This window comes from Antennarius striatus, chromosome 10 (genome assembly GCF_040054535.1).
Source record: "Antennarius striatus isolate MH-2024 chromosome 10, ASM4005453v1, whole genome shotgun sequence".
Lineage (NCBI taxonomy): Eukaryota > Metazoa > Chordata > Actinopteri > Lophiiformes > Antennariidae > Antennarius > Antennarius striatus.
The window spans coordinates 20,717,362-20,855,739 of NC_090785.1; the positions used below are offsets into that span (position 1 = coordinate 20,717,362).

Below are 138,378 nucleotides of genomic sequence, written 5' to 3' on the forward strand. Positions count from 1 at the left end.
TTTGAACTGTCACGACCTGAGAGAGCCAGGCGTTTCTTTGCCATTAAAGGTTTGGGGGACAGCAAACCTTCAGAACACATGGAAATGATGTTAGCCCTACTGGGGGAGGAAGAACCGAATTTCCTCTTCATTGAACTTTTCCAGAGGCACATGCCGCCGAACGTGCAGACGGCGCTCGCCAATACGACCATTACGGAACCCCGTGCTCTAGCAGAGGAGGCTGACCGTTTCTTCTTAGCTACACAGCGTTTCACCCCTGATGTGTTGGCCCCGGCGCGCAGTCACGTTCCCCCGGCACGCAGTCACACACCCCCCGTACGCCGGTGTACAGACTGACAGAAACGCCCCTGCCACCTCCGACCGTTCTGACCCAGGGTTATGCTACTTCCACGCACGCTTCGGCGCGAAGGCGAAGCAGTGCTGCACCCCTTGCAGCTATGGCCCGCGCTCTGTGAAGGCCGTGAGCGCGGGCGCCACGACCCGGTTACTGTTCATCAAAGACTCTATCTCTGGGTGTAAGTTCCTCTGCGACACCGATGCTCAGAGGAGCGTCCTGCCAGCCACGGTGAGTGACACTGCTGGCGGGGCCCAGGGACCGCCGTTGACATCCGCCAACGACACCCCGATCCGCACCTATGGCACAAAAACTGTTAGACTTTGTTTTGGGGGCCAGCACTTCACATGGGAATTTGTCATGGCCGACATTTCCTTCCCCCTCCTCGGCGCCGATTTTCTGTGTGCCCACGGTCTGCTCGTGGACGTCAAACATGGCCGCCTGGTGGACGCACTGACCTTCTCCTCATTGACGTGCGTCCGCGACGGGGCAGAATACAGCGGCCTCTCCAGTTCTCTTACGGAGGGTGACAAGTACCAGCACCTCCTCAGCGAGTTCCCCAACTTGACCCAACCCACCTTCTCCGCCGCCACTGCCAAACATGGTGTCAAGCACCACATTGACACTAAGGGCCCTCCCATCTAGAGCCCGGCAGCTCGATCCGGAGAGGCTGGCGATCGCCAAGGCAGAGTTCGCTAATATGGAGTGGCTTGGGATAATCCGACACTCGGACAGCCCCTGGGCCTCGCCCCTCCACATCGTGCCGAAACCAGACGGCGGTTGGCGACCCTACGGCGATTACCGTCACCTCAACGATGTTACTACACCAGACTGCCACCCGGTTCCCCACATGCAAGATTTTTCGGCACACCTGGCGGGTAAGGTCGTCTTCTCTAAAGTTGACTTGGTGCGTGGTTACCACCAAGTCCCCGTACACCCCTCGGACATTCCCAAGACAGCGGTGGTCACGCCCTTTGGACTGTTTGAGTTCACACATATGCCATTCGGGCTTAAAAATGCGGCCCAATCCTTCCAAAGGCTAATGGACTATAAGGTACAACTGTGCACTAATCATGACGTCAGATCAGCATCTTGATGTAGCACACCTGTGAGGTGGGATGATTTATCTCAGCAAAGCAGAAGTGCTCACTATCACACATTCAGACAGATTTGTGAACAATGTTTGAGAAAAATGATAATATTGTGTAACTGGAATGAATTATAGATCTTTAATTCCATCTCATGAAAAATGGGAGCAAAAACAAAAGTGTTATATTTTTGCTGAGTTTATTATCATGATCTCTGGTTATGTTAGACCAGCAGAGAAGGCCTTGCTGGCCCTGACTGCCCACCACTGTTTTTTTCATAAGCTTCAAAATGAAAACTTGTAACACAGTGCGCCCTCGCGCATTCGCGTATCAACTCTCACGACTTCACCTCATCGCACATTTTTGGTAGGCAGTCATGCGATACCGTATGCTCATTCCATTGGCTGAAGGCATCAGGAAGTGCGCTATGTTCCATGAGTCTCGAACTTAAGTGAGACACAAAGGTGCTTTAAACAGTCGATAAGAGTGGGAAAAGGTAATACAGATAGAAGGTGGTTTACTATCAGTATTAAAGATAAATAGTTTGTCACTTTATCGCGGAATTCATTAATCGCGTGTGGTTCCTGGAATGCATTAACCGTGAGGAACGAGGGCACACTGTATATTCATATTCCAAATAGTGCTGTCAGGTGATTAAGAAAATTCTTCTTCCTTTCCTTTCGGCTTTTCCCTTCAGGGGTCGCCACAGCGAATCAATTTCCTCCATCTAGCCGTGTCCATTGCATTCTCTTCTCTCACACCAACTACCTTCATGTCCTCCCTCATTACATCCTTAAACCTCCTCTTTGGTCTTCCTCTAGGTCTCCTGCCTGGCAGTTCAAAACTTAGCATCCTTCTACCAATATATTCACTATCTCTCCTCTGGACATGTCCAAACCATCTCAGTCTGGCCTCTCTGACTTTATCTCCAAAGCCTCTAACATGTGCTGTCCCTCTGATGTACTCATTCCTGATCCTATCCTTCCTGGTCACTCCCAAAGAGAACCTCAGCATCTTCATCTCTGCTACCTCCAGCTCTGTCTCCTGTCTTTTCCTCAGTGACACTGTCTCTAGACCAAACAACATCGCTGGTCTCACCACAGTTTTGTACACCTTTCCTTTCATTTTAGCTGAAACTCTTCTATCACACATCACACCTGACACTTTTCTCTATCCGTACCATCCTGCCTGTACACGCTTCTTCACCTCTTTTCCACACTCTCCATTGCTCTGGACTGTTGACCCTAAGTACTTAAAATCCTCCACCTTCTTGATCTCTTCTCCCTGTAACCTCACTCTTCCACTTGGGTCCCTCTCATTCACACACATGTACTCTGTCTTACTGCGGCTAACTTTCATTCCTCTCCTTTCCAGGACAAACCTCCACCTCTCTAGCTTCTCCTCCACCTCTCACTGCAGATCACAATGTCATCTGCAAACATCATAGTCCATGGAGATTCCTGTCTAACCTCGTCTATCAGCCTGTCCATCACCATAGCGAACAAGAAGGGGCTCAGAGCTGATCCCTGATGCAGTCCCACCTCCACCTTGAACTCCTCTGTCACACCTACAGCACACCTCACCACTGTCTTACTTACTTCTCTGCCACTCCAGACTTCCTCATACAATACCACAGTTCCTCTCTGGGCACCCTGTCATAAGCTTTCTCCAGATCTGCAAAAACACAATGCAGCTCTGTTTGGCCTTGTCTGTACTTCTCTATCAACATCCTCAGAGCAAATACTGCATCTGTAGTACTCTTTTTTGGCATGAAACCATACTGCTGCTCACAAATGTTCACTTCTGCCCTTAGTCTAGCTTCCACTACTCTCTCCCATAACTTCATTGTATGGCTCATCAGCTTTATTCCTCTGTAGTTGCCAGAACTCTGCTCGTCTCCCTTGTTTTTAAAAATGGGCACCAGCACACTTCTCCTCCATTCCTCAGGCATCTTCTCACTATCTAAGATCCTGTTGAACAACCCAGGCAGAAACTCTACTGCCACCTCTCCTAGACACTTCCAAACCTCTACAGGTATATCATCAGGACCGACTGCCTTTCCACTCTTCATCCTCTTCAGTGTCCTCCTCACTTCATCCTGACTAATCTTTGCTACTTCTTGGTCCACAACAGTCACCTCTTCTAGTCTTTGTTCTCCCTCATTTTCCACATTCATCAACTCTTCAAAGTACTCTTTCCATCTTCCCATCACACTACTGGCACCTGTCAATAGACTTCCATCCCTATCCTTAATCACCCTAACCTGCTTCACGTCCTTCACATCTCTATCTCTCTGTCTTGCCAACCGGTATAGATCAGTCTCTCCATCCTTACTGTCCAACCTAGCATACAAGTCATCATAAGCCCCTTGTTTGGCCTTTGCTACCTCTACCTTCACCTTACGCTGCATCTCCCTTTGCTCCTGTCTAGTCTCCTCAGTCCTCTCAGTGTCCCACTTCTTCTTAGCTAACCTCTTTCTCTGTATACACTCCTGTACCTCTTCATTCCTGCGAGTCTCCTTATACACTTTCCTTCCAGATGACACACCAAGTACTCTCCTACCTGTCTGCCTGATCACATTAGCTGTAACTAATTAATCCAATTAATCGCATTTTACTCTAATACCTGCTAAAGACCCCCAAATAAAGAATTTGAATTCTAGTACATTACAAAATTGTAGTGCATGACTAATCAATAGAATACACAAGAAGATATGAAATCCACATTTTTATTGGTTAAGTGTGCTTTATACATGAAATTCCAAAGACAAAAGGCCAAGCACATCAGCAAACCAATTAGGCCAGGTGCATTTGTCAAAAATGCAATACAAATACAGTTAAATAAAATAAATAAAATTCAGAAATAAAATAAGGCTGAGACTCAAATAGGAATATAAGCAGACTCTCAATCAAAATGAATACTAAAACTGACTCAATACGGCAATTCAAAATGAATAGTATAACATGCCTCTAAATAAGGCTAACTTCAATAGCAAGATGCCAACAGGCATTTCCTTTAAAAGGGTAAGCTAACGTTACAGGAACTGACAACAGACAACTCTGTCCTTGAGATGTTTTGCATTTAAATGATATGTTAGGTTGGAGCTGCTTCGATGATATGAAAATTCTCTTTTACAAAAGGTACAAATCACTGCGTTTTTGTTGATAGTCCCATTTTTGCTCTTTTTATAAATAAACTTTACGCTCAAAGGTCCAAGTGGGCTTGCCTCGCTCTCCTGTTTCGCGTCCATCTCTGTTGTCACTCTGCTTTTGACTAGTGGCACAGGTACGAAGTGACGTGCCACTACAGCCTACGGGTCACTCATTGGGCCAAATTTAAAAAGCTTGTGCATTGACTTGCCACTCACGATTAATTGCGTTAATTTTTACAGTGCATTAATTTGCAGTGTAATTAATTAATCTAATTAACGCGTTAAACTGACAGCCGTAATTCCAGATATTCCTCATAAAATGTTTGTGACATGAGGACATTTGCATTTAAAAAAATTTTTTTTTAAAGAAATTTGTTTTTCTATCACTATCCCACTCTTCCGCAAGTGGGGTCACATATGACCCCAAATAGTTCTTATAGAATCTTGTATGAACCTTGTATTTTTAGCCACTTTTAGGCCCCGTCCACACGATGCCAGGACTTTTTGAAAATGCAACTTTTTTGTTGTGTTTACACCTTCCGTCCACATGACAACGCAGATATGCGGAATGAAAATGCAACATTTTGAAAACGCTGGCCAAGGTGGAATTTTTTGAAAACGCTTTGTCTATGTTGTTGTGTGGACTGTGTATCCGCAACTTTTTCTATCCGGGGGGCATGTCCCTGCGACGAAAACCGCTGTGACGTCATGCATGTGACCCATACATGTACAAAAGGAGCTAAAACCGACTATTTTCTGATGTATAGTAGCTCCATGTTGAAGATGCGTTGATAACATGCTTGACACTTGAATATTTGTTTGTCTGTTTCTTTCTGAGTCATAAAATTTATATATTTATTCATTCATTCATGTTCCTCGCCAAAGTTCCTCGACGCCAGTTCTGGGTCAGAGCGGGACACACTGTTTGCTGGTGGGAGAACTCTGTGATGGAAGTTCTCGTCCAGGAGGAACGCCATGAATTTCCTCTCTGCTGTCGTTTTCAGAGTTGTTCTGCTTGTAAACGTGTTGATCAATGCACTGATGCGGATACTGTCACGAGAGGCGGGATATGGACCCAAGTGCAGGACACCAAAAGCAAATATTCCATCCATGATTTATTCAAAATTGAAAGAATTCTCCAGACAGACAAGAAACATAACAGACTTCTAGGAATCAAACAAGAGAAACAAACCAACACCTAGCTCTCATTGAGGTAGGCTTAAAAAGTCTCATGATTACCCCAATGAAGTTCAGGTGTGAACGATAAGAACGGGGGTGTGGATGAGTCTCAGGTGTGGAGCCGTGGCTCCACCCACCAGCCTGGCCTCTCCCTGCCACACACCAGAACTGCCACGCCAAACCGTGACAGATACGTGTGGACAGAGATCTTTTTGAAAACGCTGTCATGTGGACGCGAATCGTTTTTTATGTCGGGTGAAAAAACTTAAGTTTTCAAAAAGTTCCGGCACCGTGTGGACGGGGCCTTACTGTCCCGCATACACATGTTGTTAATTATCCATTTCTGCTGCAACTTTCCAATCAACACACCTGCTGTCGACAAGCTCACCACCCATGAGCTCATTGCTACATAGCAACACGCATGTAAGTCATTTCTCCATTTATGAACTTAATTTTTTTGGTGATATATTGTAACGTGTAATCAAATTACTGTTTAAATGTGTGTTTTTATTTTATCTATAGTAAAGTGGCTGATGGGAGTCCTGCAAATGATCCAGGATGGATGGAATGAAGAGCCAGTCGCAGGCATTGAGTCAGATTGTGACATCTCAGATATGGAAGACCCAGACTTTTATACCCCCACTGAACCAGAGCAGTCAGACACACAGGAGTCCCCTGGCGAGTCCTCTGATGAGGATGTGGATATTGTGCTGAGCCAAAGGAGCTACAAGGGCTCTGACTGGACAGTTACCTGCCAGACAGGCTGAAACACCAAGTCACAGTTTTCTACGTGTTCGGCTAGGACCTGTACCTGGGTTTAGGACTGACTGCATGGAAGCTGTTTATGTCTAATGATATAATAATAGAGGTGCTGACATGTATAAACAAGGAAGGAGAAAGAGTAGCCTAACACAGTGGGTGAGAGTGGAGAAATATATCCAAAGATGAGCTGGTGGCTTTCATTAGATTTACTATTCTTGCAAGAAGTGAGAAGAACTGCATTGGTAACTTGTGCATCCACTGTTTAAGTACGGTACATTAAATATGGATATGAGTTTACATTTTAAGATTACTGAAAGGCTGACAACAAAATGCATTGCAACCTGAAGAACCAGAAGAACAATGAAGTGTGAATGATAAGCAGAAAGGTGAGGCATCCCTCCTGGTGCCAGCAGGAGGTGCTGTCAATATAACAGACTGTTGACAAGCGGACGTGTTCAGTGCAGGCGGGTTACCTCATCGCCAATTTGTAGAGGTGGACGGTTAGAATGAAGAGACTTTAGACATGGATTCTATTTCAATCGACAATTCTTTGTGTTTGTGTATCAGCATCACTTCACATCATCGCATGCCGTACCTGTCACTTCCTCTCTCCCCACTTCCTCACTTCATCCCATAGAACCCCTACAAGCAGGCTTCCCACAGTGACCCCATGTGGTGAAAAACAGTAGTGCACGCATTCAAATAATGATTAGCCTAAACAGTATAACAGGACACAACATTCAGGATAGGATTCAGGATAGGCCGCTTGTATCCGGGATCTCGTTCTTTCGGTCACGACCCATAGCTCGTGACCATAGGTGAGGGTAGGAATGTAGATCGACCGGTAAATCGAGAGCTTTGCCTTTCGGCTCAGCTCCTTCTTCACCACGACAGACCGATACAGAGTCCGCATCACCGCAGACGCTGCACCGATCCGCCTGTCGATCTCCCGTTCCATTGTACCCTCACTCGTGAACGAGACCCCAAGATACTTGAACTCCTCCACTTGGGGCAGGATCTCATCCCCAACCTGGAGAGGGCACTCCACCCTTTTCCGACTGAGGACCATGGTCTCAGATTTGGAGGTGCTGATTCTCATCCCAACCGCTTCACACTCGGCTGCGAACCGTTCCAGTGAGAGTTGGAGATCACGGCTTGATGAAGCCAACAGCACCACGTCGTCTGCAAAAAGCAGAGACGCGATACTGAGGCCACCAAACCGGACACCCTCAATGCCTTGGCTGCGCCTAGAAATTCTGTCCATAAAAGTTATGAACAGAATCAGTGACAAAGGGCAGCCTTGGCGGAGTCCAACCCTCACTGGAAACGAATCCGACTTACTGCCGGCAACGCGGACCAAACTCTGACATTGGTCGTACAGGGACCGAACAGCCCTTATCAAGGGGTCCGGTACCCCATACTCCCGAAGCACCCCCCACAGAACCCCCCGAGGAACACGGTCGAACGCCTTCTCCAAGTCCACAAAACACATGTAGACTGGTTGGGCGAACTCCCATGCCCCCTCAAGGACCCTGCGGAGGGTGTAGAGCTGGTCCACTGTTCCACGGCCAGGACGAAAATAACACTGCTCCTCCTGAATCCGAGATTCGACTTCCCGACGGACCCTCCTCTCCAGAACCCCTGAATAGACCTTACCAGGGAGGCTGAGGAGTGTGATGCCCCTGTAGTTGGAGCACACCCTCCTGTCCCCCTTCTTAAAAAGGAGGACCACCACCCCAGTCTGCCAGAGGCACTGTCCCCGAAGTCCACGCGATGTTGCAGAGGCGTGTCAACCAGGACAGCCATACAACATCCAGAGCCTTTAGGAACTCCGGGCGGATCTCATCCACCCCCGGGGCCCTGCCACCGAGGAGCTTTTTAACTACCTCGGTGACCTCAACCCCAGAGATAGGAGAGCCGCCTTAGAGAACCCAGACTCTGCTTCCTCATGGGAAGGCGTGTCTGCAGGATTGAGGAGGTCTTCGAAGTATTCTCCCCACCGAGTCACAACGTCCCGAGTTGAGGTCAGCAGCTCCCCATCCCCACTATATACAGTGTGGATGCTGCACTGCTTCCCCCTCCCGAGACGCCTGATGGTGGACCAGAATCTCTTCGAAGCCGTCTTGAAGTCGTCCTCCAAGGCCTCACCGAACTCCTCCCACGCCCGTTTTTTTGCCTCAGCAACCACCAAAGCCGCATTCCGCTTGGCCTGCCGGTACCTATCAGCTGCTTCAGGAGTCCCACAGGCCAAAAAGGCCTGATAGGACTCCTTCTTCAGCTTGACGGCATCCCTTACCGCTGATGTCCACCAACGGGTTCTGGGGTTGCCGCCACGACAGGCACCGACCACCTTACGGCCGCAGCTGCGGTCGGCCGCCTCGACAATGGAGGCGCGGAACATGGTCCACTCAGACTCAATGTCCCCCGCCTCCCCCGGAACGTGAGTGAAGTTCTGCCGGAGGTGGGAGTTGAAACTCCTTCTGACAGGGGATTCTGCCAGGCGTTCCCAGCAGACCCTCACAATACGTTTGGGTCTGCCAGGTCGGACCGGCATCTTCCCCCACCATCGGAGCCAACACACCACCAGGTGGTGATCGGTTGACAGCTCCGCCCCTCTCTTCACCCGAGTGTCCAAGACATGCGGCCGCAAGTCCGATGACACGACCACAAAGTCGATCATCGAACTGCAGCCTAGGGTGTCCTGGTGCCAAGTGCACATATGGACACCCTTATGTCTGAACATGGTGTTCGTTATGGACAGTCCGTGACAAGCACAGAAGTCCAATAACTGAACACCGCTCGGGTTCTGATCGGGTTCCTCCCAATCACACCCTTCCAGGTCTCACAGTCATTGCCCACGTGAGCATTGAAGTCCCCCAGCAGAACGATGGAGTCCCCAGTGGGAGCGCTCTCCAGCACCCCCTCCAAGGACTCCAAAAAGGGTGGATACTCTGAACTGCTGTTTGGTGCATGCGCACAAACAACAGTCAGGACCCGGCCCCCCACCCGAAGGCGGAGGGAGGCTACCCTCTCGTCCACCGGGGTGAACCCCAATGTATAGGCGCCAAGCCGGGGGGCTATAAGTATACCCACACCTGCTCGGCGTCTCTCACCATGGGCAACTCCAGAGTGGAAGAGAGTCCAACCCCTCTGGAGAGGACTGGTACCAGAGCCCAAACTGTGTATGGAGGTGAGCCTGACTATATCTAGTCGGAACTTCTCAACCTCACACACCAGCTCAGGCTCCTTCCCTGCCAGAGAGGTGACATTCCACGTCCCAAGAGCCAGCTTCTGTAGCCGGGGATCGGATCGCCAAGGTCCCTGCCTTCGGCCACCGCCCAGCTCACAATGCACCCGACCCCTATGGCCCCTCCCACAGGTGGTGAGCCCATGGGAAGAGGGACCCACGTTGTCCTTTCGGGCTGCGCCCGACCGGGCCCCATGGGTGCAGGCCCGGCCACCAGGCGCTCGCCTTCGAGCTCCACCTCCAGGCCTGGCTCCAGAGGGGGGCCCCGGTGACCCGCATCCGGGCAAGGGAAAACGTGTGTCAATGTTTTTTGTCATCATATGGGGTCTTTGAGCAGTACTTTGTCTGGTCCATCACCTAGGACCTGTTTGCCATGGGTGACCCTACCAGGGGCAGAAAGCCCCAGACAACTTAGCTCCTAGGATCATTGGGACACACAAACCCCTCCACCACGATAAGGTGACCACTCAAGGAAGGGATGTATGAATAAAATTGTATAAATCTTATGATTGAATTTTAGATGCATGCCTCCCTATGGATAAGTTATTTTTAGTGTAAAGCTTTAATTTCTTATTCTTGTAAGTTGTCCTAGCTAACACTATCATATTACATACACGACCAGTAACAACTAAAACCATGGGCCAATCAGGGTAGGTGAAACTAAATGTAACAAAGATGTGAAGGGACAAAGACAATATGTAGCTAAATCTACAAGGAAGGAATTAACTTACAAAATTTAACAAGATCTAACTCATTTTGTTGGATTCTTTTGACTGATGACAAACCTTTCCACACACCTCATCATGATTCAAACTGATCACTCATGTTTGCTTCCTGTTTTGTTGGGTCATTTAGATGCTCACTTATTCAGCACTTATTATGCCTTGTCCTTCAACCATAAACGTTGCACAGAATTTCCTCACCCTTTGTTATTTCATCTTTGTTCCCCTGATACACACACACACACACACACACACACACACACACACACACACACACACACACACACACACACACACACACACACACACACACACACACACACACACACACACACACACACACACACACACTCCCTCACACAACTAAACCTACATTAACTGTTTCTCTTTGAGTTGTGCTTTTTGGGTCCTATGACCAGTTGGTTTGACACCAAAGGATAATATTCATCCTTTAAACATTGTGGTTGTGGTGGAAAGTTTTTAATACAATAAAATAATACAATAATATAATAAAATAATATCATTTAATTGAACCAAAGATCTGGAGTGTTGTGTGTGTCATATTATTCAGCTCTTGTGAAGGTGGCCCCAGGATGTCTCGAGGTCATGAAGACGCTGCATGAAAATAATTCCTGTTAGACCATATTTGGAAATGCTTGCATGACTTGTGGGTATCCTTGAAGAAGTTAGACACTGACAGAAGCAGCTAGCCAGATCATTTCATACACTGTACTTGAAATTAGAATGTATGTATGTTTCTGCACAAGGTCATCCAAATAATGTCTGCAGCAGATCCTCACAGGGTTCAAGTGACTGATTATATTATGTCATCAAATAGTTTTGTGAAACTGTCGACTTGATATTTTTGGTAACGTCTGGAGGTCATGACGTACCAAGTGAAAGCCCGTAAAGAACTGGTTGAAAGCAGATGGGCCGAGGTTAATACCTCCCTGTAGTCACACCTTTAGGGTATAAAAAGATATGTGATCCATTTTCTAGTTTGTACTTGAAGTTTTTTCTTGTACCCAGAATATTCTGCAACAACACATCGGAGGACTTTTTTCATCGTCTCCAGAGCTCTCATCATGCTTAGATAAGTATTTGTTGAACTTGTCTGTTTGTTGAACCTGTCTGTCAATATCATCGATGATATTATTGGACTCATACTCAACCTTGTGATGATATTATTGTAATGCTACTCAACCTATACATGAATTGGCAAAATAAATATCTTGTGTTTAATACACTGTCTCCTGTCTTTAAGAAAAACGAAACCCCACCACATGGTAACCTCTCAATAATAGTATAATAGAGGATGTTTTTATTTTATTTTTCATCATTTTAATATTTGATCTTCTCTTCATTGGTTGTGGTGGTTACTGTTAATAGAGGAAATCAGATCTTTGAAGGTGGGTTGGCATTGTTCTCCCACCACCTCCATGGTCCAAAACTGAACATCCTTGGATGTTTTCTTCACAAAGTTCTCCCTATGTAACACACAAAAAGGACTGAAATGCTTCCTACTATACCTCCTTGTAAATTAAAATAGTGATTACTGCATTAGTGTTGCTGCTAAATGAGGACAAATTAACAGCAAAGGAGATTGTCAACCAGTGTTGAGGCCAGAACGCTGAAACTCAGTCTCATTAAAACAGTCACAGTCCATTTTAACATTTTAAGAGAATGCTGCTACTGCATCAGCACCACAGAGCTTTTGGCTAAAAACAGAACACTCCATCTAAACAAATTATTCATTCACTCCATTGGAACAGTATTTAAATCCATATTCAGTCTGTGTCATAAAATCACAGGGATCAAAGTGCCTCATTCTGTACTCAGAAATACATGCACATCAAGACATAGCTGCAGTTTTGAGGCCACTTCTTGAATTCAGATGTGCTTCATGCTGAAAGACAGCAGGCAGGCAGGCAGGCAGACAGATAGACAGACAGACAGACAGACAGACAGACAGACAGACAGACAGACAGACAGACAGACAGACAGACAGAGTTTGCAAATAAAAAGATGCTATTGTGAAGTCCCATGTGATCATTCCTTTGAGCGGCCACTTCTGTTCACTCCATCCACCCCATCATATCACCATCAGTCTGTCCTCCATGGTTAACATCTCCTAATTCAGACAGAGATGGGAGCAGCTAAACTATGTGAACACAGCTGAGGGATGAGCTAAAACAGGATCTGAAGATTTGTCTGGAAATCTATTAGGTTTGTTGACTATGAGCATCTTTTTTTGTCATATACAGCTTTTTGCTATGCCATTAGGTTTCCGTGTTAATGTGTGATACAGCATGATGACCAGACTAGATTAACTTAATTCTTTCACACTGCGTGTGTGTTGGTCAGTCTGTGTGATAATGGCGTCAGGGCGTGCTCTTAGTATGACAGGTATGCCTCGGGATTCATGCAGACTGTTAGCCAAAACCTGGGTGGAGGATGAGTGTGAGCAGGCCGACAGCACACTGAGCAAGTACCCACGTTCACATTATAAAACACACAATGTCCAAGAACCTCGTAAAACTAACTGTCAATCTTCTAAATGTTAAAAGTTTACATTTATCATGTTTATGTAGTTTATGTTACTGTGTATTTATATCTTAACGATGGAATGGGTATGTTTAATTTGACACAAGGGTTGTTAACAAAATAGTGGCACAGTGGTGCAGTGGGTGGCGCTGTTGCCTCACAGCAAGAAGGTTCTGGACTCGAGTTCTTTCTCTGCAGAGTTTGTAAGATCTCCCTGTGTCTGTGTGGGTTCGCTGGTTTTCCCCCTCTTCCAAAAACATGTAGCTGAGGTGAACTAGTCACTGTAAACTGACTGCATGTGCGCATTGTTAGTTGTTTGTCTTTCATGCACTGGCGACACGTCGAGAGGTGTACCCCGCCTCTCTCTCACAGCTGGGATAGGCTCCAGCAACACTTGTGACACACAAAATGGAAGAAGTGGCTGAAGAGTGGCTACGGGGGGGGGGGGGGTGTTGGTAACAATAGACTCTGTGGCGCCCCCTACAGTACAGAGAGTGTTGTGTTCCTTCCTGTCACACCTTTGGTCTCATGTCTGTTATTAGTCCATGCATCAGAATTTTCTCTAACAGCGGTATACAGTAGTTCAGGATTTAGTCCCTTCAACTTTTTAAAATTTTTTGACTGGCTTTGTGAAATTCATCGTGAGTCCAGTGCCTTAACAGATTTCTGATCTAATTGTTTTCTAAAACACAAATCTGTTTGGTTGTAATACATGATTTTTTTTTACCAGCCGGCAACACAATTAGACAAGCATGGTGAAGCAGTGTGTTACTGTTTGCACCTCTATTTTTCCTGGTGCTTGTTTGTTTGTTTTTGTTTTTAAGCAGATCTTGTGGACAAATTAATAATAATTTATTTGATTTATTAATTGGTTAGAAATACTTTGTCGAAGTCTGAAAACTGTGATAACTGTTTACTAACATGTTCTTCTTAACTCCATAAGACTGTCAGTGCTGTATTTCTCTCTAGACTCTAGAAGTATCCTTAATATATCCCTTAACATGTATTGTGATTTGTGTGTGTGTGTTTGTGTGTGCATGTATGTCTGTGTGTCTGTGTGTTTGTGTGTGTGTGTGTGTGTGTGTGTGTGTGTGTGTGTGTGTGTGTGTGTGTGTGTGTGTGTGTGTGTGTGTGTGTGTGTGTGTGTGTGTGTGTGTGTGTGTGTGTGTGTGTGTGTGTGTGTGTGTGTGCGATGGCACGTCTTCAGAGCTTCAGAGAATGGCGGTCAATGACAGAACAGATACTAATTCCCAGAATTATTTTCGTGGGAGAAGAGCTCTGTCCAAGTACATAATGGTTTTACTGCGTCAACTCATACATCCAGTGTGTTTGAATGTTAGAAGAATGAATTATCGGTCCTTTTTATTATAACCCTACACTTCTACCTGTCTGTCTTCAGGATAGTTGGGATGGTGATAACTCTGAGAGAATGGGTGCAGAACAGTCTGACGGAGGAGAAATCAGCACCGGACTTGTCTGCTCAGTCAATCTGCATATCAGTCAAGTCCCCGTCTCTACCAGCAGGAGGACGTTTAATATCATGGTCCTCTCGCCGTCTGATGATGCGTACTACCACTGGCTGATGGTGATTGGTGCTGCTGTCTTTTTACAACTGGACTCTTTTAGTTGCGAGGTTGGCAAATATTTATGGGTAATGTTGTGGGTAATGTTGGAGCCATGATCTCCAACATGAATGTGACCAGAGCAGCCTTTCAGAGCTGTGTTGACACCCTGAAACATTACATGCACTTCAGACATGTAAGCAAGTCTTAGAGCAGTGTGTCATCCACTGGTTTGATTATCTATGGACCAATCTGAAGACTACAGATGAACAGGAAGTGCAGAGGAGTTTGCCCAATAACCTGAGAGCAGAGATTGCTATGAATGTTCACCTGGACACACCGAAGAAGGTAAAGGCGAAAACAACTTGCAACTACATGCTTAAGTTTCACAAATCCATGTATTAAATGTTTTTGCAAAGGTCAAAATGAACTCTGTGTTTACAGGTGCATATTTTCCAGGAGGGTGAGGCAGGCCTCCTTGTAGAATTGGTATTAAAACTTCGACCACAGGTTTTCAGTCCAGGAGACTACATGTGTAGAAAGGTGAGTATTACTTAATGCTGCACCATTGTAATAAATGTATGCATTTTGGTTCTGCTCTATAAAGCTCTCATAAGCAATTGCATAATACATATTGATCTATTAGGCACCGACTGAAATGTTTGTTAAAGCAAAAATTCTGTTCTCACAGATAAAGTGAGAACCACATATGTATATTTACTACCACATATACCTAATATAAACAAGATTACCCAAGATGATGTGTAGTATGAACACCTGTAATGGTTAGAGTGTCACATGAACATGTTGACAAAGTTAAATAAGTTCAAAAATATCAGTTAAAAAGAGTAAAAAAAGGTCTTTTACAAGGGAAAGTTGAATTCAGTGTCTTGTTTAGGGTTTGTTACATCCCACTTCAAAGCGGTGATGTATTGTAACTGTCAGTGTTCGTTTTGTCCGTTCCTCTGTCTGTTTGTCCATTCGTCCATTAGTCCACCAAATACCTTCCCAACCGTTGCAGACAGAAAATGAAACAAAAAGCACATTAATAATTACACATTACAAAGGGGATGAAAATGAGATAATGACCTTGACCTTGAGAAAACTTGGTCAACTTTTGTACAGTCAGGAACCCGAGTGTACTTTGAGTAATTGAATATATAGCACAATAAAAGAAAACTATCACATTTTGGACATATTTCTAATATCCCACTCCAGCAGTTGTATGCGGAGTACTCAACATCGTACAGCTGGTCAGTGGATGACCAGTAAAACCTACAGACTAAAACCCTCAGGGGATTTCTTATTTTAAAACATTGTCTAAGGTGTCAAGCTGTGTCCTTCTAACACAATTAGAAATGAATGAATGGTGGCACCATGAGAGTGTCGCAGAACTAACATAATGTAATTCCATCAGCGCTAGGCTGTATTTCAGTGGATGAATCTGCTGTTAGTAATGAGGTTGTGGAAAACATGGGATTATTGGGGCGTATTTGAAATTAATCAGCTTGTCTTTGTTAGACCTCCAGACAGACACTTATCGTCTGTGCCTCCTCAAAGGTGTTTCTCCTTCTTCATCAAAGAGTCTAACTCCAAATCTCAATTGTTCTGTATGTTCACACTATCAGTTTTTAATTACAAACTGAAAACTGCTGGGTTAGGAAACCAGAAGCAGGATCTTGTCCAACTCCAGACAGCAAGCAGATATTACACCTGTCTGGGAATCCTTGCACTGCACTGTTTCAGAATCAATTTTAAGATCCTTTTATTGGTTTATAAAGCACTCACTGGCCTGAGGCCTTCTTGTTAATCAGATATACATTCATTTGACAAGTATTCCAGAACTAACAGAAAAAAGCAAAAACCTTATTTTTAATCAGGTTTATATATTTATCAATCTACGTATCATATTTTAATTCAGTGTATTTATCATAATTCAATATTCTATGTTTCTATATCAAAGTCAATTTTATATTTCTGTGTTTCATGTCAGTACTTCACCTAATGATGTGCAATAACGCTGTTAAAAGTATGGATCAATTTTCTGTGTTTTTTTTTTTTAGGGGAGATTTGGGTAAGGAGATGTACATAGTAAAAGATGGCCAGCTAGCAGTTACGGGGGACAATGGGGTCACCCAGTTCGCTGTCCTCACTTCAGGAAGCTGCTTTGGAGAAATCAGCGTCCTGAACATCAGCAGCAGCAAGATGGGTAACAGAGGTACTGCTAACATTCAGAGTCTGGGATACTCAGACCTGGTCTGCCTTTCTAAACAAGACCTCATGGAAGCGCTTCAGAAGTTCCCCCATGCCAGGGCTCAGCTTGAGCTGAGGGGGCAGGACATCCTGCGGAAAGAGGGGCTCCTGGAGGAAGTAAACGTTTCTACAGGAGGGGACCTCAAGGAGAAGGTTGAGAGGCTGGAAACCAGTCTGGACCGGCTCCTGGCACCACCACTGATACCACCACTGATACTTAGTTCCGTCATTCCACAGACAACCAATGAGCGCCTTCCTTTCAGGCGTGTTTGGCACGACTGCAGAGTGAGTTCAGCGCTTCCAAACTTCGACTGAAGAACCGAATCACAACCCTCGAACACGTCACCACAGCTGCCACAGGAAGTGGCTTCCTGCCAGATGCTGATGGTAACGACAGTGTTTCTGGTGGTGATGGTGTGCGCAGTGAGATCAACATCTGGCTCTGAAGTGCATCCCTCATCAGAAAAAATAGATGTAGATAACAAACACTAAACATCTGTCAATATCACAAAACACTTTTAACATATTGGCAAAGATGCAACAATTGAACATCAGAAACCTTTTGTTTTATCGTTGACAGTTGATGTAGACTTTCTTAATACGTTACATGCGTTTGCCTCGTGAAGTTTTGCATGGATTTGAATGACCTGATGTTTGAGTAAGTGGAAAAAAACAAACTACTGTTGTCTTAATCGGTTCCAAAGATAATTGGTTTACTCCTGGCTCAGTCAATGCCTAAAAAAGGATGGTCTGCTCTGTACTTTGGTCTGGTAGATATTATTTAATCTATGGATGTATCATTAGGCACAGAATCTATGAGCATTATTGATTACCTGCCTGCTCTTCATACCGAATATTTAAATCGACAACTTATGTCCATCATGTCCTTTTTAAGTTGGGAGCATCTCATGCTATCCACACAGACTGTCATGATTTTTAGTTTAAAGGATCTTTGAACTCATCCACAGTTTACGCCAAATCAAACTCACATAAAAATGGAAACTCTTTCTTTTTCTTCCAATTCTTTGAATCTGCATCCTCATAAATATTTTTAAATATTTTTTACTCTTCTGCATGTTGTTAATATATTATCATATCAGCAGCTTGGTTAATAAAATATGAAATACTACTCTGATACGGACCCTTTATTTTGTGCATGGATCATCAGGATCCACAGTAAAGGGAGAGGAAAATAACAACACGTTCTTTTTGATAGCAGCAAAATCCCAAAAGCAGTCACTGAACTCACCAGTAATGGTTGGATGTTTGTTGCATTCTTCTTGTTCTTCTTCTTCTTCAAAGTGGCAGCTTTTAAATTTTATCTCTGGAGAGGCAAAACTCGCAATTTACGTGACCAGGAAGAAGAGAATTGAAAACAATACTGTTCAAGAAGCAGCTACTGTTTTTTGCTGTAACATCAGATGTCTCTTAAAACTAGAATTTGTTTTTTATAAAATGACAAAAGACCTAAATAACTTTAGGAACATCTGGTGTCACAAAAATGTCCTGTGCACTTTAGTTGATGATCAACTCACTTTTGCAGACTTCCTGATATAATGCACTAATTTTTAAATTGTATTTCCTTTTATTTATTGGTTTTTAGTGTTTTTGAAGCACTTTTGTACTTTCATCCAATGAAAAATTGTAAAATGTTTCAATGTGATTGAAGTGTTTTTGCAAAAAATTCTTCTTCTTTTCTGAAGCACTTTTGTGCTTTCATCTAATGTAAAAATTGTAAAATATTTGAATGTGATTAAAGTGTTTTTGCAAAAAGAATTTTATTTAAAAAAAAACCTTCTTTTAGTGGTTTTAACAAACCCATTCAATGTTTTAACTGCTGCAAAAGTAAACTGGAGCAAAAGTGAAGCCCTTGCTGTTGGTGAGTGGCATGGCAACCACCCGGTTCTTCCTCAAAACTTGTGTTGGAGGACTGATGATCTCAAATATCTCGGTGTGTACCTGGGAAATGAGACAACAACCAGGAAGAAACACTTGAAACACTTCAGTATTTTCATCTAAGGAAAAATTGTAAAATGTTTGAATGTGATTAAAGTGTTTTTGCAAAACTGAAAAAAAGAATCATCTTCTTCTAGTGGTGGGTGAGAGTGGGGCGGTGCCCAGCGAGTCGGGTGATGCGATGTGATGGATGAGAATGGTGGGCTGACAGGTGAACAGGGGGAGATTGGAGAGGTAGTGAGTGAAATGGGTGAGAGTATGGAGGTGGTAGGTGAACTGGGTGGGAAAAGTACAATGGGTGAGACTAAGGTGGTGACAAGTGCGGTAGGTGACAATAGGAAGGGGACTGGTGATAAAAATGAGAATGTTGAGACAGGAAACCAGACGGGTACTGAAGATATCACAGACGAGTGTGAGTCTGAATGGATTCCTGCTTCTACCAGGCGGCACGGTAAGCGGAAGAATGGTTTAACTGTTTCTCCGGACGTAAAGCTGGTCGACTTGAGAGCACACCGAGTGTTCCAGACAGTAGTGACAGTGATGAATGTATGTCTGATTGCAGTGACCTATCTCATACTCCAGTCACTGCCAGTCAAAACCACGATTTTTACCCTGAAAAATTTTTTAAATTGTTAACACAAACAAACTAAAGGCATGAAAGGTCTGAATCTGGAACAGTTTTTTCCTGATAAATTAATTTTTTATAATTCGGCAAAACAACTTATTCAAAACAGAGCCACATCAGAACTCAGTGACCAAGAGATATAACGACTCAAAAAGTAAATGAGTAAAGTCTGTAAACAACTGAACTCAAGTTTGATGGGGCTGTCTATATTTAATTACTTTAAGGTTATTTTAACTTTTTCCCCTTGTCATGGATTATTTTAGAGTGGGGACATTAAACGTAAATGGAGCCAGACAAGAAAGGAAAAGGGCGCTGGTTTTTGACACAGCAAGGAGGAAAACTATTGATGTTCTGTTTTTACAAGAAACACACAGCGATGAGAACAATGAGGAGGACTGGATGAAGGAGTGGGAAGGACAGGTGATCCTGAACCATAACACCACATTGAGTGGTGGAGTGGGCTTCCTGTTCTCTAGAACTTTTAACCCAACATCTCTAGAAATCGAGCATGTCATAAAAGGGGAGGTGTCTTTTAGCGAAGGCACATTTTGAACACCGCACCCTGGTTTTTGTGAATATTTATGCTCCAACGGTGCAGAGAGGAAGAGCTTTCTAGAAAAAATACAAACTAGACTGGATTGCTGTGGCTCGGAAGACTTTTTACTCTTGTGTGGGGATTTTAACTGTACTGAGGATGGAATATTAGACTGTAATCATGCAGAGCCTTACCCAGCATCCCAACACACTCTGAAACGGCTAGTCTCTTCTCATGGCCTGGTGGATGTGTGGAGGAGGATGCATCCAGACTGCCAACAGTACACTTGGTCCCACCTGACAGAAGGTAGGGTGTCTTTAGCCAGGCTGGATCGCTTTTACTGTTTTAAAAACCATTTCAATGTTTTTAAAGACTGTAATATAATGCCAGCTGCTTTTACTGATCATTCTCTGGTTTTATGTCGAGTTGTGATGAGACATACAGTATTTTACCTAGGAGTGCATACTGGCATTTTAATTCAAGTTTAGCTTTAGACAGAGGTTTCAGAGAGATCTTCAGTTATTTTTGGAGCACTTTTAGACTTAGAAAAGCTGATTTTACCTCTCTTAGGCAGTGGTAGGACTATGGCAAAACTCCTGTGCCAACAGTATACTCTGAATGTCACACGTGACACCTGCCGGTCTATGAAAGACCCGGAGGCTGAGATTGTGGCGTTAGAGACAAGCGCTTCCACAGGAAATCAGAGGTGTACTGAAATCCTCAAGTCCAAAAGAATGGCTTTAGCCGACCTGTTGGATACTAAAGTACAGGGTGCCCTGGTCCGATCCAGGGTGCAAAACATCACAGAGATGGATGCTCCCTCTAGCTTCTTCTTCGGCCTGGAAAGGAAGCATGGACTGACCAACGTGATCCACTCCCTGCTGTCTGACACAGGACAGGAGCTGACAGAGCCCGGACAGATCAGAAGGCGAGCTGTGAGTTTTTATTCATCTTTGTATGACAGTGAATACCGGGAAAACCAGCCACTGTTAGAGGAGTTCTGTGCAGAGCTACCTCAGGTCTCCACGGAGACAAATTCACAACTTGACCGGCCGCTGGAGTTAGAGGAACTCCACACTGCCCTGCAGAACATGCAGGGACGACGATCTCCGGGTATCGATGGCCTGACGGTTGAATTCTATAAAGCATTCTGGGACATTCTAGCACGTGATATTCTAGAAGTGTTTACTGAAAGTCTAGCCTCAGGCTCTTTGCCACTGTCCTGCCGGAGGGCGGTCGTTGTACTCCTGCCTAAAAAAGGCAATCTGCAGGACATCAAGAACTGGCGCCCTGTGTCACTGCTCTGCACCGATTACAAGATTCTGTCCAAGGCTTTGGCTACCAGGCTGAGGGAAGCTATGGAGCAGGTCATCCACCGGGATCAAACGTATTGTGTGCCCGGCAGGTCCATGGCAGACAATGTCTATCTAATTCGAGATGTTTTGGAGGTGTCCAGATCAATGGGTATAAATGCTGGTCTCATTTCAATAGATCAGGAAAAGGCATTTGACCGTGTCGAGCACAGCTTCCCCTGGAAAACTATGGAGAGGTTTGGGTTCAGTTTATTCAGTTTATTGCCAAGATCAAGGTGTTGTACAGTGACCATGAGAGTATACTGAAGTTTAACGGCAGTTTGTGTGCCCCCTTCAGGGTGCATCGGGGCATCGGGCAGGGCTGTGCTCTGTCTGGGATGCTCTATGCACACTCTCTGGAACCCCTCCACTGTAAAATCCGCAAAAGCATCGACGGTTGTTCTTATCAAAAACCAGAGGGATGTTGATGTTTTGGTGGGTTTGACAAACTCATTCAATGTTTTAACTGCTGCAAAAGTAAAGTGAAACAAAAGTGAAGCCCTTGCTGTTGGTGAGTGGCATGGCAACCTCCCGGTTCTTCCTCAAAACTTGTGTTGGAAGACTGATGGTCTCAAATGTCTTGGTGTGTACCTGGGAAATGAGACAACAACCAGGAAGAACTGGGAGGGCGTCATTGAAAAAATAGAAGGGAAACTTAAAAAATGGAAATGGTTGCTCCCCAGAATGTCGTACAGAGGTCGAGTTTTAGTGATAAACAACCTGGTGGCCTCACAGCTGTGGCACCGCTTGGCCTGTATGGACCCTCAATCAGGGTTTCTAGCCCAAATCCAGACCAAACTTGTTAACTTTTTCTGGGATGGGCTGCATTGGGTGCCTCAAGGAGTGTTGTTTTTATCAAGAGAGGAGGGGGGACAGGGTTTCATCCACCTGGCTAGCAGAACAGCCACGTTCAGATTACAGTTCATTCAGCGGTTTCTGACCGGACCAGTAGATCTGACATGGAGAGAGGTGGCCAGCTGCATATTCAAACGTGTGAGCAACTTGGACCTGGATGCTGCACTGTTTTTAATGGACTCTAAGTTTCTAAAGTTAAATGGTTTTCCTCCGTTTTATCATGGTGTTTTTAAGTCATGGGCCCTATTTAAAAGCAGCCCAGGAAAAAGCTCTGACTCTCTGTTCTGGTTACTGAAGGAACCACTAGTACATGGAGCCAGGTTGGATGTCTGCAGTGGAGCCACACCTGGGCTGTCTGCAGCGCTTTGCAGAACCAGGACCGTGACCCTCCAGCAACTGGTAGACAACGCCGGGCCTGCGTTGGCAGATGCCCAGGCTGTGAGCTCCCTGCTGAACACCCAGTCCACCAGGGTGGCTCAGAGGGTGCTACAACTGTGGAGGCAAAGACTCTCTGGGAAGAAGAGAAACCTCCTCCTGGACAATAGTACAGGAACTGTGCCGGACAGCAAAGATCCTTTCCCTGAGGTACACATCAGTCCCCTGTTTGGAGAACTGGAGGGTCCTCTCCTCTGAATGTGATTGAAGTTTTTCTGCAAAAAATCTTCTTCTTCTTCTGAAGCACTTTAGTGCTTTCATCTAATGTAAAATTGTAAAATGTTTGAATGTGATTTAAGTGTTTTTGCAAAAAAAAAAAAAATCTTCTTGAGGATTTTACATGGTGCCATCTAATGCTTTTATCTCTGTTTTTACCCCTGTGGTGTCCAGCCAGTGTCCCTTCTGTCTCCTTCGTGAAACAGTCTTTCATACTTTCAGTGAGTGTGGGAGACTTGCAGTGCTCTTCACTCTTCTAACGAATGTTTTTAATTTGTTCAGTGAAAATTTTAGTATCAGGAAATTCATCTACGGTGCTGGGTACAATAAATCGAATCAGAGAAAGTGACAGCTTTTAAATTTTATTTCTGGAGAGGCAAAACTCGCAATTTATGTGACCAGGAAGAGGAGAACTGAAAACAATACTGTTCAAGAAGCAGCTACTGTTTTTTGCTGTAACATCAGATGTTGCTTAAAACTAGAATTTGGTTTCTATAAAATGTCAAAAGACCTGAATAACTTTAGGAACATCTGGTGTTACAAAAATGTCCTATGCACTTTAGTTGATGACCACCTAACTTTTGCAAACTTCCTGTTATAATGCACTAATTTTTATATTGTATTTCCTTTTGTTTATTGGTGTTTAGTGTTTTTGAGTGTTTAGTGTTTTTGAAGTTTTATCTAATAAATAATTGTAAAATGTTCTAAATGTTCTGAATGTGATTGAAGTTTTTTTGCAAAAAATCTTCTTCTTCTGAAGCACTTCAGCGCTTTCATCTAATGTAAAATTGTAAAATGTTTGAATGTGATTAAAGTGTTTTTGCAAAAATCTAAAAAAAAAAAAAAACTTCTTCGTGTGGGAGGAGTGAAAGAAGTGAGTGGAAACTGCCGAGTGTGTTTCAGCACTATTTTACGATCTTTGCTTTTTTTCTTAATGTTTGTATACTTTGTATATTTTTAGTTGGGTTTGTCCTATGTTAAGTGTTGTCTGTTGTCAGTTTTTTGTGTGTTTTGTATGTTTTTTTGCCAGCCAGAAAGTGTTTTGTCTGCATGTACTGTAATGACTACCAGTAGAAGCAGCCACTGTTGGAGGGGTTCTGTACAGAGCTACCTGAAATCGCTGCGGAGATTAACTCACAGCTCGACCAGCCACTAGAGTTGGAGGAACTCCACACCGCCCTGCAGAGCAAGCAGGGATGGCGGGCTCCTGGCATTGATGGTCTGACGGTGGAATTCTATAAAGCCTTCTGGGACATTCTAGCATGTGATTTTCTAGAAGTGTTCAATGAAAGTCTGGCCTCGGGCTCTTTGCCACTGTCCTGCCGGAGGGCTATCGTCACCCTCCTGCCTAAAAAATTCAATCTCAGGACATTAAGAACTGGCGCCCTGTGTCACTGCTCTGCACGGATTATAAGGTTCTGTCCAAGGCTTTAGCTATGAGGCTGAGGGAAGCTATGGAGCAGGATCAGACTTACTGAGTGCCCGGCAGGTCCATGGTAGACAATGTCTACCTGATTCGAGATGTTTTGGAGGGTTCCCGATCATTGGGTATAAATGCGGAGTATGTATGGAGTGCTAGTGCTAATGCTTTTATCTCTGTTTTTAACCCTGCTGTGTCAAACCAGTGTCCCTTCTGTCCCCTTCATGAGACAGTCTTTCATGTTTTTAGTGAGTGTAAGAGACTTGATGTGCTCTTCACTCTTTTAACAAATGTTTTTATTTTGTTCAGTGAAAGTTTTAACATAAGAAATTTCATTTATGGTGCTGGGTACAACAAAGCAAATTAAAAAAAGTGGGGGCTTTTAAATTTCATTTCTGGTGAAGCTAAACTGGGAATTTACGTGACCAGAAAGAAGAAAATTGAAAACAATATAGTTCAAGAAGCAGCCGCAGTTTTTTTGTTGCAACATCAGATATCGTTTAAGACTAGAGTTTGGTTTTTACAAAATGACAAAAGACCTACACAGCTTTAGAAACATTTGGTGCCACAAAAATATCTTATGCACTTTAGTTGATGATCAACTTACATTTGTAAATTTCCTGATGTAATGCACTGATTTTTAAATTGCATTTATTTTATTTTTTTTGTTCTTTGAGCACTTTCATATTATGTAAAATTGTAAAATAATTGAATGTAGTTAGTGTTTTTGTAAAGAAGTCTTCTGTTTGTAAAGAAGTTTTTGTAAAGAAGTCTTCTCCTTCGATTTGAACTATTTCAGAGCTGTGAAAGATTTAGACACTTTTACGAACCTGTGGTGTGTCAAAGGTGTCTTATGTTCCGTGTTGAGTGAGGAACTTGTGTTCAGTCAGTGGCTGGTTTAATTTGCGTATATTTTTCTTATGTTCCTACATTTCATATTACAGTACTTGTTTTTGAAATGTGAGTTCCTGTTTGCATGAATCTCTTGGATTTCGATTTCATGAAAACACATGATTTTAAAAATCAACCAATCTTCTTTTGCATGATGATGGTGAGTTGAGTAAAGGAACTGCAGCTCAATTCAGCATGGTGTGCCAAATATAACACAGTTTTAGATGTAAGTCGTATTAAATCCGACTGTGGACTGTGACTGGCCCTCGGACTGGACCTTGGACATGCCTGTCCTACGTGTTCTGCAGCCTTGTCAACTAATGACTTGAGCCCAAAGTCCAAGATCACATAACTACAAGATTTCAGGAAGTGACTCTAAGGAGCACGTGGAAACTGTGAGTAAGGTACAGAAATACCGCCGGATCCTGTGTAGCTTCCTCTGTCTTGTGTTTTCACTCTCACTTCTTTCTTTCTATCTCGTTCTTTACTTGTCCATCCCTGCTTCCTCTCTCTGTGTCATTGTTTAATTACTTTCACAAAAGAAGCACAATGGGAGTGTGAATATTTTTCTTCTCCTTTCAAGAGAAATACATTTATTTTGCACTGTAATGCTTTAACTTTGCACACACATTTGAATGAATGTGCATGTATTTAGGTGTGTGTTTCAGACATGGAGATCAGCTTTGTGGTTCTACTAGCCTGTGTGACACCAGTCTCTGGTACAGCTCAGGTAACACCTGTCCACCTGTTATTCTATTAATCACTGTTAGTAAAAGGTTCTTGTCCCTTCCTTCTAAATTCATAAATACAGTAGCACATAGACATACAAAATAACACACAAACATAGCAACATGTACAAACTTAAAATCAATTTGTAAAAAAAATTATAAAACGTAAAAAAACCAAAGGAATAATTAACATGAAGCTGTAGAGTACTGTTGGAATTATCTTTAGCCATTTAACTGTTCTTCTCTATCTGAGGCAGGGAGAAGTTAACACATACTGTATACAGCCTTAGGATAATCTTTACATTTATACAACCTACTAATACCTAATATTCAAAGTATATTGACTATTCTGTAGATATTATATACACATAATTCCTACGAGTGTCTTCCAGGCAGGCGTCATTGAAAGCCTCCTGCTGGCTACCCACCAGCGCCCATGGCTTTGGGGGGTCTACGTTTTTACTGTTGGACTTCCTGTCGTTCTCTTCATCAGCTTCATGTGGCCTGACAAGGTAAAGTATAAGTCACACCATGTATTCAGCATCATTTCTGCTGCACGAAGTTAGTTTTTTATTTATTTTATATGCTATGACATTACGTTACAGCATGAATGGAACATATGAAAATATAAACTAATTGTATAAAACTAGTTGTATAAAATCATAAAAAACACAATACTCATATATATATATAAAATAAAGAACTCTTTATCACTCAGTTGATTAAAAATTACAGGCTAAATCTGTTCTTTTTAGAGATTGATGTATATACTGTATATTGATATGGTACATATACATGTATGAATGTACAGTGTACTGCACATGCAAACATTTCCATATCTGGAAGAATTTAAGGACATTAGGCTGTTACTCAATGCCTGGTAATTAAAGGTGCATTTCTTTTCTTTTAAAAAAAAAAGAAAATACTTTTATTTCTGTACACTGTCCTTCTTGGTGGATGGAAAAAAGACATAAAACTCAAACATTGCAGACACAAATATGGTGGGGAAAGTAAACATACAAGTACAAATACAAATATGTCTGAATAGCAGGGACAGATCAGAACACACAGACATGATCTACCATAATTTCTCAACAATCTCTCAGCAGCAAAGCTGACCAGTGTGTTTAGATCTTTATTTGAAAAAATTAATCATGTTTCTCCAGCAAACGTCACTCCAGATCTGAGAGTTGGTGGAGATGGAAGTTTTTTAACCTTTCATCCATATGTCCTCAGTTATTACAATGTACACCTCCTTCCCTCACCGCTGTTTTATGTAGATTGTAGGGTCCTTATTTAGTGATGTGATGGAGTGAACTCTTTTGTTCTTACTAAATCCTAATCATCAATAAATCTAAATGTTAATCGGTATCACTATTGAGCCTGGAACTTTTACCATCCATCCATCTTCATCTGCTCATCCAGAGTCGGGTCGCAGGGCAGCAGCTTCAACAGAGAACCCCAAATTTCCCTTTCCCCGGCCACATCAACCATCCCCTACTGGGGGATCCCCAGGCATCCCCAGGCCAGAGTTTAGATACAATCCCTCCAATGAGTCCCTCCTGAGTCTGCCCCGAGATCTCCTCCCAGCTATATTTGCCAGGAACTCCTCCATAGGGAGGCCCCTTGGAGGCATCTGTACCAGATGCCCAAACCACCTCAACTGACTCCTTTTCATGCAAAGGAGCAGCGGCTGTACTCTGAGCATCTAGTGAACAGAAGTGTTTCTCACCCTAACTCTAAGGGAGACACCAGCTATCTGCCTGAGAAAGCCCAATCTCATTCTTTCAGTCACGACACATCGCTCATGACCATAGGTGAGGGTAGGAATGAAGATTGAATGGTAGATGGAGAGCTTTGTCTCAGCTTAGCTCCCTCTTTGTTGCAACAGTGCTGTAAAGCGACTGCAATACTGCTCCTGCTGCCTGAAATCTCTGTCCAATCTCATGTGCCATTGTTCCTTCACTCATGAACAAGACCCCAAGACTCCTCCACTGAGGCAGGACCTCAGTCCCCATTTGGAGAAGGCAGTCCACCGGCTTCCTGCTAAGGACCATGGCCTCAGATTTGGAGGTGCTGATCCTCAATCCCAGCTAGCTTGTGTTGCCAAATTGAATTAAATCTGCCCAGGACCTTCAGAATCTAGAATGCAGGTCTCTCCCCTCTGTGAATGAACAGGAACATACAGTATAGTTGGCAGACAGATGCGATAGCCAATCATATCACGAGTTGGCATTCTAGGACCTGTTAGCTAGCCCACGTTGTACTGACATGTACGTGTCCTGTGATTGGATGCTCACTCTGAGAAGGCGACGCTATGCAGACGCTATGCAGATTTGAAAAAAAGCTCTGGTGAGACGAGAGTCCGATCCCTGAACAACCTAATCTAGCTAACCTGTTCTAGCTAAAAGTTTTCATATTTATTGTCCTTGCAATTCAATTTCATTTATATCAAATCAATTATAACGAAACAAAATGACAAATATACTAAAATTGAAAAAAAAAAATCTTGCTTTTCTGCAATGTACAGTATGTAAATAATGTGGGGCACTTAGGCAGATGTGTATTTGTAGTGAAGATACACAGAGACTTGTGTCCCTGCTGGAAAAGAGCCTGTTTTATATATGATACAGGTGATGCAGCATCTAGTAGTGTGTCAGTGTATGTCTGTATTTCATTTCTCTATCTGTAGTGTCATAAATGATGGTCATTTGAGTCGGTTTTGTTCTGTGATGTAATTGTGTGACGTCTATAAAAGGTCTGGCCGCGGGGTTTTTCTGTGCCAGTGACAATGAAAGGAGTGGGGCTGACGCCAGGTTTTGTCCCATTTGAGAGAAGTTATAAACACCTCAGTTCTGAACACTACATTGTAGTATTTTGGGATGCATTTATTCATGTTTGACTAAGGAGAACAACACTGAAGGCCTAGGTGTGAAATTCACGGCCCATCACTGGCATAAAGCAATGATAGAAATCCTCAGCCTACCAACTGTAAACCCTACACGTAGTTGTGGATCTTTTACCTTATGATTTTAGTTATTAGTTATTTAGTTATTTAGTTAGTTATTTTACCTTTAAAATCATCCCAAAACTTTAAGTACCTGTAAAAGTCATGCCCCCCAAGGGTGCATATCTGACAAAGCATATCAAAGCTTTCTTTAACCATCTTGCAAATGGAAAATGGATACTTCTTGACAATAACCATCAGTGGTTTTGCCAGATATGAGTTACACTTGCCATATTGTTGCCTGAATCAAATGCCTGAACCAAATGCCTGAATCTTTTCAACCGTTTGATAAAAAATACATATTTTTTAGTTGAAGGAATGATATCAGCTCAGTGTGCCAAAAACACAGCAACCAATTGAAATGATTTCAAGTGTGACAGAAAGCATGTATGAGTGAGGAGAGAGGCAAAGGATGGGGTGTTTTGTCTTGAGTTCAATTTTAACAGCAAGGATGATGTCAGGCTTCTGTGTGGGTCAGATGAGCTAGACAGATGTGTGGAGGGTTGAATGACCTCAGACAACAGAAGTCAACTGGGTTTCAGCATACAAGTGTGTGTGTGTGTGTGTGTGTGTGTGTGTGTGTGTGTGTGTGTGTGTGTGTGTGTGTGTGTGTGTGTGTGTGTGTGTGTGTGTGTGTGTGTGTGTGTGTGTGTGTGTGTGTGTGTGTGTGTGTGTGTGTGTTTGCTTGTAGAGGTTTGGACCCCCGGATCAACAATACTACTACAAGAAGTCTGATGATGCTCAACCAGATGACCCAGAGGTCTCCAAGAGGACACAGCCAGCAGATAGCAAAGGTAATGTGGTACCCAAACAGGGAGTGATGTCATATTGTTTATCATATCATTCTGTTTATCATTACTTCACAAGTACAGCTCTCCTCTCCTCTCCTCTCCTCTCCTCTCCTCTCCTCTTCTCTTCTCTTTTAGAAAAAAAAAATTCTTCTTCTGAGGCACTTTAGTGCTTCATCTAATGTAAAATTGCAAAATGTTGGAATGTGATTAAAGTGTTTTTGCAAAAAAAAAAAAAAATCTCTCCTCTCCTCTATTCCCTTTTCTTCTCTACTTCATCCAGCTTTTCTAGGGAAGGCAGGAAGAGTAACAAGGAGGAAAGAAACTCAAGTTAACCAGAGGAAGTCTGACTTGGAGATGAAGGTCGGCCGATAACGTCAGGAGGTAGAAGCACCTTTGAAGGGTTTTTCAAAAAGAGACTGAGAGTTGCTGAAATTGAGGTTGAAGATGTGTGATGGAACAGACAGCAATGATGGACTATTTAGAATGTATAAAAACAGTGATGTCTAGTGAAAGAAGTTGCATTTCTTCTCCTTACTCTGGTGCTTTTTAATTAATGTTTTCAGTTGTATCAGAGACCATAGCATTTTCACTTGTCTGGACAAATGGGTTGAGATGTCTCTTACAACCTTTTTAGAAGGTGATGATTTTAAAAAAAAAGTTATTCCAACATCGCTTTGAAATATGAGAATATCAGTGCCTACTAAATCCATTAAATCCACTTGATACTAATGTCCTTAAAGTGTGTCATAAAACTGATTGGGTATGGTTGTGTGTGTTTGTCTGTAGGATCACTAATCAAGTACCACAAGTACCTCCAACATGCAGGAAGATGACGATGACGTCTATGAGCTGTCAGACTGATGCCTTCTTTAAAATACACTTTGAATACATGTGTATGAGTCCTAGATTATATTTGTACTTAAAGATAAAGAATAGTTTGTTTTTCATTCATTGTAACCTAACTAAATAGCAGTATTAATGTTCAAATTATTGTTCAAATGTTTTGATATTAAGTAATTAATTAAAGTAATTAAATGCAGTATTTTTTATCTAAATATTAATTAAATTTTTTTAAGAGTCATTATCATTACTTTTTAACCTCTAAATGCCTTCAAAACCTCACAAATTAAATCTATTTTAAGGTACCTAGCTGCTGTCAGTTGCCACATTAAAAAAAGGTTCAAAATATCTTCCACTACAAATTCCAAATACAATGAATCTACCAGCAGCTTTCAGAACACAGGAATAAATTTATGAACACATTGATATCAATTAAAAAAAAGTTACCAATAGCTGCCAAGAAAATCTAATGCTGCATCGAGCAAATAAAGCTAAAGCTAGATAGCATGTCACAGTTAAACTAGCCAGGAAGTTAGCAGACACCATTAGCCACATAACTTCCTGTCTGAAGGTTCTTGAGGACAGGTGAGGTCAGATGCTGAAAGCATCGTAGTTGTTCACGCAGAGGTTTACGGCTTCTTTGTTGTGTTAGACAAAGAAGCTGTAAACTCTTTTTTGAAGTGAAATCGTGTTTGAATGTCAGTGACAGAAACATGTTCCTGTCTTTGCTCTTTGCCAGCTTCTGTTATCTCTGTGGGAAGTGTAGCCTCGTCCATCCAGCCATCCATCACCATCCATGGAGATCACAATGAACTTCCATAAATGGGGCGGCAGCAGCTCAGTCCACTAAGTCTTGGGCTGGGGACCAGAGGGTACCCTTCAAGACCTGTGTCGGGGAAAAAGTTCTGTGTGAACTGGCAGTGGGAGGTGCCAATTCACCTCCCACTGCCCATCACTTGCATGCCTTTTTATCTGCCTATCACTTGCATGCCTACAGGCTCTGTGTGTGTTTGTTACGGGCCTGTACCCACATACATACATATATGCATATATGCATGTGTGCACTAACTACCAGTGTGTGCTAGAGTGGACTACGAAATTCCCTACAGGCATTAATAGTTTTTAATTTTACATTTACACAAAGCCAAGTTTGAAGTTTGAAAAGGCCTCTAAGCCAGTTTGTGTACAACAAAACACAAGTAAAATAAGGAAGAGTGTGATGTCACCTGAGCCATTTATCGACCTCGAACAGCTCCTCCCAAAGCCTGTTTTGATAAAGTTCTCTTTTGACAAATCAGACCCAACAGTTTCATTCACAAAATAATTAATGGTCAATGAAACAGAAAAGGTTTCAACTTTGAAGACAATTTAAACAACAAGCATATAAATGATTTTTCACTCCCATTTCTCAATCAAGATATATTTATCTTGTGTCACGACGGGTAGGGTTTAGACCCAAATGCAGAACGCTTGTAGAGAAGCTTTCAATCATATTTTAATCAATTACAGATGTTGAGATGAGGGACAGGTGTGGAGACAATATTCCAGCCAAAAGTTCGGCCTCTCCTCCTGCCACACCCCAGCATAGCAGAGCAGCAACACCGAACCGTGACATCTTGTATATTTTCTGGAGGTCAGTCCATGGTCAATCGGTTTCACATCTATACTGTCGCACATGCGCACAGCAATCCACGTGACAGACTTTATTTCTTACAAACTGTTTAAAAACATCATGTGATCTGAATGTGGGGGCGCGTTCATAGTGTAATAAGGGTTAAATGACCGTCATTTATAACACCACAGATGGAGAAACAAAATACAGAAATACACTAACACACTACTAGATATTGCATCACCTCAATTGTATGTAACATGGGCTATTATCCGGATGTGACAGTGATATAGTGAAACAAATCTTTTTATGTATTTCCACTACAGTCACACAGCGCCGCAAGTACGCCACATTATAAAGACACATTAGAGAAGACATCTAATTCCTTTACAAAGACAAGTAGGAGCTGTGCAGCGTTACCCACATTGGTTTCTCATCCACCATTACAACGACATAAAGAGCTTTTTTGATTTCTGTTTTGATATCTTCTCCAGACACTTCTGAAAATGCATGAATGGGGTCATTTTGTATTTTTGCAGAACAATTTACAGCATCACTCAAAGCCTGTCAGCCATGTGTACTGCTTGTAATTAGTTGTCTGGAAACGGCAGACAAACCCTTTTCCAGCCTGGGACAGGTTAGCTAGTTCAGGGATCGGACAACCTCGTCTCACAAGTGCTAGCTTCTCTTCAAATGTGCGTCTTGAAAATGGCAAATGGCAAGTGTGTTGACAAACAAATCTTCATTTTTTCCTCCTTCAGCCATTGTGGGAGCAAAAAAGAAGTAGATTTTCCAGGTTCAAAGAGCTTGTACCTTATTTCCTGTCTATAAGCCACTACTTTTTACCCATGCTTTAAACCCTGCGGCATAAACAAAGATGCTGCCTATCTATAGATTTTACAGCCATCAAGGGGGGGCAGGAGGTGAAAACGAGATCATAAGGTCCAACCCCTATCCAGGAGTTTGGCTCCAGAACCGAGGCTATGCGTTGAGGTAAACCCCAACAGATCCAACTGGTAATGCTCCACCTCCAACACAAGCCAGTGAGGTGACTTTCCGTGTCCCCCAAGCCAGCTTCTGCCGCCTGGATCTGGTCCGTCGTGACCCCCTGTCATCGCTGCCACCCATGTGGCAGCGCACCGGCCCCATCGATCTGCCTGCGGGTGGTGGGTCCACAGGAGTGGGAAAAATCCACGTTGCCTTTTCAGGCTGAGCCCAGCCAGGCCACGTGGCGGACCCAGCTACTGGGTGCTCACTGACAAGCCCTCCGTCCAGAGGCCTGTACCATAAAGCTTGTTTAACCTAGCTGGGCTTCCACTTACCGTGACATCCGCCCTCCGGATTTTCGGTACCATAAAGCCGGCTATCAACTCACTAATTCAATCCAGGCCTGTCTAGTCTAGATCTGTGCGCGCTAACATAAAAAGGGCGGAGGTTGCTGCATGCGACCAATCACAAACATGCAACAAACCGGCCCGAGCCGCATATTTCACAACGGAGGAGCAAACAATAATAATCAATAAATACGAGCAAAGCAAATCCAGGCAAAAAGCAACACAGCTGCAGCTGTCATACGGCGCAAGGATCGCTGGCAAAAAACTGCCGACTGTGTCAATGCGGAAGTTAGTGCCATTATAATATTACTTCCCCACTATGACTGCAGTTGTATATCTGACTACAGTAACATTTGTGTGTTCCATAAATGTATGTGTGTACCACATTTTTTGTTATAGCATGTGATTTTAGCCCCCGCAACTTTATGAATAGCTCTACGTACTGTGTTCTTCCCGAGGTTTTCAGCATCACCAACAGAATACATAAAAGTACCTATGAATGAATGAATCAATACATAATTTACTTAAACAAATACTTGATTAATGGCATTTTATCTGTGGCTTGCTTGTAACCCATCCAACGAGGGATTTAAGGACATCATAATAATTACGAACATCACTAAGAAATATATTAACTGTGGCAAAAAACCTCAGTGCAATGCCCACTGTCTGCGGGACTGTCAGCGCGTGGTTGCGGTGCGTTCCATTACTGACGTAAGGCTCCAGCAGCTGACAGATGTAATGTAACCCCTCTCCCCAAAACCTGTACCTTTCATACAGTGATTGTTCAGGCAAATCGAACGAATTACAGCGATCTCTAAATATTCTCTCACGCCTGAGCGCTCTTCGCACAAGCCGTGCACCAAGATCCACCGGGTTCTCATAAAACGGACAGCCCATTTTCCAAGAGAACTGATTGGTCAGTAGGTGGGGCTGTTATACCTGCTGAGCTCTTATCCAGAACTTATCCTGCTCCAGAGCAGGCTAGTTGTTCAGCATAGGTTACCACGACAATGTAGCCCAATAGAAAGTCAGCCATCTTTATGGTACCGAAAAGCCAGGGTTAAGCCTGAAGTTATCTCGCTAAGCCGTAATCCAGCTTTATGGTACAGGCCTCAGGTGTGGCTCCAGAAGTGGGCCCTGGGCTTCCTCCGGGCAGGGTCACATTTTTCCCTTTTTCATAGGATCTTCTGAATAGACAGGATATCTAGGCATCATCGTGGTGAGGAGGGTTTACAGTTTGGTGGCCTGAGGATTGCATCGCTGCTTTTTGCAGATGTTGTGGTCCTGTTTGCGTCATCGGCCTATGACCCGCAAGGCTCTCAGTTTGCAGCCGAATGTGAAGTGGCGGGGATGAGGATCAGCACCTCCAAATCTGAGGCCGTGGTCCTTAGCAGGAAGCCGGTTGACTGCTCTGTCCAAGTGGGGAATGAGGTCCTTCCACAGGCGGAGAAGTTTAAGTATCTTGGCGTCCTGTCCACGAGTGAGGGAACAATGGAACGTGAGATTGGACGGAGAATTGGGACAGCAGGAGGGGTACTGCAGTCGCTTTACAGCACTGTTGTCACAAAGAGGGATCTAAACTGAGAGGCAAAGCTCTCCATCTACCGTTCAATCTTCGTTCCTACCCTCACCTATGGTCATGAGCGACGGGTCATGACCGAAAGAACGAGATCGCAGATACAAGCGGCGGAAATGGCGGATAGCTGGTGTCTCCCTTTAGGATAGGGTGAGAAACACTGCTGTTCGCGAGGGGCTCAGAGTAGAGCCGCTGCTCCTACGCGTCGAAAGGAGTCAGTTGAGGTGGTTTGGGCAGCTGGGGCTGGGCGCCTCCTTAAGGGAGGTGTTTCTGGCACGTACAGACCCAGGACCAGGTGGAGGGGTTATATCTCAACACTGGCCTGGGAACGTCTTGGTATCCCCTAATCAGAGCTGGTGGATGTGGCCAGGGAAAGGGTAGTTTGGGGCTCCCTGCTGAAGCTTCTATCCCCGTGACCGGACTACAGATAAGCGGTGGAAGATGGATGGATGAATCATCACTTATAAATATTGATTTATTTTTTTTACACTGAATAATTTTTACCATGAAAACTGACGTTTGTTATACTGTTAGAAACAAGTAAATCTATTTAGCCGAAAAATCTATCGTGAGTAAAAATGCATGATCCTTTATGTCGTGTGCTCGATTTGTTTTCGTGGTTGGCCGGTTGCTTGCTATTGTTTCCGGCTATCGGAAAAGCAGTCTAAAGACAAACCCCGGTCTACTCGGACTGGCTTGTTTGTTACAACGAGCGCACCCTTGCTTGTTAACACGAGCGCTGATTGGCTGACACCCTTTACACCTCCTGCCAGATTGTCAGTTTGCTGGAACTCGAGGAGAATATCAGTCTGTGCTTATCTGACGGAGCCTGACATATTTTTGTTTTGTATGTGGTACTTTCAGTTCTCCGTCGCAGATGTTTACTTGCTCATAGGCGCACAGAGAGAGAACGAGGTTGTAGTCTCGGTAGCGCTCACCTTTTTAACGTTAGGTAAGTAAGCTAACGCTAGCTGGCTGTGTCTGTTCCTCAGCAAACTAGCTGCTTTGCTAATCTTTGATGTTGTTGTAGCCGGATAACTATCCAGCTGTGAAACACAATTTCCTGGCACCTATTTGCATTTAACTCTTTAATGAACATTAACATTAACGTCCCGTGGCTTCCTTCCCGGCTCCTTTTTTATTTTCCTCATTCCTGATTTAGCTAGCAGCAGTCATTAAGCTTACGTTACCTGTTTGTCTCCAAGGTGACGGCAGATGTTGCCCCATCCGTCACCTCCAGTCTCTCCCCGTCCGTCTTCTGATGCCCCTCTGGGTTATTCTGTGTGCTGATGACTGAGCTAAGGGGTCTGTGCACCTGAAGACGCCGGACTGGTCGATGCTAAGAGCGTGGAAGTCGAAGCGGTGTGGGTCGATGAGATGTCAGAAGGGGTATGCCTCGTCCTGGAGACATTGTAGTCGTGAGAATTCGCCAGTCCCCGCGGTTCACCTACCTCTCTGACTTAGCTTATAACCCAGTGGACCAATTTTTCAGCCTAACTAGTAGTTACACATATATGGATGGTGGGGTCGCAGTATGCCCACCCCCTCAGCCACAGTTACCCCACTGGCCGAAGCGAGCAGCAGTACCGGAGGAGAAGAGGGGCTCATGTCCGCCACCCCTGCCTCTTCCCTGGGCTCGTCTTTCCGCTTCGTCCCAGCGTTCTGCCTGGGCGTGGTGGCAGCAGTAGTTTTCCAGCTTGCTTGGGGAGGCCTGACTCTCACCTCCTTCTTCTTGAAGTTGTTCATCTATGTGTCTTTTGCCCTCCTCTGTTTCCTGGCTGGAAGCTTTGTTTTGCTTGTCAGGAAGAGTCCTCTTAAAGTTAGCTGCTTCGACAGAAACAGGAGGCAGTCAGCTGTGCGGCTGGAGTTCTTCAACAAGCTCATGGTAAGACACTCACACCTCCTTTCAACACATTAGTGCACCTTCAGTAACACGACTGAAGGCATATCTGTCAAATCTAGCATTCATGCCATCATCATTAATTGATTGTTCCATCCTAGTTGTCCTTATGTTTTCTTGTTCCACTCAGCTGCTTGTTTAAGATGTTTGAAAGAAAGAAAAAAGCTTACTGTATTATTCCTGTGGGGAAAATAGCTTTTCTCTCTTTATATTTTTCCCCCATATACTGCCCAGAGTACACACACACACACACACACACACACACACACACACACACACACACACACACACACACACACACACACACACACACACACACACACACACACACACACACACACACACACACACACACACACACACACACAGACTGTAAGCATGCAAATTATAGAGAGAGATGATGGAGTGACAAGCGGCCACGTGGTACCCTAAGAGCAGCTTGTGGGGTTTGGTGCTCAAAGGCACCCCGGCCTTTGAGCACCAAACGTTTGGGCCACACTAGTCTTGGACCGGCCGCCCATTGGTCCTTAAGCGAAGTCATTGTGGACTGAACTACTGCCACCCCTTCTTTGGGAAGAAAGGGGAGAAAGATGGGGATCTTTCTCACTCTTCTTCCTCTCCTTCCCCCTCTAATGTGTTGATCTGTAATGGGTGAGACTCATGAATGCTGAATTCAGGCACACTTAAACATGTAGACAGCGTACATACATATAGTGCTGTGAGACCGACACCTCATTTTTTCTAGTATTGTGATGGTATCTATTAACCAACTTCAGGTTTGCAACAGTTGTCTATATATCACTGAAGAGGGCTGCTGGTAATCAGGCCTGTGTGTCCAGTTTAATGCATTATGGTTGGGGTTTTTTGGATCAAGTCTCAGAATAGGGTGTGTAATGTTTGAATAGGATGGCTGTTTGGCATTATCAAATAAAGCAAATTCAAATTTGCATTTTGAGTTTGTTCCAGCATTTTTTTTCATTCTGAAATTTTGTTAAAGGATCTTAGTTTAAGATGCATGAAAAAGCAGAGGAAAGCAGGAGCAATACTGTAAGTGGTTAGTGCTAACAACAAGAACAAACACAACAACCACAGCCCAGTGCTCATTATTGCTGGGTACTGATGAGTTTAATGTTGACAGCAGAGGAAGATCATCTCCATCATTTGTTGAGCTTATGAATCATGACAAATTTATGCTGCAATTTATGGGTTCCTATTTCCTGATGTTGTGCTGTTGTTGAATGCTTACAAAGTAACGACATGTTGTTTTCTAGATGCGTTTTTCAGTGCCAGTTCAGGATTCTAGCCAGAACAGGAGGGTGGTGGTGTCACACAACGTGGACAAAGCCCTGAAAGAAGGTAACGGGTCATCTTTATTTTTATGAGGGTTGCCCATGAAATGACTTTAGCATCAGCTTTATGTGGTATTCATCACATTGGGTATAGGAAACAAAATATGAATAAATAACAGGAAGTCACATATGCTTTTCTATGCCATCACTGGGAAAATATGTTTTTTTTCTCCTAATAATTTAACATTATTAAACATAGTATTAGACATATCACAAGTGGAACACACCAACATATTTATGAAGCTTTTTAAGAAATATTTATGTTCTGGAATGTTTGTCCTTGTATTTTTTGCTCATGTGTCTGCTGGTGTCAAAGTGGAGGGATGGGTTTTTAGTTTGTGATCCAAATTATTAAAACCTGTGACCAATTCAATATCCAAACAGGCTTCATGATCTGGTGAACTTCACTGTATGTTTTCAGTATTTATTCTGGTCAGCGCTGCAAATCATTCTGTGAAATATTTTCTACACTAGAGCATCAAACAATTGAAAAACGATGCAGATGGGCTCTATCCAGATGGTTTTATTGAGACTGCAAAGGCTTTTTGTTCTTTCTGTTTTTGTTCTTCACAGATTGACGCATGAACAGGCTGAAAATCAGAATTTACGAATTTAATCATAGAATCACATCCTTATTTTAGCCTTAATAATAATGACATTGCGTAGTATTGTTCCTCTTCTGTATTTATGTAATATGAACTTTTTACTTGCCTAAAGGTCCTACAGTGTAATGTGTGCCATTAAGTTAATAGGGCACAAGGCATGATGTCGACCAGGGCTCCAGTATAACAGTGTACTTAATCCTCCTGTAGATTAAGAAATTATGTTTTCTTCACTTTATAATTGTGGATCTTCCATTCCAGACTGTGGGAGCAGAAGGGTTTCAGTCATTACTTGCTTCTAAAGTGTTTTTACACCATTGGGCAAACACACAAGTTCTGTTTTTGAAAAAACTGCTGACTGATGGGGTGTCGTTTCTGTCTAAAGTGATCCTCCCTCCCACAGTGAATTACTATAGGACACAGGCACACACGCACGCACGCACGCACGCACGCACGCACGCACACACACACACACACACACACACACACACACACACACACACACACACACACACACACATAGTGGAATTGTATGTCCTGCTGCCAGGCAACAGATGGCTCCAGGATTTACATCAAGAGTGTGTATTTACCCAAGTTCTCCTGTGTGTCTTTGAAAGGGTTTTTTGTTTAGATGCGATGAGAATTTTGACGACATCATCAGGTCCTGTTTCTGGATCACATTTTTGTTCAATACTTTCATTCAGATCCAGCATTCACTCAGAGCATTCACCGTGACCTCGTTTTATGAATTTTTTCGAATCACAGAAGAAAATACCTAAAGACAAATGAGGTGACACACATTGACCAAGTCACTGTGTGTACAGGACAGATGAATGTTTTCTACAGTCCATCATCACTGTCACCTCAGCCTTCTGCTTTACACAAAAGTGCTTCAAAGGTCAAACCTGACAGGATTTGTCTGGCAACATTTTGGTGGCAAAATTAGCTCCTATATATATCTGTAACAGCTAACCGTTGTCTATAAGTAACCTTTCTTTTGTGTTATTGAAAATGCTGATGTGTTTTGTACATAAGGACAAGAGTGACTCTCACCCAACGTCCACTTAGCTGAAAGGTTCAAAGTTATTTCCCTTAGTTTGCAAACCTAAGAAAAGATTCATATTTTTGTTTTGGGGAGTTTTACTTAAGATATGGTTAAAGAGAAAGTTCTACAGTGTTTAGATAGATAGATAGATAGATAGTTTATTAATCCCGGAGGAAATTGTATATATCCACTGCTCAGGCATTACATCACGAATAAATACTGGATAAACATCAGGAGAAAAAGAAACACTGACATCACAGGACATACCACAAAACATAAACTACACTAACAGACACATGCAGCATTAACAGGACTTATATACTAAACTATAACTAAAATATAAACAGTATAAAATTAAAATATAAACAGTATAAAATTAAAATATAAACAGTATAAAATTAAATTAAATCCATTCAACCACGTGCTGACCTTGCCACCTCCCCCCCACTCCTCCTGAGAGAGTCCTTGTACCCCCTGATGGCACGGGGCACGAATGAGGACCTCAGCCTCTCTGTGGAGGCGTTGTGTGACAGCAGTTTGCCGCTGAAGGTGCTTCTCTGCTGGGAGAAGGTGGTGTGGAGGGGGTGGCTGGTGTTGTTCATGATAGCCTTAACTTTAGACATGGTCCTGCTCTCCAGAAGCATATCCAGAGTCCAGGCTCAGCCCGACCACTGAGCCCGCTCTGTGGATGAGTCTGTTCAGACGGTCCATAACTCTTTTCCTGGCGCCCCCCACCCCAACACACAATGGCATATGACGGCACACTAGAGACTACGGACTGATAGAACATGAGAAGGACCTCAGGACAGATGATGAAGGAGGCCAGCCTCCTCAGGAAGTACATCCTGCTCTGCCCCTTCTTGTACACACAGTCCGAGTTGAGTGACCAGTCCAGTCTGCTGTCTAGCTGCAGTCCCAGGTACTTATAGTTTTCTACCACCTCTTCCTCACTGCCCTCGATGATCACTGGCTGTGGAGAGGGAGGTGCCCGCCGGAAATCCAACACCATCTCCATCTCCATCACCGTCTCCATCTCCATCCATTTAGAACTCAAATGAAATCAGAATGCAGTACTGCAGCGCTGATACTTATTGAATTTTCCTCCCAACGCTGGTGGAGGTCATTGAAGCACTGATAAGATTTATCAAATGTTCTAAAACTGTCGTTGCGTCCTCACAATACTACTGCTACACAGAATATCACACTCAAAATCCGGGTGACTGGTGTGGTTTATAGTTTGTAGTTGCAGCAGTAAATTGTTGATAGTTATGTATACTATATGTTAATATGTATATTCGATATGTACATTTCATATGTTACATATATATGTGTATTTATTTATGTGTGTATTTATGATCTCACCCACCCCCCCGTTACCACGTCTTGAAAATTTCCCCATTGTGGGGCTATTAAAGGTTTATCTTATCTTGGCTTACTACCACTACTAGACAGATGAACAGGTACCAGTGAGGACAAAGGGTCATTCCACACTGAAAGATCATCCTTGTGTGGGACCCCTTCTCATCAAGCAATGTACCAATAACACGTGGCAAGGGGGGGGGTCTGAAAATCAAGTAGGAAAATCAAGTAGGATTTGAAAGGATGAACTTCTTCATAAATAAACATGTAATCACTAAACTGAGTCTTATTTTCTCCATGCCCCAGGTGACAAACCACTGATGTGGAGTTTCTGTTAGCTTCATAGTGTGGACCAGTTTGCATGTGCCCTGCATTAGTTCCTCAAATGTTGGTGTGTGTGTGTGTCCTCTTTTCAAATGCATGAACTAGAACTTTTGAGGAATCAGTTGGTAGTTCAGTGGGCATTGGAGGATGTGTGAACTTTTACATAAAGCTTGAAGCCTGAACAGCCATTTGGGAACAGAGGATCAGCATTAGTGAGCATCATGTTTGAAACTAGCAGTGAAATGTGATCGGGTGATCGGGTGCTTTTTTTTTATTTTTAAAGACCTTCTGTCTGTCGATCTGCAGTGTTTGACTACACCTACAGAGACTACATCCTGTCGTGGTACATCCCTCTGAGTCGTGATGAAGGCCAGTTATACTCCATGCTGTCAGAGGACTGGTGGCAGGTGATCACCCAGCTGAGGTCTAGGTTGGCGGACATTGATCTGGTCAATGTGGTGTGTTATGACAGCATCCGAACCCTACATACACACTTCACTGGTCTCAAGGCAGCATCTGCAAGGTAAACTAATGCACACACTCACATTGTGGTCAGTAATGACTTTAGCTGATTAGTTTATCATCCATAAGGAGAAGTATAATAAGGAAAGAGAAAGCCGTTTAATAACTGATGCTTCCTGTCTGTTCTCAGCTTCTGTTTTCTGTTGTATCAAATAGTGACTCACTGTTTAGTAGGAAACATGTTTCAGCTGCAGTTTCTTTGATTTCACTTCCTTCCTGTGCAGACCAATCACTTTCTTTCCGCTGACAGAGTGATATTCCTCCGATCTGCCCAATGCACTAACAGAGCGATGATTCACACATAACCTGTTTTCATTAAACTGACAAACCAGGGAGACTTCTGATTTGACCATATGACCGACAGAAAGGTCTTTCTTCCCTCGTGTCCAATGCAGCAGCAGTGTGTGTTGTTTGGTTAATATTTGTCAACAAAATACTTTGGATGAGATGCAGTTGAAGATGAAATGCCAACGACCGCACTTGCTGTAGTTGTGTTCTCAAATCATTTGAGGTGACATCTTGCTTTGCTCGACTGACTTAAGTCTGTTTCTGGTTCATCACAGTTCTTATCTGCATTTCTTTCATGTGCGTCCAGACCGGAGGAGTGTGCTCGGCCGTTCCCTCTCCATCCCTGTTTAGTCAGTCCAGACTCAGAACTGGCCTTCCTCCGCTGCGTAGCCAGAATCCTGCTTCTATGTCTACTGCCACAAAAGGATGCTAAGTCACATACGCTGCGCTGCTGCCTCACAGAAGTCATTACGACTAAAGGTATGCTGGGAGTTTGTTTCTCAGGTCAGACAACCTCTGTTCAGATGCCCGCTGTCGGGACTTACAGACACCTTTCACTCAAGCGGTGTTTGTTTTGCTTGACATAGACTGTACAGAATTTGTCAGTTGTTTTCACAATCTTCTACCGGAGGCGCAGATGTCCATTCATCAGTAAGATAGATTTTGATTGACTCAAATTCAAAAGCCAAATCCTCCAGAATTTCAAATTTCACTATTTTTGGTTCAAAGCCATCTCCCAGGCCAACGTGAGAACTATCAAGAGAACACCCATCCAAACACATACAATCAGCTTCACAGCAGAGTGTGTGATGTGTCAGAGTATTAGGGCCACAGATGAACCCATCAACTCTGAAAATAGCTCTCTTGATATGAGCCAGCGTTTGCAACACTGGCTCTGTTGCAAGGCCTCTGAACTGTTAAATCTTAATGGAATGCAGCCATCATTATTAGTGTTATTAGGTCTGTTCTTTCTCTGTAATCACGTGATAATATATGAATTAAAAGGTTTTGTCTGGAGCATCTCCGTACATTGTGGAACAGTAGCAGTCTGTTACTTTGAGCACTGTATTCAGCCTCCATTCTGAGCTCCATGCAACCCTGTTAACCTGACCCCAGGGTCACCTCAACGCAAAGCAGTGGTTTCTGCTACCATAACAGAACAGAGAGAAGGGTTAGTTATAAAGCTTTCAGAGGTTTTAGAGCGTTGTCCAAGTGGGCTGATAGAGCTGTGAGGAGGGGTTGGTATAATCCATAGTGATCCCTCCCTCCCACATTGGGTTACTACAGCAGAACCTCTGGACACACACACACACGGGAGTTATGTTGTAAAAAATAACCTGTAAAAGGAGAAATCCGCGGAGTAGTCAGCTTTAATTTTTACCATTAATATAGATGTTTTAAGGCTGTAAAACCCCTCACTACACACTTGTTCATGTCTGTCTGGAAAAAGTGTATCATTTTCACACTTTTCTGTCTTGTTTAAAAACACAGGATGTAGAACACAATGCACTGTAAAAAAAGCAACAAAAGGACTAAAAAAAATTGCACTAAAAAACCTACTTTATGTCTTTGTGTTGACTTGCAGTGCTGAAGCCTTTGGTAGAAGTGCTGAGTGACCCAGACTCCATAAACAGGATGCTGTTGTCTCAGCTGGAGCAGAGGGAGCAACAGGCTGAGCAGCAGAAGAAAGCCTACACCTACGCTGCCTCCTATGAAGACTTCATCAAACTAATATCAACTTCAACTGATGTCAACTTCCTCAAACAACTCAGGCATGTCACTCACGGCATACACAGATCTAAACCAATGTACGGCCACGTTTAAATGAGACTTCCCTTAATGTTGTATAAATGTTGTATAAATGCCCAAATATGTCGACTAGGCTGTTGTTGATCTGGGGTAACTATGGGAACAGACAGCTCTAAATGAGTGGTAACTATGCTGCATTGTTATTTGGAGAAATCATGTCTCTGCACAGATTTGCCGCTGATGTTGTTGATCAACTCTGAACTCGGATTCATTTTCCTTCTCTATTATGTTTTACTTGAGAATAATTCTGCGTTAGGTCACATCACGCTGTATGTTTACCTCACAAGGTTTCTGTTAGTTGATCGTCAGGCATTTCTGATTGTATGGATAGGTTCCAACAACTGCTGAACTGACGATGAGCATGTCTCCCTCTATAGGTATCAGATCGTGGTGGAGATCATTCATGCTACGACCATCAGCAGCCTGCCTCAGCTCAAAAAGCAGAAAGGTACCAAGACCAGGTTGAAACCTGATTACACAAAACTAAAACTATTAAAGCATTATGACAGGGTCAGATCTGAGTTGACCTTTGAGCTACAGTATGTTAGCGGTTGATCACTGGCCATAATTAGGAAACCTTCAAAGCTAAAACCCAATGCAATGACAAAGACATACATGGATTAGCTGCTGAAGGTCACTTTTATAAGATTTTGTTAATATTTTGTTGGTTATGTAGGTTATTTCTATAGTGACCTGACCTTGACCTGTATAATAATAGACTGATTGTACCCAAACTAGTTACAAAAACATTGAGTGCACATCCAGAAAAAAGCTGCCATGATTATTCCCATTCTTCCCTAAGTGTCTGTCTGATACCCAGCTATATCAGTACATTTTGGACACCTTAAATTGTGAATATCATCACATATTGACAATTACTGACAACTACAATACATCACTGCTTTGAATGTATGCTTTGGATGTAAAAATCTTTGTTATTGGTTCCTTCAGGAGCCACTAAGACACATGCACTTGTACCTTTTCGTACAAGGTAGTCAATCAGTTTTGTATTGATTTTCTTGTCTCAGTGGTTTTTCTTTTCAACCATCTCTGCTAGAGCGGAAAGGCAAAGAGTCAGCAGCGATGAAGGCAGACCTGCTCAGGGCCCGAGATATGAAACGATATATCAATCAGCTGACTGTTGCCAAGAAACAATGTGAGAAACGGATCCGCCTGCTCGGGGGCCCCAACTATGAGACCAATGAAGAAGGAGGGACTGATGACAGCGAAGAGCCTCAAAGTCAGAAGGTAAGATGATCTCTGAGTGACAAGAGGCTTTCGAACCTTTTGTCAAGTGTCCAGATGAGGGCAGACATACTATTCCCAATCAAATGTGAAGTTCTTTGATATCATCCATCCATCCATCCATCATCAACCGCTTATGCGGGGCCGGGTCGTATGGGCAACAGTCTCAGCAGTGATGCCTATACTTCCCTCTCCCCAGCCACTTCCTCCAGCTCCTCCGAGGGGAGCCCGAGGCGTTCCCAGGCCAGCCGAGAGACAAAGTCCCTCCAGCGTGTCCTAGGTCTTCCTTGAGGTCTCCTCCCGGTAGGACATGCCCGAAACACCTCCCCAGGGAGGCGTCCGGGAGGCATCTGGAACAGATGCCCGAGCCACCTCAGCTGGCTCCGCTCGAGGCGGAGGAGCAGCGGCTCTACTCCGAGCTCCTTCCTGGTGACTGAGCTCCTCACCCTATCTCTAAGGGTGCGCCCAGCCACTCTACGGAGGAAACTCATTTCAGCCGCTTGTGTCCGGGATCTTGTCTTTTCAGTCATGACCCAAAGCTCATGACCATAGGTGAGAGTAGGAATGTAGATTGACTGGTAAATTGAGAGCTTTGTCTTGCGACTCAGCTCCTTCTTCACCACAACGAACCTATACAGCGACTGCATCACTGCAGAAGCTGCACGGATCCGTCTGTCAATCTCACGTTCCATCCTTCCCTCACTCGTGAACAAGACCCCAAGATACTTAAACTCCTCCACTTGGGGCAAGGACTCTCCACCGACCTGAAGAGGACACACCACCCTTTTCCGGTTGAGAACCATGGCCTCGGATTTAGAGGTGCTGATCATTATCCCACTCATGTCACACTCGGCTGCAAACCGTCCCAGTGCATGCTGAAGGTCCAGGTTTGATGAGGCCAACAGGAAAGCATCGCCTAGAAAAAGCAGAGATGAAATCCTTTGGTCCCCAAACTGGACTCCCTCCGGATCCTGGCTGCGCATAGAAATTCTGTCCATAAAGATTATGAACAGAACCGGTGATAAAGGGCAGCCCTGCCGGAGTCCAACATGCACCTGGAACAGGTCCGACTTACTGCCGGCAATGCGAACCAAGCTCTGGCTTCGGTCATACAGGGACCAGACTGCCCTCAGCAAAGACCCTATACTCCCGAAGCACTCCCCACAAGATACCACGAGGGACACGATCGAATGCCTTCTCCAGATCCCCAAAACACATGTGGACTGGTTGGGCAAACTCCCATTACCCCTCTAGCACTCGATGGAGAGTGTAGAGCTGGTCCAGTGTTCCACGACCAGGACGAAAACCACATTGTTCCTCCCGCAGTTTGACTATTGGTCTAATCCTTCTCTCCAGTACCCTGGAGTAGACTTTCCCCGGGAGGCTGAGGAGTGTGATCCCCTATAGCTGGAACACACCCTTCACTCCCCTTTTTTGAAAAGAGGGACCACCACCCCAGGTCTGCCAATCCAGAGGTACTGTCCCCGACTGCAATGCAATGTTACAGAGACTTGTCAACCATGACGGTCCGTGTACATCCAGAGACTTGAGCTACTCAGGACGAATCTCATCCACCTCTGGTGCTTTGCCACCAAGGAGTTTGGCAACCACCTCAGTGACTTCAGCTTGGGTGATGGACAAGTTCACTTCTGAGACCTCAGCCTCTGCTTCCTCTGTCAAAGACATGGCAGCGGGATTGAGGAGATACTCGAAGTATTCTTTCCACCGCCCGAAAATATCCTCAGTCGAGGTCAGCAGCTCTCCACCTCTACTGTAAACAGTGTTGGCTGTACACCGCTTTCCCCTCCTGAGGCGCCGAATGGTTTGCCAGAATTTTTTCAAGGCTGACCGATGGTCTTCCCCCATGGTCTCTCCGAACTCCTCCCAGACCCGAGTTTTTGCCTCCGCGACTACCCGAGCTGCAGTACGCCTGGCCTGCCTGTACCTGTCAGCTGCCTCCAGAGTCCTACAATTCAACAATACTTGATAGGACTCCTTCTTGAGCTTGACGGCATCCCTCACTTCCGGTGTCCACCACTGGGTTTGGGGGTTACCTCCGCGAGAGGCACCAGTGACCTTGCGACCACAGCTCCGAGCAGCCACTTCGACAATGGAGGCGGAGAACATGGCCCACTCTGACTCAATGTCCCCAGCCTCCTGCAGGATCTGGGAGAAGCTCTCCCGGAGGTGGGGGTTGAAGACCTCACTGACGGAGGGTTCTGCCAGACGTTCCCAGCTCTCTCTCAAAACACGTTTGGGTCTGCTGAGTCTGTCTGGCCTCCTGCTCTGCCAGCGGATCCAGCTCACCACCAGGTGGTAATCGGTTGACATCCCTGCCCCTCTCTTTACCCGGAGTGTCCAACACACGCGGTCGGAGGTCTGATGATATGACAACAAAGTCAATCATCGGCCTCTGGCATAGGGTGTCCTGGTGCCCTTATGGACATCCCTGTGGTTGAACAAGGTGTTTGTTATGGACAAACGGTGACGAGCACAGAAATCCAATAACAGAACACTACTCGTGTCCAGATCGGGGACGCCGTTCATCCCAATCACCCCTTTCCAGGTCTCACTGTCTTTGCCCACATGAGCGTTGAAGTCCCCAAGGAGAACAATGGAGTCCCCAGTCGGAGCACTATCCAGTACCCCTCTCAGGGACTCCCAAGAAGGCCGGGTATTCCGCACTGCCATTTGGCCCGTAGGCCAAAACGACAGTGAGGCACCTGTCCCCAACCCGAAGGCACAGAGACGCGACCCACTCGTTCACCGGGGTGAACTCCAACACATGACGGCTGAGCTGTGGGGCCACAAGCAAGCCCACACCAGCCTGCCTCCTCTCACCTTGGGCAACACCAGAAAAGTGGAGAGTCCAGCCCCTCTCAAGGGTTTGGGTTCTAAAGCCCAAGCTGTGGGTGGAGGTGAGCCCGACTATATCTAGTCAGTACCTCTCAACCTCCCTCACAAGCTCTGGCTCCTTTCCTCCCAGCGAGGTGACTTTCCATGTCCCTAGAGCTAGACTCTTTGTCTGGGGACTGGGTTGTCGAGCCACCCAATCCACACTGGACTGCCACCCAATCCACACTGGACCCTACCCCTACAGTTTCCTCGGCAGGTGGTGAGTCCACCGGAGGTTGGGTCCACGTCGTCCTTTCGGGCTGAGCCCGGCCGGGCCCCCTTGGGCAGAGGCCCGGCCACCAGGCGCTCGCATACGAGCCCCAACCCCGGGCCTGGCTCCAGGGTGGGGCCCCGGTTGCGCCATACCGGGCGAAGTCACGGTCCTTAATTTTTCTGCCATCAGGGATTTTTGTACTGCTCTTCGTCTAGCCCGTCACCCAGGACCTGTTTGCCAAGGGAAACCCTAGCAGGAGCATAAAGCCCCTAGCAACATATCAGATATCTGGGCTTGCAGTAGGACACTAGGAGCTAGTATGACTACGCCCCTGTGGCTCAGTGTAAAAGAATTGAGCAAGCCACGAAAAGCCACATTCTGTGTCCAAGACAGTGGCGCACAGGCAGACGACCAATCCTCATCGTGAGGAGGCGTGGAGGGGTCCGGGGGGCCTCCCCTGGGGAATTTTTTAGAAAATGGGGTTGTTTTCCTGCATTCTGAGGACAAAATCTTCTGTTCAGTTTACCTACAAAAATACACTAAAGTCAACAGTTCAAGCTGAACTATCTTTATTTCTGTCCTACTTTATGCAGGTATGAATGTGAGATTCAACAATTGAATTCAGTATGTGAAGATACAGTCATACAAAATATTACTCAATGTTTACTTGTACTGTAAGTTTTACTTAAACTAGAAGACATTTCAACTTTGACCACCACCAACACCATTGGTATGCCATAGTTTTTTTTGTTTTTTTTAATTCAATAACATGACTTTTCATTTCAATTTAAAAAGGCATGAAAAATATCAAGCAAGGTGAATACACATTTACATGCATCGCTGGTAATTCCTGCCGGTCATAGGTATCAGAAGTCTAAGACTGCAAACAATTATTGATAATATCTTTCATTGACCTTCTGATCGGTCTGTCACCACTCCTACCCCCTCAGCATTCACCATTTGTTTATTAATGAGGACTTTAACACACTGGATTCATTTGATCGATCGTCCTCACCTTGTCGTACACCAATTCGCGGGTTCAGCTTGTAAAAAAACAATATTTTTGTTTCATTGGACGAAAGGAGGTCATGACCCGAGTGCATATTTAATGATCGGGAGCGTTCGGGTCACTTCGGCTATTTCCGTCGGCATGCTTCCGCTAAATTCCGTCGGCATGCGGAAATAGCGGTGCTAGCGGAAGTACAGGCGCTAGCGGAAGTAGCGGCACAAAGTGCCGCTCACTAAAGGAAATAGCGGTGCTAGCGCTGTTTGCTAGCGGAAATAGACTAACGGAAATAGCGAGCGCAGCTCGCTAGCGGAAATAGCGAGCACCGCTAGTGAGCGAAAAAGTTGTAAGTTTTAGCCTTTTTTCCGTAAAAATAAGAACGCCACTGTGGCTACACAGTGTAAAAACCTTGTAGCCAATCTGGAATTTACTTCACCTATGGCGAAGTGGCGAATGGCTAGCGCAACCCAGGATATCAGAAGTTCCCAAATCATTCATTCATGCCTATATGAAGTCATGCTCTACGTGGCTGATGATTTGCCCGTCTCTTTGGTCCCTCTCATCCAGATCCTCCAGTTTGATGACATCCTGTGTAATCCAGGCTACAGGGAGCATTTCAGCATTTACATGGAGAGAGTTGACAAGAGATCTCTGATAAGCTTCTGGGAATTGGTGGAAACATTGAAAACTGCCAACAAGGTGACACATACACACACATTCCATAGGGATTACTCCATCACTACTAATACTATGTAGTTGGCTTTATAGGAAAGCACAAGTAGAACATGACTAAATGGATGTTTGTTTGATTTTGTGGGACAGAATGAAGTGCCCCAAATTGTTGGGGAAATCTACCAAAAGTTCTTTGTAGAGTGCAGAGAGATTCCAGTGGAGAAGTTTCTCCTGAAGGAGATCCAGCAGAGTCTGGTGGGGAACAGAGGAACACAAGTCTTTGTGAGACTACAGGAGCAGGTACCTGCTGCTCTTTCTTACTGTGCAGCTGTAAATATGTGCAAGTATTACATGTTCTCCTGTTCTGATTGTCCTGAATAAAACTGTTCTATGTTGACAGATAGTAAAGCATTCGTCTTGTTCTCAAACATCTTGTAGGTGGCGGAAACTATGAGAGAGCGCTACTACCCCTCCTTCCTGGTTTCTGACCTCTACGATAACCTGATCAGACAAGATGATCATAACCAATCACAGTGTAGCACCGAAGAGAAAGAAGAAGGGGTCAGATGTACACAATTCTCATATAAAAAAGACTCATCAGAATGACTTTAATGTTAACATACATGTATTTATTCCGTAGTGTCAGGGTTTAGATGCAGCAGAGGAGGTGTGTGATGAAGGTAGTAAAGGAATCAATGAGCAGGCAAGCTACGCTGCCACAAAGCTTTGCCAACTCTACGACAAACTGGAGTACAAGCGACAGGCACTGGGCTCCATCCAGAACGCACCCAAACCAGATAAAAAGGTAACAAAATATAAGCAGATGTGACAAAACCAACATAAAGATTACAGAAAACACACAAAATCACAGTACCGAGGACCCGCAATCACGTCCTTCTTACTTAAGTTCACAGTTCAGATATATAAAAGATATATTGTGTTTTTGAATCTTTAAAATTTAATACAGAAGAATATAAGACAATAGCAACTCCAAATCTTTTTGGTAAGAGTTGGAACATTTTTCATTTCTAAACTGAAAACCGCCTCAAACATTCACTGATAGGGATACTGTTTCTTCAGTTAACTATGATTTGAACTTTGTGTGTGTGTGTGTGTGTGTGTGTGTGTGTGTGTGTGTGTGTGTGTGTGTGTGTTTAGATTGTAAGTAAGCTAAAGGAAGAGATTGGAGCCATGGAGAAGGAACACAGTGAACTCCAACAGCACATCATCAGGACTGATTGGTGGTGTGAAAACCTTGGGCACTGGAGAGCTTCTATAACGACTGCAGAGGTCAGGCTTTTTTCTATGTACAGTAATACCTCATTACATGGTTAATGTATTCCAGGACCACCTGTGAAAAAAGAAATTCTGCAATGTATCGACACACTATTTTATTTTTTATGGTAATTTAAACGTTTATTAACCCTCCCTATACTGATATCAAACCACCTCATTATTTGTATTACATTTTCCCACAATCTTATAGACTGTTTAAAACACTTTTGTGTTTCACGGAAGTGCACTGCGTTCCTTGAGCCACAGAACGCATCGCACACACCGATGCTGTCAGCCAAAATCATGCGCGTACGGTATCACGTGACTACCTACTAAAATCTGTGATGTAGTGAAACCTTGAAGCCCAAACAAGCGAGGGATTACTGCATATGAATAAATGGCAGGAAAGTCCTCAGTCAGTCAAAAACAGGAAGTTAAATAGATACACGTGTGTTTAACATCACTCCACTCACCTGATGTGGTCAGAACTTCGCAATTGTGTGTTGTCACTCTATTTAAATTATGTAGGGATTAATGTGTGTAACTGCGTGTGTGTTCCAGGCTACAGAGGAAGGAGGTGAAACAACAGCTTGCTACAGTGTGTGTGTTAGTCTAGTCGACGGAAAGGAGACGGCTAACAGTCGCTGGAGTGTCCAGAGGAAACTCACTGAATTCCAGATGCTGCATCGCAAACTCACCGAGGTAACGCATTGAGATTTGTAGGGACGTTTTCTCTGGATATTAGTGATCATATGTCACTGAGCTCAATGCTTTGTCTGGGTCACCACCAGAGGAGAAATGTGTTGTGTTCAGACTGTCTTCAGAGCTTTTACATTCCATCCATCCATCTTTCACCGCTTATCCGGAAAAGGGTCGCAGGGGCAGCAGCTTCAACAGGGAGCCCCAAACTTCCCTTTCTCCTGCCACATCCACCAGCTCTGACTGGGGGATCCCAAGGCGTTCCCAAGCCAGTGTGGAGATGTAATCCCTCCACCTGGTCCTGGGTCTGCCCTGAGGTGTCCTCCCAGATGGACGTGCCGGAAACACCTCCCTAGGGAGGCACCCCGGAGGCTTCCGCACCAGATGCCCAAACCACCTCAACTGACTCCTTTCCACGCGAAGGAGCTGCGACTCTACTCTGAGCCCCTCGCGAACAGCAGTGTTTCTCACCTTATCTGTAAGGGAGACACCAGCTATCCACCTGAGAAAACCCGCGATCACGTTCCTTCGATCATGACACAGCGCTCATGACCATAGGTGAGGGAAGGAACGAAGATTGAATGGTAGATGGAGAGCTTTGCCTCTTGGCTTAGCTCCCTCTTTTTGACAACAGTGCTGTAAAGCGACTGCAATACCGCTCCTGCTGCCCCAATTCTCCTTCCAATCTCACGCTCCATTGTTCACTCACTAGTGAACAGAACCCCAAGATACTTAGGCCCCGTCCACACGATGACGGACTTTTTTGAAAATGCAACTTTTTAAAAACGATTCGCGTCCACACGACAGTGTTTTCAAAAAAATCTCCGCCCACAGGTAAACGCAGCAGTACATTTTCAAAGACGGATATAAGCATGCCAAACCATGTGGTGGCAGTATTGAGTCAAATTTTATCCAATAGGAATCCTCGATGTTTTGTTGTCACAACACAAGAACCCATAAATATGACGTCACAGCGGTTTTTGTCGCAGGCAAGACGTCAGCGTTTATAAAAAGTTGCGGATACACCATCCACACGACAATGCAGACCCAGCGTTTTTTTTAAAATCCACCTTGGCCAGCGTTTTTAAAAAGTTGCATTTTCGTTCTGGATATATGGTTGTCGTGTGGACGGAAGGCGTAAACACAACAGAAAAAAAAATCCGTCATCGTGTGAACGGGGCCTCAAACTCCTTCACTCGTGGAAGGACCTCATCCCCCACTAGGAGAAGGCAATCCACCGTTTTCCTGCTGAGGACCATGGGCTCAGATTTGGAGGTGCTAATCCTCATCCCCACCGCTTCACACTCGGCTGCAAACCGGACCAGTGAGCGCTGCAGGTCACAGGCTGATGACTCAAACAGGACCACATCATCTGCAAAAAGCAGCAATGCAATCCTCAGGCCACCAAACTGTAACCCCTCCTCATTGCGACTACGCCTCGATATTCTGTCCATGAAAATCACAAACAGAATTGGTGATGAAGCGCAGCCCTGGCAAAAACCAATAACCACTCGGAACAAGTCCGACTTACTGCCGAGAACCCGAACGTAGCTCTCACTTTGGGCATACAAGGATTGGATGGTCCTGAGGAGAGGCCCCCTAACCCCATACTCCCACAGTACCTCCCACAGTATATCCCTGGGGACCGGATCGTACGCCTTCTCCAAGTCTACAAAACATATGTAGACTGGATGGACGTACTCCCAAGTCCCTTCTAGGATCCCTGTGTGAGTAAAAAGCTGGTCCGTTGTTCCACGACCAGGACGGAACCCACATTGTTCCTCCTCAATCCGAGGTTCGACAATCGGCCGGACCCTCCTTTCCAGCACCTTGGAGTAAACTTTCCCAGGGAGGCTGAGGAGTCTGATGCCCCTGTAGTTGGCACACACCCTCTGGTCCCCCTTTTTAAAAAGAGGAACCACCACCCCAGTCTACCACTCTTTCGGTACTGTCCCAGACTTCCACACAGTGTTAAAGAGGCGTGTGATCCACGACAGCCCCTCAACACCCAGAGTCTTCAGCATTTCCAGGTGAATCTCATCAACACCCGGGGCTTTGCCACCGTGAAGTTGTTTAACTACTTCGGTGACTTCACCCCGAGAGATTGACTCGAATCCCCCATCATCCTCCAGCTCTGCCTCTGCAGCAGAGGATGGGTCAGTTGGGATATGTTGGATTCAGGAGTTCCTCAAAGTGTTCCTTCCACCGACCGACAACCTCCTCAGTTGAGGTCAACAGTGTCCCATCGTTTGCATTCCACCGCTGTCAATCCCTGATTTCACTGTACACATGAAGCATGAAGCCAGTGAGAGTTGCTGTGTGAATTGATGACTTCATCAAGTAATTCAACTTAGTATTACTAAATTATATACTATAAATTCTGGACTATTCAGCATACCTATTGAGCCACGACAACTGTAACGTGAGATATTTACAGAGATATTTAAAAAAATTTTAATTACCACTTTGTTCTGAGCAATGCCTGAAACATGGCAGTAAAACAACATAATTCAGTGATGCCAAGCTTACTTCGACAGCCAAATCAATTTACTTTAACTTAAAAGCTGCATCACACAGCTTTATTTGTGTGATTTCCATCATAAGGGGTGTGTATGATTTGCAAAATGTCTGTTCAAAATACAATCAAACTACGGTAGCGTCTTTCTCAGAGCATTATCTCTTCCACCTGTCTCCCGCTCTTGTACTTCCTGCTAGAGCGTTCCCTGGAGGCTGTTAGCCTCTAAAAAACTATAGATGAGCTGCATGGCTGTTTGAGCCACAAGGTTCAAAGTGTGTAAAAAATAGTAGCAGTTTATAGTCTGGAATTTACAGTATATTGAAGGAAACGGAGGAAATAGTAGAGTGTGTGGGTATCTGCAATTACTTAATCAGCTGTTTCTGCATCTTTCTCAGTGTTTCCCATTGCTGAAGAAAGTCCAGTTACCGTCACTCAGCAAACTTCCCTTCAAATCCATTGACCAGAAGTTCTTAGACAAGAGCAAAACCCAGCTCAATGCCTTTCTTCAGGTAAACATCAAACAGTGCACGTTCTAAAGTTATAATAACATTTTCTAGCATCGCTTCCTTTCGATTATCTGCTGTAATGGACTGAAAAATACCTCCGGGTATACCTGCAAGCAAACCCTGATTTTATCTGAATACAAAGCAACACAAATGTAAGGACACTAGCAGCTGATATTAAGGGCTGAATAAGTGATGGAAATAGTTCATCAGAATATTGTTATGTGGTGAAACTCCAGAACGGAATTATTTTTTAAATGACTGATGCATCAAGAAAATGATTGAAATAGATTGGACAAAAAAGTTAAGTTGTACTCCCAACACTCAACACAATCTTACACAGCCTCCTTCTACATGTATGTGAACATACCAGTTCATAACGTGTGTGTGTGTCTGTGTCTGTGTCTGTGTCTGTCTGTGTAGCGTCTGCTGACTGATGAGCGTTTGTGCCAGTCAGAGGCTCTCTATGCGTTTCTCAGCCCGTCCCCAGAGCACCTCAAGGTAACTCATTTTTTGTCTTGCATTTCTATTTTCTATTTCACTTTCACAGGTATGATTCAACATATTTCTAGTGCTTTCTATTATAAATGCTATGAGCAGTGATGAAGTATAGTAAATAATAGCAATCTATAGTAAAGTGTCTTCCTCTATGAACTGCTGTCATAGTATCAGAGCTGATTTAAGTCTCAGATCTCCCTGACGCTTGTATTTGTTCAGTTTCAAGTGTTGAAATGCTTTAAAGATGTCATCCTGGCTGTTTGAAGGTGATGTCAATCCAGAAGAAGTCGTCTTTCTCTTTGGCATCCTTCCTGGAGAGGCTACCTGGAGATTTCTTTTCCCATACAGAGGTATATATTCCTTCAGAAACATTGGACAGGTCTCATCCTTTGTCCAGTTTGAATCCTTGTTTGAGTTGTGTGTGTGCTGTGTTTTTTCTACATTTAGGAGGACGCTGATGATGACAGCGATTTGTCTGACTACGGCGATGAGACTGATGGGAGGAAAGATGCTCTGGCTGAACCGTGCTTCATGCTCATAGGAGAGATCTTTGAACTCAGAGGAAGTAAGGACCACATTGTTGTCTTTGTTATAGACAACATCATGGATTAAATGTGACATACCCCACCCACTAGCAGGTGTTACGATGAAGAGATTCCAGCATTCTTCACGTCACCTGTCTGTGGATATAAGTTCAAGTTTAGGATTATTTGGAGTCTATGAAGAAACACCTTAGTTGTTTGTTTAATTTTGTCTTTGTGAGACCAAATCATGATTCCTTGTGATGTCTGCCTGTATTTACTGTATCAGTTTCCTCTTCTGTCTTGTCTGTGTGTCTCAGTGTTTAAGTGGGTGAGGAAGACTCTTATTGCACTAGTCCAGGTGACATTTGGACGAACTATCAACAAGTAAGTTCTTGCAAATTGTCATTTTGATAAAGTTGCCTTTGTAGTTGATCACATCTTCATAAATACAGAAATCCCTCGTTATTTGTGGTTAATGCGTTCCTGGACCACCCGCGAAAAATCAAATTCGCTATAGCGACAAACTACTTTATTATTTACAATAGTTTAAACATTTATGAACCCTCCCCATACTAATATTAAACCACTTTACATATGTATTACCTTTTCCCACACTCTTATAGACTGTTTAAGACACTTTTGTATTAAAGAAAAGTGTTTCTTTGATACATGGATGTATGATGCGTTTCGTGAGTCTCGGAACGCAGCGTGCACACGGATGCTGTCAGCCAATAGCATGTGCAAACGTTATCACGTGGCTACTAAAAATCTGCGATGTAGTGAAGCCGTGCATCTTTAAGCACAATGAGCGAGGGATTACTGTACACGTTTTATTGACAAAGAACTAACAATTTATTTGTTTTGCTAATTTGACTGGAACATGAATAACTTGACATATTTTTAATTTAATTGTTGTGTGTCAGCAATGATGTGATACGTAGTAAAGAAGTGACTGCTGAACCTGTTGATGTCCCTGTAGTTTGAGCTTACAGATTTGCTCAGATAAAAATGACCAACAGTAAAACCAATGTTATTTTTACACTTGTCAAGTAGACAAGTGTAAAAATAACACTGGCTTTACTGGTAACATTTTCAATGCATTAATATCAAATCAATTTGGGGGTAAAACTACCAGCATTGTCAATAAATAAAACTACGGGCACGTCAAAATTCCCAAAACTTATTTGGAATGTTTGTGATCACAGGTATGATTCAACATCAAGTGGGGGGCTGACATCCTCTCTGCTTTCTTCCAGACAAATCCGGGACACAGTAAACTGGATCTTTTGTGAGCAGATGTTGGTGTGTTACATCAGTGTGTTCAGGGACACCTTCTGGCCTGATGGGAAATTGGCACCGCATGTCAAGGTCCGAACAGACAGCGAACGCAGTGAAACTAAGGACCGGGCTCAACAGAAACTACTGGACAATATCCCAGGTAGCGTGTCAAAACACAGATGCTAGCTACATATCTTAAAATGTGGATTGTCTACATTAGAATGTGATCCTTTCTATTAGATGCTCTAGCAAATCTAGTTGGACAGCAGAATGCCCGCTATGGAATCATTAAGATCTTCAATGCACTGCAGGAGGCCAATGCTAACAAACATCTTCTCTATGTAAGAACTATATTTGCTATGTTTTACAGTACCTAACAGATTTTATGGAATTCCTGTCATGAGTTTGTTTTGTTGTCTTTGTCAGGTATTGATTGAAATGTTACTGAAGGAAGTGTGTCCTGAACTCAGAGCAGAGGTGGACAACTTCTGAGCACACGTCTCAGCCTTCTTACTGAGTCTGGATGTCGTTGGGTTACCTGCAGCTCACCTGTCCTAAGCTGCCAGGCTGGAGGATGGATGGCTGTTGGGTTGAACTTCAACAGGAAGCAGTTGTGTTGGTCGGAGTTACACGCTGATTCTGTTGGTAGGACTTTGCTGTGAAATTATGAAAAGTTGGGCTGACGCCAGACTGAACTGGATGTTGTTTGACTTCGGTGTGGTACAGCTCTAAAAGTGGAATAAACCGCCAACTTGTTTCTCTTCCATTCCTCTGAAAGCTGAATAACTAGATAGATCACATCTGTTCCCAAAGGTTGACATTCACACAAGAACATACAGTAGTTTTGATCACATGTGACCAACGGCTGCAGTTTATTTCTTTTTTTTTTGAGTACCGCTGGGACATCAGCTCTGTACCACTACAAATTAAGAAGAAATTTGTGTTCCTGTGCGCAAGCATAAAGTGTGACAAGGTGAGGTAATAATAATGGGTGAAAGTCAACAACTTGTTTGTTTGTGGATGTTATATAAAGACCTCGATTTAACACGGCAGAGACCACGAGTGTCGATGCCTATGGAACTCTGAACATTCCTCCTACAAGCGACTTGAGCAAAACACTTGTATTCTGTGATTCTTGTTAAGGCTTATAATTGTGCAATATAATGTCATGTAAAAGTAATTGTGATGATTTTATTTATGATTATTATTAATAGATTTTATTTTTACCAAAAATTCTTTAGAGAGGATCTATAAAAGCAATAAATTGCAAACAAACCATTGTGGCTGTTGAATTTCTTGAAATAGTCCTACTGCTGACTGTAATATTTATAATGTGATATTATCTATAAATCTTTTGTGTAGTGGTTCGCACCTGGAGTGTACCGTGGCTCCCTCCCCAAATCTGCTAGATTACACTTCAGTGAGATGAATGTAGTTTTTCAAATTCAAATAATTTAGAAACAGACACTACAACTTCTTAGAGTAAAAGAGGTTCATGAACCTAATTTTTTAAAAACAATTGTGGAGCCATGTTTTTTTTCACGAAACTGTTGTGAAATGTTTTACAGTTGCACGAGTACTTGAATGCAACACGTGTTCCACACAGGGTGGGTTGGGTCTGGAGGGTTCGCGTCACCGGTTTTACTGACCTACAGAACCGACAAGCTAGAGAGAGTCAGTCCAAACACAAGAAGTGTGATGCTCTGCCTTCAAAGTAAGCATACAACGTCGTAGGAGAGAGATGGCTGTGTCGAACAGAACGGCGAAAATTTCCATTGTCCTTAAAACAAATATACTTCTGTTACACACACTGTTGTTATATTTCAATCAGTCAAGTTTTATTTATATTAAAGCGTTTAATAATGGCAACAGACATTTCAAAGCGCTTTAACAGAGAGAGAAACCCAACTGAACCCTCCAGAGCAAGCATAACCAACAGTGGTGGGGAAAAACTCACTCGGTGAGGAAGAAACTCTGGGCAGGACCCAGACTCTTTTGGGCAGCCATCCGCCTTGACCGATTTCAATCGTGGGATCATTTTGGAAATACAAGTGACTGAAAAATCTAATTATTTTCATATAATTCGTTTTTTTATTCAGCAAAAGTGATTATAATAACTGAATGAAGAATATGTGAAAAGTGCTTTACGGTCCAGGGTAAAATCATATCAAAGACTAAACCAGTTTGTGTGAAGAGTGTGAAGCCGCCTCACAAAACGGCGGACCCGGGTTCGAGTCCCGCCCTGTGCGGAGTTCGCATGCTCTCCCCGTGTCTGCGTGGGTCTCTCCTGGTTCTCCGGCTTCCTCCCACCTCCAAAAGCGCTTCAGGTTGATTGGCCGTTCCAAAATTGCCCGTAGGAATGTGTGTGTGTGCCCGGAGTGACCCCCGCTTCACACCCTATGCTGCCGAGATAGGCTCCGTCTCCCCGTGACCCGATACAGCGGTGGTAATCTGAAGATGACTGACTGGTTGGTCAAACCCACCTTCACCCTAATAGGTCAACACGCTGCTGAACAAGGAACGTTAATGCAATCATAGGAAACAGTCATACTTTCATAACATTAACATAAAACTGATATTTCATAGAAAATATAAAACTTTTTTCTACAACATATTTTCAAATGTCTTTGATTTGATGCATAAGTCAGATAAAACTGAACACATGTACATGTTGTCTTGGTCCCTAACACATAGAAACACCAAATCCTCTCACCAACAGTGTGTGAACAACTTTTTGCTGCAGGTCGTTCAGTCAAACATCACTTTATTCTGAAACCTGGAACCGGAAGTAGAGAAATACAACGAACCCTAGTGAGTGTGGTCGGCACGGCGCTGCCGCCACAAATTGCAGCCAAACAGCGGCAGCGGTAGGTTTTTAGTGAGTGAGTACAACACTGGCATTATCTTCAGTAACTAAGGAGCTGCTCATTAACTACACGTAGTTGTCCCTGTTTCTTTGTCATTGCAATTGGTTTTACTTTGAGTCATTCCTTGTAAGGCTAACAAGCTAGCTAATGTCAGCCTAGGACTGGACAAGCTACGATACTATTAGCCTATATAACCTGCTGCGCTACTTATCTGACATATTCCTACTGTTTGCATTGGTGTCGTCATCAGCTAATTGCTAAGCTGGTGTAGCTGTTTGTTTGCAGTGGGACGCTAACGTGTTGCCTGACAACTAATCATTAAAGAGACAGGAGCGTTGTTATGATCTGATACTAACCTGCATCACTGACATGTGGCTGTAACGTGTTTCTCACTGTTTAAGGTCACCAAAGCTATTGTTTAAAGACGCTGGGCAGCCAATATGCTGCTTAAACCCCTACATTGATTATAGATTGGTAGAGTGAACGTTTATGTTGCCTTATACTGTATACTGCCTGTCACACACTCTCATGTTTTGTTGAAGCAGAAATCGATGTCCTCTTTTTCATTGATCCATGTTTCAGACATTAATGATATTGAATGGTTTTTCAACTGTTCTATGTGTCCAAAATTGGTGTAGAGGCTCCTACTGTTGAAGTGATTCTCTTGTACCGATCTTTGGTTGTTTATACCGGTAACTCTTGTCCATTCTGTTATTGTAGAAGTTGTCTGGGTCAATAATTCCATTTAGGTCAGTCAAGGCATTATCTACAAATGTATCAACTCCAAACTACTACCATGCTCAACATTTCTCTCGTTAAGATCTTTCATTTCTTTAGACCGAACAGAGATGTCAATTTTCTGCTGTGCTGTAGTTACAGTTGATATTTTTTGCTTTACCTTATTGATCATATTTCGCCGTTCCTTGGCACTCCTGATCATCATTGTTCTCATTTGCTCCAGAAAGCCCCTTTGTTTTGATCCTGCAGTTATTCATCCAGGTGCTGTCGATCAGCCCATTCCTCTTCAGTTGACGAGCCTTTTTGACAATATCAACATTCTTTTTAATGAGATTCTCATTAATGAAGACATTTTTTCCTCTCAGTTCGAAGCCTTGTTCCAGAAGAGCAATCTTATGCTCACGGCTATAGAATTTTATCAACACTGCAGGTGGTCTCCTACCCCAGTTGGCAATAGATATGTCTCAATCTGGTCCAGATCAATAGTTATCTCCAGATCTCTGAGTTGAGAAATCACCTGTCGCTCCACAGTCTCACTGTCAGTGATGTTTTCAGTATCCTCTCCACTTCCCCTGCCCACAGCATGTGCATAAGTACCCAGCTTGGTTTTGATGCCAGTGATGATCACATCATTCATGCAAATGCTTTGCTCCAAATCATCCAGTCTTTGTTGTCCCTGTTCCAGGACAACAATGCAATGGTCTTTTTCTTCCATATCTTTCAACATTTGCTTCATCACAATGCGTTCCGCATTGGTTCATGTTCCTATAACTCTTCTACAGAAGGGGAGATACGGTCTACAGTAGCAGTGCCTGACCTTTTTTACGCCACAGGCCAGTTTCATCTGAGACAATATTTTCATGGACTGACCTTCATTTGCTCTGTAATTGTTAATGACGCCAGGATGGCTGTAATCTAATAAGAAATCACTGCCGTGGTCTTATGTTAAATAAAGACATCAACAGACAATTAACAACCTTTTGTTCATAAATGGATAATCAACGTCTCGGTAGAGGAAATCTAGGTGCAGCAACAGTGTGTTTTCAAAGAAGGAGGTCAGCTGACTACCTGAATATACTGAAAGACCAGGTTATTACATCATTGGATTTTTTTCTTCCCCGATGGCATGGGCATATTGCAAGATGACAATGCCAGGATTCACTCTTTCTGAAATTGTGAAAGAGTGGTTTGGGGAGCATGAGACATCATTTTAATACATGGATTCGCCACAACAGAGTCCAGACCTGAACCCCATTGAGAATCAGTGGGATGTGCTGGAAAAGACTTTGCCTAGCGGTCAGGTCCCACCAACATCAATGCAAGATCTTGATGAAAAAATAATCACTGGATGGAAATAATTCTTGTGATATTGCAGTAGCTTATCAAAATAATGTCACAAGGAATGTATGCTGTAATCAAAGGTGGTCCAACAAAATATGAGAGTGTGACTTTTTTTGTTGGCAACTGCAAGCAATGTAACAGTCACTAAGAATGGCTGTTTTAAGACTATACCTGTACATTTGTGTGTCTATGGGACACAGCTGAACACCTTTAGTAATTGTCCATTAAGAATGTACTAGGTCTTGTATTCTTTTAGCAGTCTTTCATTATTTCATGCTCTATTAAAAATGCTGTCTGCTGCAGCGGTGAACATGAACAATCAGGTCAGTTTGGAGATGGATGACGAGCTGGAAAACTTCCTCAGGGAGAGGAAGGCGAGGGTGGCCGAAGATAAAGCCAGATTAGAACAAGACCCTCCTTACATGGAAATGAAGGTGTGTGGTGTGGGTGAAGTGAGATTGTGAGTCATATGAAGTCGGGATTCTGGATAATCTGATTGACCACCTGTTGACATGTAGAATTATTAAGATGAAGGTTAACCCAACGAAGTGTATTTAACAATGGAAAAAATGATAAAACAAGGTGGCGATATGACAGACAGCATGTAACTACTACCATATGTAGTTTAATAGTCATTTAGTGCTTGGAAATGTAAAGTGATTATTGTGTCGATTAAATATAGCTTTTAATCACCGTCTCTTTGACAAACAGGTGCACGGCAACAGAGACTACAAGTCCAGGCCAAAAGAGAACATCCCTCCCAAGTCAACAGCTCAAGAGAAAGGTGAAATACCTGAACATTTCCTTCATGATAAAGTGCTACATTCAACAGAAAAAATCCATTCAAGTTTTTGTCTCATTTTTCATGGGATAAACATAGCAAGGCCTGAAAGATTTAAAGTCATTTTACTCACCACAAAACCCATTTTTGACAGATTTTTACCAGATATTTGTCAAAATCAGTGTTGGCGTGTGCTTCTATTTCCAAGACAAATCAAGTTAGCTGTTGGGGTGAACACCATTTGTCACATGAAGTGTGAGACATTTGTGCAGTAAATTCTTTGTGTAAAATAACTACAGCATTAGCGCTTTTGGCAGCTGGTCCAGGTGATGGATGATGAGATTCTGAGCTTTCATGGTTACACATGGTCTGATGTTATGAGGCTGGTTGTGTGGAATGCCAAATCCTCCTGGAAATATTTGAGGAACGTCATTTGAGCAACGTTTGTCAGAGTAGATGTTGTTTATACTGTCTTAGCTGACCTTTGACGTTGTTTTTGAATATAACTGTTGGGTGTGCTTTGTCAGTAGAGAGTTCCATCATGGGCCTCCCCCTTGGTGTCGAGTACGAGAGAAAGAAACAGAGGCTTCGGGAGGAGTTACGCATGGACTACAGGCAATACATGGATCAGGTGACAATCACACACTTCCTTGTTTACTTGTGTTTTGTTGTACACAAACTGGCTTAGAGGCCCTTTCAAACTTGGCTTTGACAAAATTGTATCATAGTTTTAGTTTGAAGGTAGATGTGGCGTCAAATATTGTGGCAGTCATGTAACCCATGTCTGGTGGTAGGGACACATGACATGTTTTTTACTGCCAGACCATATCCTTTTTGCTGGATATGTTGTTAATGAAGAAAAAAAAAAGAACAAAGCAGACCTAGAATTTAATTATCATTAACCTGGTGCTCAGAATTGACATCATATGTGGGAATAATTTATTGTAAAGGTAGGTATTGCTGACACATACACAGCCTCCGTCCAAGGATCTGCAACTGGTAGATATTCTCAGCAGCTTTAGCTCAGTCCCGACGTAAACACATCTCATTTGGTGGGTCTGGATTTCCACAAGAGCAAAGTCACCATGTTTTAATTGTGACTAAAATGTTTTATGTCACAGAAAAAGCAACTTGCAAAGCCTGGACCGTTAATTCACCTCAGTAATGGGAGGTCTGTCAAGGTAAGCGCTTTTCTCTGGTAAATTTATCAACTTGAAGACTATCTCTTCAAGTGAACAGAAATTCTATTTCTTATGCAAATCTCTGAATTAAAAACTCCCAACTAAAAAAACAAACTGGATGGAGGAGCAGACCTTCGACAGGAATAAGTGACAGATTAATCTACTGAACAAGTGGCTTATATCCTGAAGGCCCTATGTGCTCCCAAGTGTATAAATAACATCACTGCTTCAGTGTCTCATAACATGTGCTGCAATGACATCACCATGTGATATCAAATGTTAAAAAGACTGAAAGCAGCTTCTTTCTGATATAAATCAATTAAAAATCACCTGACAAACAAGTGCTCCACAAGGTTTAAGAGGAAATAACGGGTACAGGGAGGAAGAAACTTGTCTGACTAGATGCAGGCTTTTAAGGCAGCAATCAATTAGTTTGTCCTGATGTATAGAGGATTTAATGTTGCCTCACCAGCGTGAAAGTCAAACACAAGAAAAATAAGAGCGAAACGAGAAAAATAAGAGCGAAATACGTCGTAACAAAGTTACTGAAAGTTGAAACAACAGGTATTTTAGTGGATGGTAGTGCGTGCATTCACGTGGCATTTGTTTACACATGGGGGGGAGGGGGTTGATAGAGAGCTCAGAGGCACTTCCAGTAAATCGAGGCATTCTGGGCTGGAAGTGATTTTTTCCATATTCAATCAAAGATATTGAGGACCACAGATCAATCTGGGGCAAGACATTTCAAATACAGTGTCGCAGGACATCTGGCAACTGAATGAAATGAATTTAAAAAAGCATAATATGGGACCTTTTAAAGCAGACTTTACTATCATCTTCCGTCAGCATGGAGTCCAGACGGGTGTTCTTCGTCAGCAGCGCCCCGCCTCACGCAAAGATGCTTCCACGCTAACAGAAGACAGTAACCACGAGGAGGAGCAGTCACTAGCACCTCCCAGGCATTGTGGCAGGCTGGGGAGACCACTGGAGGAGCAGGAGAAGCAATGTTTGAAGGAACTGGAGCTGATGGAAGGGGAAAGGCACAGACACACAGGGGTTGATCTAAAAATTGAGAAGAGACGATCCAGTAAACCTGGTGGCAGGTACTTGAAGGAATTTGTGTGTTGTTTGTTTTTGTGTGCCTGTTTTTTGTGCCTGTTGAGTTTATTTTCTTCTTCTTTTTTCTAGAGAGAAGAAGGAGAATCCAAGAGATTCCAGAGGAAGCAGGAGATCGAAGGCACTGACGAATCACAACGATGAGGAGTTTGCCACTGGACTGAAAATCGGTTAGAGAAAATTTAGCATTTTGATAGTCGTGATGTTGGAATAAGATTATTTGAACATTTTGTTTTGAATTCAAAGTCCAGCATTTAATGAAAAAGGAATTGCTCCGATCATAATAAATTTTTAATTGGTATAAATTAAATGTTGCTTTTAGAATTATTGACAGATTATTTTGGATTTTGGGCGTCACAGTGGCGCAGTGGGTGGGATTGTTGCCACAGAACAAGAAGGTTCTTGGTTTGATTGAAGGCAAAACTTTTGCAAAGAAATGACGTTTCCTTGTGTCTCATCTTCAAGGAGCGTTAGACACCGAAGATTACCAACGGAGGAAAAAGGAGCGCTACAGACAGGAACTGGAGGAGCAGATTGCTGAACAGCACAGGAACAGGAAGAGGTACTAGAGATCCTTGTCCTAGTGAAATGAAACATAGTATCAAATGTGTAACTCTGTTAAACTACTTTATATGTGTTTATGTTGTAGGGAGAAAGATCTGGAGCTGAAAGTTGCCGCAACAGGAGTTAATGATCCAGAGAAGCAGGTTGGCTGACCAGTCACAAGAAAGAAGACTTGATTATCTAATGTCTGAGATCACATTGACTGACAAAAGGGTCTTTTACTCTTCAGTTAAATTTGTATATCAAATGAGTGTGTGATATTTGTGTCACAGCTCACAAGGACAATGCAGTATTGCAAAATCTGATGAAAGTTTTTATCCCATTTTTCCCTTTTGATTAAAAATATATGACAAAAGTACAGCTGAGGGGAGATATCAAAGTGATCTTAAGCATAAGCTGCGTAGAGCAGATTTATCTTCTCATTGTGTTGATCCACAAACCAGCTGGACCGAATCAGACAGTTCGGTCTGAGCAGGAGGAAACCTCCTCGGGGTTCGGAGTCTTCAACAACAGCAGAGGATGAACCATCGTCCAGAGGAGCAGCTAACAATGAGAGGACAGGTGTTGGAGACAGAGCGCTGCCCCCTCTGGAACTGCCCCACATGGCCTTCCAGTCTCCTCTGCTGCAGTACAGCTCCTATCTAGACGGTGGTGGTCGGTCTCCTACCACCCAGTCTGGTGTACCCCCCTTGCCCAGATCCATTGACATTCCCAGGTATGATTGAAAGCTAAAGCAACCCAGACTGACATAATAAATATTGACTGTTACATGATAAAAAACCTTTTTTTGTTTTGCCAATTGAACACTTAGTTTAACGCACCAGGAAATGTAGATCATCATCAGCAGAGACTTATTACAACTCTGATTTGCATGTGGTTGATTGAATACTGAACACTAAGTGTGATATCACTTTGTGAGCTTGAAGTTGATTTTTATTCGTGTTTGATGCAAATAGTGAATATACAAAACCCAGTATCTTTACCTAACTCTAAACTTTGTCTTCCCAGAGTCCCTTGGTTCCCTCCAACAACCCTCACTGAAGCTTACAGGAGCCCGTATGGAGAACTTCATCCCTACCTCAGCTCTAGAAACCTGCTCAACCCAAGTATGGCCTACTGTAAGCACCACTCTCTGCTGAACGGAGCTTGACATGCTGCACTCCGCACCAAAATGCTTTTAACATATCATTTCACTCTCCAGATGGTCACTTGTCTGTTCCTGGTGCTGACCCGCTGATGTCCTACTGGAATGTTCCACCCGTAGGAGCAATGCCCAACCAGTTTGGTGACCACAGCCCTCATAGTCAGCGCGGTGGGAGCAGCTTCCCTGAGCCTCCAGTCAAGTAAATTCCCCTCTTCACTTCAAGTGCTCTGACTTGGCAGGCAGGGCCAGAAGACTGTTTGCAGTCATGAGCACTTGGTGATCATGTCAATGTTACTATAACATAAGTCTTTGGGGACAGATCGTAATGAACTGTGGGATTCTTTGACTCAGGGCCAGCAGTGAGGCTGCTCTGGACTCACAAGTCAAAGTTTTTCCTTCAGAGCGATCCAGATCAGCGAGGGAAAGGATTGTGAGCTACCGGGAGGCACTGAAACAGCAGGTGGGTCAAACCGATGTGAAAAGCTGCATTAAAATGAATGTGTTCATTTCAAGACTGGGTGAACTATTAAGCCTTCTGACATCATCATGTACAGTATTCTCTCGCTCATTCGTAAGACTGTAAGTCAACTCTGGACTGCTGACTTAGGGTCAACAGTCCTACTACTTTATATGACTACTAAGTCAAGCAGAGGATGGTTCATCCTCTACTTGACAACAGTCCAGAGCAATGGAGAGTGTGGAAAAGAGGTGAAGAAGCGTGTACAGGCAGGATGGAACGGGTGGAGAAAAGTGTCAGGTGTGATGTGTGATAGAAGAGTTTCAGCAAAAATGAAAGGAAAGGTGTACAAAACTGTGGTGAGACCAGCGATTTTGTTTGGTCTAGAGACAGTGTCACTGAGGAAAAGACAGGAGACAGAGCTGGAGGTAGCAGAGATGAAGATGCTGAGGTTCTCTCTGGGAGTGACCAGGAAGGTTAGGATCAGGAATGAGTACATCAGAGGAACAGCACATGTTAGAGGTTCTGGAGATAAAGTCAGAGAGGCCAGACTGAGATGGTTTGGACATGTCCAGAGGAGAGATAGTGAATATATTGGTAGAAGGATGCTGAGTTTTGAACTGCCAGGCAGGAGGCCTAGAGGAAGACAGAAGAGGAGGTTTATGGATGTAGTGAAAGGGGACATGAAGGTAGTTGGTGTGAGAGAAGAGGATGCAGAAGACAGGGTTAGATGTTGGCAATTGATTCGCTGTGGTGACCCCTGAAGGGAAAAGCCGAAAGGAAAAGAAGATTTGTGCTTCGAGATACGCGGCTTGACTACGTAACTCATTTTTTAAATTACATACAGTAATACCTCGTGTTTTTGCACTTCAAGATGCCCGGCTTCATCTCATTTTTAGTAAGTAGTCACGTGATACCATATGCGCATACTATTGGCTGACAGCATCTGGAAGTGTGCTGCGTTCCGTGCTTCAAACAATCTATAATACTGTGGGAAAAGGTAATACAGATGTAAGGTGGTTTAATATCAGTATGGGGAAGGTTCATAAACGTTTAAAATTACCGTAAATAATAAAATAAATAGTTCATAGTTGTATCGCAGGTGATGGTTCCTCAGAGAGGCCTATTGTACAACTATATGGATGTAATAGTTACTAGTTTTGTCAGAATAACTCCGCACTCTAATTAGCAGTACAGGTACTTGAAAGCAGATGAGAACACCCAGTCCTCATCACATATCAGTACGCACATGAACCAGGTTACTGCCCATAAGGTAAAAGCCGAGCAGAAGATTGGTGGATGTTGATTTAATCCAAATTCATACACGCACAAAATCAAAAGGACCATCTTCTATTTGTTTTATATAAATTTAAAGACAATTCCTATGATTTAAGACTAAGTACTTGAATATTGATCATTAGAGGCATGTTGTTCTGCCCCTGTTACTTGCCTACATCACAGGGTAAATAAGTAGTTCTGTAGTAATGAGCTTGGCCTGGGTTATTCTGTGTAAAAAGCGGTATGACGCTACTGTTGGTACAGTTCAATCGTCATTGCAATGCAGTCTGTATTTGTTGGCAGGGAGATTCCAGGAGAAGGAGCAATGGAGTTCAAAAGGTAAAAGACCAAACATCTATAATGTATAGTGTAAGCCCACTTATGGCCTCAGAACCTCATTAAATTCTTAATGTGTTGTGTATTTCGGAGATTTCTCCATAGTCCGCATCATAGCCTGGAACAACTTTAGTCCCATCCCAGTCCTTCTAGTTGCTCCTGGTGACTCTGTGGTGTCTCTGCTGCTCAGGTTATCTTGTGTTTGGTGTGTGATGATCATCACAGGCTGACAAAACATTGGAAAGATGTTTTTAGGTTGTGTTGGAACTGACTTCTGTCACCGGCTTCAATAATCTGCAGTTTCTCCAGACCTGACAGCATACAATGATGCTCCTCTACATGTTTTCAGAAAATGTGATGCCTTAAACTGCTTTACACATTTCACATATTTACAAAAGATAATCACGAGTTGAATTTGCAGTTAGAAAAAACAATGCAGCAGATAGGTTAGAGGACTTGGATGTAAGCAAGAAAAAACTTCCCTGCAGATCCAGGAACAACAGGAACAGAAGCTGCTCGAGAGAGAGGAGGTGAAGCGTTATGAAGCCCAGCTGGAGGCCGACATGAAGAACCACCAGCCCTGGGGCCGCGGTGGCGGAGGGGCCCCACTCAGGGACAGCACTGGGAATCTTATCGGTATGTCCCTGAATCTCATGTGTTTTTTAAATATAATACAGCATTTATTCTGACTTTTAACTTCCTTGACCAGCCGACCTCAACCAGATGCACAAGGTCAATGAAGAGACCTACAGTAACCCGAAGCAGCAGCAGAAGAGAGCTATAGCTGCCATGACGGTCCCCCAGACAGAGTTCTCCGACCCCAAAGAGAGGGTCTCTGGTATGGTATCACAACTCAGTATGTCACCAGTAATGGGCGATGTAGACAATCATTTGAATGAGTCTAATATTACAACACCAAAAAGTCTGCTTCTTACCATTATTTATACCATTTACTATCTCCCCTAACCAATCACGGCGCATCCGCCAGAAGGAATCACATGAACAATATGGTGTAAGGAATCTGCTATGTTAGGAGAAGAAATAACTATACATGGACTTCCCAGTTATACGTATAAAGAGTGTCATAACTGTTCTAACAATTTTCATGTTTTTGAGCAGAGAGTCCAACAACAGGAACGACACAGAAAACAACGATTTCTGAGTGAAACTAGCTGCTAGCACCAACAGTCTGTCCAGCTATGGTTTCCGTTTGGAATGGGGACAATCAATGTAGTATCAAAAATGCTCCTCGGGCATCTGACAAAAATGGTCTTTAAGTAACTGCATGCAGTTCTGTTCATGTAGTCAGCTAACAGAACTATCACTTCTCTAAAATTTCTTTCCACTTGCTCTTTTGACAGGTGCCTTTTCCTTTAACGTTAGCTCCTTTCCCAATCTCACCATTAGTTATCTTTCTTTCTCCAGTTAGCCTGCTAACATTCATCTACGGTTTCGCAATCCCCTCCCAGCGCCATCCATGATTTGCCAACACAAAGTCGTTACGTCACCATGTTGATTTTTGACTGTGTTGGGTGCGTTTGGTTTTTAATACCAGTACATTTGTTTTCATATGTTTGGTATGAAGTCTGATATTATTGTTTTATTGTGGAATCTCCACGGGTTCCCGCTATTATATATACAGTATACTTTGGGATATAATATGACATAGGCCAACACTGGGTCAGTGTTCCATTTTTAGATTAGAGAGTTTTTATCCAATCAGAATTTAGCTAGCTTTTGTTGCCAGGTTGAATGAAATCTGCTCAGGGCTTTCAGAATCTAGAATATAGGCGTCCCTGTATTGTGAGAAAACGGACACATATAGTTAATGGACGGATGCGATAGCCAATCAGATCACGAGTTGGCCTTCTAAGGCCTGCTGGTTGGCCCCACATTGTCCCGAGGTGTACAAGTCCTGTGATTGGATACTCACTCTGAGAAGGCAACAGATCACAAAAGTCGGGATACCATTAGAGCCTAGAGCTTTAAGAGATGTCTGCAAGCGTTTTGAATCTGAAACCCTACTTGCTTTTTGCTGCCACATCGGCTGAAGGAGGTTTGCAAGCTGAGTGTGACACGAGTGGGATAATGATCAGCACCTCTAAATCCGAGGCCATGGTTCCTAACCGGAGAAGGGTGGTGTGCCCTCTCCAGAGCGGTGGAGAGTCTTTGCCCCAAGTGGAGCAGTTTAAATATCTTGGGGTGTTGTTCACGAGTGGGGTAAGGATGGAACGTGACATTGACAGATGGATCGGTGCAGCTTCTGGAGCAATGCAGTAGATGTATAGGTCTGTCATGGTGAAGAAAGCTGTATCATGAGACAAAGCTCTCGATTTACTGGTCAATTTATGTTCCTATTCTGACCTATGGTCATGAGCTTTGGGTCATGACTGAAAGGACAAGATCCCAGATACAAGCGGCTGAAATAAGTTTCCTCCATAGAGTGGCTGGGAACACCCTTAGAGATAGGGTGAGGACCTCAGTCACCAGGGAGGAGCTCGGAGTCGGAGGAGAGCCGCTGCTCCTCCACCTCGAGCGGAGCCAGCTGAGGTGGTTTGGACATCTGTTCCAGATGCCTCCTGGACACCTCACTCGGGAGTTGTTGCGGGCGTGTCCTACCTCATGAAAGACCTTGGAAGCATTGGAGGGACTATGTCTCTCGACTGGCGAGAATACATCGTCATATTTTCATTCCTGTAGAGTAGAATGGTTGCCCACCAGAAAGAAGTATGTTTTAGTTTGAGTCAAACTTGAATTTATTGTGTTTCTCTTGTAGGGTTCACACATGTCCACACCCCCCAGTTTGCCAGAGGAAATGTGTTTCCCAACCAGCCCAGCCAGCAACAGATGCTGGAACAAGACAAGTACAAGGCTGACCTCAAGCATCAGGTATTGCTTCAAACCAGCAATGGTACTCAGATTGTCATTTACATCATCTTAGTACTCCAGTTTTTAAGTTTTTAAGCTTAGCGTTGTATTCATGTGCAGTATTTCTGTTTGCTCATTAACATTGCGAATAGATTGATGAGAAAATGAGTAAAAAGGCTGAGGAGAGGGAACGAATAAGACTGGAGGATGAGAAAGAGGAGAAGAGGTTGGCAGAACAGAGGGCTCGCATCCAGAGGGAGTATGAGGAAGAGCAAGAGAAGAAGAAACAGAAGGAAATGGAGGTGAGGAACTTTCTTTTTATGATCTTAGATCATAAAAAGTGTGTGATGATTAAGATCTCTTACTCTCTCTCTCTCTCTCTCTCTCTCTCCCTGTTGGCAGCAAAAAGCCAAGAATGAAGAATTGATTCACCTGGCAGAGCAAAGGAGGAAAGAGGCAGAAAGGAAGAAGGACGAAGCAGAGAAGAAGGAGAATGCAGCCTTGAGGAGGCAATATGAGAGGGAGAGGCAGGCTCGGATGGAGGAGGTCAGTTCATAGCAACTCCACAACATTAGTATGAAAATCACACTGCAGTTTAGGGACGACAAAGAAACAACAGCAGGTGAAACTTATTCTCATGTAATATTTTTAATAGATAACCGAGCAATCAGAACCTGTCCTGTGCAAACTCTGTCTCACCTACACCGGTAGGGACAGTCTGACCATTGTGTCTTTTTCTGCTTCTAGCAGCTGTTGAAAATTGTTTAAAATAAGTGACAATGAATGGCCACTCAAACTACAGGCTACACACCCAGCAGACTGCAGCCATTCAAGTGAATTGAACTGAGTTTTAATGTAGTGAATGAACATGTGTGTGTTGTCAGGCCCACAGGGAGCCCTCACCTCCAATCCCTACTCTTCAGAGGACACACGGGCAATACCAGACCAGCCCCAGACCCCCAACTGTTGACAGCCAGCGTTCCTCTGCTCAGCTCTCTGTGAGTCACAGATATCTGAATAATGTTCTGTATTCAATAGGATGCGTTTCCCTTTTGTTGACCTCTGTTGTGTCTTTCAGGAGCGCTCTTTGTCTGGTCTCCAGTCCCCTCCTGTCCCAGCTGTTAGGAATCACCTCCGAGCTGCAGGTACCAGATGAGTTAGCTCTATTTACCAGCTTTAATCTCAGCAGCAGCTTGTCTCACGGACATTGTTGGAATGTTCATTTTAACAAACGTGTGCGTGTGTGTGTTTTCAGGAGATCAGCGTGATGTAATCAGTGCATTGTCAGCTTTGAAGAGGCAGCTTCGCAGTGAACAAAAACGTCTGGAGGGTCACCTTCGTCAGTATGACAGGGAAGAAGTGGAGTCTTCTCTGAGTGACAGGTCAGACCCAAACACATATTATATTGTATTGATCACATCGAGAAAGAGAGCATGAAACAAAAGCTACTCCATAAAGCAGGGATGTCAGCATAATGGCTGTCCTCAAAAGGCTAGATGGAAAAGTGCTTTAAACAGTCTATCAGAGTGTGGGAAAAGGTAATACAGATATAAGGTGGTTTAATATCAGTATGGGGAGGGTTCATAAACGTTTAAATTATCATAAATAATGAATAGTTTGTTGCTATGTCGCGGAATTAGGTTTTTACGGGTGGTTCTGGAACACATTAACCACGAGTAACGATGGATTACTGCAAATGTAACTCAGTGTAATGTAAAAATAATTGTAACTACTCCTTAAAGTTAATTAACTCAGAATTTATTACTTGTACAAGTTACAAACGTTACAGTTGCACAGGAAAAAATGTTTGTCTGTTGCTCTGTACATAAATGCTTTTAGTTTGTCAGGTTATGAAATCCACAAAACTGCATTGATCAAGGATGAAACTATCCAACTAAATAAAGAAAAAGAACATCAAACTCAAGTTACGACATTAACTTTGTTCAAACCATTTTTGTCAATGTTAAAATGGGCTTAATATCTGCATTGTGAGAAATGTAGTTTTGATCAAAGCACACTTTTGACGGAAGTCTGCTGGGATTGGCTCCAGCAAGACCGTGACTCATGAAAGTGGAAAATGTAACAAAATATAAGCCCTTTATACGTATATAAATTTTATTGTACATAGAAACATTCATGACATAACATTTCTAACTTAACAACAAAGAAATGTGTTTATGTTTGCAGCCTTTTTTTATATGTGTTGTTCCAAGTGTGTGTGTGTGTGTGTGTGTGTGTGTGTGTGTGTGTGTGTGTGTGTGTGTGTGTGTGTGTGTGTGTGTGTGTGTGTATGCGTGTGTATGTATGTGTGTGTTTTGTCTTTGTGTGAGAGTTCACTGGGACTTGAGTCATGAATGACAGACCATTCTGACATGCTTCTTACATGCATGTCCTGCACATTTTGCGCGCCAGCGCCTTTACAGGAAATGGCAGAGCCACAGCAGTGTCAGAAGAGCATAATTTTCTTCAAATGGCCACATATTTCTTCAAATGGCTTCTCTATTTAAGTTAAAAAAAAACAACGAATAAATAGAAAGTTGTTTTTGTGCATGCTAAAACCTGTAGCAGCTGATGTTAAACTGGTGTTAAACATTTCTTGTGTCCGTCAGATTTGCACATTAGTGCAGTGTCTGACTGAAGGTGCTGCTGTGGATGGCCTTCAGGCCGTGGAGTGGGTGTATAGGGTTGACCATTACTGAAATCTGTTTGCTCAGAGTTCTGGACTCAGCCACCTGCTGTTCTGTTTGATGTTCAGTCCGACCACTGAGCCAACCCTCCTGCTCAGCTGGTCTGGTTTTGTTTGCTGTTTGGGCGTCTTCTTCCCAAAAACCAGAGCACTGGCCACCACTGAATGGTCGACACTGCACAGCAGGGGTGGGCAGATGTTGAATAACCATAGCCTCCTAAAGAAATCAAGTTGTTACCTGCACACCACTTCCATGACTCTTCTAGTCCAGCTCACTGTCAAGCTGCTCACCAAGGTAACTGTGGTTGGCGACCACCTTCACCTTTGTTCCCCTGATGGTGATTGGTGTAGTTTGTGTCCTCCTCCTGCCCTTCCTGAAATCTAGAATAATCTCCTTTGTTTTTGTGATGTTGAGATGAAGGTGATTGTGTGTACTCTACTCTTGTTGAGTTTGTCCCCATACTCCTGTGCATCGCCCCCTTTGATGGGGCCAATAGCAGCGGTGTCAAAAGCAGCTGTAGGTGTTGTAAACTAGAATGGAGCCAACACCAGTGCTGGTCAGAATGGAGCTTGAGATGCTGCTCTGTAGGCCTACGTACTGTGGTCTGAGGAAAAGCCAATCCAAACATCACAGTACCAGTGATGGATCCACCTTCAGCTTCTCCATATATTCCCCTAACAGTCAGAGCTGAATGCAATTGAAGGAGCTTGAGAAGTCAATGCCATCCTAACAGATGCATCAGAGGTGTCTGCCCTCTGCAGCAAGAACATGAGGGCATCATGGACACTGGTGTTGGGACTGATGCAAACTGTAAAGAGTCCATTTGAGTCTGATGTAGGAGAGGACAAGAGTGGGAAGGGCATTCATTGAAAAAGGAACTGGGTGAGATGTTGTCCACAGCTTTGGGATGTTCTGTAGATACAAGCTGAGGTTGGAAAGGTGTGTTTGGGTACCACACAGCTGTGAGCAGCTGGTCGTCAGGTGTTTAGGGCTGGTTTCTCTCGGTCCCACTGCTTTGCTTGGCTACAGTCCGTTCAGCATCATCCTGACCTGAGTTGGATGAAGAGTGATGGGTATGGCTGCTGGTGGAAGAGGGGGTGGGAAGAAGGGATTCTATGCAGATGACATGTCAGGAGTGTTCGAGAGAGGTAGGTGAGGTGAACAGTAAGCAACAATGGCCAACAGACCAAGTGGTTGGTGTGGGTTGGTTAGGGTGGAATGGAGTGGGTTTGGTTGTGTGTGGAGCAGTCAGATCTGTTGGGTAACCATCAGCCAGACTCTGCTCTCCATCAGGCAGAGTCTGCTTCAGCCCTGGGATCCTTGGTGTTCCAGCTCAAACGTTCTTCACTCCATCTTACTGTAGCTGATGTTGTAGTTCAGGGGTGTAAAAGTCAAATACACAGAGGGCCAAAAAAAAAATTGTTGCAAGCCGAGGGCCGGGCTGGTTCGACATTTATTGAATTGAACATAGCCTATTGAACCAAGAGCTAACACAGTGTATATTATTTAATGATTAAATAAATAAAGCAATATTTTGTTATACACTGTATGTCTGTCAGTAACTTCAAACAAGTAAAAAAGCAAAAAAGTAATTGTTCTTCAAAAACAAAATAAGTTCCTTAATATCATGATAAATGCATAAATGAAATTGCATGCATTATAAACTGAAAATACATTATTGTGCATGCATTATTGCATGCACAAAAATGTGTGTGCATAATATTATTTTTGTGCATGCATTATAAAAAAATGATTAAAAAAATATTGTGCTGCTCCTACCAATCACTGCTTTCAAATAGTAAAATGAAGGAAAATCAAATCAGTTGTATTCTTTCTCATGGCTCTTATCTGCAATTTTCCCTGAGTTCATTCATCTGAAATGAATATGAATAAATAAAATAAAATACTGACTTTGACACATGTGTTCTAGTTGGAACCTACGTGCTTCTTACCTCTCCAGTTCTTTTTGAAGGTGTTTGCTTTTGTTCCTCTCATTGTCCCTGACATTCTTTTTCTTTATGATCCCAACAAGTAAAATGCAATTGATGGTGTCTCTGAATCATAAAGTCGATTCGTCACATGTGATATTATTAGAAGTTGTGTATTAAATGATAAAATTCAGATTTAAGCAGATAGCTTGAACATAAATAACTTGTGTGTTCGTGTCTTTTTTTTTCAGACAACAAGAGCGCCCCCCAGTGGATGTGTTTGATATGGCCATGCTTCGACGGCAGGTTCTGGTCCGAAGGCCCAACTCCACAAAACTGGAGCCCAGAAATCTGCAGCAAATCCACGACTCACTCCAACTCAACCACACAGGTAACACTTGAGCCTGTTTTCCCTGATGGCCGAGTCTTTTCATGTTTTAATGTTTTTAAATCGTCCACTCCCACTCAGCTTTCAGTAAAAAAGTAGTGATGTGGGTTTCACCATTGATGGCCTCCCCTTTGTCTATCCAGAGTTGGACCAAGGGTCTTATTTTTTAATGTCATAGTCAGTATTTGTCAATGTCAGTACGTCTTCTGTGAGGCCTCGTTCACACCTGGTAAGATTTGTGTTTAGTATCATGATTCCAAAACACTGGAAAAGAGGATGTTCTTGATAACATGAGAAGACATCAACCATATTTCATTCACATTGAGTAATAAATACTTGATAGCTTCTGCTACTCGTTGTAGCTCGCAGGTGGAGTTTGTGACCTTTGAACTTGGACAATTTTTTTTTTTTATGAAGAATGTGGTCAGAGTGGATAAACAACAGTTAATACTGTTCTCTCATCACACCACAATATAAAACCTGATGGCTATCGTTACAGAAACATTAGCTTCCTAAATTTTCTGTTAAAAAGCCTCGACTTCTCAGCTGCATCAAACAGAAGTGAACACAGGTCACATCCATCTACTTTATCCACTTTCACCAACCTCATTCCTCTCTCAGATATTTGGATGTCTCCCATTTATGACATTAAATACCCCCAAAAAACACTTTTGACAAACAAACTTGTACTACTTGGGCATTTTTAATATAAAGTCCTCCTTTTGTTACAGAATATTGTGACCTGCCTCCACCACAGCAAAACAATTGTGTGGTGAGTGGAAAACAAATATAGATGAGCCTCAGTGAACAAAAAAAATTATCCTTGTTTGAATGTTGAACAGGATTTTCTGTTGCAGAGGAGTGTGATGAGGAGGTCTTCGAGAGGTTCTCTGCTGGACTCAGAGAGCACGTTCATCGGTGAGGCTGCCCAGAATTTGATGATGATTCAGAGTGCAATTTAAGCTGCAGACAACTGGAAGTCATTTGTGGCTGGAGATCTCTCAAGCCATCAGAACACACAAGCAGCACAGTACAGCACAGTATAATACACTCTACAGAAGCCTGTGATGTCGAGCTAAATATAGTTCTGGCTGTTTGTGTGTTAAATGTTAAGACCCCCTGGGAAATGCATTTGGAGTGCCTTGTATCCCAGAGCAGGAGAAATCCCCACTGCTGTCTGCAAGGGAGAGGAGGAGGCTGGCCAAACATTCACAGCGTTCCCAGGTACAGGAAGTATCAAGTAGACTCGTGTAGCCCGTTTTTATTCTAGTGTTTTTAGATCACAACCAATGATTCTAATCGTTCTCCTCTGGTAGCTTCAGGATCAAACTGCTTCCAGTCAGGATCAACATGACAACTACGCCGGTGGTGTTCAGCAGGAAGCTGATCCCAGCGATGACGATTGGAGCCAGGACAGGGCAGGTCTTGTGACGGCTCTTAGTCGTCATGGCAACGCGGCTGGTATTACTTTACAGAATCTGATGGGCGAGCACATCTATTATCAAAGCAGTTTTAAGAATGAAGGAATTACATTGCTTGTTATAAAAACTAGCAAAATCACACCTCTGTTAATACAAATATCAAACATACTATACCAACAGCACAAGTCAGAGTGAGACACATTTGAAGCAGTGATTTGTTTTATTTTCCATTGCAAAGTTCTCATCAATGGTCAAAGATTTCTTGTCCATGCCGTCTCTAGAGGCCACTTGCTATGTCTGGTCAGTTAGCTGCAAGGCTAACTACAGTTTGAAGCTGTAATGTCTTACTTTAAAGATCCAGTAATTGAATACAGTAGTACCTTAAGATATGAGTTTAATCCATTTCAAGTCAAACAAATCAAAACTCAGAGGATTTACTCATTTAAAATAGCTAAAATCATTTTAATCCATTCCAGCCTTTTAAAAAAGCCCCAAACCCACTAAATTATTCATTTATTTTTTCTGATAGACATGAATACTTGACCTGTGTATAATTAATTACATATGAGTTACGTGAACGACGATAAAATATAAAAACAAATACAAGAGTCACAGGCACACACAAGTTACATCTTGACTCCGCAAACAAGAACCGGATCCGATCTCAGCTGATGTTTTCTCTATCCGCCAACTAGAGTTGCTGTCCTGAAGCACGGCTCGTATCTTGGATTTTGCCCGTTTGTCGAACAAAAATATGGACAGAGCAACAGCTCGTATCTTCAAAAACTCGTATCTCAAGGTACTGCTCTATATCTATGACCATCAGGAAGCCCTGTCAATCACAGACTTTAGAACAGCTAGAGCATACGAGGACAAAACCAGAGCACATTCTCACCGTAAAATATGATTGAGTGTCAGCAACATAGAACATTCCACTGTGGTGTTATCACCAGTCAGATACGTGTAGTTCAGGAGCTAAAACAGGTCTTCTGGACTCAGCAGGAGTGACAAGTCCGTGTGACTTTAAACCTGCTATGTTAAGATAAATAATATGCTTTTTTAAAAAATATACTATTATAATCCCCAAAGGGAAATTAAGAATGCACACTCGAGTTAGTATGTTAGTCAGTCAATCACACACATGCATATTAGTGTGTACAGGCCCTGTAATACACACAACCACACACAGGGGGAACTGTAAGCACGCAATGGGAGGTAGAGTGGCGGGCAGCTTCTTCTTGGTGCGCCCCAAACGAGCAGATTGTGAGGGGGGGCGGCATCTTGCTCGAGGGCGCCTCGGCAGTGCTCCAGAGGTGACCTGACACCTCCCACTGTCAGCTCACACTCCAGTGATTTTGGGCGGGAGCGGGAATCGAACCATCGATCTTGGAACATTGGACGGCCGCTCTACCATAAAAAACAATAAAAATTAACTGTTGGTTGTGTGGGATTATAAATAATGTATTTTGACCATGAGGCAGCCGTACTCTAATGTATCTTAATCTTTGCCTCCCTGCCCGTGTTCTCCAGGAATCCTGGATCTGTCTGATGACGACTCCACGGCCACAGATCCCTGGATGCGTCCGGGAACGTCAGACACATTGAAATACTTGGACCAACCATCGAGAAGGAAGCATTTGATGACGTAGCACCATGTCCCAGAATGAGGGAGGTGGCTCCCTTCAGATCAGATGTTCTTCAACCCTGATGCTCTTACATGGAATTCTATCTGTCCACAGTTAACTCTAGGCATGTCTGAAATCACCATTTTATTCAGGTTTAGACGTCCACATTTGCAGGGACATACCATGTGGATAGAAACAGTGTGTGGATGACACTGAGCTGACTGTATAGTCAGGAGAATGAATGTTGTTGATTCAGTGTGTTGTTGAATAAGGAGTCTTTACATATCAGTTTTTATCTTTTTGAGAAGCAGGTGAGTGTGTGACAATTATTGTAACAGTTGAAATAAATAATGATAGAAGGTTGGAGGTGTCGTCACAGCCTAAAGAAGATAAAGCTTACACACACACACGCCACCATCTTCCACTGCTTGGGATAGAACCCATCAAAAGTTCTCCCTCATGACTCAAGCAGACATTCCAGTGTCAAGATATTCAAACCCAACAAGAGACACACTTCATCCAACTCAGTGCTACACTTACTGTATAGTCAGGACACTTACTCAGTGCCACAGCAGCATAACTAGCGACTTCATTTAAAAATTGTCTGGGCAAAAACACCTGAGATAGTTACGTTTATGGTTACAAACTAATTTTATGGTCTTCAGGTTTCAAGGAGCTCAATACGATTCATGAAAAGGCGACAGGAAACCTTTGACGTCTGCTTCCACATAAAGTTCTCACAATCAGCTCAAGGCAAGAGCTGTCACACTACTCCGCAAACTGCTGTAAAGCTTGACCATTATGCTGTGAGGAACCTGAGAGCAGGGACAGGAGAACTGTGTCATCAGTGTATTTCACCAGGTGACACCGAGGTTGGATGGATCTGCAGTCATCGGTGTAGAGGACCTGCTGAAAACCCGTTTCCAGTGCCACAGGATGATTCCTGAGAGTGTTCTTCATACTATTGCTCCTATCAGAGGAGAACAACACCCTACCCAATAAACTGAAGACCCAGACAATGACCTTGTTCACCTGCCAGCTATCCAAGAGCAGTGAGGGACACCATCTGCCAGAATCATTTCAGTCTAAGCCACCATCATCACCAGAGTGGGCAATAAAAACATACAAGTAGCTGTAGGATGTTGTTGCGCTGTATGATGAAAAAGGGACAACCTACATTTTGAAGTTTGCTGTGGAAGAAGTACAGTATGTGCTACCTTTTTGTGAATGAAACTGTTGGGTGTGATTTGTCAGAAGAGAGCTTCATCATGAGTCTTGGTGTCGACTATGAGTGAAAGAAACAGGCTTTGGGAGGAGCTGTTAGAGGACTACAGGGGATAACATGGCTCAGTTGACAATCACACACTTCCTTGTTTACTTGTGTTTTGTTGTACACAAACTGGCTTAGAGGCCCTTTCAAACTCTGCTTTCACATGGATTTATTTTAGTTTTAAGGCAGATGTGTCGTCAAATATTGTGGCAGTCATGTGACCCATTGTGGTGAATTCAACTGAGGTCTGATGTAGTGAATGAACATCTATGTGTTGTCAGGCCCACAGGGAGCCCTCACCTCCAATTCCTACTGTTAAGAGGAAACATGAGAAAAATACATCAATAAATATATTTGTCTCCAAATGGCAAAATATAGTTTCTCTGAGAACTACCCATCTAACTCCATATTTGGTGTCTCCTAAACTAACTATACGGTTGATCAAGTAGATACATGCTAGGATGCCAGGAGTACCCTTGTCAGGATGAAGACGACAAGGAAAAGATGTCTGCCACCTTCACAGAAGGGGATTCAGGAAGGCCTTTGGAGGTAATTTGTTGTGTTACTGAGTCCTGTTCCCATTTCCTGATATTCTGGTGGTATTTGGAGTGTGACGTTTTGCTGCCACTGAAGTAATAACACATTGTCATCCGTTTAAACAAAGCATGGCTGGCCAACACCAGGAGGGTCCCTCAACATCCACCGCAAGGGTCGACACAGTTGAAAGAGATGCCCAGCAAACACCAGTAGTTCACTCTGTGTAATTCATATGTAACTCCATCTTTTCATGTCTTCATCTATCCACAGCTATCTGTGAAAGAACCGCACCAAATTTACCTTCAGAAAAAAAAAAACTGATCTGGAAACAAAAATACTGCAGCAGCAGTTAGAGGTGGGTGCAGGGCCACAGGGTGACTATTGGCAAGACACAAATAATAACGTTTGCATTTGTATTTGTAGGAAATAAAGAAGACCAAATGAAATGTGACTCGTGCTTTTATTTCTTGCTATGGTGGTAGTGATTGTGATCTAATTGAAAAAATAATTCATGCAGATGGTGTCTCACTCCTGGACAGCAGGATAAGGTCATCAGTTTGTGGGGCAGGGTGTTGTTCTTATCTAATAACTACATTGCGCCCTCCGTCTTTGCGGTTAATGCATTCCAGGAACCACACGCAATCGAGATCGCAATCTATTTATCTTATTATATACGGTGATTTAAATGTTTATGAACCCTTCCCATACTGATATTAAACCACCCTCTATCTGTATTACCTTTTCCCACACTCTTATCTACTGTTTGAAGCACTTTTTTGGAAGGAGCACTTCCGGATGCCGTCGTCCAATATAATTTACTTACGGTATCACGTGACTGCCGACCAAAAATCTGTGATGAGGTGGAGTCACAATCGTTGATGTGCGAGGGCTTACTGTATTATGAAGAACAACACATGCAACACTTACTGTATATCACAGGCCCTCTCAGGGGTTGTCCTGCGCTGACGTAGTCACTGGAAACGGGCTTTCAACAGGCGTACGGTCATCTCCACCTGGGCTCTGATCCTGCAGTGAGCACGGTTGAAGTTCTGTCTGGGGTTCAGGGGTCCGCAGCCGTGGTTGGCATGGGTAACCCCTGTTCCCCAGCAAAAAGCCATCAGACTCTCCTGTAACGTAAAGTACGTATATTAGAGCAGATTAAAGGACGGACACAAGCGAAATAATGTGCAAATCTTCAGGTAACCTACCACAATGCATTCTGTCATTCAGATAAGCCTCCCGGCCTGACCCAGGCCACTTTGTCTCCACATGAGTGATGTGGTACTCGGTCACACATATGACCTTGACAGTGCAGACAATGACAGATGTCAGTTTAGCTATGATGCAGTCTTTAAGTCTGAGAATGTAGTGCATGTGCATGCACAGTTGTGCTCAAAATAATTGCATCTTTAAAAAGGTGAGCACATGTCAAAATTCTTCATAAGTTGTACTTTAATGATCATTAAAATACAATATTCTGTAACAACACATCGGAGGACTTGTTTATCGTCTCCAGAGCTCTCATCATGCTTAGATAAGTATTTGTTGAAATTGTCTGTTTGCTGAACCTGTCTGTTTTGTCAATATCATCGATGATATTATCGGACTCATACTCAACCTAGTGATGATATTACTGCACTGCTACTCAACTCTTAATTTGAATTGACAAAATAAATATCTTGTGTTTAATACACTGTGTCTTGTCTTAAGAGAAACGAAACCCCCACCACATCTTATACTCTGTGTTGTCCTGTCTGTTGTACTGCCTGTTGTACTGTCTATGTTGTGCTGCTTGTTGTACTGCCTGAGTTGTACTGCCTGTGATGTACTGCCTGTTGTACTGCCTGAGTTGTACTGCCTGTATTGTACTGCCAGAGTTGTACTGAAATAAAACATTTTCTTTGCTATTGGGTTGTGGCAGTAAACTGGTGTGCCCTAAGCTCCAAAAGGGTCAGGAGCTGAATGCGATTCTTATTCAAAAGGTTTATAAAATTAAAACTCTTTATGTAAAACCATTAAGGGTACTTCTGGTAAATGTGCACTTTTATTTGTTACACATAAATATTTTATATTTCAGGATGACAGTGTAGACAATAACTTGCATTCAAAGGCTAGTTTTTGCATTAGCAGTAATGAAGACTGCCCTGGCACTAGCCACAACAATGGAGAAAGACAAAACTGGACACCTGACACATGCGGACCTGATGGACCATGCCTTGCAGGAAGTGATGGTATTCTAGGCACTAGAGGTCCTGAAAGTGGTCCTCCTGGCACAAGTAGTACAAGAGGCACAATTGGTCCTGATGGAACATGCCCCGCAGGAAGTGATGGTATTCCTGACACCAGTGGTCTCGACAGTGATCCTACCTCAAGCAGTACAAGACGCAATAAAACACGCAGTCTTGATGAGGACAACAACTCTTATTTAACGTCTGTTGCTACCATGTCTGGTGATAATTCTGAGGATGAAGGATTACAGCAGGCAATCATTGCCAGTATGTAGAGCCGCATGTGAGTAGCACACACAGATTATGAGTTTGAGAATCAAGTATGGTCTGATCATTTGCATAGACTGTTTAGCTGTTAGGCCTTACATTGTACAACAAGAATACGACTGAATTATTTGGTGGGAGGAAGCCTCCAAAAACACGTGCTTCAGGTGAATTGGCCGGTCCCAAATTGCCCGGAGGAGTGTGTGTGTGTGTGTGTGTGTGTGTTGTGTAGCTCCGTGGAGCACTGGCGTCAAGCCCAGAATTTCCCCCGCCTCACGCCCCAAGACAGCTGGGATAGGCTCCAGCTCCCCGCGACCCAAGCAAGCGAATGAAGCGGTTGGGAAAATGAATGAATGAATGGTTTTGATATACAACCATGACGTTAGATGGGAATACGACATACTGTACCTGTAAACATAGACAGCTTGTGAAAAATTATGTCACATTACTGTTTCTGATCATTATTTTTTTGTTCTTTCATTGTAGTCAGCATGTTCCTGTGAAGACTATACTGCTGGAACTGGCCAGCAAAATTAATGTAAATCAGCACAGCAGATTTAACATAAAAAGATATGCTGTTTGGGAGGGTGTCATTCCGGACTTCAAGAGATCATCCTATGAGCCCAACCTGATGATTGTCTGTAAAGTTCTCAAATGATGTAGGAAGAAGTGAGGAAGGAGGTGATTTAGGAGGTCCAAGAAGGGAGTTCTTGAGGCTCTTAATGGTCTTAAGTAGTCAGAGTTGTCTTTTGTTTGCCTCCTGCTTTTGCTCATGCACAGTTAGTCACCCTGTGAAGACTGCCTGATCAAGGGAGATTCTTTTAAAGGTTATACCATATTCTATTCTGTGATGATACCAGGTATCTGAAAGCACAACCATTGGGGACCTTGAAAAGGAAAAGGCACCTCTGCTTGACTACCTGGCCAGTGCAGGATGTCTCAGGGTTCTTCGGTCAATCAAAAACAGGGATCTGCTGGTACAGGACATTATTATGTTTTAGGTCATCCACAGGTTTCAAGGTCCATTTCAAAAATATTCAGTATTCATTTAGAGTTAATCAGAATATGGAACAGAATTTTACCCATCAACCAACATAAACTAAGTTTGTAACGGGTCAGAAGTAGGACCCACGTACAGCACAGACTGAGACCAGAGCAGTAATAGTCCAACAGTTTATTCTGGGGTTCGCACAGAATGGCAGCAATATTCCAGACAAACAGTCTCCGTAAACAGGAATCCCAGGTGACAGGTATCAGACAAGGAACGAGCAGGCAGAGTAGTCAAGGACAGAAGGCTGGTCAGTTTACCGGGGCAGAGACGAGGAAGACTGGTTGAAGACAGGCAGGATCGTAACCGAGGAAGCAGTCCGGAGATCAACGCGAGAGAGCTATGCATGACACAAAGACAATCTGGCAGAGACTGAGAGGAATGGGAGGGTATATGTACTGAGCAGGCAGGTGATGATCAGGTGAGGAAACACAGGTGAAGGCAGTTGCACTGATGAGTTTGGAGTGGAAGGCAGGTAGAGCTGGGCGGATGAGGGGAAAACCAGGAGCGGATTTTGACAAAGTTTATGGATTTGATTATGTTAGGCTGCAACAAATAAATCTAAATGAATTTAAAAAATACCAATGTTTGTTTTGATTGTTTTATAGATTCTGTAAATAATTAAAATTCTTGGTGTTCTGGAGGAAATCCAGACACTCCAGACAACTTTCGCCCCATGTTCTGCTTTGAACCAGGCACCTTGACTGTTGACCAGGTAGATGATATTTTCACCATTCAACTGTCACCAAAAAGGAGCAACAAGAGAGGTGAAGTGGTGATAACCCACTGGAGAGATTGTTTTCAAGATGCAGAAGGCACAATACTTGACATAGATCCTTGCCTTTTAGGTTGACTATTATTTTATTAATAATGAACTACTTTTGAGGTAAGGTAATCAAATAGAAATTTTAATAAATGTTTTTGTATGCATGTATGTGTGTATATTGAATATAATGCATTCATGGGAGAGGAATGAACAATTACAGTAACAATCCATTTTGAGTTAAAACAGTTCATGCACAAACAAGAAATATTGACCATTCTCATAAAGCAAACCAAAAATAACTGGTGTCAAAACATGCTGTGGAAATTGTTGCTAATTTGGTTCATAAACACTTGAGCACTATGACTGGTTGACTCTGATCTATTTTGTAGAAGAAGAAGGGCCTTAGGGGGTACTTCCGGGTGCAGACTCCTAAATGAAAAGTGTTGTACTGAGTTGTATGTCTGATCATCTGTAATAAGTAAAAGATTGAAAAGCAAACCTGAAGGTAGTCGTCACTGTTGCTGGTAAAAGAACCCTACACAACACAACAGTCCCTCCCATCGGGTTTTCACCAAGTCCATCCGTGGAGTTCATTCATCAGGGAGATGATGACTTATCTTCACAACCATGTTTCCAATGGCCAACACATCAGGTTGCCCCTTCATGTTTCATTCCAGGTGTTCAAAGAAAAGTTTAATTTTGCTTTGAAGAATACCTATGGATTTGGCAAAGCCTGATTATCATACCATATGCATATGCATTTCTTGTATATATTGTTTGTTAGTATCACCTTTTTCTCAAAATTTCATTTAGACATTGTGTATTAATTCACAAATCATTTAGAAACACATCTGGAAAAAACACACACACACACACATAGCCTTACTGAACTATATTCAGGAGTGAGGAAAACACATCAATGCCATAGTTCCCATCTTTTTCCAAAGGATTCATTAATTGAATCTTGTTCAATTAATGAATTTATTGTTATAGTTGATGGAATTTTAATGTTATTATTAGTTCTGGCAAAGCCCCATGTTCACTGATTTCATAGTGGTTATCCATATGAATAATGTCATTTTTAACAGGTTGAATGCCATCAACACAGCCATGCATGACAAGACGCCACCTAACCTGACCAGCTTGTGGTTTCCATTGAAATGCCTGTTGAAAAACCAGAATCGGTATTATTACACCACACTAATGAGAAACGTAACTGCTTGGAACAAAAATAATCTTAAATGCTGGGCAGATCGATGGGGTGCTGCCATGTGGGTGACCTTGGGTCACAACGGACCAGACTCGGGTGGCAGAAGCTGGCTTTGGGGATGTGGAATGTCACCTCACGAGGGGAAGGAGTCAGAGCTCGTGTTAGAGGTGGGGCGTTACCAGTTGGATCTGGTGGGGCTTACCTCAATGCATAAGGAAAATATGTTCCTTAATATCAAGATAAATGCATAAATGAAATTGCATGCATTATGAAATGAAAATGCATTATTGTGCTTGCAATAATGATAGTGTGCATACACAATTGTGCAAAAAAATAAATAAATTATTGTGCTGCTCAACAATCCTACCAATCACTGCTTTCAAATAGTTAAAAAAAATCATCAGTTTTAAAGCTTCTCATGGCCCTTAGCAGTCTATTCAACTGAAATAAACATGAATAAATGCAATAAAATACAAAAATCTATGGCACACAGACAAAACAATACTTCCTTCAAAGAAACATTATGTCTTGTAGGAACAAATGTTAAATTTACCTGAACTTAAAACTGAAAATACATTACTGCTGTGTGATGTTAACTTGTCTGAGGCTGATCCTGATATTTTAATTTAAAAAAAAATTTTTATACACTGTTATAATCCCCAAAGGGGAATTAAGAATGCACACTCTACTTTTTTGTTAATCAATCACACGCATACATATTAGTGTACACAGACCCCTGTAATACACACAACCACACACAAGGGGGCCTGTAAGCATGCCATGGGGGGTAGAGTTGTGGGCAGCCCCTTTGTGGAGCGGCCAAATGAGCAGCTTGTGAGAGGGGACAACGCCTTGCTCAAGGGTGCCTTGGCAGTGCTCCGGAGGTGAGCTGACACCTCCCACTGTCAGCTCACCTCCGGGTGTTTTTTTGGGCGGGAGCGGGAATCGAACCGCCGATCTCAGAACATTGGATGACCCGCTCTACCGCCCGCTCTACCACTGGGCCACTGCCGCCCCAGGTTTGATGGTGTCTCATCTTTCATACAAGTTCATGAATGTTCAGAGTCAGGCTCTGAGCTGAAGAAATCCTCAGGATTGAGTGAAGATGTTTATCAGTCAGACGGCTCCTGTGTGATGTTTTGTTCAGCTTCATCAGAGAGAACAACTGTTCACACAGGTCTGTGCTATGAAACAAAGAGCATCCGAGCAGCTTGGATGCACAGCTGGAGCATTGTGCCGGGGATGAAACATGCAAACTCAGCAGAAGACACACAGGTTTAACTTTTACCTCTTTGAACATTCACTCTGACTCTCATTTGGCTTGAAACCCCTTGCTCTCAGCATCCACCTTCCTTTTAGCTAATTCTGACGAGGGGAGTGGCTAAATTTAACCTCTGCTCTGACTGCTGATACACATCCATCCATCCATTGTCATGACCGCTTGATCCGCTGTCATGGGTCATGGTAAACTGGAGCCTTTCACAGCTGGCTTAGAGTGTCAGGCGGGAAAAAACCTGGGCCAGGGCACCGCGGTGCCACACAGAGACACAGTCAACCACACGCACACTCATTTGTACGGCCAATTTGGGACTGGTCAATTAACCTGAAGCGCATGTTTTTGGAGGTGGGAGGAAGCCGGAGATCCTGGAGAGAACCCACGCAGAGACGGGGAGAGCATGCAAACTCCGCATGGAGCGGGACGCGAACCCGGAACTGCCTTGCTGTGCGGCCACAGCACTACCCACTACGCCACCGTGCTGCCCTGTGGATAAACATCCAAATCCAAATCCAAATCCGCTTGCTGTGCTGCAGTGACTTCTGCTACCGTTGCATTGTGGGGAATGTAGTTTAGGTGCATGCAAAACACCAGCGGGTCAATGTGGCCTGCAGGTCGGTTCTAATAGTAATAGTAAAAATCATCCAGTGGACCATAAATAATTCGCCCTTGGGCAGATCTTGCCCGCGGGGCTTGACTTTGACAGATGTGCCTTAAGGCTGTGGGAAGGAAAACTCTGACTGTTGTTTGTGCGTATGCACCCCAGATTTGCGTATGCACCCCAGATTTGTGCGTATGCAGCCCAGCAGCTCGGAGTATTTGTCCGTCTTGGGGTCTTAAATGGGGTCCTCACGAGATCCCTGTAGGGGACTCCATTGTTCTCCTGGTGGACTTCAATGCACATGTCGACAAAGATGGAGACACTTGGAAGGGCGTGATTGGGAGTAATTGCCGCCCTGATCTAAACCCGAGCAGCATTATGTTGTTGGAATTCTGCGCTTGTCATGTATTTTCTTTAACTAAAACCATGTCCAAGCACAAGGATGCTCAAATGTGTATCTGGTACCAGAGCATCCTGGGTCAGAGGTCAATGATCGATCTTGTGATCATATCATCTGACCTTCAAATGTGTGTTTTGGACACTCGGGTGAAGAGGGGGGCAGAGCTGTCAACTGATCACCACCTGGTGGTGAGTTGGGTCCGTTGGCGAGGGAAATGTTTGGATAGACCAAAGCCCAAACGAATGGTGCGGGTGAACTGGGAACGTCTGGAGGACGACTCTGTCCATGAGTCCTTCAATTCACACTTCTGAAGAAGTTTCTTGTGCATCCCAGTGGAGGCTGAGGACATCGAACCTACTGCAGCTTCAGCAATGAAAGATTCAGTAAAGCTTCCATTGCTGAAGCTGCAGCAGAGAGCTGTGGTCTCAATGTCTTGGGTGCCTCAACACTATGTTGGACCCCGGAGGTCAGGGAAGCCGTCCGACTGAAGAAGGAGGTTTTCAGGGGCATGTTGTCCCTGGGGACTCCTGAGGCAGTTGCAGGGTATCGACAGGCCAGAAAGACTGCAGCCTTGGTTGTGATGGAGGCAAAGCAGAGGGTGTGGGAGGAGTTCGGAGAGGCCATGGAGAAGGACTTTCGGACGGCACCAAAGTTGTTCTGGAGGACTGTCCAACACCTCAGAAGGGGCAAACGGGGGACCATCCAAGCTGTTTATGAAAAGGATGGGACACTGTTGACCTCGACTGATGAGGTTGATGATCGATGGAAGGAACAGTTTGAGGAACTCATTAATCCAACTACCCCAACCAACCCGTACTCTGATGATTGGGGATTCAAATCAATCTCTCTGGGCAAAGTCATCAACGTCAAAGTCATCAACGTAGTTAAACAAGTTCACGGTAGCAAGCCACCGGGTATTGATGAGATTCGCCCGGAAATGGTGAAGGCTCTGGATGCTGAGGGGTTGTCATGGATGACACGCCTCTTTAACATTGTGTGGAAGTCTGGGACAGTGCTAAAAGAGTGACAGACTGGGGTGGTAGTTCCTCTTCTTAAAAAGGGGGATCAGAGGGTGTGTGCCAACTACAGAGGCATCACACTCCTCAGCCTCTCTGGGGAAGTTGGCCCCAAGGTGCTGGAAAGGAGGGTCCGGCCGATTGTCGAACTTCAGAATGAAGAGGAATAATGCGGGTCCCATTCTGGTCGTGGAACAACGGACAAGCTCTTCACTCTCACAGGGATCCCAGAGGGGGCTTGGGATTAAGCTCATCCAGTCTACATATGTTTTGTGGACTTGGAGAAGTCGTACGATTGGGTCTCCAGGGATACACTGTGGGAGGTACTGTGGGAGTATGGGGTGAGGGGGCCTCCCCTTAGGGCCATCCAATACCTATACGCCCAGAGTGAGAGCTGCGTTCAGGTTCTCGGCAGTAAGTCGGACTTGTTCCGAGTGGCTGTTGGCTTTTGCCAGGGCTGCGCTTTGTCACCAATTCTGTTTGTGATTTTTATGGACAGGATATCAAGGCGTAGTCATGCTAAAGAGGGTTTACAGTTTGGTGGGCTTAGGATTACATCACTGCTTTTTGCAGATGATGTGGTTCTGTAGCATCATCAGCCTGTGACCTACAGTGCTCAGTCGTCTGTTTTGTAGCCGAGTTTGAAGCTGCGGGGATGAGGATCAACACCTCCAAATCTGAGGCCATGGTCATTAGCAGGAAGCCAGTAGACTGCCTTCTCCGAGTGCAGAATGAGTTTAAGTATCTTTGGGTCCTGTTCTCGAGTGAGGAAACAATGGAACGTGAGATTGGACGGAAAATTGTGGCAGCAGGTGCAGTATTGCAGTCGCTTTACCGCACTGTTGCTCAGCCAAGGGAGCCAAGCCAAGAGGCAAACCTCTCCATCTACCGTTCAATCTTCATTCCCACCCTCACCTCAATCAATCAATCAATAAATTTTTATTTATACAGGTAGTCGCCGACTTACGACCTATGCAACTTACGACCGATCGACTTTACGACCACAATGTCCGGGTAACGCGGGCATTCCCTCCAGCCACAGTACTCACGCTCTGAAGCTCCCGCGCTCTCTTCAGTCCCCACGGCGCACAAACGCTGTTCAGTTACACTGAGATCAATAGCCCAGCCCACTACTGAGGGGCTGGGCTGCTTAGGAGGCTGTGACGGAGAAATGTATGAATGGCGTATGGAAAAACTGTCAAGCGTTACGTGAACTCTTCTGCTGAAAGTGATGAAGAACTTGATCAGATTCGAGAGAAAATAGTGAAACTGGCAAAAAACCTCTCCTTGGAGAACTCACGAATGATCGCGCTGTATGAAGAACTGATCGCACTGGAAGAAGAAAGAGTGGAAGAAGAAGAGAGAAGAGAAGCAGAGAAAGAAGAGGAGGAAACAGAAAAAATGTTCACCACCAAAGGCTTGTCAGAAGGCTTTTCCCTGTTAAATAAACTCCGTGCACACTTTGAAGAAATGGACATAGAACATAGAAACATTTGCAAGGATTGAACGGATGGCAAACAACGCTTTCCGTCCATATCGTGAAATTTATGAGGAGAAAAAGAAACGAACAATTCAGACAAAGCTCACAATCATTATGAAAAGATCGTCTCCCGCTCCCACCAACCCACACGCTGCCCCAGCTGACGATCCGGACGACCCACAGCCAAGAACCAGCGCTGCTGGATTGAATTTTTACTTAAGAGTCGATTTACGACCAAGTCGAGTTTCGACTGATCTGTCGGTCCCAATCGCGGTCGTAAGTCGACGACTACCTGTATAGCGCTTAATCACGGCAACAAGCATTTCAAAGCACTTTAACAGACAGAAAAACCCAATTGAACCCTCCCTTTGGGGCGGCAGTGGCTCAAAGGTAGAGCAGATGTCTTGAAGACAGATCGCCCCAACCATCTGCGGATCGAATCCCGCTCCCGCCAGGACATCTCCGGAGTAAGTGTGAGCTGACGGTGGGAGGTGTCAGCTCACCTCCCAGCCACTACCGAGGCGGCCTTGAGCGAGGCGCCCTTGAGCAATGCGCCGTCCCCCCTACAAGCTGCTCAATTGGGGCGCGTTTCTGAAGCCGCTGCCCGTCACTCTGCCTCCCAATGTGTGTTGTTTGATGTGTGTACTAACTGCTAACTGTCTGCTTACAGGCCCCCCTGTGGGCTGTGTTTCATGGGGCCTGTGTATACACTGATTGTCATAAACTAACACAAAGAACATGTAAAAATACCTGAGTGACTATGTAATTTCCCTGCGGGGATTAATAAAGTGTTCTTCTTCTTCTTCAGACCAAGCGTAAGTGACAATGGCGGGAAAAAATCCCTCGATGAGGAAGAAACCCGGAGCTGCCAGTGGGAGGTGTCAGCTCACATCTGGAGCACTGCCGAGGTGCCCGTGAGCAAGGTGCCTTCCCCCTCACAAGCTGCTCATTTGGGCGCTCCACACAGGGGCTGCCCGCCACTCTATCTCCCATTGCATGCTTACAGGCCCCCTTGTGTGTGCTTGTGTGTATTACAGGGGCCTATACACACTAATATGCATGCGTGTGATTGACTAACAGAAACTAGAGTGTGCATTCTTAATATCCCTTTGGGGATTATAACACTGTTTAAAATAAAATAAAAATAAAAAAAAACAACTCCGGGCAGGACCCAGACTCTTTTGGGCATCCATCCACCTTGACCAGTTAGGTGGAAAAGAAATAAAAGGAAGATAAGGACAGGGTAAGAGAATGACAGACACAGAGAGAGTGGCAGATAGGCTACATAGGGGTTGTTGCCTTCAATACATGTTCCCCATCATGTAGTTGGTAAATCCAAGGCACAATTACAACTGCATGGATGACTGTATGGCGGCACGGAGGAGGAAAGGAAGCAGGACCCCAGCCAATGGATAGATGAGGGGTGATACTGGTGGGCTAGGAGGTGCAGGTCCACAGCGGATGGTCCACAGCGGATGGGTGGAAGAGGCGTGGAACAGTATGGTGACACGGAGGAAGAGAGGCAGCAGGACCCCAGCTGATGGTTAGGTGAGGGGTGATATTGGTGGGATGGGAGGAGCACAGGTCCACAGCAGATGGTCCACAGCGGATGGACCGATGAGGGGTGGAACAGTATGGTGACCCATTGCTCATGACCTGTGGTCATGAAAATGGGTCACTATACTGTTCCAAGAGCAATGGTTCCATGAGCAATGGGTCATGACCGAGAGAACAGGATCGCGGATACAGGCGGCGGAAATGGGCTTTCACAGGCAGAGCTGGTGTCTCCCTTAGAGATAGGGTGAGAAACACTGCTCTTCACGAGGGGCTCAGAGTAGAGCCGCTGCTCCTTCGCGTGGAAAGGAGTCAGTTGAGGTGGTTTGGGCATCTGGTGCGGATGCCTCCGGGGCACCTTCCTAGGGAGGTGTTCCTGACACATCCAGCTGGGAGGAGACCTCGGGGCAGACCCAGGACCAGGTGGATTGATTATATCTCAACACTGGCCTAGGAACGCCTTGGGATCCCGCAGTCGGAGCTGGTGGATGTGACTGGGGAAAGGGATGTTTGGGGCTCCCTGTTGAAACTGCTGCCCCCGCGTCCCCACTATGAATAAGCAGTAGAAGATTAATGGATGGAAGTTTTTTGGCTAGGTTATATATTCTGTCCACACGACAAAGCAGATATCAGGAATTAAAACCCAACTTTTTGAAAAAACTGGCCTAAGTGAAGTTTTTTTGAAAAAGCTGGGTATGCGCTGTTGCGTGGGCGCTGTAACTGAAACTTTTGCTATCTGGGGGGCGTGTCCCTGCGACAAAAAACGCTGCGACGTCAGTTACGGTTTCAAACAGATCCGGCTCAGATAACGTAGCCTCAGATAACTCTGTCTTTATGCTGCTCAGACACGACACTTTACTGGCCCTCCAACATGTCATCAGGTCCTCGGGTGCCTATTTCATAACACAGTTTATCTCTGGCCTATTGTTACAGTAGAATTACAAACTGCTATTGGGGTGGCAGTGGCTCAGTTGGTAGAGCGGGTCGTCCTATGATCACAAGATTGGCGGTTTGATTCCCGCTTCGTCCAGTCATTTCAGAGTGTGAGCTGACAGTGGGAGGCATCACCTCACCCCCCCGAGCACTGCCAAGGTGTCCTTCAAGGCCCAGTTCCCTTTATAAGATACTCATAAGGGGGGTGACCCACAAAGGAGCTGCCTGCCACCCCACCTTCCCTCCACTGCATGCCTGCAGGCCCCTTGTGTGTGTGTGTGTGTGTGTGTGTGTGTGTGTGTGTGTGTGTGTGTGTGTGTGTGTGTGTGTGTGTGCGTGTGTGTGTGAGTTACTGGCCTATACACACCATATATGCATGCGATCAAGACTAACAGTGTGTGCTGGAGTGTGCTAACAATTTCCTTATGGGAATTAATAAAGTAGATATATTTACATTTACATTTTAAAATATGTTTCAAATGCAAATCAACTTGAGTCAAACATTATTCTGAATCAAGCAACTATCTTGACCCCTCTGGTCACTTATATTTTATAAATAAAGCCACTGTGCTTTCGGACTATAGTGATGGGAACAATGCTGTTCACAGAGCCGTCAGACCAGATGAATAAGGTTGTCTGGAGTGACGTCTGCTGACAAGTGATCTCACTTTAAAACATTCAGAGCATAAAAGATAAACCATCTTTTGAAGTCTGTATTTTATTCTGGATTTCCAGCTAGAAAAGTACAGAAAAAGAAGAGCTTCACAGCTAAACAGATTAAGTTGGAGAGCTAAAGAAGGACATGAAGTGAGGGGGAAAAGAAGAATCCTACAGGCCTGTGGGTAGGTTCCCACGGAGATGAGGAAATGATGCTGACAGAACTTTGACCCATGTCTGGTAAACTTAACCAGAAGAATTCTCTAGGGCCACAGGCTCTAATGGAGTCCTCGCAGGAACACCATTCCCAAAGCTTCACTCTCATTATTTTGAGTGGGAAATACTCCTGCAAAGTTCAACTGTCTACACGACCACTCACTGACGGACAGGGATATTAGTTCATTAAATGAAAGAACAAAGTGCTGGTAGGAAGGGAATTCTAAGATTGGGGTTCACATATTTAAACAGACTCATTAAAGAAGTCTTCATATTTAAGCACGTCATATCACTCACCAGTCAACATTACAGCTAACATGTCATTGTTGAAATGAAGTACTGTATGCTAAGTCCAGCGGCACTTCCTTTTGTCATTTTGTGTGACGCACAAACCGATGGATGCATCCAAACGTTGTGAAAGTGATGTGGGTTCAAACTTTTCCTTTGATTTCCCAGTAGTCGTAGGTCTTCTGGGAGGCTCGTTGTGAAGCGTCTTCTGCTGACGTGTTGAATACATAACTGGGTGAACAGAACTGTGGACGACTTCATCACCAAAAGTCTCTCAGTCAGGACAAAATCTTTTACAATTCTTTTATTTGGAATTTTCTTCTATGTCAGTTGGTTTGAGACAAAAATGAAACCAAATGAATTCAAACAATGACTTAAACACATGAAATTTAATTTAAATGTATGAAAGATTCAATAGTTGTCTCAATCTTATCTGTCATTGAATTCCACTGCTCCGCTTTTAACTAAATATACTTTTCAAAATGACATGCCTTTAATAGGAATAAGTCATTTTTCCTACTAAGTAAGAAGCAGTGTTTCTGCAGAACCCAAAACACATTAGTATGATATGTTGTTCTGGTTTGGTGCTAATCACTTAGGGTAACTTTAAACATGCTAATATGGTAAATTAAGGCAACCATGAGTAGTAACACATTAGCAAAGTGACATTAAAATTCATGATTTTGGAGCAATTGTTTATCTTTCAAAGTTTATCTTTGAAAGATGAACAATTTTATCTTTCAAAGTTTTATGTACCATTTTGTTCAGACCTTTGATATGCTTTAATACACCAGAATGACGGCAGAATCATGGCCTCGATCATAGAATCCTAGCCTTGATCATAGGATCCTATCCTCGATCATACAGTAGAATCCTAGCTTCAATCACAGAATCCTAGCCTCGATCATAGAATTCTAGCCTCGTTTTCCAGCCTACTAAATATTGCAGCTCAGTCTCAATAGATGGAAGTAAATGTCTGGATCAGAAGTCTGATAGAGCACTCCAAAATCTAAAACACAAAAGATGAGAGTGATCTTTTCCACCAGAAATTACCCAGCTGTGGGTGAATATTTACTTCACTAATACGATAAATTTAGTCCTGTCTTCTAAACCTTCTTTTGAATTTCAGAGGACAGTTTAAACTCTAGTCTGTGTGACCTTTTCCACCAGAAATTACCCAGCTGTGGGTGAATATTTACTTCACTAATACGATAAATATATTCCTGTCTTCTGAACCTTCTTTTGAATTTCAGAGGACAGTTTAAACTCTAGTCTGTGTCCATCTTCTCCAAACTCTCATCTCATCTCTTGTTCTTCTACCTGCATCCCTTTAGCATCAACCACCTCCACCACGTCATCCTTCTCTCGGTTCACTGTTGGACTCTCCTCTGGTAAACCCCTCAGGTTGTTCAACCTGTGAAGCACAACGGTTTGTTTCCTGAACATTCGCTGGACTGCTTACACTGTTTTCTGATCCTAACTCAGAGGCCTTTCTTTCTTCCTCCACCATAGTGACTACAGAAAACTCTCGCCGGCTGTCAGGGCTGGCCTTCATAATGGTCACGTAACTTTTTCTGCTGCCTGAAGGTGAGGAATGAGACGGTAGACTCAAAGGGGACAGAGGCAGATTACTCAGGGTGTTCTCTGAAGGTTGACTGGTGGATGTTTTAGAGCCACTCCCAACTGGTGAGAGACTCCTTTTGAGAATTCCAGGCCTCTTTAATTTCTCACTTTCTTCTCTCTGTGGGATTTTGGCTCCTCCTTGTTCTTTCACAGGTGATGGGTTTGAACCCTTCTCACCTTTACCGATAAATGATACGGATGTCTCAGGAGGCGAACTCCCAATGGACCGATTGTAGTCAGCTGGAGAACTAGATGGGGGTTGCAGCGGGACTGGCTCGGTCTCCAGTAGGGAGCCAGCAGGTGAATGGATGGTGCTTCCTTTAAAGGTTAAGGCAGCTTTTGCAGCCTCTGATGGCATATTTCTGGAACTGTCATGGCTTGGCACTCCCGATACGGGTGTGGTAGGAGTTGTTAACAAAAAGACTGAAGACACAGGGGATGAACCTATGTTAATTGATGCTAGCCTATTGTCTACACCTGGTTCCACATCTGAGCTGGAACTTGGGTCAGGGGGTGTTTGGGTAACAGAAAAACATCTGCTAGGTTCAGGTTGATCGGTCTGAATGACAGAAGTAAAGCCTAGACTGGGTTCAAAGTTCTGTGACACCTCAGTACTGTGAAAGTCTGTATCTTTTAAAACCTTGTCCTCAACACCTCTCGCTCTTGCCATTACCTCAAAAGCCTCTCCCGAAGCAGGAATGAAGAATGAAGTGGAGGTGGAAGCTTTTGATCTCCCAGTGGGCAGATTCCCAATCGGGTTCGTAGGAGGTTCTGGACTGGACCCATCTTTAGAACAATCCTCATTTCCAGAAATAGAGTCCTTGTCCTGAAGTTTACGTTTGGAGGAGGAAGAATTTAGAGAACCTGTTTCTGGTGAAACAGGGGGTTGGGTTTCAAGTTCTGGGAGTTGGGTTTCAGGTTTACCACCAGATTCAGACGTGGTCTTTGTGTGTTCTGTTGGCAGCTGTTCTTCAACTGTGACAAGCTGCTGCTTAGTGTTGGATCTAAAACCTCCAGCCTCCCTGGCCAACAACTCTCCTACTTTAACACCAGCGGGATCGCTGCCCCGTCTTAGGCCAAAAAAGGTTAGACTCCTTCTGCGTTTTCCCACACTTGAAACAACCCCAGTGGAGCTCTCTGAGGGAGGCTGGACATCCTTGAACATGCTCCTCAGATTGTATCCACCTTCCTTCTGCTCCACACTGTCCTGGGATTGGTCCAGATGATCCCCTGAACTGATAATTGTACTGGAGCCACCATGAAGCTTCTTATCATGATGTGTCACCCTGAACCTGACAGGAGTAAGGTACAGTTTAGCATTAGCATTAGCATTAGAGTAAGTACATATACTTACGGGATTACTTTGGGATTACTACCTGCCGACGGAGAAGACCGTCTGTTCTCCTGATCGTTGTTTGGAGCGAGGGGTTCGGCTTTGTCGTCGGCCCTTTTTAGATCGCACTTGGGCACAGAGGAGGCAGGAATTGTGGTCAGTGCCTGAGTGGACCGTGTGGTGATGGGAAGGAATACCACCAATGGACTCCTTACGCAACCTGGACATCAACATTATCCTTTAATACTCTTCTCATATTAGTATCTCTAGTCCACTAAGAAGAAGCTGGTTTAGCACCACGGTGGACAATGTCAACTATGGACTGTACTGACAGGCATTCAGCATTTAATCCCCATGAAGATGAGAACAAGGAGAGGACACACATTTTGCAGCCAGAAATTAAGTCAGTTACACAATTACACTATTAAAACTACAAACGTTAAAAAGCAGTGATATCACTCTCTGACTTTTACAGCCAACCAGCACTAGAATCACAGTCATCATAAACTTCACCGACTTTAATTGATATCATTTTCTGTAAGTTTTTGCTCTGAATTAAATGAAAACCTTCACTAACATTTTCATTGCTACGACCATGATGTAATGTAGCCTAAAGTGATTTATATAATATATTGATCTATTTTGACAAGGTTTTATGGAAAGATGAGGATAAATGAACAATGCGTCACTTCAAAAAATTATTTTGAAATTCCTTTAGTCTTAAAGAATGTTTAATTGACAGGATCTTCGTTTGGAGGCTTTGGCCAGACTGGATGAGTCTGATGTCTCTGCTGGATGAGCTCACCTCGAGTCATGGCGCACACACACGTTGTGATTTCCCAACATTTCATTGAAGGCTTCCATGTTAGCTAAAAGTGACAAATGAAGGTCACACTTCAGGTTAAAATCAATGATATTAAATGACACTGGAATGGTGTATTTTTAATTAGCTTTAAAACACTAGTCAGATTTCTTTTAATTACTCACCTTCGTTTTCAATAATGCATTTGAGGATCTGCTCCACTGTGTCCTGATTGTCATCATCCTCATCTGAAAAACAGCAGAGAGTAGAACTAATGTAACCCACACCTTTATAATGGTACAGTCCTAATGGTACAGACCACCTGCTGTGAGGCTGGTTCTTTCCAGTTCACGAGATACCAGAACATAAGAAGCACTCATGTTAAATCAACTGTAGCATGTACCCTTGTTGATGAAGTCAGTTCTAAGGACACATTCTAGATACTTAGGTAAAACCAAGGAACTTTGGAATATATCTGGACCAATGAGTAGATAGGAAGCTTTTGTCCTACACGTTTATGAACGCCGCAAAATTTTTGGAGTAGTTTTGTTTGCTTCTTTGTTCGTTTGTTCTCCCCATGGTGTGTGGGTTCTCTCCGGGTTCTCCGGTTTCCTCCCGCCTCCAGAAACATGAAGCCAATCCCACCAGTCAGATGTTTCTGAATTTGATATTGTTTTTGATTTGGAATTTGTTGTTGTTGTTGGATTTTAAGAAATTACTAAGAGTTTGAATGTATTAGATGATCATTCACATCATACCTGCCTTTTTGGACGCCTATGTTCGCTGTAAATAATGGTTTTAAATAAGTTAATTTTTTTAAAACATTGATGATATATCTGTGATGGACAATTAGTAAAGGTTTTGTGTTTTGTTCTGGAAACTACTTCCTAATTGTTCAAGTGTAACAGAGACAGGTTGTCAGGTATATGGTCTGAGTGAGGTCACTGTGCGTGTGTGTGTGTTGTCATGGTAATTTATAACCTTCACTATTATCCTGACTGTCTTTCTTATTAGTCATGTGATTCAGGAATCTGTGCACAAACGTTAATAAGCATCCAAATATAAGCATCACAAATAATGATAATAGTTAATTGCTTTTTTAGTTCTTTCTCTTGACTCCTAGTAAAATGCAGTAAAGATGGAGTGTCGTTCATCTGATCACCACCACAGAAAATTAACACGCACATTATAATTCCCCAGCTCCTCCATTCAGCCATGCACATTTCATTCTGATTGAGTGGCAGTAAATTGAAAAAAACCAACACAGGAGACACGTCAAAAGGGGCATGTTCAAAAATGATGGATACTACATTTCCCATAATGCAAAGCAAGTTTTCTAGGCTCCTGCATTCCTGGTAATTGCCCTCCATATGCTTCTTCATGGGGAAAAAACATTTGTTTTTAAAGATTTACATTCATTTATTGTCAACTCACCTTCATCACCTCCAAGCTTCTCCTCTTCCTCCTCTTCATCACCCATGTCTCCAGTGCGGCAGCGGTAGCCCTTCTTCTTCAGCAGATGACAGATGAGGAAGCCAAACAGTCCAGTGAGGAAGAAGAGGAATACCACCACAAATATCATGTAGGGTGGGGTAACGTCCCCCACCCCAGAGGCCTCTGATTCAGTCATAATGTAGGATCAGCCTGAGGGACAGAGAGGGAGGATGAGTTTCACCAGACCCTTCACCTGAACCTTTACCAGAACCTTCAGGAGAACCTTCACACAGAACCTTCACCAGAGCCTCCACACAGAACTTTCACAAAGAACTTTCACCTGAATGTCCACAAGAACCTTCATCAGAGCCTTCCCACAGATGTGGTTTGATTCGGTGCTCAGGTCAGGTGGAGGAACCTGTTCAGTGTTTTAAAGGCTACCAGTCACCAACACCAGACAAGCACAGGCACACCTAAAGCTACCTAAAGCTCCTCACTGGGCCCATTAAGGCTGAGCCAATTCACAGGGAACGGCCTACATTCTTCATGAATATTGAGTTTCTAATTTTCACTCATGGGGCAAAATAAATCCACACAGCCCAGTAATTCTTGATCACTGAGGAGATGGAAAACAATCAGATACAATTTTTCTTGCACTCTTTGACCCTCTTATTCTCACCAGAAGGGAACCAGTTAACAATTATGAACCACTGTGACAGACACAAGTCAACTCCCCAAAGCGGTCCCCAACCACTGGGTCGCGACACGGACCATTAGGTACCGGGCGGCACAGAAGGTTTGAATTTTTATTGATTATCAATCTAAAGATGCTTTATTTTGAAAAGTGAGTTCTGCACAGAATGATGCACAGACAAATGCAGTCTGGCAAGTAACTAGTCAGTAACTAGTCAATAACTAGTAAGTCACCAGTTAGACACCAGTCAGTCATTAGTCAGTCTATAGTCGGTAACTAGACAGACACAACTCAGTAACTGGTCAATAAATAGTCTGTAACTAGTCAGTGACTAGTCAGTAACTACTCAGTAAGTAGTCAGTAACCAGTTAATAACTAGTTAGTAATTGGTCAGTAACTAGTCCGTAACAAGTCAGTAACTGGTCAGTAACTAGTCAGTAACTAGACATAAACTAGACAGTAACTGGTCAGTAACTAGAGTTTAACTAGTCAGTAACTAGTAAGTAACTGGTCAGTGACTAGCCAGTAACTGGTCGGTAAGTGATCAGTAACTAGCCAGTAACTAGTCTGTAACTGCTCAGTAGCTGCTCAGTAACAAGTCAGTCACAGTGACTAAATGCAGGCACCTCCTCCCTGTCGAAGTGTTAATATGTTGTCTCACCTCGGAACAGAAAGAACACATCTCCATTTGGTCAGATCGCCGACAAAGAGGAAGCTCTTACCGGTTTCCTGCCGGTCCACAGTGTACTCGTCCCAACAGACGAGTGTCAGCATGGTGGGCTTTAAAACAGCTGCTACCATTTGGTTCAACAATTTCAAGTGTGTGTGTGTGTGTATGTGTGTGTGTGTGTGCGTGCGTGCGTGTGTGTGTGTGTGCGCCCCTCCTAGACAGTGTGAGTTACTGTGAACTCCACCTTTTCTGTTTATCTCCAGGAAAAACTGGAGGCCCAGAGACGGTGTGAGAAGAGAGGGCAAACACAACCACACACACTAATTTTAATTTTTTAATTTTAATTTTTAATTTGTGTTTGCACATATTCAGGAGAATTCTCATTTACACCTGTAGAACCTGAAAAAATGTCTACTGCTGTCCAGAGTCCAGGTGAGCACATTGATAGATCATCAGGTTCTATAGTCACAACACGCACGAGTCAAAGTGTTAGCAGTCAACAGTGAGTCATGCTTATCATAGTCGTCCTGCTGCTGGCTTATCAAGATACATTAACGCCCTGTCACACACACATACACACACACAGACCAGCCGGTCGCCATACGTACCTCCTCCACACAGCCTTATTAACCTCCTCCACACAGCCCACAGCTATTGTGTGATTCCCTTCCTGCCAAAAATGTTTATACTAGACATTTATCAGATCATGCTGTGTCTACATCCAAAAAAGAAAAACCAAGTGTGCTTAATTTAATCCCGCACCTGAACTATACAGCAGGTTATTTCCCTAATGTTATTCATCTTCCGAACCACTTTGGCTGCTGTAGCGGGTCATGGGAAACTGGAGCCTATCCCAGCTGTCTTAGGACGTGACGGTGCAAACTCCGGGTGCAACGCCAGTGCACCACAGAGCCACACAGAGACATACAACCATGCACGCTCACACTCACACACTATGGGCAATTTTGAATGGCCAATTAACCTGAAGTACATGCCCAAAAGCTGTTTGAGTAGATCCACTGGAAGTTAAGAAAGTTTATGAAGACTTTTTGTCTCTCATCCAAGAGATTTCTTCAGTTGGTTGAGAGACAAAACGTCTTCAAGAACTTTCTTAACATCCAGTGGATCGACTCAAACAGCTTTTGAATAACCATTACTTGGATGACTGAGAACCTATACAGTACATGTTTTTGGGGGTGGGAAGAAGCCAGAAAACCCGGAGAGAACCCACACAGACACGGGGAGAACATGCAAACTCCGTACAGAGCAGGACTCGCACCCGGACCCGCCTTCCTGTGCGGCAACAGCGCTACCCACTGCGCCACCGAACCATTTTTGTATTTGTAATTTTGTAGAATCTGGGAACCACCAGTAGGACTGTGTGTTGAGAGCATAATGCTCTAGATGGATTATATGGAACTAAAAGTTCCTTCAGATACAGTAGGTTGGTGCCTGACCATGAGGGGCTTTGTAAGTAAGGAGGAGTATTTTAAAATCTACCCTAGCTTTCACAGGAAGCCAGTGCAGAGAAGCCAGCACAGGAGAAATATGGCCTCTGGTACTGGTCCTGGTCAGGACAAGGGCAGCAGCATTCTGGATTAGTTCAAGTGTCTTCAGTGACTTTTTGGGGCAGCCTGAAAAAAGTGAGTTACAGTAATCTCCTGGAAGTGATGAAAGCATGGATTAAAAGCTGATTGACTGATTGATCTTCATCTGTTCACAGCTGTGTTTAAACCCAGGTCCCGATGACCTTCAAGGAAATGTCTGACCAAGGTTTGTTTGTAAAACGAGAAATCACAAGTCACATGTTTGTGATTCAATCTGCTCTGCCTCAGGTCCACACCATACTCTGCCATGTCAATCCCGTCATTCCCATAAGATACCCACAGTTCACTAATGTCTGCTTGCCTGCTCTCAGGACATAACCATCCAGAGAATCTTCAATTGCACATTTCTGATTCATTGCCCCATACTTGTGTCAGCCTCTGGGCTCTCACTGGTGGGAGATAACCTCAATTAATAAAATACACAGACTCTTCATATGAACAGGATGAAAGATACCACAAATCAACAGACTGTCAGTCTTTACACTATACATCAACATAGAGTGTATTATTTTCTGCTATTCATTTTGGTCACTGTGGTAAACCCAGTCGTGTTTTACAGTGACAATCAATGGAGCGTTGACTCAGCAAGGCAGATAAGTCAAAGCACATCTGTTCAGTCCTACAGCAGAGAATATCAAACGTTCATGTCATTTACTTTCAGTCCTACAGTAGAGAATATTCAATATTTATATTGTTTACTTTCAGTCCTACAGTAGAGAATACCAAACATTAATGTCATTTACTTTCAGTCCTGCAATAAAGAATGTTAAACGTTCATATCATTTCCTGTATGTCCTAGAGTAGAAGTAGAGTATTAAACTTTCATGTCATTTAGTGTGGGTCCTACAGTAAAGAATATTAAGAATTCATGCCATTTACATTCAGTCCTATAGTAGAGAATATGAAACATTCATGTCATTTACTGTATGTCCCACAGTCGAGAATATTAAAGGTCCATGTCATTTGCTGTATGTCCTAAGGTAGAGAATATTAAAGGGTCATTTCATTTACTCTATGTTAACCCGGGCCTCGACCGAATTGAACGTATGACTTCCATACCGGATCGGTCGAGGCACGGGTTAACAACAACCGCCATTGGTGTCGTTCACCTACAGGGTGCCCATGGAAATTGGACTACTGTTGGTCGAAGAAGGAGAGGAGGAAAGTGCGTTTGTAGGAGGAGAGAGGAGAGGAACGCCAAGAGTATAGGACTGAGAGTAGGGACGTTGAATGTTGGAACTATGACAGGAAAAGGTAGTGAGTTGGTTGACATGATGCAGAGGAGGATGGTAGACATACAATGTGTCCAGGAGACTAGGTGGGAAGGTAACAAGGTTAGAAGTTTAGGAGCAGGGATCAAGCTGTTCTGTCATGGTGTAGATAGGAAGAAAAATGGAGTAAGAGTTATCTTGAAGGAGGAGTTAGTTCGGAATGTCCTGGAGGTAAAAAGAGTGTCAGAAGCTAGAAATCGAAGGCGTAATGTTCAATGTTGATAGTGGGTATACTCCACAGATAGGATGTGAGCTGGAAGAGAAGGAGAAATTCTGGTTGGACTTTGATGATGTGATGCAGAGCATAACTAGAAGTGAGAGTTGTCAATGGTGGAGATTTTAATGCACATGTTGGTGCAGGAAACAGAGGTGATGAGGAGGTAATGGGAATCTAGGAGAGGAATGCAGAAGGACAGATGGTGGTTGACTTTGCAAAAACAATGGAAATGGCTATAGTGAATACTTTCTTCCAGAAGAGGCAGGAACATATTGTGACCCATAAGAGTGTAGGAAGGAGCACACAGGTAGACTACATCTTGTGTAGACGGTGTAATCTGAAGGAGATCAGTGAATGCAAAGTAGTGATAGGCAAAGAGCGTAGCATAGAATGGTGGTGTATAGGATGACTCTGGTGGTGAGGAAGATGAAGAGGGCAAAGGCAGAGCAGAGGACAAAATGGTGGAAGCTGAAAAGGGAAGAGTGTTGCATGACTTTTGGAAGGAGTTAAGACAGGCTCTGGGTGGCAAGGAGGTGCTTCCAGATGACTGGACAACTACAGCTAATGTGATCAGGGAGACGGGTAGGAGAGTACTTGGTGTGTTATCTGGAAGGATAGATAAGGAGACTCGGTGGTGGAATGAGGAGGTACAGGTACAGTATACAGTGTATACAGAGAAAGAGGTCAGCTAAAAAGACGTGGGACACTGAGAGGACTGAGGAGAGTAGACAGGAGTACAGGGAGATAGAGCGTAAGGTGAAGGTAGAGGTAGCAAAGGCCAAACAAGGGGCTTATGATGACTTGTATGCTAGGTTGGACAGTAAGGAGGGAGAGACTGATCTATACCGGTTGGCAAGACAGAGAGACAGAGATGGGAAGGACGTGCAGCAAGTTAGGGTGATTAAGGATAGGGATGGAAGTGCATTGACAGTTGCCAGTAGTGTGATGGGAAGATGGAAAGAGTACTTTAGAGGTTGAAAGTGAGAGAGAACAAAGACCAGAAGAGGTGAACCAGGAAGTTGCAAAGATTAGTCAGGATGAAGTGAGGAGGTCATTGACGAGGATGAAGAGTAGAAAGGCACTGGGTCCTGATGATATACCTATGGAGGTATGGAAGTGTCAAGGAGAGGTGGCAGTAGAGTTTCTGACTGGGTTGTTCAACAGGATCTGAGATAGTAGAAGATGCCTGAGGAATGGAGAAGTGTGCTGGTGCCCATTTTTAAGTCTGGAGTGGCAGAGAAGTATGTTAGAGCGGTGCAGGACATGTTTGAGGACTGTAAGACAGTGGTGAGGTGTGCTGTTGGTGTGACAGAGGAGTTCAAGGTGGAGGTGGGACTGCATCAGGGATGAGCCCCGAGCCCCTCCTTGTCCGTTATGGTCATGGACAGGCTGAAAAACAAGGTTAGTCAGGAATCTAGATGGACTATGATGTTTACAGATGACTTTGTGATCTGCAGTGAGAGCATGGAACAGGTGGAGGACAAGCTAGAGAGGTGGAGGTTTGTCCTGGAAAGGAGAGGAATGAAGGTTAGCCGCAGTAAGACAGAGTACATGTGTGTTAATGAGAGGGACCCAAGTGGAAGAGTGAGGTTATAGGGAGAAGAGATCAAGAAGGTGGAGGATTTTAAGTACTTACGGTCAATATTCCAGGGCAATGGAGTGTGGAAAAGAGGTGAAGAAGTGTGACACAGGCAGGATGGAACGGGTGGAGAAAAGTGTCAGGTGTGATGTGTGATAGAAGAGTTTCAGCTAAAATTAAAGGAAAGGTGTACAAAACTGTGGTGAGACCAGCGATGTTGTTTGGTCGAGAGATAGTGTCACTGAGGAAAAGACAGGAGACAGAGCTGGAGGTAGCAGAGATGAAGATGCTGCGGTTCTCTTTGGGAGTGACCAGGATGGTTAGGATCAGGAATGAGTATGTCAGAGGGACAGCAAATTTGTTTTGGAGATAAAGTCAGGGAGGCCAAACTGAGATGGTTTGGACATGTCCAGAGGAGAGATAGTGAATATATTTGTAGAAGGATGCAACATTCCGAACTGCCAGGCAGGAGGCCTAGAGAAAAACCAAAAAGGAGGTTTATGGATGTAGTGAAAGAGGACATGAAGGTAGTTGGTGTGAGAGAAGAGGATGCAAAGGACAGGGTTAGATGGTGGCAATTGATTCGCTGTGGCGACCCCTGAAGGGAAAAGACGAAAGGAAAAGAAGATGTCATTTACTGCATATCCGACAGTATAGAGAATAATAAAAATTCAGGTCATTTACTTTCTGTCCTACAGTAGAGAATATCAAACATCTATGTTATTTACTGTAGGTCCTACAGTGGAAAATATCAAACTTTCATGTAATTTACTATAGGCCCTCCAGTATAAAGTAGATAGATAGATACGTTATTAATCCCGGAGGAAATTGTATAATTATTGAAGAGTATTGAAGGTTCATGTCATCTATTGTTTTTTACATGTGGACCTAAAGTCTCACCCAGTGAAACATGGGTCATCTAGAGCAGCTTCATCCAGCATCACCTGATCAGAAACACACACACACATCCTCCAGGTCAGAACTTTAACTTCAGCAACATTGAACATGAAGCCGCTTAAACCATGTCATGTCCTCTCCACTCTTCCTGACACACCAGTAGTCCATCAGTCCCTAAGCGGCTCGGCGACACGTCCGAGACCACGTCGATAGTTGGGGACATCTGTCCGCATCACGTCACATGAGGTCCGTTAGTAGCCGTTTCCTGATGCAGTGGGAGTGACGTCTGCTAGCAGGACACCGTTTGCTGGTGTTCTAATGCGACACGCGTGGAGTTCATCACCAGACGGTCAAATGACGCAGAATCTCGTAACGCACTCCTCACACTCCTAAACAGGTTTTGCTGCATTTTCGTCTCTGCGCGTGGATCTTACGACACATCATCTAGTTGTCGTGTCGTTTGACACGTCGTGACGAGGTGTCAGGTCTGGACCGACCCAAAGCATCACCGATAGTAATGCTGCTCCACGCGCCACCCATCAGTACCGCTCCACGCGTGACCTTCATCACCAGGCGCGAGTCAACACACCACGACCCTGTCATCCTGTGTGAGATGGGACACCCACTGGTCCCCAGCCCCAAACAGATATCCGACCGGGACACCCACCTTTAGTCCGGTGGAGACACCGCCCGGTCCTCCGTGGTGGAAGGACGTCCCATGTCCGTAGCCCCCTCCTCGATCCCCGGTCGGAGAAGGACGAGGCTCCGCATGATGCGGAGGGCAGAGCTGCAGGAAGCTGGGAGGTCCCTGCTGCGTGGGCTTGTCTTGCTGCGAGTTCGAGTTAACCTGTGTGGGACCAGAGAGACCAGCGTCCACCCTTCTGACGTCCACGGTGGACAGATCTGAATGGGTGTTGCTTTGACCCGGTGTTCTTTGGACTCGTCTCGTTTGGACCTGTATTGAACGGGTCTGTTCTGTGTCACACAGAATCTGTTCTATTAAACTGGAGACCGACCAGATGGTTCTGAAAATATAGAAGCAGAGAATAAAACCTTATTAACGAAGCTGATAAAACTAAACTCATCGCAAATGATTCCACGTGTCTGATTGCACTGATCAATATGTTATCAATGATCAGTGATTGGCATTAATGTCAGAACCGATCAGAAATCTTCAGCTGGTCTCTGGCGCCACAGTGTGGTTGTCCAGCTCCTGTCCTCTATTATTCCACGTTGTTCCACCTGTTCATGTCCTCTACTAGTTTTCCCCCGCCATCGTCGCTTATGCTTGCTCTGGAGGGCATTGTTGGCTTTCTATCTGTAAAGCACTTTGAAATGTCTTAGATATGATTTAGCACTATATAAATAAAAGTTGATTGATTGATTGATTGATTGATTGATTGATTGATTGATTGATTGATTGATTGATTGATTGATTGATTGATTGATTGATATTAGTCCACGGTGCCCTACCAGTAGAGTTAAGTTCTTAAGCCCTAGTCCAAGCCCGACCCATGCTCAAAATGTCAACAATTACGGTCGGGTCGGACTCAGGCTTATCTTTCGCTAACTTTTTAAATAAATATGTATTTATATATTATGTTTCTCAAACGATATACGGAAAGGAATACCTTTATAAAATGAATTATTTGGGTAAAACAGTAGGCGCTGTATGGTAATTAAAATAAATGTTAAATAGGCTGCTACATTTTTCCAACGAAATGAAGCATGAACTACCACACCTGATCAAACAGATCTTACCTCTACCTACCAGTTTATGTCCTCTAATAATAATAACAAATAATAATAACCATTTCTTTAATTGTCCCTCTTGGGGAAATTATTTTATTGTCCTACCAGTTCTCTTCTGTCCTACACACAGGTAATATGTTCATGGATCACATGTATAATTTCCGCATCCTTTCAGACTCATGACAATAATTCTATTAAATCTTAATTATTATTTTCCTATCCCGAGTTACTCTCCTGATGGTTTTCCTGTGTTTGAAACCTTACATCAAGTGTATTATAAATGCTTGGTGTTCTTACTGTTACGTTTGTTGTTCCATCACATTATCCATCCATTTGCTCAGGTACATCACTCCATCCCTGCCATTACCCCTAAAACAAACATGCACAGCTTGACCTTTCACCTTCCTTTGTTTGGAATCCTTCCCATTCCTCCTGAGCTCATCTCAGTTTTGTAAACTGAGTCACTGTTTGTATGGATCCCTATAGCAATCCCAACATGTTGAAAATTCGCCCGGAGTTTCCCCCGCCTCACGCCATAAGCCAACTGGGATAGGCTCCAGCTCCCCGTGACCCGCGACAGCAGATAAAGCGGTGAAAATGGATGGATATTATCCACTGTATAATTTCTTAAAATTAAAAAGAAAACAACATGTATAAACCCAGATACAGCCATTGATTTTAAGGTGAGCTTTTTTTCTATAATGTATAAAGCATTTTAACTTTAATAATTACTTTTTGAGACACCATTGTTACATTTGTTAGTTCTGATAGTGATGATTTTTTATTCACTTAATTTTTGTATTTCTCTTATTTTACATGGTGCCATCGGTTCCAATGCTTTTATCTCTGTTTTCGCCCCTGCGATGTAAAGGAGAGGAATGAAGGTTAGCCGCAGTAAGACAGAGTACATGTGTGTGAATGAGAGGGACCCAAGTGGAAGAGTGAGGTTACAGGGAGAAGAGATCAAGAAGGTGGAGGATTTTAAATACTTAGGGTCAACAGTCCAGAGCAATGGAGAGTGTGGAAAAGAGGTGAAGAAGCGTGTACAGGCAGGATGGAACAGGTGGAGGAAAGTGTCAGGTGTGATGTGTGATAGAAGAGTTTCAGCTAAAATGAAAGGAAAAGTGTACAAAACTGTGGTGAGACCAGCGATGTTGTTTGGTCTAGAGACAGTGTCACTGAGGAAAAGACAGGAGACAGAGCTGGAGGTAGCAGAGATGAAGATGCTGAGGTTCTCTTTGGGAGTGACCAGGAAGGATAGGATCAGGAATGAGTACATCAGGGGGACAGCACATGTTAGAGGTTCTGGAGATAAAGTCAGAGAGGCCAGACTGAGATGGTTTGGACATGTCCAGAGGAGAGATAGTGAATATATTGGTAGAAGGATGCTGAGTTTTGAACTGCCAGGCAGGAGGCCTAGAGGAAGACCAAAGAGGAGGTCTATGGATGTAATGAGGGAAGACATGAAGGTAGTTGGTGTGAGAGAAGAGGATTCAAAGGACAGGGCTAGATGGAGGAAATTGATTCGCTGTGGCGACCCCTGAAGGGAAAAGCCGAAGGGAAAAGAAGAAGAAGAGGAGGTGTCCAGCCAGTGTCCCTTCTGTCCCCTTCGTGAGACAGTCTTTCATGCTTTCAGTGAGTGTGGGAGACTTGCAGTGCTCTTCACTCTTCTAACGAATGTTTTTAATTTGTTCAGTGAAAATTTTAGTATCAGGAAATTCATCTACAATAAATTGAATCAGAGAACGTGGCAGCTTTTCAAATGTTATTTCTGGAGAGGCAAAACTCGCAATTTATGTGATCAGGAAGAGGAGAACTGAAAACAATACTGTTCAAGAAGCAGCTACTGTTTTCTGCTGTAACATCAGATGTCGCTTAAAACTAGAATTTGGTTTCTATAAAATGACAAAAGACCTGAATAACTTTAGGAACATCTGGTGTTACAAAAATGTCCTATGCACTTTAGTTGATGACCACCTCACTTTTGCAAACTTCCTGTTATAATGCACTAATTTTTATGTTGTATTTCCTTTTGTTTATTGGTGTTTAGTGTTTTTGAGTGTTTAGTGTTTTTGAAGTTTCATCTAATCTAATGAAAAATTGTCAAATGTTTGAATGTGATTAAAGTGTATATTAAAGTATAAGTATAAGTTACAGTGTAAGTTTTGAAAAAAACGCATACTGTACTGTACTGTATTTTTCAAGGAAGCCTTTTTATTGTGAAAAATCTAAGCGGAAGTAACTTCCACCTCCTTCCACAGATAGCCAACTTGCTACCGTCGCTAGTTGGTTCATACTTCACCTACAGCTAACAGATAGACCGTGTTTTTACTTTTACTTTTACTTTTATTTTGACACATTGCTGGCTCGCTGGGATGTTGCTCAGACGAAGCCAGGCGGCCCAAAACTAAAAGTTACCGTCGTTTGTTTCTAGTTGAATCCACAGCCTCGCCCACCTAGCTGCTAGCAGCTAGGTGAGCCAGCCTAGCTAGCTGTCCTTCTCCGTTGACTTCAGGTGATGCATCTGAGGTATGTCGTTGTTTCCTATCTCTATGAGATTATTATTGCAAGTTAGTGAGAATGCCGGCAGGCTAGCAGACAAATCCAACGTCGGCTTTCCGTCATATATTTACGCTGCTACTCAAACACAAGGGATCACCCGCTTCGTGAATTTATAGTAGATTTCATGTAACCGTGATGATCTGCTGTTTAACAAACAAACATGGGGTGAAGTGATCGATCTCTTTTGGGCAGGAACTACTAATTCGTGGCCCTTCGCAGCTGAACTCTGCTAGCTAGCGCTAGCCTTCATGTCATGTGACCTGTGAGTTGATCATATTCTTGAAGCCTCTGTCTGTTCATGCTTGGAGAAACATGACAAGAAGGTTAATTGTAGTCCATTCAAATCTGAAAATGTTCACGTTTGGTTTTTCTCATCAGTTTTTGCTTATTTATTAAACGTTAGACCTAAACCTTGCAGGATTAGGGTGCCAGTCAATGTTTCCTCTATTTTTTCATGTGGGCATACACACAAGCTTCCTGAGCAAACTGAGGACCACTGTGAGCAACAGCAGACGTGCACGCTGTGGCCACACATCAGTATCACACTTTATCAATATCTTTGATCAGAGCAAGTTACATGGTTACAGTAGCAATTTTCATTAGTTTACTTTTAATATAAGTGATATGCCCCACTTCAAACGAAAAAGACAAAAATCTTGTTCTTCATGAGATATGTTATATGTGAGGGTCCCTGCTTTGGCCTCAGTAAGGTCTAGTTGTGGCCTGGCTTACGGTCCTGTTGTCTAAGACATGATACATATACAACTTTCAGATAGAACGTTTTGTTCACATTAAGACATTCATATTTTGCACAATGACGTGTGCTGTTGTTTGTGATACAGTGTAAATGCCTTTAACTCTGTAAAAAATCTTATTTCTCCTTTTTATTAGCATATCTACCACCCAAAATTATTTAGTAGTAACAGCATTTAATGTTTAATATCCATAAATAAAAAATCTTAATAAATGTCATTAGAATATGCACAAATCTGACTTAAATTTTACCTTATTTTTCACATGGTTGTACACTTTGTCCAGGATCATGGCTTCGGCTTCTTCTTGCTTTGAACTTTTTCAAAAAGAAACAAGAACCTTTGCTTTGATCTTCAGTCTTGCTCACACTGGCCTTCTCCCTCGTCTTTCTATCTTGTCCAGTTCCTGAGTGTACAAAAGTTAAAATTTGACCTTGACCTAGTTTTCTCAAGGTCAAGCTCATCATCTCATTTTCATCCCCTTTGCGACCCTAGTAATGTGCGTTTTGTTTCATCTTTCTATCTGCAACGGTTGTGAAGATATTTGTTGGACTCATCTACAGATGGACGGACAAACGGATGAACACACAAACGCTGACAATTACAATACATCACTGCTTTGAAGCGGGATGTGAAAAATCTCACCCAGTTTCACAGCTTGTTCTTCTATTTGCATATACTACGACAGCCATTCCATCTTTAAAAAATGCATTTCTTTTTTACTTTGGCTTGGTGAGTGGATATGTTTCTGCCCGTTCATTTCCGGTCGTTAACTAGCTAACCTGCATGGCGCGTATAGCAGGGTGCACATGCAGGACCGTCAGTGCTATGATTGACTGCGTAGCGCAAGTGAACCTTACAGTATTATTGGCTGGACACCTGTCACTCACTGAGTTACGATGCAAAATTGTATAGAAAACAATAGTATTGGTCTAATTGATTAGTTTACATGTAATATTAGATGTTACTCTATTTAATACTGTGACATCCCCGGTTTCCTGTAATGTGGGCAAGGATGACAACCACAGACTTCTTTTGGCAAGCTTAATTTCTGCGTCCAGCCTTAACAAGTAACAATCCAGAACTTCTCTCAAGTCCCGCTCTGTAGTGATTTCCACTTTGTTTTGGTGCTTCGATATGCGCCCCGGACTCTGTAGGCATTTTTTCTGAACCACTGGTTCAAAGCCTGCTTCAAACGTGGAAAACTATGTGACTGATGACGTTTGAAACACTCAAGTGCTTTGAAACACGAAAAGCTTCTTTCACCAGGTGACACATTGGCGCTTCATTCACCAGGTGAACCTGTTTAGTGATTCGAATCAATTGACGGGGATTGGAAACCCCGGCCGGTCCCAGATGTGTTAAAATGGATGAAACAGCAGGTGCACTGCTTATCGTGTCAGTACCATCTGGATTGATTAGATTAGCGTTCAGATTGCTGATGATTTGTATATATGTCAGTCAGTCATTTTCATATTACCACCGCTACATCCGCCGCAGCGGGTCACGGGGAGCTGGAGCCTATCCCAGTGGCATAGGGCGTGAGGCGGGGGACACTCCGGGCACGATGCCAGTGCACCGCGGAGCCACACACAAAGACATACAACCACTCACACACACACACTCACTCCTACGGGCAATTTGGGACCGGCCAATCAACCTGAAGTGCATGCTTTTGGAGGTGGGAGGAAGCCGGAGAACCCAGAGAGAACCCACGCAGACACGGGGAGAGCATGCAAACTCCGCACAGAGCGGGACTCGAACCCGGGTCCGCCATGTTGTGAGGCGACAGCGCTAACCACTGCGCCATAGACATGCATGAACGTGTAATCTATATCTCTTATTGCTTTATTACATCCCGCTTCAAAGCGGTGATGTAATTGTCAGTGTTCGTCCGTTCATTAGTCCACCAAATATCTTCACAACTGTTGCAGATAGGAAGATGAAACAAAAAGCAGATTACTCGGGCGGCAAAGGGGACGAAAATGGGATGATTACCTTGACCTTGAGAAAACCAGGTCAAGGTCAAATTTCAACTTTTGTACACTGAGGAACCGTATAAGATACAAGACTAGGGGGAAGGCCAGTGTGAGTAAGACCATAGATCAAAGCCAGTGCTATTATCTACCTATGCACTAGCTTTGACCTACAGGTCAAAGCTATGCACTTGTCAGGTACTACTTTCTAGGCACCCAGACCTAAGTTGCAGGATGTTGCAGTCTCTGACTGCCATGTTGAACCGTGCAAGGATCAATAAATAAATAAATAAACCAACTTCCTGTAATATATGGCTATGATATAACAGGCAAGGATTAACACATTCAATTAAATTATATTTGGTTTTATTCAGAAAATGTATTCAATACAGGAAACGTCAAAGCGCTGTTTTCTGGGGCTATTGACCGTTGTGTGACTGCAGTAACAACACACAGGATATCACAATAAGTTTATATCAAATTTTATTTTATTGCGCAGCATAGATTTTTTTGTGCGCTCAGACTGTGTGAACAGTGTGCAATTGGGCAAGCATGCAGTTTAGAGGGAACACTGGTGCTAGTGTGTGTGTGATGAGCGTTTATATGTTTGCACGTGTTCTGATGTTGCTGTCTTTTGTAGGTCTGTCCACAGCTGAACGATCATGACAGCAGGTTCACAGTGGGAGCTGCCTCCGGAGCTGTGTTGTCGGCCCATGGCTTTTGTGGCTTTAACTGGACTGGATGTGGTCTTTAACGCCGTGCACCGAGCTATTTGGGACGCGTTCTGTGCCAACCGCAGAGCTGACAGAGTCCCTATATCTTTCAAAGTACTTCCAGGAGACCATGAGTACCCCAAATGTCGTACTAAAGTGAGCAATGGCTTCCTCCTTAATCATCATTGATGATTCAATGATTGATGATGATTCACCATCATCATTGTGAATTTCCCAGTTTGGTATTATTAAAGTATATCTTATCTAATCACAAAGCAAAGGAAATGCGATATCCAGTCAACCCAACACATTAAGATGTAAAATGTGTGTTTCTTAAAAGTTATTCTCTCTGGATCTGTCTAGCGAACATCCTATGAGTGGTACATCCCCAAAGGCATCTTGAAGACCGGCTGGATGAATAAACATCTGAACCTGGTGCCAGCTCTGGTTGTTCTATTCTATGAACTGGATTGGGACGATCCACAGTGGAAAGAGAAACAGTCTGAATGTGCAACTAAAGTGGAGATCGTCAGGTAGGCTTTTAGAACGGAGCTGATCAGCTAGATCCTCACTGACTGCAGCATGAAATGTGAGTGGTTCTGCCAGCACATTTCCACCTGTGTTTGTCTTTAGTCTGGTCCAACATTGCTCTGATTACATATAGAAATGTTGAGTCATCAACGTAGCACAGGAACCTGCTGCTTGTTTTGTTTCTACAAGCCTTGTGTTAGTTGTGTATTGTGTTAGTTACAACACAGCTATTAGTTTCTGATAACCGTCATGTTGTCTTCAGAACCAGTCTCCAGAGCAGGAACACTAAGGTGGCTGTGGTTCTGATCCAGAAGAAAACTCCTCTACCTCCAGGTCTGTTCCACTGTGTCATACCCAGCTGTGGGAGTTTAACTTTGTGGCTATAAAATAAACTTGAAGGGGTTCTATTATGAAAAACATATTTTTTCAGGTCTCTACATATATGTAGTGGTCCTCCCCAAACCTGCCTACTCCTAGAATCTGGAAAAAAAACAATTCCTGCATCAATAAATATATGAATAAATGAAAAATCCACAGAGAAAACCCTCCGATTCATAACAGCACCGTACATGACGTAACTACTGGCTCAGAGCTACACACTGAAAGTTCCTCACAAGCTGTTGAAGTCAACTAGCATTTGGCTAACCAGTCAGCGGTCCTTTAGTCGTGTGTGTGTGTGTGTGTGTGTGTGTGTGTGTGTGTGTGTGTGTGTGTGTGTGTGTCCACTTAAGGTGGATCCTCAGTGTCATAGCGAACATACAGTATAGTTTCAGAGGAGATGAAGACGCTACTAAATCAGAACTGTTGTCTGGTTTTTGATGAATAAAAGCAGTTTTGGCTCTTCTAAATGATCTGAGACCTGCGTGTATGCAAAGTGACTACATTGCTCATGAACAAACAGCCTCAGCCTTTACAGCGTAATACATATTCACTGTCACCAGTCAAGGGTTACGTTCAACTGACCAAAACCCTACATGTGAAATAATCTAGGCAAAATTCAAGAGGGTGAATTTATCACTTATTCCCAGCCTTGTGAGACAAAGGCTGATTATGCGCACACACACACACGCACACACACATACACACAAGGAAAATTTAAGAATGAAAAACTAAAGGAAATCTTAATAAATAGATAAGAGAATAAAAATATATACACAGGTATGTACAGTTTATCGTGTCCTAGCTTCCACTAGTCGTTCTCCTCACTGTGACGTAGGTTTAGTGATCAGAAATAAAGTAGGGACAGTGTCCAACAGTCAGCAGTTAAATATACTTTACGAATACAAGAAAACACCTCCACGTTTGGTCTTACCTCTCGGGTAACATCCTATGTTTCATTAGACTGCATTAACTTGGCTCACTGGTGTTGTTAGCCAGCAATCTTTCATTGTCTGTGACAATTGTCGGGAAACACTGCTTCAGTTACCTCCTGTCTGTAATCATCCCATGTCGTCTACACTGATTTTTGTCCCATTTGCAAATACTGTGTTTTTCTCCACAAGTCTTACACGATGTTCACTGGCCAGTCTCGGTTCGATCAGCTATCGATGTTTACACAATGATCCACGAGTCACGTTCAGCTGACGAAGAAAGTAGCTCAAGGCTTAGTACAGGGTAAAAAAAGTAATTTCATGTTAAACAAGAGTGCAAGTGTGTGTGTCTGTGTGTGTGGATGTGTGTGCACGCATGTGGGTGTGGGTGCTCGCTCAGTGCAAAGCTCACCACCATAGCAGAGGACTAAACACTTAAATAATAGTTAATAGTAATCCTATTGAAGAGCACACTACAGTACAGTAGACATGAAGGCGCCACTGCTTACCTACAGGAGCAGATGTGCAATTACACTTCATTGTGTTCCACCAAAGAAAAAGGCAGTAGTTTCACACACATGTCTGCGACGATGTTGTGGCTGCAGGAGAAGACATGGTGGCATCTGAGAGAGCTGCAACTCTTTGTAACGCCTGTGATCTGTCTGGAAAGAGTCTGTTTGTTCTGCCCCACACAGACCACCTGGTGGGCTACATCATCAGGTAGGACCCAAGATGGATGTATACACACAACCTAGTACTACTACTACTGATGACAGTTAAAATCAACTTGAATATTTATAACATCGTAATCCTTCTACTACAGTTCACTTTACTGTACAGCAAATAAAGAATATTCACTATGTTTCATATAAACATAAAATCTGTAAAATCATTGAGAATACACAAAGAAATCGGAATTGAAACAGCTGATCAATAATCATGTATTTGACAGGTCTTAGCCTGTTATGTCCCTGTCATTTGGTGTTCATGCTGTGAAATGTGGACATCCTGTGTGTTATTGTACAGGTTGGAAAATGCTTTCTATGAACATGCTCAGACATATTACTACACTGAGATCCGTCGAGTCAAATCACATAAAGAGTTCCTCAATAAAACAACACATCAGGTAGGAGGACACACTGCACTGTGGGGAAACGTGTAGAAGCTGACTGCTGGTAGCTCAAGCTCCCGTGTCCGTGCTGCTTGTGTTCCCAGCTGCTGTTTGTCAGGCACCAGTTCAAAATCGCCTTCTTCAGTGAGCTGAAACAGGACACGCAAAACGCCCTCAAGTCAGTGGGACCCACGCCTTCATTACTGACAACAGACTTTATTCACATATTGTTGACTATTCTGAAATTCATAAAGATTGAAAAGAGTGATGGTGTGGTTTGAACATGCAGACAGCCAGGCTTCATACTGAATGAAGGTTTATGTCTGTAGATACTACAGGACTGCTTACGGCCTCATTCATGAGCTCAGAGCACATGAGACCAACATGCTGGAGATCAAAACCATGGCTGGATTTATCAACTATAAGGTATGTCTGTGTGAATGTTCTATCAGATTTTCATGGATGTTTCCATGAATGAGACAAGAAGTCAGGACTGTGCTTGTCACGCACAGATCCTCAAAGGTCAGTGAAATATTAGTAGGAGTTCTGTACAAGCAGCAGTTTAGACCCAGCTTGGAATGTCTCGGGACAGAAAAAACGTATATATGTTAGGCCAATTGACAGTTCCCTTTGGTACTTCAGACGTGTTAGTCTTTTTTTTTGTCTGTATGTACTCTCATAGTTTTTTATGAGATCAATGCTTGTTTTAGTCTTGCAGCAAAATCTTTTTATATATATTTTATTGCATGCATCGAGTTTTTTCTCAATTTCTGTCTGCATTTGTTGTTTTTGGGTTTTTTTTGAATGAGGTGTGTATTATTTTACCCCTGATTACAGCCTTCCCAGTTTCATCAAGTAAGGAAGGAGAGGAATCAAGAAATTCATTCTATTTTAAAAATTCTGCCCATTCTTGCCTTATTATTCAATCAAATTCTGGATCTTAAAGCAGAGAAAAGTTGAAGCGCCAAGTCTGTGGAGGTTTATGGTAATTAACTGTTTGTAAGCTGAGTGATATGGTTGCATGGTCACTAATAATAATTGGATGAATTCTAATAGAAGTTTTATGTGCGATAGAATTATTTGTGAGGAAAAAGTCACTTCTTGAGGATGATTGATGTACCGCAGAGAAGAAAGTGTGTTCCTTTTTTGTTGGGTTTTTAAGTCTCCAAATGTTGTCTAATCCAAAATCTGATGTTTCAGACGTGTTAGTCTGATGCAGGCATGTCCACAGGCCTTTGGAACCAAACACTGTTCTGTCTGCATTCTGTCTACATTATAGACTGAATTAATTATCCACGCTGTTCCGGTGTTGTTAGTAGTTTGTACTTTGAGTACCACAGAAACATTTACAACAGCAGCAAACACTTTCTCCTTTTACTTCAAGTGGAAAAATGGCAACCGTTCACCTTGTGAGTTGAAGTTTCACATAAAACAACAGTACTGATGGATTAGTGTTTCCGAGGTATTCTGTCTCTGGGTAGCTTGACCGGCGTCTTTTTAGACGACAGTATATTAATCAACAGGAAACTACCTTTAGGCTTCTGTGTGACTTTTATTTAAAACGTCAATCTCGCTTCCTGTCCAACCTTTCTAGCTGTCAGCTGTGATTTGAGCCATTTTGAATGTGCCTCCAGTTACTTACCATGAACCTCATTCTGGAACTTGCTCTCTCTTCAGATCTGCCGTCTGTGTTTCCAGCACAACACTCCTCTGGATGCCATAGCGCAGTTCAGGAAGCACATCGACCTGTGTAAGAAGAAGGTGGGCTGTGCAGAACTAGCCTTCGAACATGCAGCTTGGATGTCTAAACAGTAAGACACTGTCTTTGAGTCTGTGTACACTGCCTGGTGATGAAGGCATGTCTGTTCCACCTGCTGGTAATCATTACACCTTGATTAACAGCTGACCTGTGTGAAATCAAGTTTTTGGGGGCAGCAGGAGCTCAGTCCATTATCAGTCTTGGACTGGGGACCAGAGGTTGCAGGTTCAAGACCCAGGTGGGCCGAAACATTTTGGAGTGTGAGCTGGCAGTGGGAGGTGTCAGGTCACCTCCTGAGCACTGTTGAGGTGCTCTTGAGCAAGGCACCCCTCCCTACAACCTGCTCATTTGGGGTGCTCCAAAGAAAGAGCTGCCCATCACTCTGCCTCCCAGTGTATACTGTATATCGCATGACTACAGGCCCCTTGTGTGTGTGTGGTTGTTTCACACACACACACACACACACACACACACACACACACACACACACACATGCCTCAATATACTAACAAAATAACACCATGAGTGAAAAATAACAATTTCCTACAGGATTAATGAAGTGCATTTCTTTCTTTGTTTCTTTCTAAAGTAAATTAAGATGAGGATAGTCAAGATTGATGGACTTGTGTGTACATACTGCTGCTGTGTAACGCCAGAGTGACTCCGTAACCCACCAGTTCCTTTCCACTCCCAAACAGGTTCCAGTCATTTGGTGAGCTCTTTGATGAGGCCATCAAGTTGGGCCTGACTGCCATACAGACCCAGAACCCGGGGTTCTACTACCAGCAAGCTGCCTGTTACAGCCAGGACAGGAAGCTGCAGGCGCAGCAGCTTTGCCAGGTGATAATCCCACAGCTGGTCCACTGGTGGATTGATCTTCCACCCCTCAAGTGGTCTGGGGGTAACCATGGAATCTTGTTTATTAAAGACATCACTCTGATGCACTGAAGGGTTCAGATCAGAAAAAACTAATTAAATACAACAAACCCCATCCACTTCTGGCGAAGCCCCGCCCTTTGTGATGTAAATAGAGATTACAGTAATCCTTCGTTTATCTGCACTTCAAGATGTACGGTTTAACTACATTGCTGATTTTTAGCGGGTAGTCACGTGATACCATGCGCGCTTGCTATTGCCAGACAGCATTTGTTTGTGGGCTGCGTTCCGAGACTCACGGAACGCAGCGCACATCCGTGTATTAAAGAAGAGTGTGGGAAATGGTAATACAGATATAAAGTGGTTTAAACGTTTATGAACCTTCCCCACATTGATGTTTACAGATATAAGGTGGTTAACATCAGTGTGGGGAAGGTTCATAAACGTTTAAATTAGCGTAGTTAATAAAATAAATAGTTTGTTGCTATATCGTGGAATTTTTTTTTCATGGGAACGCAATAATCGTGAATAACGAGGGATTACTGTATTGATAGATAGATAGATACTTTAATAATCCCAGAGGAAATTGCACATATCCACTGCTCAGCCAAACACCAGGAAAAAACAAACAAAACAGGACATACCACAAGACATACACTACACTAACAGACACATGTAGCATTAACAGGACATATACTAAACTATAACTAAAACATAAACAGTATGAAATTAAAATATAAACAGTATAAAATTAAATCCATTTAACCGCTTGCTGACCTCGCCACCCCCCCCCCCACTCCTCCTGAGAGAGTCACTGTACCCCCTGATGGCACGGGGCACGAAGGAGGACCTCAGCCTCTGTGGAGGCGTTATGTGACAGCAGTCTGTCGCTGAAGATGCTCCTCTGCTGGGAGAAGGTGGTGTGGAGGGGGTGGCTGGTGTTGTTCATGATGGCCCTGAATTTAGACATGGTCCTGCTCCCTAGAACTGTCTCCAGAGTCCAGGCTCAGCCACTGAGCCCGCTCTGCGGATGAGTCTGTTAAGACGGTCCATATCTCTTTTCCTGGCCCCACTACCCCAACACACAATGGCGAATGACAGCACACTGTAGACTACGGACTATGGGCTTGTACTGTATTGGTAACAGGTAATGGGGACTTTGTGAATGCTTGCTCTACAAAGGATGCCTTGAGTTCTGGTAAAAGTTCAGCTTTTTTTGTAGAGCAAACAGCAGCTTTCTACTAACTGCTAGAAAGTGGTGATGGACTCATCACGTGACTTTCCCTTCACCTCTTTAAAGCTCATTTATTCAGGCTTAGCTCCCACTCATTTGCACTTTCACATACATTTACTTATTTACATGCCATCTATACTGATAACACTGAGTGTGGCACCGGGGAATCTTTAAGGCATTGTAGTCAATTCAGGCACGACACGACAAATGTGTACCGACAAAATACAGAGAAACGGAGAAAAACCACTCAAATTAAGAAGCTTGCATTTACTTTTAAGTGTTGCTGGGTTGTTCTAGGCGGAAGCTGCTCATCCCTCTTCTGAACCAGTGGACAATCAGACTGGAGGGCTGGACTTCTATGGACAGAGGCCCTGGAGACAAGGACACCAGAGTGAGTTCCCAGACTGATTCCGTGTTCAGGAGGTATTTTACTGACCAAACGTGTCCCCTGACTTGTTGTTACAGCCTGAACTCTGTCCTGTTTCTAGGTATTGATCCTCCAGATGCAGAGAAGGAGAGGACAGGGATTCTGGCCCTGCAGATCAAAGAGAGAGATGTTCCACATTCTGTGAGGAGGCATACGTTCATATAGCACGCATGTTCCGTTAGCCGTTACCCAACATAGTGTTTCACTTCATTTAGGTTGATTTGATACAGACAGGTGCTTAACAAACAGAAGGCATTTTAAAAGGGGTTGTATTATGGAAAAACATGTTTTTACAGGTCTCTACATATACAGACCAAATCCTAGAATCTGGAAAACAATACAGCCTGTAGATAACTGGAATCTTTTGGATTCATGGCTGCACATACTCAAAAACGATCGGATCCATAAAGCGCCTTGTGTGACGTCACACGCGGTGCGTAATTGACCTATCCTGAGTCATATTTGATTGTCCACCCGGATATGGGCATGTTCATCCCAGAGGGGGAATTCGATCAGGCTACGGTAGCGATATATGGTCACGACATAGCTCAGAGCTACACATTGAAAGTTCCTCAAAAACTGTTGGAATCAACCAGCATTTGGCTAACTAGTTATCCCAACTCCAGTCATGTTCGTATGAGTGCGCGCGCATGTGTGTGTGTGTGTGTGTGTGTGTGTGTGTGTGTTTGGTTCGTGATCAGGCTACAGTACCAGTGTGTGATGATAACCTGGATAAGAACTACACCCTGAAAGTTCCTCACAAGCTGTTGAAGTCAGCTAGCATTTAGCTAACTAGTTAGCGAGGCTTTGGTCGTGTGTGTGTGTGTATGTCCACCTGTTGAATGAAAGCAGCTTTATCTCTTCTAAGTGATTGGAGAGCTGTGTGTATACAGTATACACACACACACAAGAGCACACAAGATAAAAACTTGGTCTACCCGTAAAATCCCATGTTTCATTAGTTTGTGTTAGCTTAGCCCCTGTGTTATCCACGATCTCTCATTGTCCATGACGATTGTAGGAAAACAACTTTAATTATCTCACCGACCAGTCTCATCATGTTTACACGAGCGACGAGTCTTTGTTCAGCAGATTGAGAAACCAGCTCCACGCTTAGCGTTGAAAAATCAACCGTTATCATGAAAAACAAGAGTGCAAAACACGAGAAGTATTAGAGTGAAATACATAGCAGCGAAGTTACTGATAGTTAAAAAAGTTCCAGACTATGGCAATCTATCGATCTGTAATGTGTGCGCACGTTAACAAAACACATGTGAACGCGAGGGGGAGGGAGATGTTAATAGAGGCAGCTCAGAGGGGGAGTTGGGTGGCGACAGAGCTCGCAGGCGTGCCCATTAACACCGAGCTTTTCAGAACGGAAGTGATTTTAACCATATTGAAAGATTCAGGACCGTCAGGATCTGTCAGATAAGATTGGAATCTTCTATGTGACTGGGTCACTGGGACCAGCAGAAAACCCAAACTAAAGAGTCCAGTTGTTCTGTTGTCTCAGGATAAACAGACTTTGTCTCATTTTTATTTGGCTTGTCTGGAACAGCGTGACAGGATTCACCAGAGACATGGCTGACTGCGTAGATGTCAACCCATCTCCATCAGCTTAATACTATGCACAAGCTGTAGAGGCAGGGGTTCCTGGGAAATCAGTATGAAATAACTTCCTGTTTTGTTTAACAGTTACTGAAGCAAACGAAGCAAACCCATTAAACAGGAATCTACTGTAGTTGACATCAAACTGTTGTTCTGCGTAGTAAAGCTCTCTGTCGGATCCAACAAGATGTTTGATGTCTCCACCTTCACATGAAGCCTTCCATCAAACACACCCCACAGGGTGTTGCCCCTCCAGCTCCTGCCAGCTTTTGTTGTGCTGCTTTCTGAACACGCTTTTTGCTATGTGTGTCCCCCTAGGAGCTGATAATAGCACTTCTCAGTAATGCTGTTGCCCAGTTCAAGAAGTACAAGTGTCCTCGAATGAAGAGCCACCTAAGTGAGTAGCGTTGTTCTTGAGTACATTCAGCTGATCTCCAGTGGATCCCACAGCAACAGGAGTCCCGTCACCTTCCTGCTGTCACTACGTTTAGTTCCACTTCTTTCGATCATGGAGCCGTCATTTGAGTGAAGACGCTCCAACCTCCCAACACCCTGCAGAGGAAGTTCCCTTGTGTTTCTGGTCATACCTCAAAGCTGGTGACTTGAGGTGAATGTCAGCATGTAAACGAACCAGTTCAGCTTTGTTTCTGGACTCCACATGGATCACAACAGACCAGGACAGGGTCTGGACAGCAACCCAATCCGCTCCAACAGGAAGTGAAGACTTCTGTCTTCTGATGCTTTGAACACATCCTGACAGCCATTTCCTGCTCTGTTAGTTCATGAACACCAGTCCGCCAAACTCAACCCTTACTGGTGTACTGATGGCATGACACCAACCAGGTGCCTGAACGCATCATTTAGAATCTAAATTGTGGGGTTGCTGACTGCTAGCTCACGTACCAGCAGTACGTGGAGCTAAGCAGGAAAATGACAGTGTTAAGTAGAGGCTGCCAGCGACGCTGTGTGCTACCTGGGGTCAGATGTATCTCTACCACACCGTCATTGGCTCTAAGAAGAAATGACAGGTTTCAGTTTTGAAAATTTTTTGTCACTGCACAAGGGTACACTGAAGTGTCAGGATCACACCGCCTTCCAGATACACATCAGACCCTCATCCCGTTTCCCACACTAATGCAGATCTTTAAACTGGTCACGCTCACCTCTCTTCTTCTTCTGTCTTCATCATAGTGGTGCAGATGGGAGAGGAGTACTACCACGCTAAAGATTACACCAAAGCTCTGAAGTAAGTCCAAGCGCATGCAGGCTTGAAATGGAGTCTTACAGCCATAACATTCTCAGATCATCATTTAACAGGGAAGCTACGATGCTACAGTACGGGTGAGGCACATATCAGTGAGTAATCGTGGAGCATAAGACGGATTCATCTCCTCTGATTTTATCACTGAAAATACACAGAAACGCTCACCTCTCCAAAATTCACAGAAAAGAAAACACAAGCTTGTTCCATGTCATCACTCTTTACTAAGAAAAACCAAGAACAGTAATCCCTCGCTTGTTTGCGCATCAAGATGTGCGGCTTTGTCTACATCGCAGATTTGTAGCAGGTTGTTATGTGATACCATACGTGCATGCTATTGGCTGACAGCATCCGTGTGTGCGCTGCATTCTGAGACTCACGGAACGCAGCTCACTTTCGTGAAACACAAGTGCCTTAAGCAGTCTAAGAGTGTGGGAAAAGGTAATACAGATATAAGGTGGTTTAATGTCAGTATGGGGAGGGTTCATAAACGTTTAAATTACCGTATATAAAAAATAGCCGCTATATTGCGGAATTTCATTTTTCAAGGGTGGTCCTGGAACGCATTAACCGCGAGTAACGAGGGATTACTATAGTTCATCCGTCCTGGAAATCAGTGCCAGAAAACAGGTATAACCACGACTCAAACTAACAGGAGTGATTGGCCTCTAGGAAGAAGAGGAAACTAACCCTTCTTATCAGAACACAAACTCATCTGTCCTGTGAGGAAGATCAGGACACAGTCCAGACCTCCAGTAACGGTTCCACATTTAGAAGTAAGAAGTAATTCACAGCATAGTTTATTTCTGATCAGAGTTGAGCCAAAGACTCCTGAACGCTGTTGGTCCAACCCAAGAAAACAACAAAGGAAACAACATTGTCTAGATAGTCTTCATCCAACAAATGGACAACAGACAAGTTCTTCTACAGACATCTTTAACTATAGAGCACCACATCTGTCCAGTCCTTGAAACAACCCATAAACCACAGAGCAGAGCACACAAGTTTGATGTCTGAGCCTCATGTAACGGACTTACCAATCAGAGCCAGCAGTCGCCCATCCATTCTCCTGACAAAGGAAGCCGTGATGATGGTTGCTCCTCTTCATCATGAGCGATAACACTGTCGTGTGTGTGTGTGTGTGTGTGTGTGTGTGTGGTGGTCAGGCTGCTGGACTACGTGATGTGCGACTACCGCACCGAGCGATGGGGGGGGCTGCTGACGGCCATACTGACCACGGCACTGCGCTGTGCCTTCCTGATGGCCAGCGTCAAAGACTACATCATCTACTGCATGGAGCTGCTGGGCAGAGGTACACCACAAGGTCCACAGGTTGAGCTTTGTTCTCAGCGATTAGAAGAAGCGGCCAGATATTCATTGACTGTCATTCAGCTGCAGCCACAGGGCGAGGATGCTTTAAAGGATGATTTAAAGGATGCTTTAAAGGATGCTTAGATAATTCATCACTTTGTCTTCTAGCCTCAACCTTGAAAGAGGAGCAGAAGTCCAGGATTGAACGGAACTTCATCAGAGTCCTGACGGTCAGTTGAAGGAGGCCACCACATTGAGCTGACCTCCAGCTGACCCAGGTCCTACTTCCTCCCTGTGTTTTCAGAACGAGGTCCCTGACCCCGAGCCTGAGTGTGATGCATCCTCCATCGCCGCTGCCCGCTCGCTCTGGAGTGACCGCATGGCGCTGGCTGGATCCAACGAGCTGACTGTGGAAGTTCAGGATTACATTCCATTCAGTCAGTAAACACACTCATCACATGATTCTCGTCCCGGTTTCTGTCATGTGATCTTCTTCCTGTTAGCTTAGCCTGAAGCTGACAACCCTGACCCTACCTGAAGTCAAGGACGAATAAAAATGCAACAGCTTAACTCTAAAAATGTTTTATTGGTTGGTTGGAAGATCCTGATCCTAGAACTGCTGAAGCTCAGGTGTTGATCAGTGACACACCGTGTGTTGTTTGCTCCCCAGTAACACGTCACATAAGTAATAGATGGGAAGAACAGATGACTCAGCAGACAGGAAGTCATTTCTATGAAGACAGCATGTTCTAAAGTCACATGGATGATAAAGCTTAAGGCTCATGTAACTGACTTGAAATAAGACCCCCTGGTGCCCGTGTGACTGTTTCAGTCCAGTGTAAGGCCCGGTTCCAGTCCCCCAGCTTCCACGTGGACCAGCCCATCCAGCTGCAGGTGTTCCTTCGAGCTGATACTCCTCATCCACTGTCGTTTAGCAAGCTGGCAGTCAGCCTCAGCAACCAGGTGACGCACAAACACACAAGGGGGCAGATGATCAAGTCTGACCCCAGACGACGACGATGATGAAGAGCTGCCTTTCAGGTGACCTGTGTGTGTGTGTGTGTGTGTGCGTGCAGGAGTACAACCAGTGGTGTGTGTTGGAGTCCTCAGCTCTAGATGACATGAACCTTTTACCTGGGAAACCTAAATGCTTCACTTTCAGCTTCGTCGCACAGACCGAAGACGTTGGCAAGAAGATTGAGGTGAGGAGTGTGAGGGAGTGTGAAGAGTGTGTGACAGTTGCCATGAGTGACGTTGTGTTTCTGGGTGTGTGTGTGTGCTACTGTAGATGACGAGCATTGAGGTAATGCTGGGCAGCGACTCTGGCCGCTGTGTGTTTGTGAGCTGGAGGGGCGCGGGTGGAGACGCAGTCTCTACCCATGAGGCCTTGCAGGCCAGCAGATCGTCACGGCGATGGGCTCGGAGCATGGAGGCGTGTCAGGAGCTGGACTGGGACATGTTGACCATGCAGCACAGTACCATGTAAGGCTTCGCTCACCCACACACACACCACCATCCTGATGTAATGGAGGGAGGCTCCGCCCTCTGTCCACGTTTCACAGACGCTCCGTTTGTCCGCGCGTCACAGACACACATGAAGCTCTGACCCGGGTTCTGTGGCTCTGCCGTTCAGGATCATCTCCAGAGTCCCACAGATCTCGGTCCAGCTGAGCCACCATCCCCCGGCGCTCATCAACGAGATGTACTGCATCCGCCTGATTGTCCAATCACAGGAGCCGTGCACAGCCAAGGACGTCAAGCTGACAGCGGGCCTCAAACCTGGTACGTGGGTCGTGCTCACGGGGTTTATGTCGCTTCAGAGCTTCAATGAGCTTCAATGGTTTCTTTGGTGCCAGTAGTTATACGGTTTGTGTTGTGATTGGTTCGTCCAGGCCAGGACGCCAACCTGGGCATGACGACATACGTGACCCTCGATGGCTCAAAGGTGTGTGACGACAGCCCTCCGGCTCTGCTGACGGACGTACCTGTAGGAGATCTGAACCCAGGAGAAATGGTAGGAAGACAGACCTGCAGCTGGAGAACTTCCTGCAGGTGCAGGCGAACACGTAATGTTGACTCCCTGACACATGTGGGGTGGAGTCTCCCCAGCGTCCGGCTCTGACCCCCCCACCTGTCCTTGTGCAGTTGCAGAGGTGTGTGTATGTGAAGTCTGTGTCCACTGGAGCGAGGGTCTTCCTGCTGCACGTGTCCTACAGCGTGGACACGGCTGTGGAGGGACGGCAGGTGGTCTGTCGCTGCCACAAGGTGAGCAGGTTCTTGTCCCCCAGCAGCCCCCCCGGCGCCGCTTCGCTGGTCCCTCACCTGGGTTCTCCTTTCTGTTGTCTTCCAGGATGAGACAGTTACCATAGAGACTGTGGTCCCGTTTGAGGTGTCTACAAAGTTTGTGTCCACCAAGGTGTGTGTGCTGGGGGCGGGTGTCACGTCAGGGACACACCGTCTCTCCTGCAGCAGGAAATGACCTCACCGTACAGGAAGTGGTTTTGATTTCTTGTCCTGTGTGTCAGTTTGAGCCGATGGACCGGGTGGCGGTGGACATCCCCTTCCTGCTGATGGCAGACGTCCTGTCCACGTCCCCCTGGCCCCTGCAGCTGGAGGCGTCCTCCCTGCAGTTGCTCAGTGTGACCAGCAGCTCGCCCCCCCTTAAGTCGCAGCTGCAGGGAGGTGTGTGGCCGCCTCACGGCTCCAGAGGTCATCCAGCCCATGACCATAGTGTAACCCTGTGTGTGTGTCCAGTTGTTCTGCAGACAGGCGAGTGTGCCAGCGAGTGTTTCTGTCTCCAGTGCCCCCCCCCACTGACCAGCAGCAGCAGCGTGGCCACAGGACACTACTTGATATCATGGAGGAGGTGTGTAAGCTCCCGGGGGACGTAGGGTCACACCCTGGGGGGTGGTGGTCGTAGGGCCGCTCCCAGGTGGGTAGTAGGGTCGCTCCCGGGGGGAGGTGGGGTCGCTCTCTTTAGGGTTGTGAGTATGCTCTGGGGGAGATGGTTGTAGGGTCACTCTTGGGGGAGTGTGGGGTCGCTCCCGGATAAAGTAATGTTGTCTAAGTGATTAACAGTACAATAATCCCTCCCTTATTTGCGCTTGGCACATGGCAGATTTTTAGTAGGTGGTCACGTGATACCGTGTGCGCATGCTATTGGCTGACAGCATCCGTGTGGCTGTCAGCTCTGCGTTCTGAGACTCACGAAAAACAGCACACTTCCGTGTATTAAAGGAACACTTTTCTTTCACTCAAAATTGTTTTAAACAGTCTATTAGAGTATGGGCAAAGGTAATACAGATATAAGGTGGTTTAATATCGGTATGGCAGGGACACGCAGTGTGGCAACGAGCAGTTGACTCCCCTCAGATACCAATCGATCAAAACCAGATTTAATTGATAAAAGAAGATGAAAGTCGTAGCCTTAATAGCGGCTTCGAACTTCAGATCAGGAAATAACCCGCCCTGTTCAAACTGACTGGGACACTCCTAATGCATTTAACCAGTTTTTAATGTCATGCTGCTAATTTAAAATGAAAATGCGCCACTCTGTTTGACTCGTAGAACTGACTTCATAAACGTTTAAGTTACCTAAAATAAATACTCAGTTGCTTTGTAGCGGAATTTTGTTTTTTGCGGGTTGTCCAGGAACGCATTACCTGCGAGTAACAAGGGATTACTGAATTAGAAAAATAGTGAATATATTGGTAGAAGGATGCTGAATGAAGATTCTCTTTTTGACGCACAGGAAGTCGGACAGTGAAGACGCTCCTCTGATCCAAACTACTGTCACGCTACCGGACATCATCCTGGAGGACGTCCCACTGTACATCCACGCTGGTGAGACACACATACCTCACACACACACACACACACACACACACACTGACGTTCCTGGTTGATCCCTGTGGTTGTATGTGTGATGGAGGTGGTTGATGAAGGGTTGTTGGCTCCGTGCCGGTGGGGGAGTGTTTCACACGTGTCTTTTTGCTTCCAGACGTGCCGTCGTTCGGGCGGGTCAGAGAGTCTCTGTCGGTCCGGTACCACATGGAGAACCGGACCGCTCTGGTGCAGGAGGTGGAGATGGCCGTGGAACCGTCCGATGCCTTCATGTTCTCTGGACTCAAGCAGGTACGGGTGTGAATCTGTGTGTGAGCACTGACAGCTATCTGTGTCTGGTTTCTGAACCGCCGGGTTCTCTCTCCCCCCTCTCTTTCTGTGTCTGTCTCTGTGTGTGTGTGCGTGTTTGTGTGTGTGTGTGTGTGTGTGTGTGTGTGTCAGGTGCGTGTGCGTATCCTGCCAGGCTGCGACCACCACATGCTCTATAACTTCTACCCGCTGACGGCGGGTTACCAGACGCTCCCCCAGCTCAGCATCAGCCTGCCGCGCTGCCCCCCCACCAACACACACACACTGAGACGCTTTCTCCCCCAGCGCATCTTTGTCAAGGTACTTCACATGACCCACTCCTCTTCGTCAGTATGTGTCACATGACCCCCCCCTCCTCCTCAGTGTGAACAAGGTTCCAAAGCGTCTCCTCTCTGTCCTCAGCCTCAGGGTCGACAGCTGGATGACGCCTCCATTGCTGCAGCCTGACAACGACACAATGTTCACACACACTGAACACACACACACGGAGGGTGTTGTCAATGTGGACCGCCCGAGGGAACCAGTAGAACACAGGACCACCGTTGGTTTGCACTGAATGGACCCCCCCGTCGAAGGACATTTGTGACGTAAAAATGGGCGTGGTAAAGTTTTAATGAAGTGAAGGGCCATCAACGACTCGTGTTCCACGTGCTGTGTGTGGTTTGTCTTCACAAGTTCATGTTAGAGAGTTTAAAGATTTTCCTGTCTTTACTCGTCTAATAATAAATTAAAAACATAAAATCTGAATTTTTCTTTCTTCATATAGTTATAAATTGCGTTTGTAATTGAAAAGAAAAGCAGGCTGTGTGTGGTCTGATAAGTCATCTAAAAAACACTTTATCACGTTTTGAATTTGATTTAAATTCTCGGTCATGCTTACAAGTGTATTTATACTAGTTAGCTTTACTGATTGGAACCAGGGCTGAAACTTCAGCTTCAGTTGTGTTGTCTTTGCTTTGTTTAGTTTTGAACAGACTGTTTAAAGAGAGGTGGTGCTCATTGGAGGGTGTTCCCCATCAGCTCAGCCTGAGCAGGATGAAACCAGTGAGTGAACTCGGTGCAAAAAATCCATCAGATCGTCTCAACAGTTTAACCAGCAAGGGTCCGACGTGTAGACCGTCTCAGTCCCACAGCAATAGATCTGCATGGAGACCACCAAAGAGAAGATGGTCAGAGCAGGCCTGAGGACCTCTGGTCCATCACATCTCAGTTGACTCGGTTCACTAGTGACAACTCAGGTTTCAGGTTCTAAAGCTGTTGAGAACACGACCACTTTTCAAACGTGCCCTGAGAACGCAGAGAAAAACTCTTGACATGATGACGTTATTCAGCTTCTCTTTCCCTCACTGACAAGAGGCAGGGTCAAAGAAAAAAACCTTTCATTTAGTTTTTGACAGCACATCTACTTAAGTTTGTCTTTGATTATTACTAACTTATTTGAAATTTTTTTCATTCATATTTGATTCCTTTTGATCCGTGAGATTTTGGTCCAATACAAAACGATGAACACATCTGTGGGGTGGCAGTGGCCCAAAGGTAGAGCAGGTCATCCAATGATCACAAAATTGGCGGTTCGATTCCTGCTCTCGCGCAGCCACCTCAGAGTATGAGCTGACAGTGGGAGGTGTCAGCTCACCCCCCTTGAGCAAGGCGCCGTCCCCCTTTATAATTTGCTCATTAGGGCGCACCACAGACTGCCTGCCACTCTACACCCCCCCCCCGTGTGTGTGTTACAGGCCTGTACACACTATATGCATGTGAAAAACTAAGTGTCCTAGAGTGTGCTAATAATTTCCCTAGGGGTATTAATAAAGTATAATTTTATCTAAAAGAACATTATCTGCGTTCTTATTTTTGTGGATAAAATGGAACAGAGAATATGAACTGAACGAGCATGCATACACCAACAGGGTAGTTCTAGCACTGCTGATGCTCTTCAGAGCTGTGACATTGGAGTGGCGGGTGTGATCTCACAACATCTACCTGAGATCCTATAGTGGTCCTCCCTAACCCTACCAATTCCTAAAATCTGGAAAACACATCCAGCAAAAATAGAAAAATGGACGTAACAACGGGAGTGATTGACGTATCCTGAGCCATATTTGATTGATTGACATATCCACTCCCAGGGTAAGGGCATGGTCATCCCAGAGGGGGAGTTTGTGCTAAGCTACGGTAGCAGTGTGTGGTAATGACCTGGCTCAGAGCTACACACTGAAAGTTCCTCATAGGCTGTTTAATGTCAGCTAACATTTGGCTAACTAGTTAGCTCCGCTTCAGTCAGGTGTGTGTGTGTGTGTGTGTGTGTTCTCTATAACAATGAAGATACGCCGTATGCGGACACACACATTTTTATCTTATTTACACCTATTTACACAATACAGCAGTAAAGTGCTGCATTGATACATACCTTATTGATTCTGAGGGGGGAATCGGTTTATGTTATAGTTGTACTGCTCCAGAAAAAAACAGCGAATGTCAGAATAAGGAGAATTTAAGAGTGAAGAGCTAACAATAAATCACAATTAATAGAGAAGCTTATAGAGTCAGTGTCTTCATTGTTATAGTTAGGAGATTTAGATAACTGTATCATGACACGGAGGAAGAAAGGAAGCAGGACTCCAGCCAACGGAAAGATGAGGAGTGACACTGGTGGGATTAGAGAAGCAGGTCCACAACAGATGGACAGGTGAGGGGTGAACCTGAGAAAACCTTTCAGGGCATAGAGCACAGAAACACCGGGGAAAAAGTTGAGTTAGTAAGGTGTTATTGGAGACTAGGGAGAGAAGACGGAGAGAAGGAAGAAAGAGGAGCTCAGTAAGTCTTGACGTTGAGTCTCCAGTAGTATAGGCCTATAGCAAATAACCACCCTAAACTGGTTTAGTTGTAAATTTTCTGAAAAAGAATTGTTTTAAGTCTAGGCTTAAATAATGAGAGGCTGTCTGCCTCCCAAACAGAGGTAGGGAGGTGGTTCCACAACCTGGGATCTTGATAGCTGTAGGTTCTAGCCCCTGTCCTACTTTTGTAGATTCTAGGAACCACCAGTAGGCCTGTACGTTGAGAGCGTAATGCTCTAGATGGATTATATGGATCTAAGAGTTCCTTCAGATAGGTCGGTGCCTGGCTTTGTAAGTGAGGAGGAGTATTTTAAAATCTGTCCTAGCGTTGACAGGGAGCCAGTGCAGAGAACCCAACACAGGAGAAATATGGTACAAAACCTCAAAAAAAACCATACACTTCAGTTTAATTGGCTGGTCCAAAAATGGAGGTAAGAATGACCGTGTATGTGTGTGGTTGTCTGTGTCTCTATGTGGCTCCATGGTGCACTGGTGTGCAATTATTTATTTTGTAAAAAAATTTTCGGACATGTTCATATAGCGGATTTCACACCTTCATCACATTTACAACATCAACAACATTCGGGAAAAAAAAAGGGCTGATGGGTAGAAGCCAATAGGCTTGTGAAATTACCATCCTCCAGAATCAACGATCTTTCTCATTACAATACAGTGCGCCCTCGCGCATCAAGGCTCGCAACTTCACCTAATCGCGGATTTTTGGTAGGCAGTCACATGATACTGTATTGTGCATTTGGCTGACGGCATCCAGAAGTGAGCTCGTTCTGTGAGTCTCGGACTTACGTGAGACACAAGTGCTTTAAACAGTCGATAAGAGTGTGGGAAGAGATAATACAGATAGAAGGTGGTTTAATGTCAGTATGGGGAGGGTCATAAACCCTTGAAATTACCGTAAATAATAAGATAGTTTGTCACTCTATCGCAGAATTCGTTAAGCGCGCATGGTTCCTGGAACGCATTAACCGCGAGGAACGAGTGCGCACTAAGCCAAATCAGAAGTTAAATGTTTTCCACCATTCAATACATTGACAGCCGTTCGTACCCTGATCAACTTTCAGATATTAGCCTTTGTCCTACATATATCCTAGTACATAATCATGTTTACATTCTTCCTGGGAACAACAAGGTTTGTTAACATCGTAGATAGTCAAAACAAGAGGTTGACCTTGCCAGTGTTCCCCACAAGAATATAATGATCATGTTTAACCTCCCTCAGCAGACAGTGTTTATCCAAGAATTAATCAGTTTGTTACACTTTAACAGTTTCACATGCTATTATATTGTCAAAAGATATCAACATGCTCTTTAAAGTCTCAACTTAATATCAACCCTCCAAACAAAAATCCATGTTTTTTTGTTCATAAATCCATGTTGACATTGATGATGTTGAATGGTTTTTCAACTGTTCTATGGAATCCTTGATGTGTCCATAATTGGTGCAGAGTTCCCACCATTGAAGTGATTCTGTTGTAGAGCTCATTGATAACTATTATCCATCTTTATTGTTCATGTTTCACCAACTCCTCTGCACTCCTGATCATTATCGTTTCCATCTGCTCCAAAGAAAACCCCGGTTTTGATGAAGATCCTGCAGTTATTCATCCAAGTGTTGTCAATCAGCCCCATACTTCTTTAGTTGTTGAGCTTTTTTAGTGATATCAGCATTCTTTTTAGTGAGATTCTGATTAATGTAGACATTTTTTCCTTTCAGTTTGAAGCCTACAATTCTGGAATTTTATCGACACTGCAGGTGGTCTCCTACCTCCAGATGGTAATGGATAGCATGTCTCAATCTGGTCCGGATCTATAGTTATCTCCAGATCCCTCAGTTGAGAAATCACCTGTCGCTCCACTGTCTTGGTGTCAGCGCTGTGCTCAGTTCCCTCACCCCTGGCCACAGCATGGGCGTAATTCCTCAGCTTGATTTTGATGCCAGTGATGAGCACATCATTTATACGAATGCTTTGTTCCAAATCATCCATTCCTTGTTGTCCCTGTTCTAAGACAACAATTCTTGTTCATCTAGATCTTTCCACATTTTCTGTTTCGTCATTCATTTCTTCATTTCTTCCTCTTCCTCTCGTCATTTTGCAGTCAGTGAGAGTCAGTATGAGTCTGTGAGAGAATCTTCACACCCTAAGCCAGCGGAGACACGGTCCAGCTCCGTGTGACAGCAAATAAAGCAGTGACAGAAAATGGATGGATGATACTGGTCCTTGTCAGAATATGGACAGCAGCATTCTGGATTAGTTGAAGTGTCTTCAGTGACTTTTTGGGCCAGCTTGAAAAAAGTGAGTTACAGTAATCTAGTCTGGAAGTGATGAAAGCATGGATTAATTTCTCCACATCATACCGTTTTAAAATATCTCTGCTATTAGCAATGTTACAGAGATAGAAAAAGGCAGTTCTAGAGTCCTGTTTATGTGTGAGTTAAACGACAGATCCTGTTCAAAAATGACACCTACATTCCCCACAGTGGTTTTGGCCTCAAAAATGATGCCATCCAAGGCAATTACATCACTGGGCACTACATTCCTAACAGATTTTGGGCTGAGCACAATGACCTCAGTTTTACCAGAATTTAGGTACAAAAAGTTATTCATCATCCAATCTTTAATCTCTTCAGTACATTCCTGTAGTTTGTCCAGCTGACTGACTTCATCAGGTTTAATCGATAGATAAAATTGCATATCATCAGCGTAACAATGGAAGTTGATAGTGTCTCCCTATCAAATTACCTACAGGAAGTATGTATAAGATAAACAATACTGGACCAACAACTGAGCCTTGAGGAACTCCGTATCTTTACAGGACTGGGAGGAGTCATTATTAACGTTAACAAACTGGGAAAGGTCAGTTACATAGGATTTAAACCACACCAGTTCTGATCCCTTAATACCAATCGTTTTGTCCGGTTGTTTCAATAGAATATTGTGGTCGTTTGTGTCAAAGGTCCAAAGGAACTACTGTAGAAACAAGTCCTCTGTCTGAAGCGGTTAGAAGGTTGTTGCTAAGCTTGACAAATGCCGTTTCCTTACTATGATGTTCCCTAAAACCTGACTGGAAATTCTCAAATAAACTGCTGGATTCAAGGAAATCACATAACTGATAAGCGCCTATTTTCTCCATGATTTTAGATAAGAATGGGAGCTGTGATATGGGTTGATAATTATTTAGAACAGCAGGATGAAGGTTAGATTTTTTTGAGAACTGGCTTGATTATAGCTACTCTATAGGACCGTTGTACATATCCTATTGATAACGACAGGTCAATTATATTAAGGAAGTGGATGCTAAGTAAAAGTAAGGCTTCTTTGATGACCTTTGATGGAACTGGATCTGACAGGTGGATGGTTTAGCTGAGGGGACTAATTTTAATCAGCTGACTGATCTGTATTGGAGAAAAGACATCCATAGAACCAAAAGTTCAAGAGTCAAATGTGTTTTTTCTGGATCTAGGGGAAAAGCAGGGCTAAAGAAGGGCTAGAGTTGGTGGAGGAGGAGACACCATTAATTTTGTCTGACGAGTAGGATCTTATTATTAAAGAAATTCATAAAATCCTTGCCGTGGATACTTGATGGAATACCAGGCTCATACGCAGTGTGGTTCTTTCTCAGTCTGTATACACTGAACAGGTCCTGCCCAGAGTTTCTTCCTCAATGAGGGAGTTTTTCTCTGCCGCATCCTCTGTTCTGGAGGGTTCTGGTGGGTTTCTCTGTTTGTTGAAGCGCTTTGAAATATCTGCTAACTAAACACTCGATTAACAGGTAATTGATTTCTTGAAGATGTGCTGCCAGCCCCCCTCCCCCCGAGCCTTTACCTGACATACAGGAAGTGTGCGTTTTGTCCTCAGGCAGTCGTATTCATAGATTTCTTTGGAGAGGCACCAAACAGGGGTTCCAGCTTCAGGTTCTGACTGGTCACTGAAGGACTTCCAGCCATCACCAACACTTCAGGGCTGCTTCTCCTGGTCCTTGTTCTTCTCTGTTCAGGTGTTTGTGCTGCTCACAGACAGACTCAAGTTTCCACCCTTTGGATCAGTTTTTTTCC

General features: G+C 43.9%; 4 protein-coding genes, 1 long non-coding RNA gene and 1 pseudogene across 17 annotated transcripts; 5 read left to right on the forward strand and 1 right to left on the reverse strand.

Annotated features, from left to right (window-relative positions):
* The first annotated feature begins 1,034 nt into the window (after nt 1–1,034).
* On the forward strand, nt 1,035–17,288 carry LOC137602411 (cyclic nucleotide-gated cation channel-like; annotated as a pseudogene).
* An 8,134-nt stretch (nt 17,289–25,422) lies between these two features.
* LOC137603164 (uncharacterized) lies at nt 25,423–30,517 on the forward strand. Its single transcript, XR_011037234.1, has 6 exons — nt 25,423–25,531; nt 25,783–25,857; nt 26,248–26,367; nt 29,554–29,656; nt 29,934–30,034; nt 30,440–30,517. It is a non-coding gene; the product is annotated as an uncharacterized lncRNA (long non-coding RNA).
* Nucleotides 30,518–35,440: 4,923 nt separating this feature from the next.
* snx25 (sorting nexin 25) lies at nt 35,441–58,822 on the forward strand. Its single transcript, XM_068325726.1, has 22 exons — nt 35,441–35,970; nt 36,224–36,903; nt 38,190–38,274; nt 41,904–42,120; nt 42,715–42,887; nt 43,993–44,179; nt 44,594–44,664; nt 45,274–45,464; nt 50,144–50,275; nt 50,399–50,548; nt 50,687–50,809; nt 50,889–51,053; nt 51,407–51,538; nt 52,085–52,225; nt 55,136–55,249; nt 55,667–55,744; nt 56,008–56,091; nt 56,189–56,306; nt 56,583–56,649; nt 57,522–57,703; nt 57,784–57,884; nt 57,970–58,822. Exons 2-22 carry the CDS (start codon nt 36,553–36,555, stop codon nt 58,033–58,035), a joined length of 2,928 nt encoding a protein of 975 aa, XP_068181827.1. The 5' UTR covers nt 35,441–35,970; nt 36,224–36,552; the 3' UTR covers nt 58,036–58,822.
* A 1,517-nt stretch (nt 58,823–60,339) lies between these two features.
* Nucleotides 60,340–83,908, forward strand: LOC137602730 (centrosome and spindle pole-associated protein 1-like). 9 transcript variants are annotated; one of them, XR_011037193.1, is made up of 29 exons: nt 60,340–60,410; nt 62,793–62,923; nt 63,201–63,273; nt 63,798–63,901; nt 64,392–64,451; nt 65,298–65,554; nt 65,640–65,737; nt 66,033–66,129; nt 66,217–66,274; nt 66,575–66,846; nt 67,140–67,249; nt 67,333–67,474; nt 67,627–67,735; nt 69,314–69,349; nt 69,835–69,982; nt 70,056–70,184; nt 72,123–72,235; nt 72,367–72,516; nt 72,617–72,760; nt 73,099–73,212; nt 73,293–73,359; nt 73,470–73,596; nt 77,081–77,220; nt 77,949–77,989; nt 78,075–78,135; nt 78,332–78,441; nt 78,534–78,678; nt 80,169–82,082; nt 82,198–83,908. XR_011037193.1 is itself a non-coding variant. In XM_068325698.1 (28 exons), the coding sequence occupies exons 2-28, from the start codon at nt 62,801–62,803 to the stop codon at nt 80,285–80,287; spliced, it is 3,147 nt and encodes a 1,048-aa protein (XP_068181799.1). In that variant the 5' UTR covers nt 60,340–60,410; nt 62,793–62,800; the 3' UTR covers nt 80,288–83,908. The 9 variants fall into 9 exon arrangements, 7 of the variants coding, with proteins under 7 accessions (XP_068181799.1, XP_068181802.1, XP_068181801.1 ...); XR_011037194.1 differs by lacking the exon at nt 82,198–83,908 and adding an exon at nt 79,334–79,437 and having other exon boundaries at nt 80,169–80,300; XM_068325698.1 differs by having other exon boundaries at nt 80,169–83,908.
* A 12,388-nt stretch (nt 83,909–96,296) lies between these two features.
* Nucleotides 96,297–109,320, reverse strand: rell2 (RELT like 2). 5 transcript variants are annotated; one of them, XM_068325579.1, is made up of 6 exons: nt 108,802–109,320; nt 101,200–101,409; nt 99,951–100,013; nt 99,769–99,832; nt 99,007–99,183; nt 96,297–98,922 (listed from the first exon to the last, which is right to left on the reverse strand). In XM_068325579.1, exons 2-6 carry the CDS (start codon nt 101,393–101,395, stop codon nt 97,362–97,364), a joined length of 2,061 nt encoding a protein of 686 aa, XP_068181680.1. In that variant the 5' UTR covers nt 101,396–101,409; nt 108,802–109,320; the 3' UTR covers nt 96,297–97,361. The 5 variants fall into 5 exon arrangements, with proteins under 5 accessions (XP_068181680.1, XP_068181684.1, XP_068181683.1 ...); XM_068325583.1 differs by lacking the exon at nt 108,802–109,320 and adding an exon at nt 108,182–108,789; XM_068325582.1 differs by lacking the exon at nt 108,802–109,320 and adding an exon at nt 108,138–108,789.
* Nucleotides 109,321–112,140: 2,820 nt separating this feature from the next.
* Nucleotides 112,141–133,303, forward strand: trappc11 (trafficking protein particle complex subunit 11). Its single transcript, XM_068325145.1, has 30 exons — nt 112,141–112,415; nt 115,817–116,045; nt 116,253–116,422; nt 116,683–116,753; nt 118,336–118,450; nt 118,757–118,856; nt 118,946–119,019; nt 119,171–119,267; nt 120,519–120,652; nt 121,299–121,440; nt 123,008–123,101; nt 123,199–123,278; nt 125,064–125,142; nt 125,937–125,991; nt 127,173–127,318; nt 127,486–127,547; nt 127,622–127,754; nt 128,150–128,280; nt 128,394–128,519; nt 128,606–128,799; nt 128,951–129,099; nt 129,210–129,331; nt 129,463–129,582; nt 129,668–129,733; nt 129,843–129,999; nt 130,072–130,183; nt 131,069–131,160; nt 131,318–131,451; nt 131,602–131,769; nt 131,872–133,303. The coding sequence occupies exons 2-30, from the start codon at nt 115,839–115,841 to the stop codon at nt 131,914–131,916; spliced, it is 3,375 nt and encodes a 1,124-aa protein (XP_068181246.1). The 5' UTR covers nt 112,141–112,415; nt 115,817–115,838; the 3' UTR covers nt 131,917–133,303.
* Nucleotides 133,304–138,378: the final 5,075 nt, after the last annotated feature.

What these genes read in the sequence shown, in the direction of transcription:
- snx25 (XM_068325726.1), top strand. Translation starts at nt 36,553, where the DNA reads ATGCCCACCCCCTCAGCCACAGTTACCCCACTGGCCGAAGCGAGCAGC. An exon ending in AGAAGTCATTACGACTAAAG is followed by an intron (nt 42,888 to 43,992) that starts GTATGCTGGGAG and finishes GTTGACTTGCAG; the next exon opens with TGCTGAAGCCTTTGGTAGAA. An exon ending in TTGTGAGACTACAGGAGCAG is followed by an intron (nt 50,549 to 50,686) that starts GTACCTGCTGCT and finishes AACATCTTGTAG; the next exon opens with GTGGCGGAAACTATGAGAGA.
- LOC137602730 (XM_068325698.1), top strand. Translation starts at nt 62,801, where the DNA reads ATGAACAATCAGGTCAGTTTGGAGATGGATGACGAGCTGGAAAACTTC. An exon ending in TTCCCTGAGCCTCCAGTCAA is followed by an intron (nt 67,475 to 67,626) that starts GTAAATTCCCCT and finishes TCTTTGACTCAG; the next exon opens with GGCCAGCAGTGAGGCTGCTC. An exon ending in GGCAGGCTCGGATGGAGGAG is followed by an intron (nt 72,761 to 73,098) that starts GTCAGTTCATAG and finishes GTGTGTTGTCAG; the next exon opens with GCCCACAGGGAGCCCTCACC.
- rell2 (XM_068325579.1), bottom strand. Translation starts at nt 101,395, where the DNA reads ATGACTGAATCAGAGGCCTCTGGGGTGGGGGACGTTACCCCACCCTAC. An exon ending in GAAGCTTGGAGGTGATGAAG is followed by an intron (nt 100,014 to 101,199) that starts GTGAGTTGACAA and finishes GCTGTTTTTCAG; the next exon opens with ATGAGGATGATGACAATCAG. An exon ending in ACGGTCTTCTCCGTCGGCAG is followed by an intron (nt 98,923 to 99,006) that starts GTAGTAATCCCA and finishes TACTCCTGTCAG; the next exon opens with GTTCAGGGTGACACATCATG.
- trappc11 (XM_068325145.1), top strand. Translation starts at nt 115,839, where the DNA reads ATGACAGCAGGTTCACAGTGGGAGCTGCCTCCGGAGCTGTGTTGTCGG. An exon ending in TCAATAAAACAACACATCAG is followed by an intron (nt 118,857 to 118,945) that starts GTAGGAGGACAC and finishes TTGTGTTCCCAG; the next exon opens with CTGCTGTTTGTCAGGCACCA. An exon ending in ACCATGCAGCACAGTACCAT is followed by an intron (nt 128,800 to 128,950) that starts GTAAGGCTTCGC and finishes TCTGCCGTTCAG; the next exon opens with GATCATCTCCAGAGTCCCAC.